General features: G+C 37.1%; 1 protein-coding gene across 3 annotated transcripts; it reads right to left on the reverse strand.

Moving 5' to 3' along the window:
* Nucleotides 1–42921: 42921 nt before the first annotated feature.
* Nucleotides 42922–104438, reverse strand: ACVR1C (activin A receptor type 1C). Of its 3 annotated transcripts, XM_063092068.1 has the most exons (8): nucleotides 104210–104438; nucleotides 68393–68632; nucleotides 63279–63509; nucleotides 60508–60675; nucleotides 58999–59155; nucleotides 57104–57228; nucleotides 54823–54953; nucleotides 42922–43047 (listed from the first exon to the last, which is right to left on the reverse strand). In XM_063092068.1, exons 1-8 carry the CDS (start codon nucleotides 104361–104363, stop codon nucleotides 42922–42924), a joined length of 1332 nt encoding a protein of 443 aa, XP_062948138.1. In that variant the 5' UTR covers nucleotides 104364–104438. The 3 variants fall into 3 exon arrangements, with proteins under 3 accessions (XP_062948138.1, XP_062948149.1, XP_062948160.1); XM_063092079.1 differs by lacking the exon at nucleotides 68393–68632; XM_063092090.1 differs by lacking the exons at nucleotides 63279–63509; nucleotides 68393–68632.
* Between the last annotated feature and the right edge of the window lie 39741 nt (nucleotides 104439–144179).

Here is a 144179-nt window from a genome sequence, read left to right on the forward strand (position 1 = left end):
CTCTAGATTTGAAACACTGATATCACTTTTTCGGTTTTACCCAAAATAAATTTCAGGAAATCAATAGTGTAACAATGTTGCTAATGTAGAGCACCTTGTACTCCTGTGTAAACACGTGCATAGCATGTATGTTTAAAATCTCACACTTTTAGTGGGCAAAGGAAAGTGCTTCACAAACATTATTAGTTCATGTGATCCTCACAGCAATCTTTTAAGGTGAGTACAGCTTCTTTTTATAGATGAAGAGACAGTCTCAGAGAGGTTTAGCATCTTGCACAATTGAGGTATAAACCTGAGCAGTCTAAGGTACTTTCAGGCTTCTTTCTATCACATCACAACACTGTGTGAATACTTTAAAAATTAGTAGAGATGCAGCTTTGATTCTTTACATTTCTTTTGAAAAGTTAGCTCTGTATATGTTGCACCTCAGTTTACAAAGCAAGAAGTACACAGTAAATTTTTCCAGCTAAATCCAGCAGAGGGCAGGATGCTCCCACCAACGGCCAGCTGGCTAGCACCTCAGCCAAGCCAGTGCAATTACCTGGCAGAAAGTAGTCAGGCCTTAGAGCAATCATTGTCTCACCTGGATCTTAAAAAAGGTGTAGGCTTGAGCTGAGAATGGGGCCTGAGAAACATGGCCTTGGAAATGTCAAGAAAAATTTTGCTTTAGAAGCTACCCACATTTTGTTTGGGATTTGATCTTTAATATGCCTGGAAACTAGCCAGTTCCCATTATCTTCCTGGACTATCTTGCTGAGGAGTCTATACCAGGGAGTTCATTTGAGTTAAACCATGAAAATTTCTACTTCTGGTTTAAGCTGTCTCAGTTCAGCTGGGCTGCTCCACTCACATGCTCTGTCTTGGGTCTCTGCACTTCATCCTTCACCTACTCTCCCTGTGTCCTAGAAAACTCTTAAGAGATCCCATTACATGGCCTCTTCTGTCTGCCATCACTGCATGGCCCCCACTAATAGAGGATAATGAGGTCTTGCCCACTAATTCAAAAGCTCTCTCCCTAAGCCTGACTCAGGGACTACGTTCACCAAGAAGTTTCTAGAGATCCTGGCCCCAGTGGTCATCTTGAAGAAATATTTGTCAAGCAGACTATTAAGTGGTGGTTTTGTACCAGGACTTGGAACTAAAAAGATGTGTTCCATTCTTTCTAGTCTAGGTGGTAGCATGGCAAATGCAAAATGAAAGAGAGCGAGGATAAATGCCACAGTTCACAGGACAGACCAGTGCTTCTGAAGGCGGCAGAATAACTGCAGCAATCTCCTGTCCTAGAGTTTTCAAACTATGGACTAGAAATTTGTCATCAGTACCTCAAAGGCTGCCAGGGTGGGTGGTGGTTGGGGAAGGAATGTGTGGTTGGGTAGGCTTCAGAGCCTACCAACCCACTGCCCTCCCCTCCGTTCCCCTCAACCAGATGACAGTGATGCCATTTTAACCTGTATGTTTTGTATGCCCCTCTGGGTACCACATAAAGATTTCATTTAAAGAAAGCAGGTCTGCAAAAGTAAGCAAATAAGCAATCCACCCATCAGAAATCACAACAGCAGAAAAAAAAATTTAAAAACAGTTTCAAAATCACTGTTCTACCTTCTTTACTACTGAGGAAACCAAGCCTGGAGAGGAAGAAAGACCAGTCTAGACTGTAAGCTGTCAGGTGAGGGAACTGGAATTTGAATCCTATCTAACCTGAAAAGCCCAAGACACTTTTCTACTAAAAGATTGAACTACATTGAGCCTGAAAGAGAGGGAGGCATTAAATAAAGGGATGAAGCCTCAGTCACCTGTGGACAGAGCAATCCAATCAGCAGAAGTGCCCAGAGCAAAGGTGAGGGGCAAAGGTGCTTGCATGGGCTTGACCAATAAAAGGTCACATTTACTGAACATTGATATGTGTAAGGCAATGCACTGGGCACTTGGACAGAGTGATGAATGAGATAAATAAAACACCTATCTGTGTTCACGGACCTTTCATTCTAGAAGGAGAAACAGACATGGACTTATAATTTGATAAATGCTGCACTGGAGAAATACAAGGTACTATGAGAGAATTCTTAAACTCTATCATCAGTAACACCTCCCAGATTACTCATTTGGCCATATCTAAGTAATTACTCAAACAATCAATTATTCCAGTGGTATAAAGTCCAGCCTAGCTCTCTTGAGGCCTTCTGCTATTCCTAATGCAGGATCTAATCCAGGATCTCACATTGCATTTAGTTATTGTGTTTCATCAGTCTCCCGTAATTTGAAACAGTTTCTCAGTCTTATTTTACTTCGTCTTTCATGACCTTGGTGCTTTTGAAGAGTATGGTTGGTTATTTTACAGAATGTTCTCCAATTTGAATTTGTCTGATATTTCCTCATGATTAAGTCAAAATTATGTATTTTGGGTAAAAATACCACAGAAATGCTACCATACCATTCTCAGTGCATTATATCAGGAAGTACATGATGTCAATGTGTCACATTTTTGATGATATTACCTTTGGTCATTTGCATCTGGAATCCAAAAAATGATAGTCACTATCACACAAGAAAGAACAAAACCCACTGGTAGAACAAAAGTGCAAATGAGGAAGAGAAAGAAACTGTATCTTACCACCTCCAAAAACCAACAAACACTGAAGACAAACAATAAAAGGGAAAGAAACAAAAGATATTTAAAACATCTAAATGAAAATCAATAAAATGCCAGAAATAAGGCAATACCTTTCAGTAACATCCCTAAGTGTAAACAGATTAAATTCCCCACTCAAAAGACACAGACTGGCTGATTGGATTAAAAAGCTAGACCCAACTATATGCTGTCTACAAGAATTACACCTCATCTATAAAGACAAACACAGACTAAGAGTGAAGGGATGGAAAAAGATATACTACACATATGGAAATCAAAAATGAGCAGGAGTAGCTATTCTTATATCAGATTTTTAAAAAACCTTTAAACCAAAAACTATAAAAACAGACAACAAAGGCCATTATATAATGATAAAGGGACCTATTGAACAAGAAGATATATGCACCTAACACTGGAACACCCATATATATAAAGCAAACACTATTAGACCTAAGGAAAGAGATAGACCAAAATACAATAACAGCTGGGGATCTGAACAACCCTCTCTCAACATTGGACAGATAATCTAGGGAGCAAATCAACAGAAAAACACAGGATTTAACCACACTTTAGACCAATTGGACTTGGAGGATATCTACAGAATATTTCATCCAGCAACTACAGAATATACATCCTTCTCATCAACACATGGAATATTTTCCAGAATAGACCACATGTTAAGTCACAAATCAAGCCTCAACAAATGTTTAAAAAATTGAAATCATTTCAAGTATCTTCTCAGAGCACAATGTATTAAAACTAGAAATCAATAACAAGCAAAACTCTGGAAACTATAAAAACACAAGGAAATTAAACAATATGCTCCTGAATGACATATGGGTCCAAGAAGAAATTAAACAGGAAATCAAAAAATGTCTTGAAACAAATGCAAATAAAGACACATCAGACCAAAACCTGTGAGACACTGCAAAAGCAGTACTAAGAGGGAGGTTTATTGCAATAAATGCTTAACTCAAAAGAATTGAAAGATTTCAAAAACACAACCTAATGGTATACCTCAAAGAACAAGAAAAACAAGAATAATCCAATCTCAAACTATTAGCAAGGCCAACTAAAAAAAGAAGAGGGAAGACCTAAATAACAAAAATCAGAAATGAAAAAGGAGACATTACAACCCATGCCACAGAAATGAGAAGAATTACTAGAGACTATTATAAACAACTATACACAAACAAATTTGAAAACCTAGAGGAAATGGATACATTTCTGGACACATACAAACTAGCAAACTGAACCAAGAGGAAATAGAAAACATTAACAGACCAATCACAAACAATGGGATTGAAGCATAATCAGCAGTCTCCCAATGCAGAAAAGCACAGGACTGGATGGTTTCAGTGCTGAATTCTACCACACCTTTAAAGAGGAATTAATACCAATTGTCTTCAAACTGTTACATAATATTGAAACAGAGGCCATTCTCCCAAACTCATTCTATGAGGCCAGCATCACTCTGACACCAAAACCAGACAAAGATACAACAACAACAAAAAAAGAAAATATAGGCCAATATCTTTGATGAACATAGATGCAAAAATCCTCAATAAAATATTAGCAAACAGAATACAACAACACATCAAAAAAAGTATACACCATGATTGAGTGGGATTCATCCCAGGGATGCAAGGATGGTTCAACATATGCAAGTCAATAAATGTGATGCACCACATCAACACAATCAAGGAGAAAAACCATAGGATTATCTCAGTAGATGCAGAAAGAGCATTTGACAAAATTCAGCATCACTTCATGATAAAAACTCTCAGAAAATTAGGTATAGGAGGAAAGTATCGCAACACAATAAAAGCCATACGTGACAAACCCACCACCAATATCATCCTGAATGGGGAAAAGCTGAAAGCTTGTAAGAATGGGAACAACACAAGGATGCCCACTCTCACCACTCTTATTTAACATAGTATTGGAAGTACCAGCCAAAGCAATGAAGCAAGAGAAAGAAATAAAGGGCATCCAGATTGGAAAAGACAAAGTTAAATTGTCCTTCTTTGCAGATGACATGAGCTTATATATAGAAATGCCTAAAGACTCTACAAAAAGACTCTTAGAGCTGATGAACAATTTCAGTAAAGATGCAGGATAGAAAATCAATTTCAAAAAATCAGTAACATTTTTATACTCCAACAATGAACTAGCAAAAAAGAAATCAAGAAAACTAGCCAATTTATAGTAGTCAACAACAAAATAAAATACGTAGGAATAAATTTAACCAAGGAGGTAAAAGATTTCTACAATGTGAACTACAAATCACTGTTGAAGGAAATTAAAGAAGACACAAAAAGATGGAAAGGCATTTCATGCTCTTGGATTGGAAAAATTAACATGGTGAAAATGTCCATACTACCTAAATTCGTGTACAGATTCAATGCAATCTCCATCAAAATATCAATGATATTCTTCATAGAAACAGAAAAAACAATCCTAATATTCATATGGAACAACAAAAGACCCTGAATAGCCACAACAATCCTAAGCATAAAAAATAAAGCCAGAGGCATAACACTATCTGACTTCAAATTGTACTACAGAGCTATAGCAACAAAAACAGTATGATACTGGCATAAAAACAGACATTTGAACCAATGGAACATTATAGAGAACCCAAAAATCAACCCACAAACTTATTGCCAACTGATCTTCAACAAAGGCACTAAGAATATACATTGGGGAAAAGATTGCCTCTTCAATAAATGGTCCTGGGCAAACTGTACATCCATATGCAGAAGAATGAAACTAGACCCGTACCTCTCGCCTAATACAAAAACCAACTCAACATGGATCCAAGACTTAAATATAAGACCTGAAACTGTAAAACTTCTAAAAGAAAATATAGGGGAAACACTTCAGGAAGTAGGACTGAGCAAAGACTTTATGAACATGACCCCAAAACACAGGCAACAAAAGGAAAAATAAATAAATGGAATTATATCGAACTAAAAAGTTTCTGCACAGCAAAAGAAACAATTGACAGAGTGAAAAGACAACCTACAGAGTAGGAAACTATGCGTCCTACAAGGGACTAACATCCAGAATCTACAAGGAACTGAAACAACTTAACAGTGAAGAAACAATTAACTGAATTAAAAAATGGGCAGAGAAGCTGAATAGCATTTTTCAAAGGAAGATACACAAATGGCCAACAGACACATGAAAAAATACTCAACATCACTCAGCATCAGGAAAATGCAAATCAAAACCACATTGAGAGATCATCTCACCCCAATTAGACTGGCTATTATCAGAAGAGACAAAGAACAAATGCTGGCATGGATGTGGAGAAAGGGAAACCCTCCTCCACTGCTGGTGGGAACTGTAACTTGGTGCGGCCACTATGTAAAACAGTATGGAGGTTCCTCAGACGACTACAGATAGAACTGTCATGCAATCCAGCAATCCCACTGCTGGGTATATACCCAAAAGAACGGAAATCATTATATGGAAGGGCTACCTGTACCCCCATGTTTATCATAGCTCTATTTACAATAGCCAAGGGTTGCAACCAACCTAAATGTCCATTGTCAGATTACTGGATAAGGAAAATGCGGTATATCTACACAATGCAATACGACTCTGCTGTAAAATAGAATGAAATACTGCCATTGGTGAACTTAGAGAAAAATCACATTAAATGAAATAAGCCAGGCAGAGAAAGAGAAATGCCGCATGTCTTTACTCATAAGCAAAAGCTAAAAAATAAATTAATTAAAAGAAAGATGCAACAATCACAATAATTCATTGAACTTTCAAAAGGAACAAACAGGGGCCGACCCCGTGGCTCACTTGGGAGAGTGCGGCGCTGGGAGCGCAGCAGCACTCCCGCCACGGGTTCGCATCCTATATAGGAATGGCCGTGCACTCACTGGCTGAGCCGGTGCGGGCGACACCAAGCCAAGGGTTACGTTCCCCTTACCGGTCGCAAAAAGGACAAAAAAAAAAAAAAAGGAACAAACAGAACTGAGGTTAACAGAGGTGGGGAAGAGGGAGTGAAAGGGTAAGGGAAGATTGGAAAAGAGCCACAAAAAATGATCACACTGTATAATGATTATACTAATTACTCTGATTTGAGTATCACATATTGCACACAGGTAATGATATTCAACTCAGTACCTCACAGATATGTAAAATCAACTATGCTACAATTCAAAAAAATTTTAATAAATTAGAAAGTACTGGTTTTCAATATTATTCAGCTTCATTCTTTTCTTTATTTGGTACCATTTGTTGTGATTATGGTATCACTTGTAGTACAGTTAGATTCATTGGTTACTGTTTGTATCCTATTGGGGTTCCCCACACATCCTGGTTAATATTAATTATTACTTTTTAAAATACATGAAACTTTACTTGGTTCTAAAAATTAGAAATATACAAGAAGTTGTTCTTCAAGAAGTGTCTTCACTCATCCTTTCTACGCATTTTTATTCCCTATTCTTTCCACCCTATTCCCACTCACCTTTGTAGATCGTCAGTCACATTAGTCTCTGGTTTATCCTTCCCATACTTCTTGTTGCATAAATTAGCAAATATATGTATTTTTATCTCCATCTTTCTTATTTGAGGGTACTATACTGTAGACATATTTGTGCACTTTACTTTTTTCACATAAAAAGTATATCCTGGATACCACTCTATATATATCAGTCCAGAGAGGTCTTCCTTATTTATTTATTTTTTTTTACCGTAGCGTAATATTCTCTATTGTGTGGATGCACCATAGTTTATTCAAGCAGTCTCTTTTGCATTGGCATTTAGGTGGTTTCCCATTTTTTGTATTTACAAACAGTGATCCAATGAATAACATTGTGCACATGTATTTGTATTGCTGGAGGTGCGTCTTCAGAATAACTTCCTAGTAATAAAATTACTGGATCAAAAGGCAAATGCATATGTATCTTTATTAGTTAGATATTGCTAAATTTTTCTAAGGAGGTTTTAGTACCTATCAATGTCCAAGTCCCACACACAGAGGATCTAATATAACCAGCTAAAGGTCAAGGTCAAGCACTGGTATCATTCAAACATTTTTCATCTCTTTATTAAGGTACAATTTATATACTATAATTCACACACTCTAAGTATATAATTCAATTATTTTTAAAGTAAATTGATGCAGCTTTGCAAACATCACCAGTATTGGTATCCCTTCAAAACTCCATAAGTAATTCTAATGACAATCAAGAACTTAAGACCACTAAACTGGTCCACTATTGGTGCTTTCTGCTACCACACAGTGTCACTACTAAAGACTCATTCTCCTACTTGGAAGCACTAGGCCTTTCCTACACTGCAGCGTCCCTGCTGATTTAGATCCAGTGGAACCTGTTTCACACTGAACAAAAGGATGAAGCTCAAAATCAATCCTCATTCTTCAAAGTCAAATCAGAAACACTGGGCTATAAAGCCTGCATCTGAGGAAGCTTCCAGCACAAATTTATACACTTGTCCAATCCAGCTTTCCTCCACCAGACCTTTGTGCTAAAACCATGTCATTGCACCAGACTTCGCTTGTGATTTCTTTAAGGGTATTCTTTTATTCATGTCAATTGGTCCCTTCTGTCCCAGCAACCAGCTGAGCCTAATCCTAGAATAGGAGAAGCCTACATAAATTTTAAATATCTCCCATATGAGATGCTTTCCTAAGAAACACTCGTACTTTTCCACATATAAAGGGTCTAGCATGGACCCAATATGGAAAATGTTGGGAATGGTTTCCATAGGCAGGTGATGCATAACTGAGATTTGTCTGATGACTATGAATTAACCCAGTGAGACACAGGGAGGTAGAGGAGAGCACATAACAGGCAAAGAAAGCAGCACTGGCAAAGACTCTGGAGAGGGATCAAACAGGAAAGCAGGTGTGCCGGGTGCACAGAGAGATGACGGTGGAATATGTTGCTAGATAAGACTGGAAAGATAGACCTGGGGCCAGATGATCCAAGTTCTTTCAGGCCTGAAGGATTCGGGTTTTAATCTTAAAAGTAGGTGGAACCCGCAAAAAAATTCTAAGTGCAGGATTAGAGGAGGAGAAGTGGGCTCCTTTGACATGATCAGATTTATTGAGAAATTTCACTGTGGCTTCAGCAAAGAAAATAGACACTTGGCTATTGGAAGGTCAATTAGAAAACACATGCTCTGCAACGGAGATTTTTTTTTTTTTTTTTTTAAATCCCACTGGTGACTGGAGTAGTGCTAATATTGAGAAAAGCAGTAGATTGACAGGACTTAATGATTGGTTGGCTCTGGGGGCTGAGAGAGAGAAAGGTATCAAGAATGACTCAAGTTGACAGGCTGCACCACCCACTTCTTGCAGTCAGCCATGGCTCTCTCCTCTTTACTCCTCCTCATTCTTTTGGAGCTTCCAGCTTGTGGCTCTCTGTTATTCTCTCCATCCTGCCATAATTTTTGATGATTTCAATATACATGCAGATAATCCTTCCATTATTGTAGTTGCTCAGATCCCTGATTTCCTCTTCTTCAATCGTTTTGTATTCTGCGTTACCTTAGCCACTGATTCCCTTGGACATACCCTTGACTTCAAACTACCATTAACTGAAATCCCTCCATAATCTCATTTACAAACACTTCTTCTAGGACCCTAATTCCAACAATCCTACCAGGCCCTATATCCCATTCATAAATTACAGAATCAATTACACAATCACTCTTATATAACCTCACTCATTTAGAACCCTCTCAACTTGTAAAATCTCTTAGCCAGGGCATTATTTAATTGGAAATTTAATTATTTCAATTAAAAAGTGTCCTTTGAGGTTGTGGAAAAAATAAGGTGTTTGCCAGATATCTTCTGTTTTCCTCTTAATATCCACTCTCCTTCTTTCTCCTCCCTACTTTATGCCCTGGGATGCTGACCTATGAAGACTCCATCAACAGAGCTTCCATGACCTCTGGCCTTCAAACGGTTCAACCAATGGAGAGCCCTGACAGAAAATAAGAGGGGTAGAGGAGAACTGAGTTCCAGTTGTCTATTTTGCTTATTCCATCCTTGCAAATTCATCAAGGATTGTCTGTGTCCCTAACTTAAAGCGGTTCACTGGCCTCCTGTAGCAGGCTTGCTCTTTTTCTGGATTTTGGAAATCTCTTCTCCCACCAGGTCCTTTCTGTCTAGAGATGGTAGCAGCTCCATTGCTGGTAGACCTGTGTTCCTGCATTATCCCCATAGTTAGGCTGCATCCCATCCACAATGTTTTTTATTATTAAGGTAAGAGTAACACAGCAAAATGTTTGTGAACCTATAAACTTTAACACATGTATACACCTGGAAATCACATATTCCAATCAAGGTATAGAACATTTCCATCACACCAGAAAGTCTTCTCATGCCACTTTCTGATCAGCAGAGTCTCTGCCAAGGCAAACGCTCTTCTGATTTATAACACCATAGATTACTTTTGCCTGTTTTGAACTTTATGAATTGAATCATATCGCTTTTGGTCTTTTGTGTCTTGCTTTTTGCTGTCAACAGCATGTTTGTAAGATTCATCATATTTTTCTATCATTAGTATATCTCCTTTTACTGTATTATCTCATTGCATGAATATACCACAATTTACCTGTTCTCCTATTCATGGACATTTGGGTGGTTTCCAGTTATTGGCTCTTATACATAAGATGTTATGAATATTCTTGTATAATCTTTTTGGGGTGTATATTTTCATTTTTCTTGGATAATTAAAGAAAAGTGGAATTGATTGGTCATAGAAAAAAATGTACATTTATCTTTGTAAGAAACTGCCAACAGTTTTTCAAAGTGGTTGAACAATTCTATATTCCATAAGTAATGCTATGATTGCTCCATATTTTTACCAATATTGGGGGTCGTTATACTGTCTTTATGATCTTATTTATTCTACTGTGCATGTTAGTATCTCATTGTGATTTTAACTTGCATTTTTGCATTTCTAACATTGAGTTCCATTTTATGTGCTTATTAACCATTTGTCAATCTTCTTTCATGAGATGTCCCAGTCTTTGGCTCAATGGGAAATAGGATATTTATCTTCTTATAACTGAATTATAAGAATTCTTATAATCTCAGTGTGAGGTCTTTGCAGATATACATTCATTCTGCCAGTATTTTCTCCCATTTACTGCCTTGCCTTTCCATTTTCTGTGGATTACAGTATTGTACCAATGTCTGTCTTCTATTGTGATCATTGTACTTTGGTTCTCTAAGTGAATGTCCTTGTGTTTAGGAGACACATACCAAAGTAGATAGAGGCTGAGAAGCATAATGTCTGTCATACAAATATATATGTATATATGTATGTGTGTATATATAGTAAAAGAGAATGATATAGCAAATGTGGTAAAATGTTAACATATGGGGATTCTGAGTGAAGGGTAATCAAGAATTCTTTATACTAAATTATTGCAACATAAAGTTTTAAAAAAGAATATATATGTTATCAAAGAAATCATAGGAAGGAAACATTTTAATAAGAAGGAAGGTGTTGGGGACTTAATGTTTATGTCTCCCCCTCAAATTTACATGCTGAAGTCCTAACCCCCATTATGATGGTATTAGAGACTGAGACCTTTGGGAGATAATTAGGTTCAGGTGAGGTCATGAAGGTGAAACCCCCACAATGGGATTAGTGCCATTGCAGAAACAGAAATACACAAGAGTTTCCTCTCGATGCTATGTGAATCTACAGCAAGTAGGCAGCCATCTGCAAATTCAGAAGAGGTCTGTCACCAGATACCAAATCTGCTGGTACCTTAACATTGGACTTCCTAGCCTCCAGCACTGTGAGAGATAAATGTCTGTTCTTTAAGCCACCCAGTCTATGGTGTCCTGTTATGGCAGCCTCAGTCAACTAAGAGAGAAGAGCTAATAAGACCTATGTGCTGGTGAGAAATTAAGTCAGATAAGGTCTGAAGTGTGTTGAAAAGTTTTGTAGAGACTAAATTGTAGAAGTCCTTAAATGCCTTATCTAAGATTAATTGTATTCCTGAGGGCAGTAAGGATACATTTAACAGTTATTGAACATTGGGACAACATGTGTGACATACTATTTTAGAAAGATTAACTCAGCAAAGGCCTTCCTGGAAAGACAAGAGACTAGTTGAAGACACCAATTAATAGATAATTGGCAACAACCCAACAAATGAAGATTTAGACTTGGGTGATGGTAATGAGACTGGAAAGCACGGACACATATGAAAAGCCTTTTGATGCAGTAGCTCTGAATGGGCTTTATAAATCTGTAATTTTCAGCAGGTCTTCGGAAAATTCTGATACATAGTTAGACATGAGAACTTTGAGACTAGAAGAGGTACTGGCACCATACAGTGACGTAAATGGAGACATGACTCCCTGGACAAAGGGATTAGCAGTCAAAGGAAACCAGATTGAGGATAAAGAAAATGGTAGATTCCTATTATAAAATTGTGGATTTAATTATTATATGACAGAGCACTTGAACAAACTGAAAAGTCAATGTAGTAAATCCAGAGGGAATGTGATAAAATGGACAACTCTATATGACTGAAAACGGAGCCAGGGATTTGGATGGGGCTGCTCAATATAGTTTAGTACTGTATTAGTCAGTGTTCTCCAGAGAGACAGAACCATAGGATATATATCAAGATACATAAAAGGGCATTTATTAGGGGAATTATGAAGACTGAGAAGTCCCACTATAAGCCAACTGCAGACTGGAGACCCTAGGACGGTGGAAGTATGTTTTGATACAAGGCTGACAGCCTTAGAACCGAGGAAGCCAATGGTGTTATTCTCAGTTGAGGACAAAGACCTGAGATCCCAACAGTGCTGCTGTTGTAAGTCCTGGAACCCAAAGGCCTGGAGCACTGATGTCTATAAACAGGAGAGAAGAGTGTATTCCAGCTCCAGTGGATAGAGAGAGACATTATTTGCATTTTCCCTTTTTATTAGCTCTTGGTCCCCAGCAGATTGTATGGTGCCCATGCATAATGAGGGCAGATCTTTCCTACCTAATCCACTCAGGCTCACATACTAATCTCCTCTGGAAACACCCACATAGACACACTTAAAGATAATCCTTTACCAGGTTTCTAGGTATTCCTTAATCTAATCAAGTTGACAGCTAAAATTATCCATGACAAGTACAAAAAATGTTTATATGTTTATTAAATTATAATAATGCACTTTTTTATTTCATGTATTGAGGAACAGTATTAACAGATAAAAATATATGTGATACAACACAAGCTCTATCTACTCCTGTTCCCTTTCTTCACTTTCCTTATTGTCCTGAGCTATAAAAATCTCTCATGTGTATTTTTTAGAGTGAATCAAATGCCTTTTTAAAAGACCTTCCAGTTATGTCCTTTATTCTATGGAATTTCTGCCTCATGATTCTCCCCAGTGCAGCATAGAGAAATGCTTTGTGCTTTGGTGCAAACAAAATGGAGTGAAGTCACTCTACCATAGTGAAAGGAACAGCATAATTAGGCTCATTCAAAAATAAATGCATAGTCAGATGATGGCATTAAATGGTAGTTGCATCAAGCACTTGTCATGTCAAGGTGGCCAATAAATGGTAGCCTCCTCTGCCAATAACTTTGTCCACCATTTGAGGAGGAGGAGAGGTATAAAAAAAAATTGTCACAATTTAAAAATAAAGTTTATTTGTATTTTGCTGCCAACCTCGGTTGTCTCCACAGGCAACAAATTCATTTCTGTTGGGTCTTGTTGGGGTATAGAGTATTTTCCAGAAGAGGTACAAAGAAGTTAAAAAGTAACTTTCATGAGTATTTTTTGCTTATTGTGGGAGGAGAGAAAGAGTAGGTACTCTGGGAACAAAATTGTCTCTCCCACTAATTCTATCAATTAGAGATTCAAAGTAGTTAATGAGCTGTTCTTTTAAAGTACAAAGGTCTCATAGGGTTAAGCCTCATTTGCACCTTCATGTCATTAAACAAATAACAGATGTAACTAAATTTCAAGGCAGAAAACTTTGTGGCAGGGGAAGGAGATGTGAGTAGGCTTTTTGAGGTGTAGGGGAGCAGCAGACTTCTGATAGCCACAGGGCCCCCAGGGCAGTAAGCATCGGAAAGTAAGAAATGGCAGGTGGCAGCAGGATTTCAAAAGGTAAAAGGACAAGGGCTAAGTTCAATGTTGACATTTTGTTCAGAGGTCAGAGAGCAATAGGTGTGTGCCACTCATATTCCAGCATGACTTTCAGATGACAACATTAAGATATTCAGACTACTAATAATAGTTTCCCTTATTTCCGTGAAAAATGTATAATCCTTACAACAATTTTGCCAGATAGATGTTATATCTTCATTTCCCACTTGAAGAAACTTGAACACAAAGAAATTATATAGCTTCCTGAAGATCTCACCAAAGCTTGTAAATATAAGGGCAGAATTTGACTATAATTTTGGCTTTTGACCCCCAAACCTGCCTGTACATTTGGTAGGCTACAAAACTCATCTTTTCTAAAGGGTTCAATCTCTTCAGGCTAGAGCAAAATGGACTTTCTACTTCAACTCAATGTCTTTCTGGTCAACCTATGCCCTCTTACAGGAGTGGATCAACGAGTGGAAAGAACTTAAACTTTGGATTGGGACACACTGGAGTTCACAGCTCAGCTCTGCCACTTAGGTGCTATGTGGCTTGTTTGGATAATAGATGATCTACATTTCCTCTTTTGGAAAACAGATGAACATAATTACCTTACAGTATTCTTGGTGGGCGATCTATTTCTGCATTTAGAAAAAACTCAGAATTAGTGGCTTAAAATTAATATTTATTTTGCTCATAATTCTGTAATCTGATCAGAATTTGTTGGGGTAGCTCATCCTGCTCCACTTAGTAGCTGGGGGCAGAATCATCTGAAGGCTCAGTTACTTACAGGTCAGGCAATTGATTCTGGCTGTTGTCTGAGATCTTAGCTGGAGCTATGAGCCAGGACATCTACTTATGGCTTGACCCTGTAGTTTGGGCTTCCTCACAACATAGGGCCGGGATTCCAAAGGCAAGTATTGCAAGAGAAAGAGCAGTTAGGTGGAAGTTCTATATCTTTTTATGATCTAGCCTCAGGAGTCACAGCACCATTTTTGTAGCATTCTATTCTTTGAGGTAGTCACAGACACCTATGCAGGTTTTAGAGGATGGGACATATATTCCAATAGTGGGGAATGGCAAGGTTCTGGAAGAGCATTTGGGACCAAAAGAATTGTGAAGCCATTATTGGAAACCAAAATATACAATCCACTTTCAGGCCACAACAATTCACATCCCCTTCATATGTAAAATACACTCATCCCCTTCCCTAAGACCTATCTCCCAAGCTCATCAGGCTCAGGCTTGAGGTCCAGAATCTTATCATCTAAATCAGATGAAGTTTCTTGAGTGTGGTTCCTTGGGTTTAACACCTTGAGTACCAATCCTCTTGATCGGAAGATCTGTGAAGATCTTTAGAGACTATTCATCTACTCCACACGTACAATAACGTGGTAGATGAAAGAAGTACATGAAATGTACTCACCTTTAAAAAGGGAAAAATGAATAAAATACAGAGTCATTGGTCCATAACAATTCTGAAAAACGGCAAGGTACATGTTACCAGTTCCGTGATTAGGGCTTAGTTCTACTACCTAGGAATTCTCTATCACTCTGTGTTCTGCCTTGTGGGTTCTTTTAACCCACTAACTTATTTCCTATTCCATCTTTGCAGTTGAGTAGTTTTCTTGTTCTGCTTCCTGCTCATAGAAATTTGGGGGTTAAAAGCCCTCTTAATTTTGTACTGTATACTTTTCAGTGCAAGGTGCTAAAATTCCTTTAAATACGTTGTGGGTCTCTTATGAATCAACTTACAAGTATAATCCAGTCCATTAGACAAAAGCCACATGTCCAGATCTCATTGAGATAAGCTTTATTCTAACTTGGGTTTTACTTAAGAGTACCACTCCTAAGATTCTTCGAAACCTTATTGTTTTATGGAAAGAATCTGTTAGGCACCCTGTAAGATCCTTAGGGGGACTTTAGTTTGTTCAAAATGATCTATAAAGCACTATCTCAAAACTTTATGAGGCCTTAACAAAAGGTTTTATCTTTAGATCATGTTTTCCTGACAGCACCCTGGTTTTGATCTCTGCTCAGAAGCCACATTTTAATTTTAGAATCCTTTGCCATCTGGAGAGACTGGGAATGAGAAACAGTTTTCTTTTCCAACCCAGCAAGTCCTGGAGACTTTATATATAACAGTTCTTTCTTTAGCTTATTTCTCCTCCTTGCATTTTACCACAGGCAGCTAGAAACACTTAAGAGGCAAAGCACTTTCAACCCGCTTTCTACAAAACTCCATAGCTATAAAATACGTATATTTCTTATTTTCCGTCTTACTGCAGGAGAATTGTTGCTAAACTTTCTGCCACTACATAATAAGAGTTTCCTTTCCTCCAGCTTCCAATACCATTTTCCTCTCTTTCCTATAAGTTCTCACTAGCGGTGAGGTCTATCAGGCTTCCTCTAATCTCCTGGAACTCCTTTAAGCTTTCACTAACACTCTCCTAAAGACACTTCCCATTTCTACCTCCCTCTGATCCCAAAACCACTGTCACATACTCATATATGAGGTTTGGTTTTGGCTGCTCTTCACTTCCTGGAATCAAAATACATTCCAGCTATCTATTGCTGCCTATAAAGCTACCCTAAAAGTTAACGACCTGAAAGCATGACATTTATTTTGCTCAGAAATCCACAATTCTAGGAAGTTTCTGTGGAGATTGCTTATCTCTGCTCAACTGAGCCATGGCAGGGGGAGTTCAAAAGCTCAGGACTGAATTTACAGTGTGTCTCTGCTCCGTTATGTCCTAGGTTTCAGCTGGTAGACATAAGGCCTATTGGATAAATCGTGGCTAGAGCCTAACATCATCTGAAAGCTTGTTCACTCCCATGTCCGATGGTTGATACTGGATGATGGCTGAGATCTTTACTGAGGCTGCTGTCTGGAAAACCTACATGTAATATCTCCACATGTCCTGGGCTTCCTCAAATCATGGTGGCTGGGTTACAAGAGTGAACATTTAAGAGAATTAATGAAACAGAAAGATGTATTACCTTTCATGACTTAACCTCGGAAGTCCTGTATGTCACTTCTGCTGAATTCTTTTCATTGAGGCAATCACTGAGGCTCTATAAGTTCAAGTGGAGTGGAAATGACATCAGGGTGGGGATTGGGAAGCTTCTGGAAGACCATGTGAGACCAAAATATTGTTGCCATCATTCTTGGAAAATACAATCCACCTCAAAAAGATTAAATTAAGTAATTCATATTAAAAAATAGGTGCCCAACACATCAGTTTCCTGACTCTAGCAAAACATACATTTCTTTTCCATTTTTATCCAAACATTGCTTTACCATGAGGTTTATGGATGGTCTTTAAAGATACCTTGGATTGAATGTAAAATGTCACGAGGGTATTTTCTTTTTAAATGTTGAAAGAACCCATCAGATTCTTAAAATAACAGTGACCAGGGAAAAATAGTTATTGGTATGGTCTGTATCATTGACAGCAATATTTTTACTTTTTTAAAAAAATAACTATTCCTAGTGCTGTGTAAAGAACAAAATATTTTTTTATTTAATTTAATTTTATTAATATTACTTTTTTACATTCTATGATGTTGTTGCAGAGCAGTTGGGAGGGAAAGGAAGAGGGGAAAGGGGAATAAAATGTGATGGAAGGAGAAGGAGGAGGAGTTGGATTGAGTCCTTTGCCCCCCCCCCCACATTCCCCCAGGGGAGACCAGGGGGCTTCCAGCAGTGGCTTGGTCATTGCTAAGCTGGGTGCAGATGTCAAGGGAGTGTAGCAGAAGCCCTCACCTCCCATCACCCCAGCTCGGGAATAGGGTTCCCTTCTTGCTGCAGCTTGATAGTCATCACTGGGCTGGTTGCATGTGTCAGAGGGGCATGGCCAAGGCCCTCGACTCCCCACCACCCCAGCTTGGGAGAGCCCAGAGAACTTCCTGCAGCAGGTCGGTGGTCATCGCTGGGGTAGTTGTCCTTGTCAGGGAAGTGTGGTCAAGGCCCTTGGCCCCTACCCTTAGTACTAGTTGTGGGTGTTGGGGGGCATGGCTGAGGCCCCAGGTCCTTCCCCCTTTCTGGCTTGGTAGTACAGGGCACTTCTGGTCCTCCTAGGTGTAATAGATGTTCTTTGGTGAAATGAGACCTTTACTAGTTAATATTAAACTTTGTCTCTGGATGTGGCTACTTTGTTTTTTCTTTCAGTTCTGTATTGGATTATTTGCTGTTCCTACCATGTAAACTCTGTGCTAGAACTAATTTTTTGTCCTTTGCTTGGGGGAACTTCCTGTGGGGACCAGTATTTGAGCTCTATTGTTGATCTAAATTGCTACTTTGCTGCTGATTCCCTATGGAAGGCTTTTTGTGTAGTTCAGGTTTTAATGGTTGACTTTATAGGTATTTCCAGGTCTAGTGAGATCTGGTGCACCTGGGTTGTGTAGAAACACTGGTCTGGGCCTGAATCTTTTCATCCACCTGCACCCCATCCAATTCTATATTCCTGACCAGTTTCCTCTGAGTGGTCTCACGCTGATTTGGGGCAGGGGAGAAGATCGCTGTCCTTGCTGTGCCCCAGTGTGCCCCCAGTGGACCCGTCTCCCCCAAATACTTTCCATGGGATAAGCCATGCACCGCTCCATTGCGATGACTCACCAGCCCCTGAGTGGCTCCTTTTTTTCAGTTGTTGTGGCTCCTCAGTCCTATGTGGGTCCATGGGAACCCTATTAGTGGTCTTGCTGGCCTGGGGGCTACCAAGGCCCTCTTCTCCTCTGCCACCTCCAAGCAACTTCATCTGAAGGGCACAGCTGTGGCTTTTGCCAGCTCCTGTTCTGTGCGCTCAGCAGCTCCAGCCTGCAAGTGTCTCGGATTCGAAATGGTCAAAGTGGCTTTTTCTTTCTCTTATCGTGGCTTTTCCCACCTTCATGCATTCCGTACGTCTCTCCTCCTCTTTCGCTGAACTCTAGCGGTCCCAGCTTGGTTGTTGTTGCTTTTTCATAGTTGTAAATTGGTTGATTTGTGGGAGAGAGTGATGCTGGGGACTCTATTCCAGCATCTCGACTGGAAGTCTCAGAATAGGTTTTTCTGTGTCTTCAGCCTCATCCTCCCCATCTTCATCATCTGTGAGGGTGGAAGCATCTGCCCTCTCCACAGAGTGGACTGCTTCCTGCTGGGGGCTCTGAGGCCACACCAGCCACCACAGCAATGGCCACACAGGGCGGGGTTTGGCACCCATGGAGGAGCATCCTTAGGCAACACTATGGGGTCAGACACCTGTGGAAAGAGGGCGCTGCTCCAGAGACTGGTGAGGTGGACACTGGCTCTTTGAATGGGCTTCTGCTCTAGCTGCCTACCCACCCATCCAGTGCTCGCAGGGTCCTTCCGGTTGGTTGCCTCCCTGTGTGCCCCTGAGATGTGGGCCTGAGCGCTGCTACGTGGCACCACCGCAAACAGAGCAGCCCCAGCAGTGCTGCAGCCTTGGAGGACAGCCCCCACCCTCCAGAACAATATTTTAAAATATATTTTTGGGGGGCTTTTCAAGATGTCGGCGGCTGCGGCGGCTGGCGCGGAGTAGCTGAGGTGGAAAAGGTGGCCACTGGGCCTCAGGCAGCCGGGAAACTTGTGGACCTTCCTCTCGCCATCTCTTAAGGGAGGACTGCTGCTGCTGGCCGGTCGTGGGGGGTGACCGCCACTTTGCCCCCGGCAGGAGAGGCTGCCTCATTTACAGGCAACAGTTTTGAAGTGTGGAGCAGGAAAAGAACTGTTTCTTAGCTGCAAAAGCGAGTCTCGAAACAGGGAACACGGCGCCAGGGCTGCTGTGGATGCAGACAGGATCCCAGAGGCCGGGGCCGCGCTGAAGGCGGCCAGCTGCCCTATTCAAGATTCGAGGTTTCAGGCCGGCATTAAAGAAGATTCCTGGGAGCACCCGAGCCGCGCCGCGACTGAACAGACCGAGGCGGCAGCGTCCGAGAACTAGGAAAGGCGGCAAACCAGAGACAGAGAGCGAGCACCCGACCTGGCACAGCACTGTGAGTGATCCCTGGCACAGCTCTGTTTGGGGGGTGGATGCCCACGTGGCTCCCGCCTGCACCACCAGGCCACTCACCGCCCGGTGCTGCCTCCATTTTCCCAGGTGTGGGCAGCTCCGCCCAGCTCGGCCATCACTGAGCCCTCCCACTTGCTTGGCCTGGCGCGCCGGGCTTTCCGGAGCCTGCGGACTGGCCTCCGCTCCCACTCCCTCCGTGGTTCTCTGGCGGGGCTGGTGGCGGGGGGTGTCCCGAGCCAGTGTCGGGAGGGCAAGGAAGTACGGGCGGGCCGACTGTCACTCCACCATACCCTGGACTCCGGCCCCAGGTAAACTCCCTGTTACTGGGAGGCAGATACCATCTCTGCGGCCACCACTTTGGAAAAAAGCCTAACGAATTTCTGGTTGGGAATAGTGTGGTAGGAGAGTTCCCAGGTCCGCTTGAACCTGCCAGAGACCAGGCTGCAGGTGGGCACTAGACTCGGTCTATACTTGGGGGATACAAAGGTGAACAAGACCCGAGAAAGATCTACATAGTGCTACAAAGGCACCCAGAGAGACCAGTCGTCTGTGCCCAGCAGAAACCTGGTAGACTTCCTGGGCGAGGCGGTGCCGAGCAGGGTCTTGAAGGCCCAGCTGATAGATGAGGGGTGCAGAAGACACACCCCAGCCCAGCACAGTGCGCACAGAGTGGGGAGACGTGCAGCCAGGGAGGCGGAGACTCGACAGAAACCACACACCCGGTGGGGTCGCCACTGCACGATCTAACAGCCTGGGCCAGAGCACACGGAACAGGGAGAAGTCCTCCACAGGAAGTGAAAGCTCAACAGAGATCACACACCCTGTGGTACATGATACACCAGCCCAGCAGAGTCCAAGCTGACCAGAAAGGTGGATCCCTGGAGAAGCCCAAGACCCGAGGCAACCACACACACAAGGCACTAGAGGCCAACTGAGCAGTCACGGAGGGAGCCATACGAAATTGGCAACCACAGCAACATCCTAGTTAGTCATTAGTCTCAAACCAGTGAACTGTGAAACCCCCGGCCACAATGAACAAACACCAAAAAAAAGATACCAGAAATACAAAAAATCAAGAAAGTACACCACCAAAAGTTAATAAATCTCAAACTCTAGATCCTATAGAACAAGAAGCCCTTGAAATGACTGACAAGGAATTTCGAGTGATAATTCTAAGGAAACTGAATGAGATACAAGAAAACTCAGCAAGACATCATGATGAAATGAGGAAGAGTATACAGGATCTGAAAGAGGAAATGTACAAGGAAATCAATGTCCTGAAAAAAAATGTAGCAGAACTTGCTGAACTGAAGAAGTTCACACGGAGAGTTTAACCAGCAGGCTTGCGGAAGTTGAAGAGAGAACCTCTGAACTTGAAGATGGGCTGTTTGAAATAACACAAGCAGACAAAAAGAAAGAAAAAAGAATCAAGGACATTGAAGAAAATCTGAGAGAGATATCAGACAACCTTAAGCGCTCAAATATCCGAGTCATGGGTATTCCAGAAGGGGAGGAAAATGGAGATTCCATTGAAAACATATTCAACAAAATAGTGGCAGAAAACTTCCCAGGTATAGGAAAAATCACAGATCTTCACATCCAGGAAGCTCAACGATCTCCAAATGTATTCAACCCAAAAAGACCTTCTCCAAGACATGTCATAGTCAAATTGGCAAAACTCAGAGATAAAGAGAGAATCTTAAAAGCTGCAAGAGAGAAGCGTCAAATCACCTATAAGGGAGCCCCAATCAGGTTAACATCAGACTTTTCATCACAAACCCTAAAAGCTAGAAAGGAATGGGATGATATTTTCAAAATACTAAAAGACAAAGATTGCCAGCCAAGAATACTCTACCCTGCAAGGCTATCCTTCCGAAATGAGGGGCAAATAGTATATTTCTCAGACAAACAAAAACTGCGGGAGTTCACTACCACAAGACCACCCTTACAAGAAATCCTCAAGGGAGTACTGGGTTTGGTTCCTGAAAAATAACTACCACTGCCATAAAGACCCAAGAAAAATCTAAACCCGCTAGTATAATAAAAATGGCATTCATGAAGAGAAAACAAGCTAACAAAAACACTATCTACAACCTAAGGAACCAACAAACACAGAAACCAAACAGTAAATCAGAAAGCAAGGAACAAAAGACACCTAAGACAACCAAACAACCAATAAAATGCTAGGAATAAATCAACACCTTTCAATAACAACTCTTAATGTAAAAGGCTTAAATTCCCCAATTAAAAGACACAGACTGGCTGACTGGATCAAAAAGCAGGACCCAACTATATGCTGCCTTCAAGAGACCCACCTCACCCACAAAGATTCACACAGACTAAGAGTGAAAGGATGGAAAAAGATTTACCATGCAAACAGAAAAGAAAAACGAGCTGGAGTAGCTATTCTTATATCTGACAAAATAGACTTTAAACTAAAAACCATAAAAAGAGACAATGAGGGACACTACTTAATGATAAAAGGACTGATCCATCAAGAAGACATAACAATCATAAATATGTATGCACCCAATGTTGCAGCAGCCAGATTTATAAAACAAACTCTAATAGACCTAAAGAAGGAAATAGACACTAATACCATAATAGCAGGAGAACTGAACACCCCACTGTCAATATTAGACAGATCATCTAGGCAAAGAATCAGTAGAGAAACACAAGATCTAAACAAGACTCTAGACCAATTGGAATTGGCAGATATCTACAGAACATTCCACCCAACAACCTCAGAATATTCATTCTTCTCATCAGCACATGGATCATTCTCCAGGATAGATCACATATTAGGTCACAAATCAAGTCTCAATAAATTCAAAAAAATTGGAATTATCCCATGTATCTTCTCAGACCACAATGGATTAAAACTGGAAATTAATAACAAACAAAACTCTGGAAACTATACAAACACATGGAAATTAAACAGCATTCTACTTAATGACATATGGGTCCAAGAAGAAATCAAGCAGGAAATCAAAAAATTTATTGAAACTAATGAAAACAATGATACATCATACCAAAACCTGTGGGATACTGCAAAAGCAGTATTGAGGGGAAAATTTATTGCATTAAACGCTCACTTCAGAAGAATAGAAAGATGGCAAGTGAACAACCTAACACTTCACCTTAAAGAGCTAGAAAAACAAGAACAATCCAAACCTAAAGTTAGCAGACGGAAAGAAATCATTAAGATCAGAGCAGAACTGAATGAAATTGAAAACCAAAAAACAATTCAAAAGATCAACGAATCAAAAAGTTGGTTTTTTGAAAAGATAAATAAAATTGACAAACCATTAGCATGGCTAACAAAAAAGAGAGAAGACTCAAATAACAAAAATTAGAAATGAAAAAGGTGATATTACAACTGATTCATCTGAAATACAAGGAATCATTCGAGACTACTATAAACAACTATACGCCAACAAATTTGAAAATCTGGAGGAAATGGATAAATTTCTGGACACACACGAGCTCCCAAAACTGAACCGTGAAGACGTAGAAAATTTGAACAGACCAATAACAATAAAGGAGATTGAAGCTGTTATCAGAAGGCTCCCAACAAAGACAAGCCCAGGACCAGATGGATTCACAGCAGAATTTTACCAAACATTCAAACAGGAATTGACACCGATTCTTTACAAACTATTCCAAAAGATTGAAACGGACGCAAATCTCCCAAACTCATTCTATGAAGCAAACATCATCCTGATACCAAAACCAGGTAAAGATATAACCAAAAAAGAAAACTACAGGCCAATATCCTTGATGAATATAGATGCAAAAATCCTCACTAAATTACTAGCAAACAGAATACAGCAACACATACGTAAAATTATTCATCACGATCAAGTGGGATTCATCCCAGGGATGCAAGGTTGGTTCAACATATGCAAATCAATAAATGTGATACACCATATTAATAAACTCAAACACAAGGACCATATGATCATCTCTATAGATGCTGAAAAAGCATTTGATAAAGTTCCACACTCATTCATGACAAAGATCCTCTATAAGTTAGGTATAGAGGGAAAGTATCTCAACATAATTAAAGCCATATATGCCAAACCCACTGCCAATATCATCCTGAATGGGGAAAAGCTGAAAGCTTTTCCTTTAAGAACAGGCACTAGACAAGGATGCCCACTCTCACCACTCCTATTCAACATAGTGTTGGAAGTACTAGCCAGAGCAATCAGAGAAGAGAAGGAAATAAAGGGCATCCAGATTGGAAAAGATGAAGTCAAACTGTCCCTGTTTGCAGATGACATGATCCTATATATCGAACAGCCTAAAACCTCTACAAAAAAACTCTTGAAGGTGATAAATGATTTCAGTACAGTACCAGGATACAAAATCAACACACAAAAATCAGTAGCATTTCTTTTCTCCAATAGTGAACATGCAGAAAGAGAAATCAAGAAAGCCTGCCCATTTACAATAGCCACCAAAAAAATAAAATACTTAGGAATTGAGTTAACCAAGGAGGTGAAAAATCTCTATAATGAGAACTACAAACCACTGCTGAGAGAAATTAGAGAGGATACAAGAAGATGGAAAGATATCCCATGCTCTTGGATTGGAAGAATCAACATAGTGAAAATGTCCATACTACCCAAAGTGATATACAAATTCAATGCAATCCCCATCAAAACTCCAAAGACATTTTTCTCAGAAATGGAAAAAACTATCCAGACATTTATATGGAACAATAAAAGACCACGCATAGCTAAAGCAATGCTGAGCAAAAAAAATAAAGCTGGAGGCATAACACTACCTGACTTTAAGCTATACTACAAAGGTATAATAACCAAAACACTATGGTACTGGCATAAAAACAGACACACTGAACAATGGAATAGAATAGAGAATCCAGAAATCAACCCACACACTTACTGCCAGCTGATCTTTGACAAAGGCACCAAGCCCATTCACTGGCGAAGGGACTGCCTCTTCAGCAAATGGTGCTGGGATAACTGGATATCCATATGCAGGAGAATGAAACTAGATCCATACCTCTCGCCGTATACTAAAATCAACTCAAAATGGATTAAGGATTTAAATATACACCCTGAAACAATAAAACTTCTTAAAGAAAACATAGGAGAAACACTTCAGGAAATAGGACTGGGCACAGACTTCATGAATACGACCCCAAAAGCACGGGCAACCAAAGGAAAAATAAACAAATGGGATTATATCAAACTAAAAAGCTTCTGCACAGCAAAAGAAACAATTAAAAGAGTTAAAAGACAACCAACAGAGTGGGAGAAAATATTTGCAAAATATACATCTGACAAAGGATTAATATCCAGAATATATAAGGAACTCAAACAACGTTACAAGAAAAAAACAAGCAACCCAATTAAAAAATGGGCAAAAGAGCTAAGTAGGCATTTCTCTAAGGAAGATATACAAATGGCCAACAGACATATGAAAAAATGCTCAACATCACTCAGCATCCGGGAAATGCAAATCAAAACCACACTGAGATACCATCTAACCCCAGTTAGGATGGCTAAAATCCAAAAGACCCTGAACGATAAATGCTGGCAAGGTTGTGGAGAAAAAGGAACTCTCATACATTGTTGGTGGGAATGCAAAAAATGGTACAGCCTCTATGGAAAATGGTATGGAGGTTCCTCAAACAATTGCAGATAGATCTACCATACGACCCAGCTATCCCACTGTTGGGAATATACCCAGAGGAATGGAAATCATCAAGTCGAAGGTATACCTGTTCCCCAATGTTCATCACCGCACTCTTTACAATAGCCAAGAGTTGGAACCAGCCCAAATGTCCATCATCAGATGAGTGGATATGGAAAATGTGGTACATCTACACAATGGAATACTACTCAGCTATAAAAACGAATGAAATACTGCCATTTGCAACAACATGGATGGACCTTGAGAGAATTATATTAAGTGAAACAAGTCAGGCACAGAAAGAGAAATACCACATGTTCTCACTTATTGGTGGGAGCTAAAAATTAATATATAAATTCACACACACACACACACACACACACACACACACACACACACACACACAAACCGGCGGGGGGGGGAAGAAGATATAACAACCACAATTATTTGAAGTTGATACGACAAGCAAACAGAAAGGACATTGTTGGGGGGGAGAGGGGGAGGGAGAAGGGAGGGAGGTTTTGGTGATGGGGAGCAATAATCAGCCACAATGTATATTGACAAAATAAAATTTAAAAAATAATAATAATAAAATAAAATAAATAAAATAAAATAAAATATATTTTTGACAACGATATCTATTTTCTGTAATGTGAAAGGTTGACTTTACACATATTTCCTTCAGAGAAATTAGCAGAAAGAAAAAGGGACATTAATACAAAAAAGTTAAATGTTACATCTTTGATAATCCAATAGGTTTGCCTTGCATATATTTAAGCAAACACATATTGTCTCTTTGCTCCATCCTGCTCTTAAATAAGTCCTCTCAATTAAAACCAAAATCAATCTGCAGTAACTCAGTGTTTCTATTCTGTTACAGTGAGCATAAAAGAAGATACATTATCATAGAACTGAAAGCCACTGGAGCCTTTGTCAACCTGCCCCTAAAGTTGTTCTTTCTCAAATTTCAATAAACAAGCTTTGGTTTCATGAAGTTAGGCTAAAAAGACTTTATGGTAGATTTATATGGGTCATGATTCAGAGGTGACCAAGCCATGTGAAGGAGAAAGTGATGAAGCAAAACTCTTTCCCCTTCTAAACCAATCCTAACCACTATAATCCTCATTCGCTACTGCTTCTTGAGTAACAAAGACTGGAAATGGAAGAATACAAAAAATCAGAAAGGAAAAGAAAAAAATGTAGGAGTAAGAAAGGGGAACATAAATGTCACATACGAGGGCATGTCAGGCACTTGCCACTCCAACCCCCAACATTGCGAAGAGGAAAAAAGTGTAACTGTCAGAAACAAGATGGAAGTGTCAAAAGTATATATAATTACCTGCATTCATTTAGAATAATCACCAATGGTTTTGTTATAGAGTTGTGTGAAAACTGCTAATTTCATAGAGAATTAATACTAAAGATCCAAGTTGTATAGGCACCATATAAAATATGTTCAAGCTATTTGTACAATGAGATTGAACATTGCAGGGATAATTTGGGAGATGTTTGCATTGCCTACAAATAGTCCGTTCCTTGAAGGTTATTATCGTTCATCACCTCCCACTATCTGTCTATTCCAATCTCTCAATATGGACAAATGATTGTGAAGCTCTCATGATCTTTCTCTCATTCGGTGTGTGTCTGTCTGTAATATAAACACATTTTAATAAACTGACCATGTCCAAAATTTTATTTTAGATATTTATCATTGCATTGCACTTGACTTGATTCAGTCTCAAAAGACCTAGTCCATCAACTAGGTAGGTTTTTAAATAAATAATTGGAAAAACAAATATAGTGCATTAAAATTTTTAAAAATAAAAACGGTCTTGTGTTTCCACCCATGACAGACTATCTGGTACTATAACTGCCCTCCTGCCATAAACAGCTAAAAATCAGGGGAGAAAAGATATATACATATGAATGAAGCATATATAAGTGCAACATATGTGCGAAATATATGTGTAAAATGTACGTGTGAAATATATATATAACCATATATATAATGAGTAAATCTGTTTCGGGCATTCAACAACAGGTGGCAGCACAGGATTATAATGCCTAAAATAAGGGAACCAGGAAAGAAGCTCCATTATTGCCCTGTGTCTTTTTTTTTTCCCCCTAGAGGCACTTCCTGGAGGATTGTGAGGAGAGAGGAAGAACCAAGCTAAGCATGTGGCAGCCCTGCTGAGTTGAGGAGACAGGTACTGAAGTTTCAGAAGGCTAACATTATTGGTATTTGAGGAATAGAAGGGAGTTTCTCACAGTTTCAAAAGTCTGCATGGAGGTACCCTTGAGTCTTTTTCTGAATGCTACATAGTGCATACTTAGGTGAACATTACTACATCTGTAGCACATACTTAGGTGAATCTTCATGAGAGTAGGCAAAGACAATTATTGAGATGCTGTAGACAAAACAATTCCTAGAGCTTTTACAATACTGGGAGATGTTTGAGTACTGACCTGGCAGAATGTAGGGAGCTTATTGAAACCTGGAGCATTCAGATGAAATCCCAAGAGGGACATACCTTCGTAATAGAATTAAACTAACCCTAGAGTTCAGGCTACTCTAGACCTTCCCTAAAAAAAAAAAAAAAACTTAAAAACAAGCCGTGAAAGGATCAAACTATTCTTCAAGCCCTTTAAATGCCTTCCAAATCAAATTTTAACTCTCTCAAAAAGATGAAAATAAAATCCAGACACTCAATACTATAACCTTTAACAATGTTCAGTATCTATTAAGAAATTATTAGATATGCAAAGAAGAAGAAAAATATGATCCATAAACAAAAGAAAGATCAGTTAAGTAAAACAGACCCAGAAGAAGACAAAGACTTTAAAACAGCCATTATAAATATACTCAAACACTAAAGTAAATATGAAAATAATGGGAAAACAAATGTAAGATATAAAAATGAGCCAAATGATACTTCTAGAGCTAAAAAATACAATACCTGAAATGAAAATTTCACTGGAAGGGTATATCAGGAGATTTGAAAATTCAAAAGAAAGGAGCAGTGAACTTGAAGAAATAAGCAATAGAAATGATCAAATTGAAGCACAGACAGAAAAGAAGGGGCAGAAAAATGAGTGGAATTTCAGTTACCTATGCAACAATATCAAGTTATCTTCTGTACAAGTATTTGAAGTACCCTAGAAAAAAGAAGATAATGCATGGGATAGAAAAAAGTCTGAAGACATAGTGGGGACCAGAAGTTTTTTAGACTTGATGAAAACTGTAACCGTGCAGATCCACAAATGAAACAAAAGCAGGATAAAACCAGCAAAGAACACATCTCAGCTCATCATAACCACATTGATAAAAACCTGTGAAAAGAGAAAAATCTTAAGAAGGAAAAAAATGGCACAATACAGACAAAGATAATTATGACTGGCCTTGTCAGAAATAATGCAAACTCTGAGATAATGAAATAACATCTTTAAAGTGTTGACAAAACAAACAAAAGCTGCTAACTTAGAATTCTAGGTCCAGCGAAAATATCCTTCAAAAATGAAGTTATGTTCAGATTAACAAAAGCTGAGAGAATCCAGCTCTCTATAAGGAATGTTAAAGAAAAATCTTATGACCAAAATAATAATATCAGATCAAAACTCAAATCTACACAAAGAAATAATGAGCAGCAGATATAATAAAAATGAGGAAAAAATAGTTCTCACTTAAAATTTTTTAATTTAATGTAATTATGTGAAATATAATTAACTGTTTAAAGCAAGAATTATATTGAAATATTGTGAAATTTATAATATATAGAAGTAAAAGGTATGAAAACAAAAATAAAAAGTATAGAAGCGAGAAAAAGATATACTTTGTGAGGTTCTTACATTACACGCATATATAAACTGGCAAAACAGCATTTGAAGGCAGATTATAACAAATTAAAAATGCATACTGTAAATCCTAGAACAACCTCTAAAATATTTTAAAAGATAACATCAACTTAACAAGTTATAGAAAAAAAATAAATTAAAACACTAAAAATACTGAACTAATGCAAAATAAGAAAAAAAAGAGAAGATAAAAAAATTGAAAAAATCACCAGGTAAAATTAAAATCAATTTTATTGATAATTATATTAAATATAAATGGTTTACACCCTCCAATTTTCAAAAGTGAGAGGTTGTTAAACCCAACTATATATTGTCTACAAGAAATCTGCTTTAAATATAAAGACAAAGATATGTTAAAATAAAAGTTTGGAAAACTATATACTTACAGAAATTATTTATCCTTATTTGATAAGTAAAAAATAGAAGAACACAATTTTACCCACACCTGCATCCTATTTTTGTCCACTGAAGTTTTCCAGGCAGAATATCTCCCCAAGTTTTCAACCTCCTCCCTGGGTTCCTTGGCAATCTAGAGCAAACAGAAAATTCTGAAATTCAAGCATAGCATGCCACTTTTTTCCATCCTATTCGGTTTTCTGTGCTTGCAGCTACTACACATGACAAGTTATTTACTTTCTATGACTCAAGTTTTCTCATCAGTAAATGAAAGACTATTGTTGATTTTATTATTCCATCACTTGTCCAAAAGGTCACTTTTAAGATTTTTAAAGTTTGGGCTGGCTGGTTAGCTCAGTTGGTTAGAGCATGGTGTTAATAACACTAAGGTCTGGGGTCAGATCCCTGTACCAGCCAGCCACAAAAAAGTATTAATGATAAGTAAATAAAAGATTTTTAAAGTTTGTAAAAAATATATGGCATCCCTATACAGTTTTCTCTGAACTAAAACTTTAATGCTTCACTAATTAAATTTAGACTTTGAGCTAAAGTAACTCTAAAACATAAATTCATGGAATTCAACAGATATTTACCAATTGCTTAATATGTCTAAGCCACTGCTCTCTGTACTGTGGGTAATGAAAGGTGGTTAATGTTAGGTGTAAGCCCTTGAGGATGTAATGTAATAAAGAGTAATTGTATGTCCAAATATTAACACAGTGAAAAAACTAGGAAATAAAAAATCTTAAAACCACCTTTTACAATATTACCCAAAAAACATGCAATATTTAGGGGTAATTTAAGCAAAATAAACTCAATAAAAATACATGCAGATGAAAACCATAAAATATTGCTGAAAGAAATTAATACCTTTTAAGGAAATCATTCTCCCCAAATTGATCTATGGCATCAGTGCAATTCCAAACAAAAATTCAGCAGGCTTTTCTGTTGAAAATGAAAATCTGGTTCTAAAATTGTTATGGAAATTACAGGACAGAATAACACAAAACAATTTTAAAACAGAACAACAAAGTGGAGAACTTATGTACACTATCTCAATTCAAGACTTAGTATAAAGGGAGAACAATCCAGAGAGTGTGCAATTGACATAAGCATAGACGTATAGATGAAAGCAGAAAGGAAATATAGAAACAGACCCACAAATGTATGACAAATCAAACTTTGACAAAGATGTCAATATATTTAAATGTGAAAGATTTTTTTTTAAAGAAAAGATGCTGGAGAAACTAGACATCCATATGAATATGAACTTTACCTCACAATACACAAAAATTAAATCAAAATGAATTTGAGATAAAAAACTTAAAGCTGGGCTGGCCAGTTGGCTTAGTTGGTTAGAGCACGACCTTGTAACAGCAAAGTCAAAGATTTGGGTCCCCATACCTGCCAGCCACCAAAAAATACCTGATAAAAACCAGCCAATTTGCTAAGTTGGTTAGAGCACATCATTATAGCACAACGATGGAGGGTTCAGATCCCCACACTGGCCAGCCACAAAAAAAAAAAAAAAAAAAAACCCTTAGAGCTAAAACTGTAAAACTTCTAGAAGAAAACAACATAGGATAGGATTCTCCACTATCTTGCAGTAGACAAAGATTTTTAGATCAAACACAAAAGCAAAACTGCAAAGAAAAAATTAGTAAATTTGTCTTCAAATTTTAAAACTTCTGCTCTTTGAAAAACACCATTAAATAAACAAAAAGGCAAATCTTTAACTGGAAAAAAATATTTTCAATATGTGCACTTGACAAAAATAGTACATATTGCATATAATTACACTCATATTAAATTGACTTTTGCAAGTCAATCTTTTATTTTGTGACCTTGCTAAATTGATGGATTAATTCTAGTAGCTTTTTAGTAGATTCTTTAGAATTTTATTATGTACACAATCATGTCACTTGACCATTTACTTCTTCCTTCCCAACTTATATTTCTTTTATTTCCTCTCTTAATTTATTTCACAGGTTAGATCTCCAATACAATGTTGAATGGCAGTTGTGAGAATGAACAATCTTAACTTATTCTCAGTCTTCAAAGAAAAGCATTCAGTCTTTAACTATTAAGTATAATAGCTGTCATTTTTTTAATAGATTTGCTGGGATTTACAGAAATCAATGTGAGGATTGAAATACTCTCTCTCTCTCTCTCTCTCTCTCTCTCTCTCTCATTTATGTAGCCCATCTAATCATCTACACTTAAGGGAAATAACCACAATGTGGGTGCTCATTTTAGCTGCACTAGCCCTGCAGCTTCCAAATAAACCATAAGTACCTAACCCCTTTCTCTGGCTCTTTTTTCTATGAAACCCAGACTGAAACAGGTACCTACCTCAAGAATGCATCAATGGGAGATTATTCAAAATAAAATGATGCTTAAAATGAGTCTTATCCAAAAAATAGAAGCCAATCGTATGAGTTAGACAGAGACAGGGAAACTCCAGAAAGATGGAAAAATAATCATGTGGAATCCCAGAATCATAGATAAGCAAGCAGTGTTTATATCATTGCCAGTAGTTTTGGTTGACAGATGCATTGAGGAAAGAGGTAAGGGATGAGCCTAGAGAGGAGTAAAAGAAGGGAATTGAGTTGCTATGAAATTACAATTTTGTCCTGAAGTAAATGGAAAGCTTTTAAATGTGATATTTAAAAAGATTTTAAATAGGAAAACAATGTGATCGTACTTACAATTTAGAACCATTGTGCTCACTATTTAGAATGTTTGCTAATAGATATCTGAAAGCAAGTAGATGTATAGGACTGGAAATGGAGAAACAATATGAGAAAAGACCCTTGCAGACACCAGAGTGAGAACTGGTAGGGACCTGAACTAAAACAGTATAGTGGCATACAGAGTAGTGACATGAAGATGGAGAGGAGGGATAGATATATTAAGGAGGTAGGGACAATAAGACTTGGGTTGAGTGAGAAGGATCACAGACTGGGAAACAGTACTTTCGAAAAAAAAAAGTGTTCATTTTTGACAAAATATTTGTCTCCAGAATATATAAAGTATACTAATAATTCAATAATAAAAAAATAAACAACAATAAAAAGGTGGGCACAATTTTTTAATGTACTTCACAATATTTGCAGCAAGAAAATCTAAATATCAGTGATTAGTGAAGTGCAATTTAAAATAACAATGAGATACCACTATACTTCTGCAAGAAAAGCTAAAATAAAGTCTGGAGCAAATATTAGTCTCATCCATTGATAGTGAGAGTGTAAAATGGTACAAACACTTTGGATAGCAGTTTCCATTTATACCCCTAGGTATTTACACTCCAGCAATTACATTACTAGGTATTTTCCCAAGAGAAATGAAAACATGTGTCCACAAAAAGACTTATACATGAATGTTCATAGCAGATTTATTCATAATAACCCCAAACTGGAAACAATCTAAATGTTTAGCAGGTGAATTGATAAAAATTGTGGTATGTTAACAGAATAGAATTGTACCCAGCAATATAAAAGAACAAGCTGCTGATACACCTAACACGGATGAATCTCAAAAACAGTACACTAAGCAAAAGAAGTCAGATACAAAAAAAAGTATATTTCAACATTTGAGTCTGAAGTAACTGTGTCACATTCAAGTGGACACATCAGGAAGCGTCCGAACATTAGCACCTGGATCTCAGAAGAGAAGTCTGGAACAAATACGTAGATTTAGAAGTCACCAGCCTTGTTAAAGAAAAACGAGTGGATGAGATCACCAAGGAGGAGTGTTTGCGATAAAGACAGCCAAAGCCAGAATCCTGGGTAAATATTAGCATTTTAGGGACACAGAGAGAGGAAAATGTGTGAAGAACAGAGAAAGAGGAGAGGTGGGGGGAGGAGAATCAGGAGAAGGTGATATTTCAGAAGCAAAGGAAAACAGTTCTGGGAGAGAACATTCTGCTATGAAGGATCTAGAGGGATCAAAGAAGAAAAGGGTAAATATTCTTTGCTCTAGGGTACTAGAAAGTCGTTAATGAGCATACAGAGGGCAGTTTTAGAGGATGAGCGAGAGAAGTTGGGGTGAGAGGATGTACCCCACTCCTACAAAAGTTTACTTTGGAAAGGAAAGAAGAAAGAGCAAGTCTATGTATGTCTGAATGTCATCTTCTTACCTGATTGTAAATTTTTGGTATTTAATAAATATCTCACAGTGACTGGATTCTCAGTAAGATGTTTAAGATATCATCTATGTATTCCTGGTAAAGGAAAAGCTGACAGAGAAAAGTGCATGTTATGAACTAGCTTATGTACTATATAAAAGCAAAGATCCATACTGTGGTATAGAATGGAAATGTGTTTTGCAAAGCCTTGCTTTTGCTCTGTGCAGAAAATCAAGCCTGTATTTCCCCGTTCGGGTTCACTTATATTTTATGTGATTGTGTCACCTTGTGTTTCTCCATTTAAAAATAAAAGGCAAACTCAGCAGTTCCTTTTTCTTAAACTGCTTCAGTAACCAGCAGTTGCCACATTAAAAGCTTTAGCTGCAAGACTATAAAAATAGACTAATGCTTCCTAGCAGGTAACTACATTTGAGCCAATTCCCCTTTCAGGGATGTAGCAAGGTCAAATCAGATAGCGAGGGAAGGACAGGCTATGAGAGAGAAGGGAAAGCCAGTTGACATTCAAAGGGCAAAAGTGCATTGTGCTGGGAATGTTTTGTGTAAATGTTAAAAGGCACCCACATTCAACCACCTGCTTCTTGTTGAGAAGGGTTCAAATGAACAATTTCAAGCACAATTGAGTTACACTCAAAAGAAAATCAAGTGTGATTTCCTAAGCTGCTGAAGCAAGCGCTCTTCTATGAAATCGCCATTAGTATTTCTAAACCTGATTTGATTATATTTGAAATTTAATGCACACGGTTAAGTGGCACCTGAAAATTTCTTCATGCGAAGATAAAGTTATGAGGTAGACTTTTATAAGTGATTGTTTCTGTGTGTATGTGTGTGTGTATCTTTTTCAATTTCCTGGGTCATAATCGTAATAAAACTAAATTACTAAAGATGAAATCTTTTTTCTCTTCCTTGTGACAATATTTTGCTTTGCTTTTAAGACACATTAAAAAGTAGGGAAAAAAAGGATCGTATCAAGACACCTATATCACACCAAGTGATCTTGAAATTCATCTTGAAATTCTTCACCTGCCTATCATCTCTAAATATTTATCAATTAGGGGAGAAAGGAATGATGGAATCTTCAGGTTACTTTGATAAATCTGTTAAGAAAGTAATTCTTTTACTGCCTTTATTAAATACTAACTTTAAATGATTTGAATGATTCTTTAAAATCTTCAGAGTATCCCTCGATAACAGGATCAAGTTTAAACACTGTGATCTGATCCTTACACAGACCCTCCATTCTCTAGTTCTGTAGGTCACTCACTGCCGTGAGCTTTCTTGCCTTTGTTTTGGACATTTTTCCTACCAGAGACTCCCTTGTATTCCATTTATACAAATCTTTCTCATGCTGCAAGCCTCAACTTATCAATTTTCTTTGACTCTTCCAACTTAATTGATCCCTGATTTCTATGTCTTCATTACATTTAATATTTAGACCCACATAAGGCCTTAATAATGTTCTTCCTTATGACATCTTTTGTATACTGCCTTCTAAGTTTAGATAGCTTTCCATGTGCATACCTCGCCTTCCTAAATAGATTATCTTCTTGAATGCAGGAGCTTATTGTTTTGTCAACACTTAAAATGACTGGTGATACTATGCACTTAGCAGCAATGTTTGAGGATGAAGATGAGGAATACCAGAAATAAAGGCAGAGAGGTTGTCAGGCTCCATATCCTAAAAAGGGTGGCAGACCATGTAAGTGTTTGTGATTTTATTTTAAGTGTGATAAAAGCTGTTTTAGGTTTGAGAGCATGTCAACCCAGTAGTCTATCGATAAATGTTTAAATAAATGCAAAAAACAGTTGTTCAATAGGAAAAATAAAACAAAAACTATTGTCCTAAGTGGCATTTAAAGAAATGGCTGTTGAAGAAGTGTCTCTTCTAGATCTGAAAGTCTAGAATTCTGTAAGTCCCTGGTAGGAAGGAAGGATGCCAAAGTCCAGTGCCTACTGGAACTAGCATTTAAGTTTACAACACCCTCCCCATATGTTGAATACAAACATAAACACAATTTAAAATAATAGAACAGAATTGTATAGACACCAAAATATGACACGTTTTCTTTTATTTAAAATAGAGCTCTATATGCTTCACAGAAACAAGTGCAAGAAGTGCTTAATTTATTATCTTTGCCACTTTACAAAACAATACATTTTCAGAAAATGCATACATAAAAATATAACATTTAGGTGGATAAGTATTTACATCTGCAGACAGATGAACGTTATGCAATAATATCAAAAAGCTTTAAAATAAATACTTTTATGACTTGCTGTTGGTAAAGTTAAACATTTTGGTATAAAGGCTACTACTGAGTTCTTACTAAATTCTAAAATACCATTTTTCTAAATAAAATAAGTATATATATTATTATAAAAATGCATATTTTCACAGACTAGAAATTAATAAAACATCTGAATATCATTCATTTCTCTTTGGAATTTGGAATTCTCTTCACCTTCAATAATTAAATTGCAACTATTAAAATCTCCATCTGCATATTTTTTATACAATTTATTGCCCAATTCTCATTTTAAAACCTAATTTATTTTTCCATATTCCTATATACATTCATTTGGGCCTATCTGTTGAAAGGCAATATCTTTTTACATATTTAAGAACATCAGCTAGCTTACAAAAAGTCTTCACAACAGTGATTCTTTTCACAGTAGTTCAAGAGTTCAAGGCATGTTTTGCAACGTCAAAATGCAACAGTTTTGACATTTGTAATATGTTCTTAGGTATAAGAAAAGTCACGCTACCAAAAGCAAAGTATAATTAGTATTAGTACTTTGAAAGTCAATCCAAAATTATCCTTTTTTTGAGATCTGAATCTAATTTTCTGTTTTTAGGACATTTTAAAACCTGAAACACAGATTAAGTTTGAATAATCTTCTCCAGTCTAGAATCAGAGTACACAGTGTTGACACTATACCCTCTCTTTATATAAAGTGAAAAAACAGCTGGATCTTTAAAAATACTTAGTTACTATTATTTAGCTTATGGAAGGAATGGAGATACTGGCAAATCTCATTCTGTGCCTGCATTTGTTAGACAGAACTTAGACATGTAATCCTCTCTTCACAGGCAAAGTCAATGAATAGCTCTGTGCATAGAATGAAAATTTCATGGAGATATCAAAATCAGGACTCACGTGCTTTGCTGCAGATTGTCTGAGTTGAAAAATTAAAACAAGATAAACACACAATCTCTCTTCTCCTCTTGGAAATGCCAACATATATATATTGTGTTCTAAGTTCCCTATTCAATTTGCAGATGTCAAGAACCATTTTGAATTTTTAATTCTCATTTTCTAAATATGTATAAGCAGGGCCATGATCTGAAGAAATATAAGAGCTAAGGTGCTTTTCTGCAAAATGTAAAACTATGTCTGGGTTGAGGAGCTAACCACAGTTTGGATTTCAGCCCACACCTACCCCTTAGCTCAAAGTTTTTGTGTAGAGCTAAATGTCCAAATGGATGTAGTGACAGTGGGTATAAGATTAATTTCCTAATGCACTCAAATTCTTAGTGGCCATATTAACATTCAGATTCACGTAGCCTAGGGTAAAAATCCTGCAGCTAAAAGTGTTAGGTTTGGAGAGAAAAACTTCCTGTGAGATAACATGTACCAATAATCAGAAAATATAGTCATATCTGAAAATATTGGCTTATAAGGAAGAGTTCATATTCTCCCAAATGTTGTATTCACTCACGACTGAAATAAAGAAGTATCCTGGCAGTTCTTAACAGAGAAATGTTTAAATGGGGATTATTACCTAATTTCAATCAAATATTATATTCCAAATCATATGGCATAATGGCTTAGTTTTTAAAAGATGGCAAAAGTAAACAAAGCAATGGTATGAAATCTAGCAGAGATAAATTTAGCAATCACATTATGGGACATATATCTCACATTCTCTTTCCAAGTCACTGTCTCTCAAGTGGAATTTAGCATTAAAGCAATAGCAGACATTTTTATATATTTGCTGAAAGCTAGAATATAACTAGACAGCTAGTCTTTTTAAGGTTTAAAAGAAAGCCATTTCTGCTGTTAACAAATATTCTCTCTTTAGTGCCAGATGAAAAATTACTGAAGAAGTCATGAAGAGAAACCTCTGATACTTAAGTGAGGAAATTAAAATTCTGTTAAGAATTTCAGTGTGCAGCAATCTGGACAGGGCTAGAATACAACTAATGAAGGGCAGAAATTATAGAGTGATTTGGAGTTGATGAATGCTGAAGACAAATGAATGAGAAACTAAAAAAGAGAAGTCAAATAATATGTCCCTAGACATAGTCCCAAATTCAACTACCAAATCATCTTTCACCCCATTCCAATGCAGAAAGAGAAAGAACAATATAGAAGGGGGGAGGAAGAGTCATGAAACTTCTCTAATCATTACTTACACTAAAAAATTCTATACTCTCAGTTCCTAAATTTTATATATCACTTTTATCAGCACCCAAGTTGAGAACTATCTAGCTTGATAACTATTTTACAACTAACTCTTCCTTAGTCTACTTTAGTTTTTCTCACTGACCTCACCCTGAATGAGCAAATTACTATAGTAGAAATACAAAGAGAGGTGGGATTTGACTGTCATCGTTAAATGGCACATTGTGTTAGCAAACATTTAAGGTAGGTTTAGATGCATGCTAATTAATTTTTTAATTAGTAAAAGTTGGGAATATGGTAGGGCACAATAGTGGGTGTCACCATGGGGTTTTCATGTTAGTTCTACTACTAGCAGTCTTTTAATCTGTGATCCTTGGTTTCTTTATCTCTAAAATATTGGAATCAGGTTTTTAAATCTCTTAGGTTCTTTCTAATTGCCAAATTCTGGTTTTCTTTTTTGGCTGTGACACATCTGAAATAATTTAGACTGTTAAGGGATTCCTTTTCATTAGAAGGCTAAATTCCAGAAAGAGTAAGTTAATTAATAGTTATTATTTAAAATTAGGAACTAACAATAATTTTGGAAGACTGTGAGGAAATATTAATAAAAAGGAGGTGAGAAGAATAATGAAACATGAAAGAAAGGCTACATGGAAAAAAAGAAAATCAAATATCTGAATATTTGCATTAAGATGCTTTGAAAAACTGCCTAATTATATTATAGAAATTCTACTTAATATAAAAATGTTTATGAAAATTTTACATTGCAACTGACATTTTTGTTTAAAAGAAGGCTTCAAGATCAAAGGGATTACTGTCGTCACTAAAATAGCTAATTAAGTTCATGTGGGTATTAGCATACGGAGCTCTAACAAAAAATCGTCAAACCCAGAAGTAAATGTTTCACAAAACTTCAAAAATACTTCAAAAACTACAATGACACCATTTTAAGATACTAACACTAAACATTTCTAAGTAGCTTATAATGTTGTATTTATGAATTTATTTAAAGGAATGATAATTGAAGATATAAAAACTGCCAGCTTTTATTCATTTGCTAGTGTTACATTCCTAATTTCCGGATGGGAAATACAATTTCCACATTTTAAATAGATTTATTAACCAAAACCACGTAAATTTTTATATTTGTTTTAAATAATAAATCAAAAACTATTCCCTGCCAAACAATTTTAAGTTGTTCATGTGAACTTAGTATAATGGCAACCGTCAGCTTCCTGCTTTTAGGTGATTTGCTAAGTTTGTTCCCTGGTCCTTTTGCGCAGACTCCAAGATAGCCCTGAGTTTTCTCTGCCCCAGCAAGTCATATGGTGGCAAAATTTCAGGAAAGTAGAAGTAGTTTTGTTTTGTTTTGTTTAATAATTCTACAGTAGTAGAATTATTAAAATAATAGATTATGGTGGAACCCCTAACCGAATGAATCTATTGTAGATTTTCATTTTTAAATAAAAGTTGATTTTGATTCTTCAGACACTGCAGCCAGGTTACTATTTTCATACAATCATGGAAATTTAAAATGCAAAGTTAATTGAAAGTATAAAGATGAAAAGAAAGTGCTATGCCTAAAATAGTTCACGACAGTCATGTTTTACTTAACTCTCAAGTCAGAACGTAAATTAAGAATTCTAGATATGACATGCCAAATATTTTAGACATAGAAGAAATCATACAACAGAATCTGTATCAATTACAAACTTAAATGCATAACTTATAAGGCAACAAGTTCATGCTGAAATATTGACAACACATAATGTTTCTCTTATTTTAGGAAAGTGATGCTGCATATAAATCCCATTACCATTTTATACAGTACTGAAAATTCATAATAGCATTTTCCCAAGCTTTGTATTATACCCTAAAGCCAAAATATCTAAAAGGAGCAAAGAGCACTTATACTTTGAGCCTAACCTAAGAAAAACTTTTTTTCTCATAACAAAATTGAAAAGAAATAAATATTACATACTGGGACTCCATTAACAACAAATAATATAAAATTTAACAGCACAGGTATATACAGTAAATCTGCCTTATTCTTTAAACATTATCCTATTTTTATAAGTGAACATTTTCTATGTAAAATCCTGTTGAGAGTTCAGGAAAAATTATAACTTTTATGCTTTTCTTATTTTTGTTGCTCTACCCCCTTTCTTAAAAAAATGTATTTTGTAATTGAAATATAGGACTATTCAGTTAGGAGTTACAGTTCACACAGGAACAAGAAAAATATCTCAAAGTGTACAAATGTACAGATTTCTCCAGAATGAAAATTGAACCAAAAAATATGGAATTATATTTAGATACCCTCAAATAAATTATAACACATAATAAAAAAGAAAATGGAGATGTTAAAACACCCTCTCTTAAAAATTCCATAAGTATATTCACCCAACATACATGAATAAAACAGGAAACATTTTTTTGTTTATCTGAGACTAGAGTACAACCACAGTAAGTAAATAATTTCATTCTCATATATGCAGAAACAATCTATGAGAAATCAAGGTACCTAGCACAAGCAAGATTACCCCTTCACATAAGTTCTTTTCAAAATCCCTTCACATAGGCACTTTTTAAAACTGATGATATATTTAGATTGTCTGTAATATCCAAATAAAGATGCTTTCCAAATGTGTTGCAAATTGAAAGTGATTTTCAGACGTATTCTAGAAACCCACTGTCATACAGAACTCAGTACATCCCACTTTGTATTTTATCTGTCAATTTACCTTCTTCTCCCACACACTCATATCCCTATTCCCATTCCCAAATTAGACTCTAAAATCCCTGAGAGCAGGACCTATCTAACTTTTTATTCCCTCTGACATCTAATATTGTGGCAAGCAAGATATGGGTGCTCCATGACTATTTGATAAATGGATGGATGCATGAAAAAGAATGAAAGTATATGTAAACCCCACAGCTGTCAGTTTTTTTGCTTTCCTTATCTTAATTCAGGCAAACGAAAATGGATTCAGTAACATATTTCCATAATGAAATGAAGTATAATAACTAAATTTTGATCTATGTGAAAACACATAGATATAACCTGTAGAACAGTGTTACCCAAGTTGTGCTTTGTAGAACACTTACATGTGGGATAGTAAAAATTTTCTTCTGCTCGTAATAAAAGGGTTTCATCATGGTCAAACTGAGAAATCCAGTTTTAAAACTGGATTTTTTACTTCTAGATTCCTCAAAGTACATGACATACTAATGTGCAGTATCATTTTCTAAGAAGCTATATAAGAACACTTCAGGTTTTGGATCATCTCAGCAGAAGAATGTTCTAAGGAACAGAGTTTGAGAAACAATGTTTTAGAATAATAAAAGACACCATGTTAAATCTCCTTCACCAAAGCAGTATTATAGACTTGAAGGAAACATTTAATGTCCAGTTAAATATTCATCACTCTATCTCCACAGAAAGTAGAATGAAGGTAAGCCTTCTGCTCCCATTGGGTCATTTTGAAAGGGTAGGGAAATATCTATTACCGTTGCTGATGCCCTCTGTTGGGTTTGATTGATAATTCCATTGAAGAGTTTTTAAAATTTTTCTCAGAATATTTCCTTCTTTCCTCTTCTGTCCCTTTCTTTCTAAATATGCATTTACAAAGTAATAGGGACCTCTGAATTGCATTTTAAAGACAACTTCAGACAATAGATGTTTATGTCTGATTAATCTTTGGAAGTGTTCAGAAAACATTAATATTCATTAATAAATGGGATAACTATGATATTTCTTTGAGGAAAATGTAGGTAGATATGGTTCTGAGATTTCATGCAGGTCCATTACGATTCTGCAAAATAACTCAATACACCATCTGTAAGACTAAACTATAAATATAATGAAAGATGTTTCTGCATAGAGAGAAAAGCACTATGGGAATTCAAGGAAAAGTAGGAAGTTAGATAACTCTACAGTGTCGATTATCACAAGATTTGGACCTCGTGTCAGCTCTGCCATTAGCTGTGTGTCTCTGGGACATTTCTCAGTTGCCTCTTTTGTAAGTGAGAGGAAGTAAGAAGGTTAGTGGCTTTCAAACTGTTTGTCTCAGGAATGCTGCAACAGCGGATGATGAAGAAAAGGGAATAGAGAGGGGAGACCAAGTGAATGGAATTCCAACCTCACATCTCCCACTGAGCAGCTCCACTCTTACATGTTTTATAGATAAAGATTCACAGAAATATTTATTTTTTAAAAGGTTCTGCTAATTTAAAAAGGGAAAAACACATATTGCATGATCTAAAGTTCTGTTTAGCTATAGCATGCTCTAGTTCACATTTTTAATGAGTATATTTTTATCTCAGAAAAAAAATGTGCTTTTACATTTTTTTCCTATTCATTCATGTGCTCTTGGTTCAAGTAAAATTATACCTTAATGACTTTCATTATTTTTTTATAGCTTATCTTACATTTTTGTAATTTCTTTCTTACTAAATAAAAAGATGAGGTGATGTTTTGTTTTTCACAATAAAATTAAAGACAACATTGAGATTAGATGAAGTCAACTCCAGCCCATGCTTAACTTTAGGGTTATCTTTTCATGCTGCCTTTGGGCACTTAAATACTGTACTGCATTATCATTGAGGTAGAACAACAACAACAAAATAATAAAAAGGCAAAAACATTCACATAGAGAGGGAAGTGGGAAAGAAAGCTGTGAGAGACTTTTTTTACATGATTGTCATCATTAGGCTTTGCAGTCTTCTTTGACACAAAGTTGAGACATAGTCTTCTTAATACGAAGGGCAGTTAGACGGGCTGCCCCATTGGCATACCAACACTCCCGCATTATTCTCCCCATGACTCGGAGTGCCTTTAAGAGAGAAAAAACATCAAAGACTTTAGCTACTCACACAAAACATAGTACGAAAGAAGCAAAAACACAAACCCAGAAACTGATGCTAAGCTTTGAAGAGGAAATAGTTAACTTAAAACAGTATGTGAAGGAGATTAGAGTCAAAAATCCAATCAAAATACAAATATTAACCTTGTAGAGACTAATTTAATTAAAAATTCAATAAACTGATTTCTTGGAATGTGGTAGAATTGCTATCTTTTAAAATCCTCTAAGAGGAACATGAAAGACATGAAGAGACATGGGTAGGGTTGGAAATTCCCTGTATCTTGATCTGGGTGGTGAGTATACATGTGTACACTTATGAAAAAACATTCATCCAGTGGTACACTAAGATTTGTGCATTTTACCATATATAAATTATACCACAATAAAAATAATGACCTAAGCATCAATATCAAAAATTCTGAATTTATCATTGAACTTGTTAAGACAAGTGAACAGATATGAAGTTGATGGGTGGGGGGAGAGGGAACAGGGAAGAGGAAAAAGGAGGAATTGGTAAAAGGACATGAAAATCAACTACATTGTATATTGATAAATTAAAATAATTTTTTTAAAAAGAGGTATATGGCTTAGCCTTTCCCTTACAAAGAAAAAAATTCCGAATTTAAAAAATCAGCATAAATGAACTGACAAAGAAATAATATAAATACTCAGAGGGGAAAACAATTAGTATGCATTAAACCAGAGGGATACAGAAAATCACTGAAGCAGGTGGCTGCTCTGGTGATGTCTGCTGATCTCATGGTCTAGAAGTCAGAATTAGTAGCCAAAAGGGAAATACAGAAAACACAACCCAAAACACATAGAAAGTATCAGATCAAGATGCTTGCAAAGTCCTGAAATTAAGGATGAATCTGTCCCAGAAAGGAAACTTACAAGGGAAATTGCCTATGTCTTGGTTCTTGGTGAAGAAAAAAAATCAAGCCCATGCCTTTAAACACTGCAGTAAACCTGAGCTCATAATGCAAATCCACAAACACATGAGAAAGCAAGGTACCATAAGCGAGTGTCAACTGAAACAATAAACAGTGGAAGCAGACCCATAAAAATGTTAAATGCTAGAATTCAATGAAATAAAATAAGTACATAAAATACATTAAGAAAAAGAAAAATTCAAAATATAAGTAAAAAACAAGACTATTTTTTTAAAAAAGAAAAAAGTACCAATAAAACTTCTTGATATGAAAAATATAACAACTGAAATGAAGAACTCAATAGATGAGTTAAATGGCATATTAAACATATCTGTAGATGGAATTAAAGAACTGCAAGACAAATTTGAGAGAGATACAGTGTAAAAACAAACATTAAAAATATGAGCAAATAAAATAAAAGCAAAGTAGAATGAAAAGTCTAATATGTATCCAACGAGTTCTCCAAAAATAAGTAATAAAGTAAATGAGAGGAGGAATTATTCAAAGAGATAATGTCTCAGAATTTGCCAGAACTGAAGAAAGTCACAAATCCTTAGAATTACAAAGTCCAGAAATTCCAAGCAAGATTAGCCAAGATACATCTACACCAAATACATAACGGAGAAACTGCAGAATACTAAAGTCATAGAGATGGTCTTAAAGTAATCATAAAGAAAAGATAAATCACCTAAAATCAAACAAAAATTTGATTTCTCAACAGCAATAATGGAAGTTAAATGACAGTGGAATAGTAATTTTAATCTGTTTAGAGAAAATAACTGTTAAGCTACATTTGTGTGCCTCGATAAATTATTTGTTCAAGACTGAGGACAAAATAAATTCATTTTCAGACATTCCTAAACTGAAAGAACATACAACCACTAGGCCCTCACTAAAGAAAATAAGATAAAATACTTTTAAAGGAGACACATCAAGAAGACAGAAAATTATCTTAGAAGAAAGCCATGAGAGGCAAGAAGGAGTTTTGGACAATGAAAATGATAAACATGTGGACAAGTCTAAATAAACAATGATGATATAAAATCAGACCAATATCTAATATGTGGGATTAAAATAAAACAAGACAGAACTAAATTACTGGATGAAAATTGCATATATCAGCATGTACAAAATTGATCACATATAAAATAACTATGTCTGGCTTATTCCAGGAATGCGTGATTGGTTTAAGAGTAGAAAAATCTATAAATGCAATTCGTCACATTAAAAGACTAAAGTAGAAATGCTGTATCGTCATCTCATTTATAGGGAGCAAGCGTTCATTAAAACCAAACTCCAGCTTTTATTTAACCTAATTTAAGTTTTTACCAAAAAACACTATAGCAGATATCATACTCAAAGGTGAAACATAAAAAAGTTTCAAGGGGCAAAAACAAGAATGCCAAGTTTTCAAGATGGCGGCGGCAGCGGCGGCTGGCGCGGAGTAGCTGAGGTGGAAAAGGTGGCCACTGGGCCTCAGGCAGCCGGGAAACTTGTGGACCTTCCTCTGGCCATCTCTTAAGGGAGGACTGCTGCTGCTGGCCGGTCGTGGGGGCTCAACGCCACTTTGCCCCCGGCAGGAGAGGCTGCCTCATTTACAGGCAACAGCTTTGAAGTGTGGAGCAGGAAAAGAACTGATTCTTAGCTGCAAAAGCGAGTCTTGAAACAGGGAACGCGGCGCCAGGGCTGCTGTGGATGCAGCCAGGATCCCGGAGGCGGGGGCCGCGCTGAAGGCGACCAGCTGCCCTATTCAGGATTCGAGGTTTCAGGCCGGAATTAAAGAAGATTCCTGGGAGCGCCCGAGCGGCGCCGCGACTGAACAGCGCCGTGCCGAGAACACGGAAGGCAACAAACCAGAGACAGAGCGAGCACCCGACCTGGCACAGCACTGTGAGTGATCCCTGGCACAGCTCTGTTCGGGGGGTGGATGCCCATGCGGCTCCCGCCTGCACTCACTGCCCCGGTGCTGCCTCCATTTTCCCAGGTGCGGCCATCACTGAGCCCATTTGCTTGGCCTGGCGCGGGGCTTTCCGGACCCTGCGGGCCGGCCTCCTCTCCCACTCCCTCCCACTCCCTCCGCGGTTCTCTGGCGGGGTTGGGGGTGTGGGGCGTCCCGACCAGTGTTGGGAGGGCTAGGAAGTACGGGCGGGCCGACTGTCACTCCACCACACCCTGGACTCCGGCCCGGTAAACTTCCTGTTACTGGGAGGCAGATACCATCTCTGCGACCACCGGTTTGGAAAAAAGCCTAACGAATTTCTGGTTGGGAATAGTGTGGTAGGAGAGTTCCCAGGTCCGCTTGAACCTGCCGGAGAGCAGGCTGCAGGCGGGCACTAGACTCGGTTTATACCGGGGGGATACAAAGGTGAACAAGACCCGAGAAAGATCTACACAGTGCTACAAAGGCACCCAGAGAGACCGGTCGTCTGTGCCTAGCAGAAACCTGGTAGACTTCGTAGGCGAGGCGGTGCTGAGCAGGGTCTTGAAGGCCCAGCTGATAGACGAGGGGTGCAGAAGACACACCCCAGCCCAGCACAGTGTGCACAGAGGGGGGAGACGTGCGGCCAGGGAGGCGGAGACTCGACAGAAACCACACACCCGGTGGGGTCGCCACTGCACGATCTAACAGCCTGGGCCAGAACACACGGAACGGGGAGAAGTCCTGTACAGAAAGTGAAAGCTCAACAGAGATCACACACCCTGTGGTACGTGATCCACCAGCCCAGCAGAGTCCAAGCTGACCAGAAAGGTGGATCCCTGGAGAAGCCCAAGACCCGAGGCAACCACACACACAAGACACTAGAGGCCAACTGAGCAGTCACGGTGGGAGCCATATCAAATTGGCAACCACAGCAACATCCTAGTTAGTCATTAGTCTCAAACCGGTGGACTGTGAAACCCCCTGCCACAATGAATAAACACCAAAAAAAAGACACCAGAAATACAAAAAATCAAGAAAGTACACCACCAAAAGTTAATAAATCTCATACTCTAGATCCTATAGAACAAGAAGCCCTTGAAATAACTGACAAGGAATTTCGAGTGATAATTCTAAGGAAACTGAATGAGATACAAGAAAACTCAGCTAGACATCATGATGAAATGAGGAAAAGTATACAGGATCTGAAAGAGGAAATATACAAGGAAATCAATGTCCTGAAAAAAAATGTAGCAGAACTTGCTGAACTGAAGAAGTTATTCAGCGAAATAAAAAACACAACGGAGAGTTTAACCAGCAGGCTTGTCGAAGTTGAAGAGAGAACCTCTGAACTTGAAGATGGGCTGTTTGAAATAACACAAGCAGACAAAAAGAAAGAAAAAAGAATCAAGGACATGGAAGAAAATCTGAGAGAGATATCAGACAACCTCAAGCGCTCAAATATCCGAGTCATGGGTATTCCAGAAGGGGAGGAAAATGGAGATTCCATTGAAAACATATTCAACAAAATAGTGGCAGAAAACTTCCCAGGTATAGGAAAAACCACAGATCTTCAGATCCAGGAAGCTCAACGATCTCCAAACGTATTCAACCCAAAAAGGCCTTCTCCAAGACATGTCATAGTCAAATTGGCAAAACTCAGAGACAAAGAGAGAATCTTAAAAGCTGCAAGAGAGAAGCGTCAAATCACCTATAAGGGAGCCCCAATCAGGTTAACATCAGACTTTTCATCACAAACCCTAAAAGCTAGAAAGGAATGGGATGATATTTTCAAAATACTAAAAGACAAAGATTGCCAGCCAAGAATACTCTACCCTGCAAGGCTATCCTTCCGAAATGAGGGGCAAATAGTATATTTCTCAGACAAACAAAAACTGCGGGAGTTCACTACCACAAGACCACCCTTACAAGAAATCCTCAAGGGAGTACTGGGTTTGGTTCCTGAAAAATAACTACCACTGCCATAAAAACCTAAGAAAAATTTAAACCCACTAGTACAATAAAAATGGCATTCATGAAGAGAAAACAAGCTAACAAAAACACTATCTACAACCTAAGGAACCAACAAACAAAGAAACCAAACAGTAAATCAGAAAGCAAGGAACAAAAGACACCTAAGACAACCAAACAACCAATAAAATGCTAGGAATAAATCAACACCTTTCAATAACAACTCTTAATGTTAAAGGCTTAAATTCCCCAATTAAAAGACACAGACTGGCTGACTGGATCAAAAAGCAGGACCCAACTATATGCTGCCTACAAGAGACCCACCTCACCCACAAAGATTCACACAGACTAAGAGTGAAAGGATGGAAAAAGATTTACCATGCAAACAGAAAAGAAAAACGAGCTGGAGTGGCTATTCTTATATCTGACAAAATAGACTTTAAACTAAAAACCATAAAAAGAGACAATGAGGGACACTACTTAATGATAAAAGGACTGATCCATCAAGAAGACATAACAATCATAAATATGTATGCACCCAATGTTGGAGCAGCCAGATTTATAAAACAAACTCTATTAGACCTAAAGAAGGAAATAGACACTAATACCATAATAGCAGGGGACCTGAACACTCCACTGTCAATATTAGACAGATCATCTAGGCAAAGAATCAGTAGAGAAACACAAGATCTAAACAAGACTCTAGACCAATTGGAATTGGCAGATATCTACAGAACATTCCACCCAACAACCTCAGAATATTCATTCTTCTCAGCAGCACATGGATCATTCTCCAGGATAGATCACATATTAGGTCACAAATCAAGTCTCAATAAATTCAAAAAAATTGGAATTATCCCATGTATCTTCTCAGACCACAATGGATTAAAACTAGAAATCAATAACAAACAAAACTCTGGAAACTATACAAACACATGGAAATTAAACAGCATTCTACTTAATGACATATGGGTCCAAGAAGAAATCAAGCAGGAAATCAAAAAGTTTATTGAAACTAATGAAAACAATGATACATCATACCAAAACCTGTGGGATACTGCAAAAGCAGTATTGAGGGGAAAATTTATTGCATTAAATGCTCACTTCAGAAGAATGGAAAGATGGCAAGTGAACAACCTAACACTTCACCTTAAAGAACTAGAAAAACAAGAACAATCCAATCCTAAAGTTAGCAGACGGAAAGAAATCATTAAGATCAGAGCAGAACTGAATGAAATTGAAAACCAAAAAACAATTCAAAAGATCAACGAATCAAAAAGTTGGTTTTTTGAAAAGATAAATAAAATTGACAAACCATTAGCATGGCTAACAAAAAAAAGAAGAGAGAAGACTCAAATAACAAAAATTAGAAATGAAAAAGGCGATATTACAACTGATTCATCTGAAATACAAGGAATCATTCGAGACTACTATAAACAACTATACGCCAACAAATTTGAAAATCTGGAGGAAATGGATAAATTTCTGGACACACACAAGCTCCCAAAACTGAACCGTGAAGACGTAGAAAATTTGAACAGACCAATAACAATAAAGGAGATTGAAGCTGTTATCAGAAGGCTCCCAACAAAGAAAAGCCCAGGACCAGATGGATTCACAGCAGAATTTTACCAAACATTCAAAGAGGAATTGACACCGATTCTTTACAAACTATTCCAAAAGATTGAAACGGACGCAAATCTCCCAAACTCATTCTATGAAGCAAACATCATCCTGATACCAAAACCAGGTAAAGATATAACCAAAAAAGAAAACTACAGGCCGATATCCTTGATGAATATAGATGCAAAAATCCTCACTAAAATACTAGCAAACAGAATACAGCAACACATACGAAAAATTATTCATCACGATCAAGTGGGATTCATCCCAGGGATGCAAGGTTGGTTCAACATACGCAAATCAATAAATGTGATACACTATATTAATAAACTCAAACACAAGGACCATATGATCATCTCTATAGATGCTGAAACAGCATTTGATAAAGTTCAGCACTCATTCATGACAAAGACCCTCTATAAGTTAGGTATAGAGGGAAAGTATCTCAACATAATTAAAGCCATATATGACAAACCCACTGCCAATATCATCCTGAATGGGGAAAAGCTGAAAGCTTTTCCTTTAAGAACAGGCACTAGACAAGGATGCCCACTCTCACCACTCCTATTCAACATAGTGTTGGAAGTACTAGCCAGAGCAATCAGAGAAGAGAAGGAAATAAAGGGCATCCAGATTGGAAAAGATGAAGTCAAACTGTCCCTGTTTGCAGATGACATGATCCTATATATCGAACAGCCTAAAACCTCTACAAAAAAACTGTTGGAATTGATAAATGATTTCAGCACAGTAGCAGGATACAAAATCAACACACAAAAATCAGTAGCATTTCTTTTCTCCAATAGTGAACTTGCAGAAGGAGAAATCAAGAAAGCCTGCCCATTTACAATAGCCACCAAAAAAATAAAATACTTAGGAATTGAGTTAACCAAGGAGGTGAAAAATCTCTATAATGAGAACTACAAACCACTCCTGAGAGAAATTAGAGAGGATACAAGAAGATGGAAAGATATTCCATGCTCTTGGATTGGAAGAATCAACATAGTGAAAATGTCCATACTACCCAAAGTGATATACAAATTCAATGCAATCCCCATCAAAATTCCAAAGACATTTTTCTCAGAAATGGAAAAAACTATTCAGACATTTATATGGAACAATAAAAGACCACGAATAGCCAAAGCAATGCTCAGCAAAAAAAATAAAGCTGGAGGCATAACACTACCTGACTTTAAGCTATACTACAAAGCTATAATAACCAAAACAGTATGGTACTGGCATAAAAACAGACACACTGACCAATGGAATAGAATAGAGAATCCAGAAATCAACCCACACACTTACTGCCATCTGATCTTTGACAAAGGCACCAAGCCTATTCACTGGCGAATGGACTGCCTCTTCAGCAAGTGGTGCTGGGAAAACTGGATATCGATATGCAGGAGAATGAAACTAGATCCATACCTCTCACCGTATACTAAAATCAACTCAAAATGGATTAAGGATTTAAATATACACCCTGAGACAATAAAACTTCTTAAAGAAAACATAGGAGAAACACTTCAGGAAATAGGACTGGGCACAGACTTCATGAATACGACCCCAAAAGCACGGGCAACCAAAGGAAAAATAAACAAATGGGATTATATCAAACTAAAAAGCTTCTGCACAGCAAAAGAAACAATTAAAAGAGTTAAAAGACAACCAACAGAGTGGGAGAAAATATTTGCAAAATATACATCTGACAAAGGATTAATATCCAGAATATATAAGGAACTCAAACAACTTTACAAGAAGAAAACAAGCAACCCAATTAAAACATGGGCAAAAGAGCTAAGTAGGCATTTCTCTAAGGAAGATATCCAAATGGCCAACAGACATATGAAAAAATGCTCAACATCACTCAGCATCCGGGAAATGCAAATCAAAACCACATTGAGATACCATCTAACCCCAGTTAGGATGGCTAAAATCCAAAAGACTATGAACGATAAATGCTGGCGAGGCTGCGGAGAAAAAGGAACTCTCATACATTGTTGGTGGGACTGCAAAATGGTGCAGCCTCTATGGAAAATGGTATGGAGGTTCCTTAAACAATTGCAAAGAGATCTACCATACGACCCAGCCATCCCACTGTTGGGAATATACCCAGAGGAATGGAAATCATCAAGTCGAAGGTATACCTGTTCCCCAATGTTCATCGCAGCACTCTTTACAATAGCCAAGAGTTGGAACCAGCCCAAATGCCCATCATCAGATGAGTGGATACGGAAAATGTGGTACATCTACACAATGGAATACTACTCAGCTATAAAAACGAATGAAATACTGCCATTTGCAACAACATGGATGGACCTTGAGAGAATCATATTAAGTGAAACAAGTCAGGCACAGAAAGAGAAATACCACATGTTCTCACTTATTGGAGGGAGCTAAAAATTAATATATAAATTCACACACACACATACACACACACACACAAACCGGGGGGGGGGGAAGAAGATATAACAACCACAATTATTTGAAGTTGATACAACAAGCAAACAGAAAGGACATTGTTGGGGGGGAGGGGGGGAGGGAGGAGGGAGGGAGGTTTTGGTGATGGGGAGCATTAATCAGCTACAATGTATATCGACAAAATAAAATTTAAAAAAAAAAAAAAAAAAACAAGAATGCCCATTATCACCACTTTCAGGCAATATTATACTAGACATCCTAAAAACTGCAATAAGAAAGAAAAAAAGGCCTGAGGACTGGTCCCAGAACTCTCATTAACTGGAGATAAAACTATGTGGACACCTAAAAGAATCTATATTTTTAAACCCTAAAGAAACTTTTCCACACCTATATTTATATAGCAACATCATTTTTTTAGAAAGGTAACTAAAAATCACACATATGACAATCAATAGCAGAGTAGATAAGGAAATTGTGCTATATCGATACAGTGGAATACTACACAGCAATGATGATGGACAGATAAAAGTTTCACAAATATGCAAAAGTAAACAATACATTTTTCAGGATATATGTATATATCCTGAAATATACGTGTGTGTGTGTGTGTGTGTGTGTGTGTGTGTGTCTGTGTGTGTCTGTGTGTGTGTGTGTATGTAATGAATACCTGCACTCCCATGTTTATCACAACTCTATTCACAAAAGCCAAGATTTGGAACCAATCTAAATGTCCATAGATGGATGATTGAGTAAAGAGAATGTGATATATATACACAACATGATACTACTAAGCCATAAAAAAGAATGAAATTCTCCCATATTCAGCAGAATGAGTGAGGTTGGAGAAAATTATGTTAAGTGAAATAATCCAGGCACAGAAAGAGAAACACTGCAAGTTCTCACTCATATGTGGGAGATAAAATAATAATAATAATAAATAAATAATAATAATAATAATAATAAGTCAAAATTTTAGAAGTAGAGAATAAAACTGTGGTTTCTAGAGGTGGGAAAGGTGATGGGGGAGGGGGAATAGTGAAAGGTTGGGTTGATGGACACAAAATTAGAGCTAGATAGGAAAAATAAGTTCTAGTGGTGTACAGTAGAGCTAGGCATCTATAATTAACAGTAACTAATTGTATGTTTTCAAAAGGTTAAAAGAGAGGATGGTAAATGTTCTCACTACAAACAATAAATTTTTGCAATGGTGAATTTGCTAACTACCCTGATTTAATTACTACACATTGTATACATGTACTGAAATATAACTCTGTACCCCATAAATATGCACAACCAATATGTTTCAATTAAATAAAAAGAAGTTGTGCCATATGTATCTGCAGTCAATGGAATAATATACAGCAGTGATAATCGACAGATATAAGTTTCACAAATATGCAGAAGTAAACAATATATTTTTCAGGGTATATGTATATATCCTGAAACATATGTGTGTGTATGTGTGTGTCTGTGTGTGTGTATGACAAAATTCTTTTTAAAAAAAAAGCAAGACAACAATAAAGAAATAATAATAAAAGTAACCTTTCAGAGGAGTAAGAAATTTTCAAAGTATTTAAAATGTTCTATTTCCAAACCTGGCAGTGAATTTACTGATTTTCATTTTATTATTATATTTTAAACTTCACAGATGTATATTCTTTCATGTGCATGAAATTATTAATATTAGAAACAATTTTAACTTAATTTCCATTGGGTGATAAGTGCCTCAAAATCTGCTTCTCAAATAAGTATGTGGGTAAGATATCTACACAAAATATAGGAAGGAATACCAGGACACAAATCTTGCCTTAGATAGAAAAAGAGCTGAGAAACTTAGAGGAGGAGAAAAGATGAGGCAGAAAAGCAACTATATATCACTACAACAAATCCAAACTAAATGATGTCACATAAAAAGGATTATTATTACAGTTAATAATCATTACAGTTAATAATCATTACAGTTAATTATGGCAGAAAATAAACAGTAATAACTGCAATGGGGGAGATTAAAGCATTAGAATACTTTGGAACTAGTTAGATGGTTCATAGTCTTATCCCCACCTTTCCTTCTTTTTCCTTGTGGGAGCTGGAAAAATCTCTGCCTTCATGTAAGGCAGAACAAGCACTGCAAAAACCAATGATTGTGTGTCTATTACATTATGATTACTATAGTGGGTGGGGGAGTTAGCAAGATAAATAACAATGGTCTCTGCCATAAGGAAGCTTTTCTGAAGGGGGAAAATAAATTCAAACTTCAGCAGGTTAGAGATATGAATAAATGATTGAATATAAGAATGACTGTAATTGTGATATTCTGTGTGGCACAGACCTTGACTAACCACGGCATCTACCTCTGTTTCCTACAGTTCCCAGCCCCCTTGCAGTTAGGTGGGACTACGTGACTGCTGGTTTGAACCATGAGTGGAAGTACTGTGTGTCTCCTGGCGCCAAAGGTTTAAAGAGCCAGTGTTTGATTCTGTTTCTCCTTTTGTGTCCTGCCCTAGAGATCTGGAAACCACATTTTGAGAGGGCAGCATCCAAGGATCAAAGTCACCTGGATTATCTGACTCACCACAGTGAGCACAGATGCTGCAAGAGTTGCCTAACCTGTAGAGAACTTGGTATAAGCAAGAAATAAAGTCTTATTGTATAAAGCCTGGGATTTCAGGATTTGTTTGTTAGTGCCACATAACTCAGCACTGTGCATACATATTGCTAAAGGGAATAAAATTCTTCTGAGGACTTACAAAAAGACGTATACTTACATACATGGAATGAAGGGGATGCCTAGATTAAGAAAGAAGAATTACATGCTCTCTGAAAATCCTCCCTGATACACACCTCAAAAGTATAATAGGAAAAATATATACAAGAATTTAGTCTTACTTCACAGCTTTGCCACTGGTTTGGGATACTTGGTCGGAACTTCTGGTCACAAACAACCTTCCTCATTTCCTCTATGGAGGGATCTGAAGGCACCATGTCATAATAAGGCAACTGGTACTCCTCAACAATTCCTGTAAGAAATGTGCATAATAAATCTCTCTGTGCAAATAATAAACAAAGATGTCTATTTCAAAATAATACCAATTAAGTCTTCTAGGCACAAATGACACCCTGGGAAACTGGAAAGTCAGGTTTTTAAAATAACGTATCACTATAAAACCAAGAATATAACATTAAAGCAGCCAGTTGAATAGTTATTATATAGTTATAAAATTTCATATTATGAAAGTGTTCATAACTATATAAATTTTATATAAAATGTTTGTATAATTAATTTATGTAATATATAATATATAAAATATATAAAATTTACATAATTTTATAATTATATTTAATTTTTAATATTTTAATATAAAAATTATGTTATTTTTTATTTACATAAAATGCCATTATGCAATTCAAAAGTAATGCCTAATTTCTCCTAATTATAAAAACTTATAGCACAGCCTAATGAGGCTCTGTGAATGAAGTATATTTCCCCATTAAATAACTTTTTCAAAACAAAGTAGCTTCCTCTCTTTAAAAATTTTTAGGCAATCTTTTAAAAGTTGAGTTTCTTAAACTTAGATTTTAAAACTACAGAATGTTCTGGAAAAGCAGCAGACAAAGGTAGTTGAAGATGGTTCAGCATGAAGATTAATGTTTAACAAGTCTTAAATGCAAAGACAAAGATGAACTTAATTATCAGAATATTACCTGAATCCAAGAAATTCCTTATAAAATCTTTTTAACTAACTATAGCCCTTTTAATTTAAAATATTTAAGACATGCCTTAATAGAAAACTAAATACTAAATAAATCATGTTGGCTAAATTACTGTTTTTACACGTTAAGAAAATTTAAGGACAAAAATCTAAGAACAAATCTAGACAAATATCAATATGAAATGTTTCAAAAAAATAACAAACATGTTCGAAATCTTGCTATTTACCAAGCACCGTCCTAAACCTTTTATATGTTTTAATTAATTATTCCTCAAAACTACTGATTATAGAAGGTATCATATTATCCCTGTTTTACAGACAGCAAAACTGAGGCACAGTATTGTGAATTTGTGAATTTGCTCAAGAACCCACAGCTACTAAGTACAGATCTGGAATTCAAACCCACATTCAGGGATGCTAGTGCCCATGTTCTGTACCACTATAATTCTATTCTTCTATGAATAGTTTCAGATTCCTGAATGTTTTACTATCTCATCTATGAATAAAAAAGAGAGAATGTTTACTCATTCAAATATAATTTTAATCTTATAAGCTTTTCATAACATCTGCATTTTTTAATGCAACTGATGTAATGTAACATGACATCAATACAAAATGCAAAAAATGACAGTGGTTTAATAATGACAGGACTTTTATTGAACGTTTACTATGAGTAGGCTCTGCACTAAAAGCTTCACGTGAATTAATTCATTAAATCCTCAAAGCCTAAAGGGTCAGTTTTTATTATCTTTATTTTACAGATGAGGAAAGTGAGACTAAGTAACTTGCCTCAATTCTGACATTGAAGGAGTTGCTAAACGAAGGCTTAATCCTAAACCTTCCTCACTTGAAAGTGAAGACTAAACCACTTTCTACCAGCATTTAACTTTTTTGCTACTTATGTAACAATTTCATCAGACTGCATTTGTAGGGTTCAATCCTCCTAAATTCTTCCTTTCAGTATCAATTTCTAAACTGCTGTGGGCAGTAAAGGCAGGAAGTTTGTCTTTGCTCATATATCCCCCCACTTTGCCCCACCCCAACCCCCATTTATCATATCACAGGACAGAAAAGAAGTATGAGAAAAGCCTAAGAAATGGGAGACTGAAATTCAAGCCCTGGGGCCTTGGCAAGTCATTTAACTTCTTTGGGATATAAAGTAGGGATACCAGTTAATTGCATACAAACTCAAGATAATTTTCAAGTGCTTGGCAAAGTATCATTATGGAAATCAGAATTATCAGACCTGTCACCCCCATCCAAGCAATAATTGCAATATACAATCTCCATTATATGCAGGATATCCCACTTTTGCCACTGTAAAGATATCACCAAAAGGTATGCTTTTAAAGAGTTAGAAATGATTCAATACAGTGCTTAGAAAATAAAATCAAATCACATGTTGTATTCAGAGCATCAAGGAAAGGCAGACACAAAGAATATTTCCAAAATCTTACCTCCAACTGAACACCTCCGGGCTATTTCCCAGTAAACCAGACCGACAGAATAGATGTCAGCTCGTTTGAAGGACTCAAAGATATTCACATTTATAGTATCATCAAGCATTTCAGGAGCCATATACCTTCAAAAACGTGCACATTTCAGATTCTGTGTATGACTTTATAGCAGTTCAGTAAAACACAATCTTAAGAAATCCTAATTCAAAATGTAAATTAAAATAGCTTACATCAATTTTACAGGTAGATCTGAGGCACTGTAATACAATAAAATTAATACAGTTATTGACTCAACCATCAATTATAAATATTTTAAATGGAACAAGAGGTCATCACACTCAGTGTTGAAGCAGGTGTACAAGGATCTAGTACATGGAGAGCACAAGCTGGAGGGAAATTCAGTGAGCAAAGCACTAAATAGGAAAGATGGAACTCGATTTCCACCAGTAGTTTGCTGCTATGGAAAGCTCCTTGAGGGCAAAGAGTGTGTTTTATTTACCATGGTGGGCCCAGGCCTCCAACACAATGATAGGAAGCATTCCACAAATACCTTCACTGAACAGACAATTTTATTATACATTGGCTCCAAGAAAACGATCGCCTTGTTTGAACTGGACTAGATGGGAGAAATCTCCAGTCCATGGAACCTAACTGAGCCTAGCAGTCCTAGGGAGATTTTGGTGTTTTCTCAGAATAGTGAAGTCAGGATGCAAGCCCTCTGAAACTCTTCGAAAAGTGTTAGACCCTCTAAAGGAATCCAGCATCCGAGGTTTCCCTGGTTCCCTGATGTGGGGACAGTCAGATGGGCAATTTACAGTTTTCTTTTCATTGGGAAGAGAAGAGAGGTTCCTTAGGCCTGCCCAGAATGAATAAACTGCCCTGAAGGGTTCCTGGGGCTTCATTAGTCTCCCAGGAAACCAAGCAAGGGACTCACAGGCACTATCCTGTCTGTCTCAAATATGGCTCAGAGGCCAACTCTGCCCGCTTGGAAATTCTCTACTCTCAAGAGTCTTTAGCAACTCCAGGAAAACATTCTGGTTGTTTCTGGTTTCAAGATCAAGAACCCTGGCATTATGCTAATAGCATAAAGCCTGAAACTTAAATAAAAGGAAATGAAAGTAGGCTGGCCACAACAAGAAAAACACCAGAAATCCCATTACTGATGGACCAGTCCTGACGTATGTGTGATATGTTCTGTTACATCATGCTTGTTCTTACTAACCTTCACAGATTCTCTTCCTTGAAAGTGGGAATTGTGTCCAAACTCGTATTATCTTATAACATATCAATTTGAGAGACATAAGAATAAGTACAACTACAGGCAATACATAAATTGTTACATCTGTAACAAATTTAACATCAAACATAATGTAATAAACTGTTCCATTACATTAAATATTTGAAAACTAAGGGAATACATAATAGCACATAAATGTATTTATTATATACAGTCCCTAGCCTATCTATTCCAATACATTGATATTGATTCTGTATCTGCTGTTTTGAACCTAAACATGAAGAACTGAGTTTCAATTCATCTATGAATATAAAGGCTTTGGAAGAGCTACCCACTGCTGACATTTTTTTTCTTATCTGTAGGAAAATGTATTCTCAGAATGCAACACACTAAAACTAATATGTAACTATCTCTTCCACCATTCCTCCCCACTGGACTCTGTGCCTAAATGGCTACTGTCATATGGCCAAAAATGCCAACTCTCCTGCTTTATAATCATTGTGCCCACTAACTTCTCAGTGACCCATAGAAGACTTCTTGCTTTCTCGGGCCTAATAATTTCCCATTTGAACCTGAGTCCCCTTTACACACACCCCAAGTATTTGTGTTTATTGGGCAATCATAAGACTTAGTATGTTACCAAAGTAGGTCATCTTACCTCTTGGTTCCCACTTTAGGATTCTGAGGTATGTCGATAGTGTTCAATATTGAATCATGCTTCACAGCCAACCCTAAGTCTGCTATGGCACAAGTTTCACATTTTTTCACTAAGATATTTTTTGATTTTATATCTCGGTGAGCAATAGCAGGTTTACCTATGAAGCAATAAGAAAAGCATATTCATTTTTTTCTTTACTGAAGATTGAGTGTCTCCAAGAGGAATCATTCTGAAGCCTTAGCTTACATGTCACCTCCTCTGAGAGGTATTCCTGACCACCCATTCTGCACTCCAAGTCTTCTCCGTCAGAGGACCCCATTTTGTTTTCTTCATAGCTCTAATCACTCTCTAAATATCTTGCTATTCAGGTACGTGCTTAATCATGTCTCTCCCAGCTAAACTCAGGCTGAACAAGGGCTGTGCTTTGTCTCTTTCGTCAACATGCCCTCAATGCTTGGTGCTCTAGGTGATGTTTGGTAAGCACTAATAAATATGTTCGGAATAAAGGGGGAAAGAATTACCATTGTTACATCCACACAAGAACACAGGAAATATTCTCTTACAAGTTTCAAACTTCTACTACCCTAGACCAGTGATTCTCAAATGTGGGCCCCAGATCCTTGGAGATCCTCGGAGATCCTTGAGACTCTTTTGCAACTACATATCTGTGTAATGCCAACTTTTCCTCACATACTTCAACCAAAGTAACATTTTGAAACAGTCTGAATGATGAACAGGTATGAAAATCTAGACATTAACTCAGACATTGAAGAAATTTGCAAAAATATAAAACAAAACCATTATTTTCACTACATTTTTTTAATTACAAAAAATGTTAACATTTCAAAGCTTTTATTTATATTAACATTTAATTGGTTAATTATCATTATTTTAAGTAAATTAAATAAATATTTTTTTTTACTTTCTCAATTTTAATTTCTAATGTGATAAATATTAATAGATATAACCTACACACAAAAAAACTTTTGGAGTTTCCACTAATTTTTAAGAGTGTAAAGGGATCATGAGTCCAAATTCCATTGCTCTGTCTAGACTAATGACTTTCTAAACCAACTCTCTATTAACTCAAAAAGTAGAAAAGGCAGAGGGTGTTATTTGGCTTTCAAGTTCATGGTATGCAAATATTTTTCAAGATCACATTACCCTTTCTAATTTTTGTTAATGATCAAAAGTAAACACTTAAATTATTTGTATTCTCTGAATATAGAGCTTTTGCCACCAAAGAAAGACCTCCTAAGTATGTATACTAAATGGCAAGGATGAAGCCACAAGGAATAAAAATATTATTATAGATAATATTCAATATGGTAAGTATATTTTTGAGAACTGATTACATCATGACAAAACCCTCAGCTTTATGAAATAACTTTAGTGTTCTTTTACATTTGACAGTTGTTTGTAATAAATTAAAATACAGCTAAATAAAAAATACAACTTAGTGGTCTATCCTCATATTCAAGGAGAAAAAATATGAAAGGAAATACATACCTTGTGTACCAACAATCTCCATATGGAGGTGGGCCAGACCACTAGCTATTGAAAGTGCCAGTTTGATCATTCCAGCCACGGTGACTATGTTTCTATTCAAATAGTCATATAAAGAGCCGTGTTCATGATATTCAGACACAAGCCAAAGTTGAGTCCAAGTGCCATTATCTAACAGAAAAACATAATTTTGTTGCTGTAAATATATGTCGACAAAGAAGCCAAAATCTTTTAACAAACATCAGTGTTTAAAGCTAATTTGTATTGTTCACAAAGCAAGGTTGATTCCTTCAGTGGTAATGCTTACAGCCCAAGGTAGTAAAGTAAAAATTCTCAATGAATTCCTGAAGATGCTGACATATTAGAACCTGTTTTATGTACCCACCATAGAAATAGAAAGTTAAAGGCAGTGATTCTAACAACTGAATAACTCCTTTCTTATTTCCTCTAATCAATACCTGCTGGTAATAGCAACCATAGTATAGGAGAAACTACTGGAGATGCATTTAGGCTTAGTGTTCTGTTATAAATTACTGAGAGCTTTTAAAAAAGATTGTACCAACAAAAATCAGAAATACAACAAATTTACACAAAGTATTATAACTATCATAAAAGCTCTAAGAATGTTCATGTTATTCACCTTTCAAAATATGAAGTTGATGATTTTCCTCAAAAGCTTATATGAAGAACCAAACACAATTACCAGACATTTTCAAATAATTTACATGATTTAATCAAAAAACTAATTCAGATTATAAAAATGGGCTTTTAGCAGAAGAGAAATTAGCCTAAAACTTCTCTAGGTATTAGAGTCCCTAGAGTTAGCTTTAGCTGTTGGAATAAAGTGTCTACAATAACCCTGGGCGGTCCTGACTGGTTCTGACGCTCAGAGAAAAAATCTATAATATTTGAATACTTGCTAAGAACTTTTCCTGCCAGGTACTTTATGTACAAGAGCTCCTTGTTATCCAAATATTTAATTTCCAGATTCAGGTAGTAATAAAATTTCCTAGCAATGCAAAAGTCAACATAACATGATAAAATTCACTAACAAACTGACCACACGTAAAACTAACCCTTACTCACACCTCTCTCCCTGATTGACATCAGTGGCTATTTTTGGCCTCTCACATCAATGTCTTTGTCAGACAGTTCACTAAAAAGGGAAACTGTAAATGTTGCAAAAAACAAAGGAATTCATGAAGATGAAAGTGATGTTAGAGATCATCCAAAATCATGCACAAAGCCATTGACAAGTAAGAATATGACAGAGGTTAAACTGAAGAAGAAAAAGCCAAAGATGGTCCTTCTGGCACATATTGTTTTATAATCCAATAAAAATCATGACTAAATTAGTTCCATGAAGATAATCCACATAACTACAGCCATTACTGCTTTGGCAGCATTGCTAATTAATCTAACCAGTAGATAGTTCAGCTCAAGAATTAGGATGGAAGAGAAAAAGCTCTTAACAGCTGAATGAGAAATGTCTCATTTTCAATAGTCTGGTATAGTTTCAAAGTATACATAATGAAGAATCTGGAAAAAATCATTTTTTAGCTAATCTTGGTTTTACTCAGTTTCTCTTTAGCAAGTCAGAAATGATAAATCATCAGCAAACATAATTATGGCCAAAATGTGCAATAAGCTTTAGGCCTCTCTTCTGCCATCTAATTAACAACGAATACTTTCATGATCAATTTTATGTTAGACCAAAATAACCATAGGTTTTTAATTTTCACAGGCAATGGTGGGTCCCTGACAACCACAGATAGTTTGCTTTAACCCTTTTTTAGATACAGGTTACAACTTTGACTCCACCAAATTTCTTCATGAACAGTAATAATTGGAGTACAACAAATTTGACTGGCCCCAATTTTTTTAAGGGCATTAATGCACAGTTAAATGAGTAAATACTTTGTAAAAAGAAGAAAGAGAGCATAGATAATCCACAAACTTAATATCTAGCCCCTGATTACTGAGGCATATATACAATATTTTTTGAGTACAGATTTTAAATATCAGAAAGCTGATGCTCTGTCTCACTCCATAAAACTCAAAAAGTAAAACCGTGTGGCGTTGTTAATGTTAAATCTCAAGATATAAATCATGCTCAAAGTAACATTAATAGAAAATTTCACTAAAATTGTCTTGCTTGCCACTGTTCTAACACATTTAAGAGATAATGTTGCTAGAAAACTTGAGTCCTGAAGAGGAAGCTTGTTATACAGATGAAAAATACAGTTCTGACAAAGATGAACATTCAGCTAGCATTCATTGGTGTGTCTGTACCAGTTATTAAAACACTGAAATATTTCTGTCCTGGATGGTAAACAGCTGCTATTCAAAACTCCCAATAACACTCTTTTGTCCTAAAAAACACAAACACCCCAACCCACCAAGATATCTGCCTCCAGATCTTTCCGTGACCCAGCAGCAACTAAAGAGATGAACCCTAGCATGGCAGGGTTCTCTAGAATTCTGCTCCAGTTGACGCCTCTGTTCCAATTGGTTGGTTCCTGCACCACAACATTCTTTAACATTTTAAAAATCAGCCTGACTATAGCAACAAAAACAATTTCATATCACCCACTTGCCATGCTTTATTGTGTGGTTATGTGTATTTATTTGTGGAACAGAGGAAAGAATTATCTTTCCTCAGTAAAGAAATGGGACTTGTATGTAGATTTAAAACAAAGAGATAAGTTTATTTATCCTCATCTTATAACAGACTTAACATTTTTACTTGCTGAACCCAATTAGATTGAAAATACCTTTGTTGTCAGCAGCAATGAAACCAAGGATGTTTTCATGTCGTAGCATAACCGTCTGATAAATTTCTGCCTCGCGAAACCAAGATCTTTCATCTCTGGAGGAGAATATTTTCACAGCCACATCTTCCCCACACCATCTTCCATGCCACACCTCACCAAATCGACCTTTTCCTACTATTTCCTGAAGCACGATTGTCCTTGCAATCGTTCGCTGAACCAACAGAGGTAGACCTAACCAAAGAAAAGGTGGAACTGATGATTAAAAACAAATGCCAGAAAAGAACTGCTATGATGACCACTGTGTTCGCGTAAAAAAGCAAACATTTAAGTACTTTAATAATTTTATTGATTTTGAAGAAATAAGCACCATTATACCATACTTCAATGCCAATGCATGCTTTAAAAACTCTAAATTATAAATATGAATTTCTCTTCTCATATTCAGAAATAAAAAATCTTTGAACATAGCCTGTTGCTGCAGATATCTGATTTCCAGGAATTACTGCAAATCTCCCTGAGTTGCCCATCAAAGCTAGTCAGATTACTAAATACACAAAAGCAAAAAAATTTATTTTGTTAACCTCTAAAATAAAGTATATGGTTCCTGGTACAACTGCAAAACAAAAGAATTCTTTGTAAATGTTTGCAAAACCAAATTAAAATTGGAACGTGAAGAATCAAATTCAATGATCAAGTGAAACAATGATGTTATACTAAAAACAAGATACAGTTACAGAAAATGTCAAATAGATATTTTCCTTAGAATAGAAGAATTTCAAAGAAAATATATTCTGAGTATATGCATAGTATTCATGTTCTTTGAACCAATAATTTCACTTCTGGAATTCTATCTTAAAAATTTAATGCAAAATGCAGAAAAATTAATGTCAAAATGTTTAATACATTATTAGTATTGATAGGAAAAATAAGGGAAGGTGTCAGGTAATAGAAAAATTGTGAAATATAGTGCAGATATTAAGAGCTCAGATAAGAAAGACCTGGGTTTAATTTCAGCTGTACCACTTGGTAACCAGGGGCAAGTTATTTAACCTCTCTGAACTTCAGCATCTTCCTCTGGAGAACTGGGGATAATAATATTAACTATATAATAGGATAATATGAGAATTACTGAGCACCTGGCTTAGTGTCTGGCATATAACATGCAGATAATGGTTAGCTCTTAATATTGTGTTAAGCTTAGGGTGGATTACTCAGAGCCACTAATAATGATGCTGTTTATGAAGATGTATTTCTTAATGACATGGGAAAATGATTTTGCTCTAATGTTAACTGAAAACAATATAGCAAATTTTATACACATAAATAAGTATATCTAGCTATTCAAAATATGCACAGAAAAAAGACTGAAAATAAAATATGCTGAATGTTATGACAGTTATTTTTATTTGGTGGAATCGGAGTGAATTGTGATGTTCTTCTTCCTAATTTTCTACATTCTCCTAATTTCCACAATGGGTATTTATTACTCTAGCACTTCAGCTTCTCCAGGATGTTACTCTAACTGAGGCTTCAGTTTTGATTGGTCGGTTTCTACACCATACTAGTCATCAGAGGGAAAATAGTTAAAGAGGTTGCAGTATAAATTTACTCAAGAAAGTTTAGTTATTGTCATTATACTCAGATGGCTAAGAAACCCGCACAGCAATAACCCTGTAGTCCCTAGGGGCTTTGGTCCCTGTTCCTAAAATAAGCCACTGTTCATTCAGATGTTGTCATCTTCAGGAGAACCACCAGCTACAGTTACGTAAGCACAGATGATACATTTTCTGTTATGGAGCTCAACAATTAGTCACAAAGCCCCACAGTCAGAAAGTCCTTTTGAAATCATCTGGTTCAACTTTATCATTTTAGAGATGGGAAAACTGAGGCCCTGCAGTCATCAAAGACTTGCTTAGGATTGTGATGCTAGTGAGATGCAGACCTAGAACTAAAATACAGGTTTTCAGTCCAAACTCTTGCTTTCTCACCACCCAGAGGATATGACTGCAGTCCTCCCCTGTGCAGAAGACTTCTAGCAGCAAATTATAGGGACTGGTTTTGGAGGCTACAGTCAATTTTACTATTCAACCACACACTAAAAGTTACACTAACAATTATTAGGCCAAATCTCAATCTCAGTCTTTCTCCTCCTTCTCCCCCTCCATGATGGTCTTGCACACACACACACTCTCTCTCTCTCTCTCTCTCTCTCTCACACACACACACACACACACACAAACATCACCAACAATGACCCACACCACCAACAAAGCAACAAAAATGGACAGAGAACTAAGTAAGACAATGTTTTCAAACTGCAAATTGATCAAGCACATAGTCAGTGGCACAGGCTGGGGACAAAGGAAGAAAACAACAAGTAAGGTACTCAATACGGCAATTAAGTTGAGACAATAAAATGCAAGGGAAATTGCTTCTGTATCTTTCAGAGCAACCACCAAAATGAATCTGAGTAATTATTCTGCTATATACCTAGAGATTTCATTTGAAGGTACCTGGACATTGCCTGCCCCTGTAGGTTCATTTTAATCTTTCTATCAGGGATTGCAAAAGCTAATGCCTGTCTTATGGAAAGGCACCTTTCAGCAATGTCCCCATCTGTCAGAATTGTTATAACATGAGAGAAAAGCAGCAACATACCTAGTGTCTTAGAAATCACCTGAGACATAATGCACTCTCAAGACAGCCCAGTAAAACACCAGTCCATTTCCCTCTCTTGTAGGCATTATATCGCTTTGAAATTTGTCCCTGGCAAGGTCAGGCATAAACTTCACAATATTTATTTCTCAACATCTGAAAAAGCTGCATCATGTTTAAGGTCATTGACCAATTAAGAAAAGCAGAGGGGAAAAAGAACCACCCAATCTCCTCCCTGTAGGTGAGCGGTTGTGGCTGAAGCCCTGCTGCAGATAGACCCATTCTCTGATTATCAAAGGCAGTGAGGCCATCAGTTACTTTTAGCCGGTGGTCACTGCCAACCACATGGAACTGGCTTTGAGAAAAAATGCCTAAAACCTCAAATTGGTCTTTTAAGAAATCATCCAAACTTGGGTATATTTTCTCCTTTCTTTTCACATGCGATCTTAGAATGATCTAAAGAGGAGAGAGTCTAGAAGTCAATAAACCCAGATTTAGGTTTAAAGATGCACAAAAATACCAAGAAACAGCATTAATTTTTGATTTTATACCCTGGCTCATGACTACTTAATCAAGGTAAATATCCAATTTTAAAATCTGTATTACTTTTATTTGAAAGGGAAATCCTTGGTTATCTTAAATTATATTTAATGAATAGCTCCAAAATAAAAACATTTTTAACAAAAAAGGGTTCAAATATTACAAATTTTATTGTTAAAAATGCTTGATAACATTGTAAGCTCTGGGATGGAAACTTCTGTTTGGATTTGGTGAAGAAAAACAACTGTCAGGGCCTAAAGAATTGTCTTCTCAACTGCCTTTTCTTTCTAACGTCTTCAGGTGAAGTAAAATGTTTTGGTGTGGATTAAATAGATGATTATTTACCATTTGAAATTCATGAAGAATTTATATAAGGTTTCAAGAAACTTGGCACAAATCAGAGCTGTCTGTGCCTTAGGAAGTTGTCATTGCTCAAGAAATTAGGGCATAGTGGGCCTGAAAATGCATATTTGAAGAAGGAAAGAGTATTGAGTTCTAACAAGTTTTACTTTTACGAAAAGAATGCCAGTCCTTTATCCAATAATTTAAGTTTTATAAATTTTGCAGTTTGGGATTTTCTTTCTTGTACTATATTTCTCTTTTGAAAATATGCCACCTAATTTTCACATTGATGGTGTAGACATTTAGACTTCGGTCAGTGAGAGGGCGGGTGATCTTGCCTCCAGAAGCAACAAAATATCTGGGCATCTATGGCATAATATGCTTCTCTTTTCTGATGAATCCAAAGCTGCTGCATGTTAAATATGGGTGTTCATACAGATGTTATTGCCCCTCTGCTGCCTGCCTGCATTAATTGTGCCTGTCTGGATGCTCCTAAAAGCTACTGGCAGGGGAGTTCCTTGAAATGTTGGGTTATTATCTTAATAATTCTTCCAAAACAAGAAGGCATTTGGAGGCTTCTGAAGTGGACCTCTAGGTTGACCCTTGTCCATCTCTCTGCAAAACTAAGTGCTGCCATGATTTCTGGAAAAATATACATACATGCATATATATATATATATATATATGTGTGTGTGTGTGTGTGTGTGTATATATATATATATTTATTTATTTATTTATTATATGTATGAATAGAGAATCCCCGATCATTTTAGGAATTTTGTTACTATTGGAAACACCTGCTCTGTCACATGAACCCCTTTCTTCCCCCTAAAAAAAAAAACCTCAAATGCTTTGTGCTGTGAGAAAGGCTCATTTCAGCTATAATCCAGCCTGCTCCTTTGAATTGCTTCACCAGGGGTTCTGGAGTTCCATTAGAAGAAGAGAACTATCACCTTAAGCAGCAAAAGCCAGCACAGGAATGCTGTGCTGCGCCCTTGAATCTACTGTTTCTATGCTTTAAGAACATATTCTTGATTTTAATTCCAGGCAAGCTCCCTATTAATGTCACACACACATTCCAGGGGGTGCCTACGGATTCTGAAGACCTTCACAACCACACTCAAAAGTGCGCTAAGGACACACTACTTTGCATAACTGGCATCTTTTTCCCAGAACTCAATGCCTTAAATACAGTAACCCTAACTCTTTTACATCCATAAAACACTCCTGATAGAGCAACAGTGATTATTACTAACCACAATGGGGGAGACATGGGGGGGAGAAATGAGAAACTGCTTTCTTACTTCAGAAATAAGTTCTGAAGGAAATGTGCGAATGAGAATCTGAACACCTAAAGCTACAAAAGGGAGTTGAGAAGACTTCATTCCTTAGGCCATGACAGTTGTTTTCCTTTATCAAATACAAAAAGAATTTTCTGTCCCAGAGCTTACAATGTACCCGATCAAGCATTTTTAACAACAGAATTCATAATATTGGGCCCTTTTTTGGTTAAAAATGTTTTTATTTGTTTTTAAAATAAGAGTTTTCTTACTGAAAAATGGACAATGGGCACATACCAGAGCCAGATCCAGAGGCGGTCACGTCATAAATCAGATCTTTAAGTGTTTTTCCGGCGTTCACCAGGTTGCACTCAGACAGCGGTTCCTCCACGTTCTGTCTCTTTTTCTTCCTGTAGGTGCACTGTCGGCCTTGGCGTGCCCAGATGGTCAGCATGGCAACCACGCACAGGAGGCAAACAGGCACTGTAATAATGACAGTCAGCTCCATGGGGCCAAGTCTTGGGGCATTTGGTGAGGCTACAGTTAAAAAAATAGAACACAACCATAAATCAATCCATTTTAAATATTTTAGAAATTGGAAATGCAATCACCAAACTTTCACATCTAGAATATGCAGCTACACAGTAGTTCATTGGTAAAAAACTCTCTGTGGTATAAGCAAAGATGCGGACAGGGGGTCGAGGTGAGGTTGCAGCTATGGATGGTATCATCAGGTAACAGTGGGAGACAATTAGGATTATGGAAAAGCACTATATGGAATCTTTTTTAAAACCTCCAAAATATTGGACACTTTTCTGTCTATTACTTTTCCCCATTGCTCAGCAATTCTTCCTTAGAGCATGCTCATTCATTCATTCCTGCCACAAATAATTATATTTCAAAGTGTCATCACTATTCCAGGTGCTAGAGATAAAATGGTGAAGGAAAAGCCCAAATCCTTGCTCTCGGGGCATGTATGTTCTCATACATCCACTAAGTGGATAGATATGTAATACAAAGGCAAGGAAAAATAAGAACTATGAAGAAAAATGGAGTTGAGAAGAGAGAGATAGAGTGGACATGGAAGGCCGCTCTGGGGGGGTGTCAAGCAGACCAAATGAAACAAGGGAGCAACAGCTCAAGGGATTGCAGGGATCGCAGGGAAATGTGCTTCCGACAGAGGAAAGCTGGTGTAAGGGACCCTGGGGGTGGGGGGAGGCTACTGAGGCTCAAGAACATGTGCCTAGAGTGCAGTAACCCAGGGAAAGATAGAAAGAAATGGGGTCGGGGAGGTAACAAAGGGAAACCTCTTTGTGGGGTCTTATAGGCCAAGAGACAAGGACTGTGAACTTTATTCTAAGGAGAAGGCATGGCAGCATTTTGAGTAGGCCAGAGATATGATCTAACTTTTATTCCAAGTGACTGCTGGATGAATACACACGAGGGAAGCAAGAGTAAGAGCAAAGAGACCAACTAGAAACCCAATGCAAGGAGCCAGGTGGGAGACGATGGTCTAAGAGCCCCACCTAAAACTGCACTTCTTCCCATTCCTGCTCACCGTCTAAACCCTTTTCCTGAAATATTTTAATTCCTGGCTCTTATCACCACCTGGCCCATCATATACTCATTTAGATCTTATCTGATTCCTTCCAAAGAACGTGAGCTTCCTGAGAGGAAGACATCTGCCTGCTTTGTTCCCAACCACGTCCCCCGTGTTTACAAAGGTGCCTGACACATAGTAGATGATCAGTAAGTAGTTCTTAAATGGCAGAATCAGTAAAAGTTCTACTAGTTTTGATCCTCACAAGTAAGGGAAAAGACTTTTCATTTGAAAAAAAAAAATCAATATGATCATTAAAACCAAATAACATAAGGACATAATTAAATTAGCCACCCTAATTTTAAAAACACATATAACCATTTTTTTTACTTAAACTTCATCTTGCATTTAAAAATCTTTTTTTTTAATTTAGAAAAAAGAGACATAAAAAATCTATGATGACAGATATTTCCTTTGTTTTTCAATGAAGTTATTTTGACATGAAACTAGCACATTATTCGTTGCCTTTTCATTCACTAAAGACAGCATCGGCATCAATTTAATTTTATCCCTACGTCTTACCATTGGGGATGTTGGTTTTTGTTTTTAATAAACCTTGGGGTGTATTTGATGGAATATAGGAAGGGAATTGAGAAGACTTAGGTTCTCAAAGATCAAGGAGAAGTAGAAGAACGCAGGTGCTAGAGAGAGAAAAGCCCAGCTCCCGTCGTGGGCTGCCATCATCTCTCTCTCCCCACTCCTCCACCCTCGGGCTGACTCTACCCAGGCCAGGGAAAGGGTGAAAGACCATGCCTGGAAAGCAACATCATAACACCTGCACCTCAGAGTCCAAACAAGAGACAATGATAACGGACCTTGTCACTTACACCATTCTACCTTCTTTGCATTGACAATGGTACAGAGCTTATTACATTAGCTGTACTTGCATTTTACGCACAATGTGCTAAAAAGTACATAAATATCATTTGAAAGCAAATCCTATTTAATTCTAAAGGAAAAAAATCAAATTCCTCAAAAATATGTTCTTACTACTAAAAATAGTCTATTATCAGTCAGTAAAAGATTTAAAACTGTTGAGTGAACTTCGGAGACAAACGTAATCCACACTCTTCTACCTTGCCTAGTAAACTATAACAGATGACCAACTTTCCTTCCCGAGTGTTTCAAAATTCCTCTGGAATCATTATTAGTTATACAGGTGCATATGAGGACAGCTTGGCCTTGAGTGTTCTTACAACAGGTGCTAAATGAGTTCTTTGACTTGACTTTCCTTTAGAAATCATTAACCATGGTACTTGCAACTTCTGAAGTTTGCTGTTATAAAAGAATTTTAATGTCCATTTTACAATGATCTTTCAAATTGTGTCTATATTGTCATGTCCTCACAAAGGTATCCTAGATATTCTAAGAAAGCCATAGAATGAATTTAACCACCTGTAACTAACATAAACACCTATTTAAACTCGTTTTTAAAACTAAATTCCACTATTGGATACATTTACATTGCTAAATTTTATTTTGATGTCTGTTATTCGGAACTATAAATATAAACATGAGCATTAAAAAGCCTGTTGATTGTTTTCATTTTAGTAAAGCTCTATTAGGCAGAGCTCAGATCATCACTATGGCAACTAATAAAGAGGCAAAAGGTCAGCCACCCTGAAAATAGAATAATCTCCATAAAAGTACACTGCTCTAGTGATTGCCACTGCTCTCAGGGATATTTATTACAGATGGGCAATGTTTCTACTTTTGTGAACAAATTCAGTGATAAGAGCTAGTAAGGAAAAAAAGATTACTCAGCTAGAAAAAGGCTAGCAACACCATCTAGAAAGAACTCCTTAAACAATGTGCAATTTTAAAAGCAAACATTTGTAAAACTATGCTTTAAACCAACTGTTGATTGTAATCTCTAGAGGAGATAAATTAAGAAAAACTGTGGTCTATACCCAATGAATCATGGAGAAGAAGACAATAATGCACTTAAGAATATATTTTAATAATTGTTACCCTTACTGAAATATTAATTTTTCTAACAGTTTTTACATTCTTGATCACAGGAGAATTATTATTTGATAATTTCCAATTTGGGGGATTTTCCATGCCAACCAAGATGTAGTCTCCATGGAATAAGCAGCTCCATGGCAAGTATGTTAATCCCAAAAGTGAGGTCTGGGGACAAGTTTTTTTACTCTCCAGCAAACTAAATAGGAGAGAATAGGAAAAATGAGAGAAAAACTCTAACCCAGATGGGTGAGAGCCTAGCTCACACATATCTCCCTCATATAAGCTCTATAATACTAATACATATAAGCTCTATAATACTAACCAAAAACACTCAAGGAAAGCAAGTACTGACAAGGTGGAAGGAAGGAAGGAAGGAAGGAAAAAATTTTTGAATTTATCTCTGTATTTGCAACTTTCCCTAGAGATCTGTGTGGAACTGGTGCTGGTGAATGTCACTGGTAGTTGCCATTGCCCAAATTAAGTTCAGAACGAGTTTAGATGCATCAGCTTCTTCCAGGACAGCACAGGACTCCCATTACCTTCTCACCATCTCCTATTTTCTGTTTTAGGGAGGCAAACTCTTCAAGATGAAAAGGAAAAAATGAGACGATGGTCCCCACGTTTCTTCCCCTGCTGACTTCTACTTCTTTACCAAAAGTACAAAAAATCATTAATGTTTATGAGATTTATATGATCTTCAAATTAATTAATGTACATTTCCTTAGCACATGCTATTCGGAGGAGATGGCTTAGAATTAAGTGGAGGTGTGTCTTTGACCAATTGCCTCTAATAATTCATACTGATCATTGGCATGAAAATCTTGTAGTATAACATCTACATGCAATTTACAGACACATGTCCCCACTACATTTGAATGGCATCCAACTGACTAAAAACTAAGGCATTACAATGGAGTGATACATAGAAACTCTCTGAGAACAGAGACTGAAGAGATATGTACTCACTGGACAACTGTTTAAAAGCAAATTCAGGCAAAGAAAACAGAGTTCTTCATCCAGACAAAGGGCATTTTTGTGAAACTTTTCAAGGTTAGTGCTTGTTTCCCAAAAGTCACTGCAGCAAGTAGCTATGAAAACTTATAAGAGCCCAAAACATTCCTAAAGAAGCCACAGGCTAATTTAGCATTAAAACCACTGCCTCCTTTTATTAAAAGCTTTTCCCAAGTGATGAAAAGATATCATTTTTCAAGGTTTAATCCACAAATGTATAAATATCAGGTCTTTGGCTGCTTTCTCACACTGCCCCACACCTAAAAAAACCAAACATTTCTTTTGCCCAGTTTATGGCTTTGAAATGTTCTCAAGTAATAAACAAACCAGAAGACAGTATTGCTAGAGATTCTTTCTGATGGGTCTATTCCTGTTCTGGCACCTGGAAGAAGTGCCACCATAGTCAATTGAGTGAAATGGTGACGTGCTGTCCATCCACCTACCTTACAAACCTATAACACAAGTGCTGGGACTTCAATTAAAGGGCCTTTGTTTAATTCACAGGTTTCGGGGGGGGGGGGGAGGAGTGAAAATAACATGTACAGCTGAAACAGAACAGAGAATATATTATCACTAAGACATTCAAAACTACCTTATTAATTAGCTCCATAAGAATAATTTCTTTTGTCAAAAACAGAGTGACATGCTAAGCAATGAGAAATCTCCTAAATCTTTGTGATGAACCTCCCTTAACCTGCCACTTCAAAGCATTCTTAAATGTGGTTTAATCATTGTTTCAAACATTTGCTTGAAGGTAATGAAAATACATTTCTAATTGGTTTCTTGATGCTTTAGTAAATTGATTCAATGCTAAAGCCAAATAAATTGCTTTGTATAGCATTTACTGAGAACAACTCCCTAGGGAGAATGCCAGAAAAGTAGTCCATGACCTTGTGGAATTTAAGATCTGCTAAGTAATACATGGCCTATCTAGAGAACAATTCCAAAGCAACTTCACAAGTAAAAATACAGAGAAAACTTTATGTAAGAGCTAGGGAAGGAGAGAGAGAAAAAGATCATCATGAGATATTCATTCATGATGGAACAGTCCAGTATAAAAGAATATGTAAATTGCACTTTGGCAAGAATGTGGAATAGAATGGGCTTAGGAGCTTACTCACAAACACCAGTTTTATTTGTCTGACACTCCCCTGTAATTCTGTACTCACTGATTGCAGGCAGATAACCCACCTCCTGCCCAGTGACTTGTCCTAGCCTACTACTTCCTCACAGTGACTATTACAATTTTCATCAGGAATAATCCAGTCACAAGGTAATGTGGCCACATCCCTCCAACATGCTCCAAGATAAGTAGCAGCAAATACTCTCCCTCTTGCACACGGAGAGAATAATTATGCCAAAAGAGTTATTTGCGATTAACATGAACCTCACATACTGAACAAGGGCAAAAGGTTTTCTAATCTAGAGAGTCAACCAAGCTGTGACAGGAACAGAAATAACATGACAGTTATTTCTGCCTTTTAACTGAATGAGATAAGCTATTGATGGACCATCCCATTGTTCCAAGTACAATCTATAAATGGCTATTTGTATACATTACCTTCATCTGGCCAGGTTTTATAAGTTTATAGCAGTCAGGGAGGATGACACATGAAAATATTTTCTGGAGAGTGTCTCCTTGTGCTGCTGGTTTTCTGGTATATGTGAGGAAAATCAAGAAACTGCAAATATTTTATCCATTAGTACTTGAATTTAAAAAACGTTTTTACATTTTAAGGAAATAGGAGTGTTGGACTGAAGAATGTAATCATTGACATAAGGGGTATGAAGAACTTTTACTCAAATAGAGGTGAGTGAGATTAGTACAATGTAGAAAGGACAATTAGAATAGGTTCCATAATTAGTTTTCTTTGATTTCAGGGTATGTACCCAGCAAAAGTGATAGACTCTTAGTATGTCATCAGAACACATTCTCAAATGATACATGTTTGTACAAAAATTAGATAGTAATTATTTAAGGAATATTTCATTTTTAAAAAAATCAACCTTTTACATGGGAAAAATGAGAGTTCTTTGGAAACAACACACATATCACATCTCTCTGTTTCCCCAGCTCACAACAGAGACCCTTGTTGAGAGAAGGTACTTAAAATATTGATGACAGGGAAACAGTTACATTTCTGTGTCCTACAGCATATGCTACTGTAGCTTCTCTGACAGCTGATATATTCACACAAAGCAGCAGCTTGTTCACTTGGAAAAGACTGATGTGGAATAATCACATTTTGACCTAATTCAATGTCCTGGTCATAATAACCCCCAAAATATTTGAGTGAAAAGGTAATGGTATTTACATGACTGAGAGTAGAGCCCTCCATGATGTAGAATCTTCAATTTAGAACTCGTTATAAGTTTTGCTTTCAATTTCCCATTACATCCCTATGAACAAAATTTCATAATTTAAATCAGTGTACTTGTTTCTGGAGACAAGAAATGCTTCTTATATTAAACTTTTAAAGCCCAAATCTTTGAATGCTTATGTTTCAGACCACTTTCTAAAAAAATTAAAATCATAGCACCTTCAATTTATGGGGGAAGAAAGCTTGTCTGGCACACCTGTCAGGTGTACACTGAATCCTCAGAGAGTGAGCTATAAATGGATTTGCTCATGTGATGGCAGGAGAATTCCACAAGGGGTCCCAGGAGTATTTCTCAGTGTGCACGTCACCTTCTCCTGACTATAGCAATGAATTTATGTCTCAAATAGAAAACCATGAGAAAGTTAAGAAACAGCAAGGATTTTTTTAAAGGAATGAAATACAAGACTTATAAATTCCCAAAGGAATAACACTCACTTCCTGAGTCTGCAATTTTTATAATTATGGTATGGTTTAAAATGATTAATTTTTCATAAATTTGATTCTAATGTTTTGGCAATTTATCTTTCTTCAGATGCAAACCTTTGGTTTGGTTTAAAGTCTAATTTAGACATGTACCTAATCAATATACATTGTACTAATACAAATAATTTTTCTTTTCTCTTTACACAACTGAGTACAGAAGAGGAAGGTGGAAATTGTATTGAAGGTAACAAACCACATTTTAATGTTGTGCCAGTATTTTCTTCATTGAGGTTAATTATTTAAATTAGTAAAAAATTTAATGGCATTTAAAAATAATTTATTGAAATTTGGAAGGAAAATCAGAAATTATTACTACACTTGCCCTCTTAAGCATTGTACATTTTGGTAGCAAAACGGAAAAAAAGATATATGATACTTGAAGGGTTTTTTTTTTCCATATGAAGGGTTATAATTAGTGCAAGAATGAACTAAATAACAATTCCTATCAAAATTAACCATATAAATAACCAGTTTCCCTAGCTCAAGCTTCCTGACCTTATCCTGGATAAAATTTCATGGATAATCGTAAACTGCTCCTGATGCTATTTGACCTTACAGCAATTTCTCTGAGTTTGTTTCTGATGTCACCTAGAGTCACCAGAAATCACTTCTGTCGCAAACTGAAATGCGACTCAGCCATGAAAGAAGCAAGCAACAAAATGTGATTCCTTCATATAGGAAAAAATATATGTTTAAATATTAAAGAAGAAAAGTAAGATATAAAATTGTATTAAACAGAACACTCAACTATGTTAAAACAGAAAACACACTAAACTATTGATAGTGGGAACTTTAGGCCAGTGGACATAAGCTCAAGACATGATCACAACCTTAGACTTCCCCTGGGGCAACCATTATCCTCACTGGAGGAATAATTATTCTTTGCCTTTTTTAAAAAAAATAGTTTTATCATTATGTTTGATCATTTTCTTGTCAACTTGGGTAAACTTGAACTATTGTTCCCAGAATCTTATTTCCTATATGGTTCCAAGTCAAAGGTGGGTATTTGTATACATGTTCACAAATAAGAATGGCTTATTTCTGTACTGTCTTTGTTGGGTTTTGATATCAAGGTTATGCATAAAATGAGTTATGGAGTGTTTCCCCTTTGTGTATACTTTGGAAGAGTTTGTGTAAGAATTATCTGTTCCTGGAAGTTTAGAAGAATTTTTAGGTAGAGTCTCTTGGGCTTTTAAATTTTCTTTAAAAGGATGTTTTTTACTGCCTATTTAAAAGTTACTGATTCAAGTTCTTTAATGTCACCAGACTCTTACAGTTTGGTAAATTACAATTTTCTAGAAATTAGGTTGTTCATAAATCATGTTATTTTCAACCTTGTATGTTCTCTTTCTTTAAATTTTTAGTTTTTTTATTTTTATTGATTACACATATTCATGGAGCAAGAGCTGAATGTCAGCACCTGTGCCCAGTTTGTGGTGAGCAAATCAATGCTTTCATCATGTCCACCACCTCAAATAGCAATTATTGCCCATGTGTGCCACCCAACCTCTCCCCGATGCCACTCTCCCACCCCTCCACCCCAATCCTGGCAAACCTAGGTCTCTTCTCTCCCTCTGCAAGTTCAACACACCACTGTGGTCTGTCTTTCCTTCTTTCTCTCTTAGTTCCCATTTATGAGTGTGGACATGAGGCATTTTTCCCTCTGTTCCAGACTTATTTCACTTAACATTATATTCTCCAAGCTCAGACATGTCACTACAAATGGCAGAATTTCATACATTTTTATGGCTAGATAGTATTACATTATGTATATATACCACATTTTCCTTATACAGTCATCCATTGATGGACATCCAGGTAGGTTCCATATCTTGGCTATTGTAGAGGTGCAATGAACATGGGAGTGCATGTGTCTCTTCAACATGATGATTTCCATTCCTTTGGGTATACATATATACCCAGAAGTGGGATTGCTGTATCATATGGTACATCTATCTGTAGATATCTGAGAAAACTCCACACTGTTTCCCATAGTGGCTGCGTAATATACAGTCCCACCAACAGCGTAGAAGAGTTCTTCCTTCTCTGCATCCTCACTAGAATTTGTCATTCTCGGTCTTTTTGATTATATCCAGCCTAATTGGGGTGAGATGATATCTCAATGTGATTTTGATTTGCATGTCCCTGATGCTGGGTGATGCTGAGCATGTTTTCAGGTACCTGTTGGTCATTTGTGTATCTTCCTTTGAGAAATGCCTATTCAACTCCTTTGCCCTTCTTAAGATCACGTTATTTGGTTTTTTACTGTTAAGTTATTTGAGTTCCTTGTATATTCTGCGTATCAATCCTTTGTTGGATGCATAGTTCACAGATATTTTCTCCCATTCTGTGGGTTAACTTTTTGCTCTGTTAATTGTCTATTTTGCTGTGCAGAAGTTCCTTAGTTTGATATAATCCCATTTGTTTATTTTTTCTTTTATTGCCTGTGCTCTGGGGGTCATATTCATAGTCTTTGCGCAGACCTGCTTCCTGAAGTGTTTCCCCTATGTTTTCTTTTAGGAGTTTTATAGTTTCAGGTCTTATATTTAGGTCTTTAATCCATTTCAAGTTGATTTTATTATGACAAGTGGTACAGATCTCGTTTCATTCTTTTACATATGGATGTCCCATTTCTCCAGCACCATTTATTGAAGAGGCAGTCCTTCCCCCAATATAAGTTTTTGGTGCCTTTGTCAAAGATCAATTGGCTATAAGTTTGTGGGTTGAGATCTGGCTTCTCTATTATCTTCCATTGGTTCAAGTTTCTGTTTTTATGCCAGTACCATGCTGTTTGGGTTATTATACCTTTGCAGTATAATTTGAAGTCAGGTAGTGTTATGCTTATTTTTTCTGTTCAGTATTGCTTTCGATATTCATGGTTTGTTTGTTTTTTGTTGTTGTTGTTCCATATGAACATTAGGATTGTTTTTTCTATTTCTGTGAAGAATGTCACTGGTATCTTGATGGGGATTGCATTGAATCTGTAGATGGTTTTAGGTAGTATGGACATTTTCACAATGTTAATTCTTCCAATCCAAGACAATGGAACATCTTTCTATCTTTTTTCATTCTCATTAATTTCTATCAAGAGTGATTAGTAGTTCTCATTGTAGAGCTCTTTTACCTCCTTGGTTAAATTGTCTCCTAGGTATTTCATTTTTTGGTTACTATTGTAACTGGACTAGCTTTCTTGATTTCTTTTTCTGCTAGTTCATTGTTGGAGCATGAAAATACTACTGATTTTTGCATATTGATTTTTATCCTGCAACTTTGCTGAAATTGTTTATTAACTCTAAGAGTTTTTTTGTAGGGTCATTAGGCTTTTCTTTATATTAGATCATGTCATCTGCAAACAGGGACAGATTGGCTTCATCTTTCCAATCTGGATGCCCTTTATTTCTTTCTCTTGCCTGATTGTTCTGGCTAGTACTTCCAATAATATGTTAAGTAGGAGTGGTGAGAGTGGGCATCCATGTCTCATTCCTGTTCTTAAGGGAAAAGCTTTCGGCTTTTCCCCATTCAGGATGATACTTGTAGTGGATTTGTTGCATGTGGCTTTTATTGTCTTGAAATATTTTCCTTCTATACCTAATTAACTGAAAGTCTTTATCATGACAGAATGTTGAATTTTGTAAAATGCTTTTTCTGCATCTATTGAGATAATCATATGGCTTTTGTCCTTGATTTTGTTGATGTGATACATCACATTTACTGATTTGCATATGTTGAACCATCCTTGCATCCCTTGGATGAATCCTACTTAATCACAGTGTATAATTTTTTTGATGTGCTGTTGTATTCTTCTTACTAATATTTCATTGAGGATTTTTGCATCTATGTTCATCAAAGATATTGGCATATAATTTTCCTTTTTTGTTGTATCTTTGTCTGGTTCTGGTATCAGGGTGATGCTGGCCTCATAGATTGAGTTTAGGATAATGGCCTCTGTTTCTATTTGTTTGAATAGTTTCAAGAGATTTGGTGTTAATACCTTGTTAAAGGTTTGGTAGAATTCAGCAGTGAAGCCATCCAGTCCTGGGCTCTTCTTTGTTGGAAGACTGCTGATTATTGCTCCAATCTCATTGCTTGTTATTGGTCTGTTCATGTTTTCTATTTCTTGGCTCAGTCTTGGTAGTTTGTATGTGTCCAGTAATTTATCCATTTCTTCCAGGTTTTCAAATTTGTTGTATAGTTGTTTTTAATAGTCTGTAATGATTCTTTAGATTTAGGTGGTATCAGTTGTAATGTCTCCTTTTTCATTTCTAATTTTTGTTGAGTCTCCTCTTCTTTTTTTAGCCAGCCTAGATAAAGGTTTTTCTATTTTGTTTATCATCTTCAAATACCAACTTTTTGTTTCCTTGATCTTTTGTACATTTTTGAGGTTTCTTTTTCATTTAGTTCTGCTCTAATCTTAATTATTTCTTTCCATCTACTAATTTTGGAATTGGATTGTTCTTGTTTTTCTAGTACTTTGAGGTGTAGTGTTAGGTTGATTATTTGAAATCTTTTTATTCTTCTGATGTAAGTGTTTATTGAAATAAACTTGCCTCTTAGTATTGCTTTTGGAGTGTGCCACAGGTTTCGGTATGATATATCTTTATTTTCATTAGGTTTGAGAATTTTTTGATTTCCTGTTTAATTTTTTCTTGGACCCATATGTCATCCAAGAGCATATAGTTTAATTTCCATATATTTGTGCAGTTTCCAGAGTTTCACTTGTTATTGATTTCTAGTTTTAATCCACTGTGGTCTGAGAAGATACTAGAAATAATTTCAGGGTTTTTTGTTTGTTTGTTTGTTTGTTTTTTATTTGTTGAGGCTTGATTTGTGACCTAATATGTGTTCTACCCTGGAGATAGTTCCATGCACTGGTAAGAAGAATGTATATTCTGTAGTTGTTGGATGAAATTTTCTGAAGATATGTGCCAAGTCCAATTGGTCTAAAGAGTGGTTTAACTCCTGTGTTTCTCTTGATTCCTTGTCTAAATGATCTGTCCTTTTTTGAGAAAGGGATGATCAGGTCCGCAACTGTTATTGTATTAGGGCCTATCTCTTTCCTTAGGTCTATTAGTGTTTGGCCAATATAACTGGGTGCTCTGATGTTGGGTGTGTATATATTTATGATTGTTATTTCTTCTTGCTGAATTTATCCCTTTCACTATATAATGGCCTTTTTTGTCTCTTCTTATAGTTTTTGGTTAAAGTCTATTTTATCTGATTTAAGAATAGCTACTCTTGCTAATTTTTTTATTTCCATCTGTGTGATATATCTTTTACCAACCCTTCATTCTTAGTGTGTGTGTCACTATAGATGAAGTGATTCTCTTGCAGACAACATATAGTTGGGTCTAGCTTTTTAATTCAATCAGCCAGTCTTTGTCCTTTGAGTGGGAAATTTAATCCATTTACATTTAATGTGTTACTGAGGGGTTTTCTCTTAGTTCTGGCAGTTAATCAATTTTCATTTGGATGTTTAAAATATCTTTTGTTTCTTTCTTTCCCTTTTATTGTTTGTCTTGAGTGTTTGTTGGTTTCTGGAGGTGGTAAAATACAGTTTCTTTCTCTTTCTCATTTGCATTTTTGTTCTACCAGTGAGTTTTGTTTTGTCTTGTGTATTCAAGGTAGTGATTATTGTTTTTTGGGTTCCAGATGCAGTACTCCCTTGAGGATTTCTCATAGGGCTGGTTGTGTGGTGGTGAATTCTCATAGTTTTTGTTTGTCTGGGAAATACATAATTTCTCCTTCATTTTTGAAGTATAGCCTTACTGAGTATAGTATTCTTCACTGGCAGTTTTTTTTTTTTCTTTTAGTATTTTGAATATATCATCCCATTCTCTTCTGGCTTGTAGAGTTTCTATTGAGAAGTTTGCTGTTACTCTTATGGGGATTCCACTATAGGTGGCTTGACACTTTTCTCTTGCTGTTTTTAGGAATCAATCTTTGTCTCTGAGTTTTGCTAGTTTGACTATAATGTGTCTCAGAGAGTACCTTTTTGAATTAAATCTGTTTGGGGATCCTTGAGCCTCCTGAATCTGAAGGTCTGTGTCTCCCTATACTGGGCAAGTTTACCACTACTGTTTTGTTCAATATGATCTCAATGACTTTTCCTTTGTCCTTCTCTTCAGGAATACCAATGATTTGATGTTTATGCACTTGAGGTTGTCTGCAATCTCTCTTAAATTTTCTTCTCTTCTTTTAAATTCTTTTTTCTAAAAGACTGTCCTCAAGAACAGAAATTGTTTCTTCTCTTTGCTGTAGCCTGCTGTTTAAGCTCTTGGTTGTGTTTTTGATTTTATTGGAATACCTTCAGTTCCATTAGTTCTGCTACATTCTTTTTTAAAGTATTCATCTCTTTGTAAATTTCCCCCTTCATATCCTGGATAGTTTTGCTCAGTTCATTGTGTCATCTAACAGTGTCTTCTTATATCTCATTTAGTTTCCTTAAGATTTTTACTCAGAATTCCTTTTCAGTCATTTCAAGGGTTTTCTGCTCTATTGGTCTAGTAGTTGAAAGTTATTGTATTTCTTTGGTGGACTCATATTTTCTTGGGTTGTTGTTTTTTTTTTTTTTTTTTTTTGTATTTCTAGTGTCTCTACATTGATGTCTGATCATGTTGTAGAGCAGTTGCTTCTTCTATTACTCTTCTTCCCTGGACTCCACTGGTGACCGTCCTTGTGTCAATGCAGTCAAGTGCATGGCATTCTGCCTGCATAGCAGCACTGGCTGCTGCAGCTGCTGCTTTGGTAGCAGGCTGCCCTTGCAGCAACAGTGGTTGTAGAGGTGGCTCTGGCAGGCTGCCCATGTGGCAGTGGTGGATCCAGAAGTAGCAAGCTGCTCACACAATGATCATGGCCACCTGGTGGCACTGGTGATGGCAGCAACTGCAGCAGTGGTGGTTGCAGTAGCTGCCTGCTTGGCTGTGGTGTCCACAGTGGAGGTCTGTGTACCTACAGTATCTGCAGTGGCAGCAGGGTTTCCTTGTGGCAATAGCTGCAACTGCCTCTCTGGTGTCTGTGGTGTCTTTGGCAGCAGCAATGCTGGCAGCTGCAACTGCCCTTCCCACATATGCAGTGTCTGCTGCAGCAGCAGAGTTATGTCATGGTGGCAGCAATTGTGCCAGTGGCTGCAAATGCCTCCCACATCTACAGTGTCCACAGTGGCAGCATGGTTACCTCACAGGTGCAGCAGGAGTGCTGGTGGCTAAAACTGCCTCCCTTGCATCTGTGGTGTCTGCAGCAGCAGGAGCACCTTGTGGGGGCAGCAGGGGCACCAGCAGCTGCAACTGCCTCCTTCGCCTCTGCAGTGTCCTTGGAGGGGTCCTTGGCAGCAGCAGGGTTACCTTGTAGGGGTGGCTGGGGTGCCAGCCACTGCTACTTCTTCCCTCTCATCTGTGGTGTTCTTGGTGGTGTCCTTGGGAGTAGCAGGGTTATCTCCTGGAAGAGGCAGCAGTACCAGTGGGAGCAGCCATCTCCCTTGCATCTGCAGTGTCCTTGGCTGCAGCAGGGTTACCTCGTGGGGGTGGCAGCAGTGCCAGCAGCTGTAGCTGCCTCTCTCGTGGGGTCCACCACAGCAATGTTGGGCAACCTGCAAGACTACTGCTCTGCCGGGAGCTGCTGTGCTATGGGCAACAGTTCTGGGACCAGACAACAGCTCCAGTGACTGTGGTGGCAATGCAGTAGCCCGTTTTGATCTTCTGCACTTACCCTCATTCTTTAAAGACATTTTTATTGGATATAGAATTCTACAGTACCAGTTATTTTCTTTCAGAATATTAAAAATATAATTCTACTATTTTCTCTTTTTCACTTCTTGCTATTGAAAAGATAATGTCAGACCATTGAATTTAATTTACCTTCTTTCTCTGTCAATTTTTAGAATTTCCCTTTGTTTGGTATAGTTTTAATATGATGTGTCAAGGTTTGAATTTATTTTTATTTGTCCTCCTGATATTCACGAATTTCCTGGATTTGTGGACTGGTATCCTTCATCAATTCTGGAAAGCTCTGAACTGTTATCTCTGCAGATACTGCTTTTGTCCAATTTTTTATCTCCTGCAGAAGCACGTTAAACCCTTCACTTCCTCTATCCTCTCTTCTATATTTCCCATTTTCTATTCTCTACATACTGCCTACAAAAGAATTTTTTCTGAACTGTGTTTAAGATCCCAATTCTCTCTTCAATTGTTATACCAACTGCTGTTGAATCTATCTACTAAATCTTAAACCTTTATATATTTAGTTATTGTACTTTAAGTTTTAAAACATTTAGTCTATTATTATTAAAATCTGCTAGGTCACTTTTTTGTGGTTTCCTAGACTAAAAATACTTTTAAACTGGCATTTTGATTCTTCAAACCTAGAAGAATATTCAGTCTATAATTTTTGTCTGATGATTTCAATATAGGCAACCATCATCTGTTTCTGTTATCTGCTCTTTTCTTCTGGTTCTTACTCATCTTGCCTTGCATCCTTGCATGTTTGGTTATTCTTCACTATGTACTGATCATGTCCTTGAGAAACTGTTTGTTGTGTCTCTTTGAAACCCAATATGTGCCTTCCTCCAGAAAGAGTTCATACTTTTTTCTGGCAGGCAGCTAGGGTCACTAATAGTTTGGGACTACCTTGAGTTACAGAAAATTTTTATCTGGAGAGTCCTGTCTCACTCAGGCTGTGGAAACTCAATCCTAAAATCTTCATGACAGCCAAGTCATGTTTACAGCTTCTCAGGAACAAATTGTTGTCATTGTTTGTTTGTTTATTATTGTTTTTATTTCTTTTTTAATTTTTCTGCTCTGCTTAGTAATAAGCCCAAACCTCCCACATGGGGTTAGAAGAACATGGTTTATATGTGGTTTAAATTTGCAGTAAGGAAAGAGACCTTTGATATCTCAGCCAAAAATAGGCAATTCTATTAGACTACTTAACTTGAGCAAACTGTTTCTTGACTTTTGTCTCTCTTGAAACTTGAATTCTCTAAGAACAAAACCCAAGATTTGCCTCATTTGTAAAAGTGAAAACACATGAGGAAAAATATCAAAAAGTATCAGAAAGTTAAAAATAATGTCTTAAACAATAAGAATGCTTACTGACTCATAAACAAGAAATCTGGAAGTGGCTGCTGACATTATAGAGTCTTTATTAACCAACCATTGAACCAGCCTACTTCCAGATTTCTTGTCACTTGAGTCAGTGAATTCCCCTGTTTTTAAAGACATTGCTATGTAAGTTTCTGATATTTTTAATTGAAAACATCCTGACTGATACATCACTCTTTTTAACTTTTTCAGTCTGATGGGTATATTGTTGGCATGTTGTTATTTTAATTTGCATCTCTCCAGCTATTAGTTACATTGAACTTCTTTTCAATACTTGACCACTTTGGATTTTCTTTTCTGTAAAATTTGTTTGTGTCCTTTGTGCATATTTTTTTTAGCATTCTCTCTCTCTCTTTCTCTCTCTCTCTGTCTCAATTCCTCTCTTGCCATGTGCACACACACACCCACATGCAAGAGCTCTCTATCTTTTAAATAGTTACCTTTTTTCAGTCATATATGCTAAAAATATTTCTAAGCAATATATAATTTGTCTTTTGCTTTTATTTATGTTATCTTTTATCACTCATTTTTATTTTAGTTTTCATGTAGTCAATTATATCTGTCTTTTCCTTTTATAGCAGCTGGGTTTCCTGTCTTATTTAAAAACAGCTTCCATACTATAAAGACATAAAAATCTTTTATTCTAAATTTCCTTCTGACATTTAAATTGTTTTATATTTCACAATTAGATAGTTAATCAAGCTGTAATTTATTTTTGTATATGGTATGACACTGTGGTATAGCCTTGTTTCCTTCCAGATGGAAAGATAATTATGCCAGAATCATTTCAAAAATAAACTGTCCTAGAATTTCCATTTTTGCCAAGTTACATTTTAGATGTCCATAGAAACTCTTCTTGGTAGTACACACAAAAAAACTGAATAAAATGTAAATGAAAAACTTGTTTTCTATTTTATGATTAAGCTGGTGAGAAAATAAATTAATTGCTCAGCAGCCAAAATTAAAGTGCAAATCCAGAGAAGTGCTTGAGCACTGGGACTGCCATTTACCCTGAGTGCACCTGCCACTTCCTGGTGGTCAAGCACTTAGTTTATCAGACTGTATCACAAAGTCAGGAGATAAGACATGGCTCCTGAAACAGTGAAAGGTCAATTCAAAGATCCTTGCACAAATCATGCAACTATGAATGGCATTGCCTTGAAAACAAAACAAAAAATGTTTCAGAGAGAGAGACAGGGTGTATACTTGTCTGTCTTAATTTTGACTCTGGACAGAGTAGAAAAAAGAAGAAACACAATCTTTCTGAGAGTTATTCGCCACAAGTCTGCACCCCTATGGCTTACAGTCAGTCTGTATGTTGGCTCAAAAAAACCTAATCAAAACACTAAATAGGTTTGACTTGGTAGCACCCCCAGGCACCTGGCAAAGCTAGTGTAAATATTGTCTGGAGGAACAAAATTTAAATACAGTCTTCAAAAGTTTCCTCCAGACAAGTTCCCCAAAAGCATAAGCTCACAGTCAAAGATCACAAACCTCACGAGGAAAGAAGACACCAAGAACATGAGTCAGCAGAATCAAACCCACATAAGCTGTGAATATTAAAATTGTCAAAGATTAGGAAACATGGGGGAAAAAAGTTTGAGAGACATGGAAAATAGAGACATGAGGCCCAACTTATACCAAATCAGTGAAAGAATTGTGAGAATTGAGAGGGACTGATTAGAAGCTCACAGGAAGAACCCATTGTTCAGACACATACCCAAAACAGCTTCCAGTATGCATGGAACTTTTTTACCTGTTATTTGTTTGTTCACCTGAATTTCCTTCTCAGTGCACACTGTGTAAATAAGTCTTTTACTTCTGAAATGGAAATATTCTTGAACAGGTAAGGATATATCATTTGTTTCTGAAGGTAAATTTTCCCACCAAAATGGCATCTCTCCTAATCTCAGAACACACTGAGAGTGAACTATCTTGAACATGTTGTGATTATGCAGGAAACTTAATGAAACTTGGGAGTACTAGGTCAAAGGACACTAAAGTCAGAGCAAGAAACTTAGCATCCAGAAAGGTGGGTAGATATTTTTGTAATTGAAGAAAGCTCTTTTTACCTGCTTAAAAAATAAGCAGGAAAAAGAAATCAGAAAGGGTAAGCTGCATAAAGTATATATAAGTTTCTCTGTTTAACTAATTGCATACTCTATACTTAATTTTTAAATATTCAATACTATATTTGTTTTGTAAAAATAATAACATGTTTGTTGTTAGTAAAGACATGAACTCAAAGCACCAGTCAAATAAATGGCTGTTTTTGGAAATGGTTGATACCTTCCAAGTTTTACATGGAAAAACAAAAACTCTGTAAGTATTTGTAATAACCAGTTGGACTTGGAACATCACTTCTTTGGTGACATTAGTGATATCTACTTCAGTATGCTTCAGGGAAGGTAAGTTTTCTAATAAATTTCTACCAAAATATAAAATTACTTCTATCAAATAAAATTTTTAACTCCTAAAAATTAAACCCATGTGTAATGACAAACAGGAAGGTATTTTTTAAGGGTAAGTAATTAAATTTAATGGGATCTAAGTCAAATTTTACTTACAATGACTTGAATTAATTTTACTTAAATTTAATCCATTTTAGTATTAAAATTAGTGGGTAAAAAGGTTTTTTAAAGGGCATTTTTTAAAAAAAACATGAAATAAAAATAGTAACTATGTTGCAGTGTGTTACTGTGAACTCACAGGGAGAGGCAGGGAACACCAAAGCTTAAGACAGGAAGCAGAGTTTATTGATGCCAGCAGTGGCTCAGACTCCATCACAAAGGCTGTCACAAATGCAGCGGGGCTGTTATTTTTATATCATAGCATTTCTGGCGTTTTGCAACAGGGCAAGAGGGGTGATTTTATAATCTTATGTGGTTGTGACTCTGTCTCAAGGTGGAAAATTACAGCAAGGGAGAAGGAGAAGGGAAAATTCTGTTACAGCAGTCTGTGGCAACTGCAGTGTGAAACAAGGTGAGGGGTGCAACTGCAGCTGGGTCTGTATGATATCTGGGTGGGGTTTTGTTTACAGCATAGCATGGTACAGCATGGGTGCCTAACGGCCACAGCCGGGTGGGACACAGCCAGGTAAGTAAGAATGCCTCATTCCCCCCTTTGATGCATGACCAAGGCCTTAGATGGCCTGGTCAAACAGCATCACCTTCAGCTGGCTTTCAGTCTAGGGGCTTGTACTGTCATAGTGAGAACATTTTGGCTGTGGTTTTTTTTTCTGTTGTTCTACTGTGGCCTCCAGGGAGGATGTGACTGTGTATTACCAGAGACAGCAGGCAAGGGAGGATGAGACCCATTAAGAAAAGAACCATAATAATAATGGTTTTGAACCCTCCACACATGTTAAATCAGCCTCTGAAGAGGTTTTTTGAGTTTTAGCCTGACCACTTTTGTACTGGAACATGAATTAGTTTTTTTATTTCTTGTTGGGGATCGTTAGGCTTCTGCTGTGCATGGACTAGTCAGCCCTTGGAGTGACTAAAGCAGAACTGTTGTCATTTGGGGTCTCCATCAAGGTTTCTGGTCCTCTTTTTTGGACAGTTGACTTGCAGGGTGAAGTGGGGTGAGGAATGCAGTCCCAAGAGGTCATGGCTGCTTTGAGTCTGCTCTGGCGTATCCATGGAGTGACCTCAGCTACTTTGACTGCAGTAGGGGTAGACAGCAAGACAGTAAAGTGAACCCCTGGTCCCCTCCACAGGGGCTTGAGGAGCTGTACATTCCATTCTTTTACCCAAACAGAGGTGCCTGGCTTGTAGAGGTTGTTCTCTTACCCATTGGTGAATGGCCTGCAGGGTTTTTTCCAGAGCCAGGAGTTGTTGTTGCAAAGTTACATGTCCAACCTCCATCAGATTATCTTGAATAGCCTTGATGAGAGGGGGAGGCCTTTTGCAGAAGATTTTGAATGTGGAGAAGCCTGCGTCCTTGCTGGGTGTGTAGATCAGATCCAGAACAAAACCATGGGGAGGATTTTGTTCCAGTGGAGGTGGGTTTCTGTCTCAGAGTTAACTTGTCAGTTTTGGCTCCAAAAGTGTTGTGGCCATTGCTGCTCAGAGACAGGGTGTCCAGCCTCAGGCCACTGCGTGCAGCTGTTTTGAAAGATCTGTCATTGGGCAGTGCCAGGACCCCAGAAGCTGAGTTAAAACTTTCACCACAATGTCTTGTCTCTCGTGGATGTAGAGAAAGAAGGGTTTTTCCAAGTCAGGCAGTACCAGTCCTGGAGCACTTGTAAGTGCCCTTTTTATGTCCATGAAGGCCTTTTGCTGAGCGGTTTCCCAGATTAGGGGTTCTTCCCCCTCCCCCTTTGGTTGCTTCATATAGGGTTTTGCCAGCATTGCAAAGTTATGGGTCTAGATCCTGTAGAAACCCATTGCCCCCAGGAACTCATGAACTTGTCTTCAGGTGTTGGGGGTCAGGATGTAATAGACAGCCTGTTTGTGCTCTGGTCGCAGTTGGCATTATCCTTGGGAGATATAGAACCCCAGATTTTTGACTTTTTTGTGGCATATTTGGGCCTTTTTCTTTTTTGTTAGATAACTTGTATCCCTTTTCCCAAAGCAAGTTGAGGAGGAGTTCAGTCCCTTTCATATATTTTTGGTGGGTCCTTCCAACCAGCAACAGGTCATCAACATATTGGAGCAGATACATCCACTTTGTTTGACTGGGAAAGCCTGTAGGTTGGAAACCAGGCTCATGCTGAAAATGGCTGGGGAGTTCTTGAATTTCTGAGACAACTGCATCCATGTTAATTGTCCTTGAGTCCCCTCAGGACTGTTCATTGGAAAGCAAAAATGGGTTGACTCTGGGGAGCCAGTCTGATGCAGAAGACAGCATCTTTAAGGTTCAGACCGGTGAAGTAAGCGACATCAGATCAGGAGCAGCAAGGTGCAGGTGATAGTTGCTTGGTTGACTGCCCTGAGGTTTTGTATAGGTTGGAAGTTGTTGGTTCCCCGGCTTCTGAACTGGCATTAGAGGTGTGTTCCAGGGGGACTGGCATGGCCTTAAAAGTCCATATTTGAGGAGTCTGTCCAGAAGTTTTCGTATTCCCTGTTGAGCCCATCGGGGGATATGGCATTGCTTTTGTCAGATCAGTGTTGCCCTTAGTTTTAGTTCCACCAGGACCGGGGGAATGTCCTTGGCCAGACCTGGTGGGTTGTCTTTAGTCCAGACTCTGGGCACTCAGATGGAAAGCTCCAGCAATGCTGGTGGTGTGGTCTTTAGGCTCAACAACATCATTCTTTCCCCTGGGGAATGGTGAGGGCCAGGATCTGAGCCTTTGAGTCTCCCAGAGTTAGGGACATCTCTCCAGTCTTTGAGAAAGTTATTTGGGCCTGTAACTTACTCAGCATATCTCATCCAAGTAGAGGTATTGGACAGTCGGGCAGTTAGAGAAACGCATGAATGACCTCTCTTTTCCCCATGTTGCACTTTCTGGGCAGCAAGAAGGAGAGTCTCTGTCAGTTTCCTGTGGCTCCTACTAGGCGGTTTGTTTCCACAAAGAGGTCCAAGAGACTATGTGACTAATGAATGTTCAGCTCCAGTGTCTACCATGAAGTTTATAGGTTGGCCCCCTACCATCATTTGGACCACAGGCTCCTGGGGGCCCAGGGAAAGGGAATCCAGTTGGTCCTATTCATTTTCATATTGTTTAAGTCCAGCTAGGCAGATGACATCTTGCTGAGGTGCTTTAGTAGCCAGTTTACTTGGGTTTCAGTTTCCTCAGGAAGGTTGTCCCTTTCTCAGGGGCTGGAATTTGTCCTTAGCAGTGACCAGGAGTTGGTGACATTTATTTTTTTCAACAGCCATCTTCATACCAGAAGGCACATTCGTTGGATCTCAGGGGTGGCCTGGAACTGGGTGCATCCTGTGGCTGTCTTCTGGTTGCGTCCTGACTTCTCAGCCAGTGCAGCAGCTAGGAGGTCCACCCTCTTTTTCATTCTCCTGTCTGCCTCATGGCAGGCCTCCAGGTCCCATTTGATGAACACCTTTGTTGTAATTTCTAGGAGTTGGGTAATATTCATGCCAGCAAACCCTTCCACCTTTTGTATCTTGTGGCGTATGTCCCCTTGTGTCTGTCCCACAAAATCAGCATTGATCATTCTCTGGTTTTCAGGCTGTTCTGGGTCAAAGGGCATATAGAGGCGGAATGCCTCATATAGCCTCTCAAAACTGACTGGAGATTTTGTCTTGCTTCTGGAGGACTTCAGAGATCCTACTCATATCGGTTGGCTTTTTCCTTCCTGCCTTTAAGCCTCCCAGGAGAGTCTCTTCGTATTGTTTTAGCATCTGTAGGCCCTGATCTGTGTTGGGGTCCAAGTGTGGATCCTCACTGGGAAAATGGGTCTGGGCATAAACTTGGGCATTCAGCATCCCAGCTGGGGCATGGTCTTGGAGCCACTTTAGAGCTGCCTGGCTGATATGGTGTCTCTCTTCTGTATTGAAGAGCATCATTAGGAGATCCCTGTAATCCATCCACGTGGGCCAGTGAGTCTGGATTATGGACTGGACCAGATCAAACATAGCCTGGGGCTTTTTGGTATATGTGGGTGTATGATGTTTCCAATTCAGATGGTCAGTCATTTTGGACAGCTGATAGATGAAGGTGGGCTGTCCTCCCTGCAGGTATCTATCCTGATCATAATATAAGGGACTCTGAGTCTCTCTGAGCGGCATCTGGAGAGCCATTCCACATGGTGACTTGGTTGAAGGCTGGGTCTGGCATGGACCATATGGGGTCAGTGTAGGTGGGGGGTCTCTGGAGAAGTGGGAGCCAAAGTGGTCCCTTCTGATGGGCCAGGAGGAGATGTAGGAGTCATTGCTGGAGTGGGAGGCAGTGATGGGGGCAATGGGGGTAGCAGAGCAGCTGGCTCAATCAAATCAGGAGGTGGCAGATCCTCCAGATCTGAGGGCAGAATAGCTGGCTTGGGGGCTGCATTTAGTAGTCACCTCCAGCCATGAGTCTGACCTGGGACCAAATTTTCTCGAGCCAGGAGAATTTGGCAGTGTTTTTTCATGCAGGCCTTTAGCCAGGAAGGTGGAGAATGAACTAAATCTTCCCAAGAACCAATATAGGGGTACTGCTCAGGGTGGCCCTGAGGGTCATTTCCATGCTATCCAGTAATAACCCTTCTGACTCGACAAATAAGGGAAAGGTCAAAGGACCCCTCAGAGGGCTATCCTACATTGAAAGATGGCCAATCTACCTCACAGAATGCCCTGAGTTTATCAGGAGATAATTTGACACCACAGTCATCAGAAAACCCCTTTTTAAAATTCCTTAGCATACAGGCAAGGGGAGTTTGTTTGCCAGTTTTTCCTCCCATGTTTTCCACCCATGATCGGTGTCACAACAGACACTTTATTACAATCACTTCTTCCATCTCTAGCCACTCACCTTGCAGTGATATTTCAACGCCTCTTGGCTTTGGTGAGATGGTATAAACCCCCGTCAGGACCTCTCTTGCGAGACTTACCCTTAGCGTATGTGGTCACAACAGAACCGCAGATCGCGACTCTGCATTTGCTTCATATGTTTCAGCCACACACATTCGTACAGACACTTTCATTCACCAACCGAAAATTCCAAAAATCCTGACCTGACTGGAGAATGAGGTTTCCTCCGTGAAACGGAGTACTAAGACAGTCCCCCCTTTGGGAGTTGATCAGGCTCCCCTTCTATTCTCATGGGAGTAAGAACCTAGTGCGACCTGGGTCCTTATCTACTCTGATGGGCGGAGCTCCCCTGGTCTGCTTCTTGTGCCTCTTTGGGTTCCGCTGTGCTCAGGGTTCATCTTCTGGGTCCATCCAGTGAGGTCTTTCCCACTCATGGAAAACTCTCCATTGGCACCTGAGTGCAGTCCGCATCATGGGGTGTCCCAGGGGCTAAGACCGAAAGACAAGGGATGCAGTCAAACTGCCATTTTCACCACCCTGGAAAAGCCCCCAAGAAATGTTGCAGTGAGTTACTGTGAACTCGCAGGGGGAGGCAGGAAACATCAAGGCTTAAGACAGGAAGCAGAGTTTATTGATGTTGGCAGTAGTTCAGCTGACTCTGTCACAAAGGCTGAGCCCCAAATACAGTGAAGCTGCTATTTTTATATCATAGCATTTCTAGGTTTTTGCAACAGGGCGAGAGGAGTGATCTCATGATCTTATGTGGTTGTGACTCTGTCTCAGGGTGGAAAATTACAGCAAGTGAAAAGCAGAAAGGAAAATTCTGTTACAGCAGTCTGTGGCAACTGCAGTGTGAGACAAGTTGGGGGTGCAGCTGCAGCTGGGTCTGCACGACATCTGGGTGGGGATCTTGGTTATGGCATAGCATGGCACAGCATGGGTGCCTAATGGCCACAGCCAAGCAGGACACAGCCAGGTAAGTACTAGTTCCTCAACTAGGTTTTTAAATAATTTTTTTGTATTAGTGAATTAAAATAAAAAATATCTTTACTCCACTTAGAAATACCACATTTTAAATATTCACTAAAGCAGTGTTTCTTAAACTGTGAACAAACCATTTAGTGGGGTCTGACCAGCATCTTTACTTAATGAAATAACAAAGATCAGAATACCTCACATATTTTAAAAGTATGTTTTGTAAAATTCTTGTTTCAGTTGTTTGTGCATGTGGGGTGAAGGTAATTATATAAAATATATTTCTGTCTGTCACAGCAGAAACCTGTATGAAAGCCACTAAAGTTTTAGGAATTAGCATCAAACACTTAAAAGGATTTTCAAGAGGGTGAGAGAGAGTGCCAGCAGTTCTCCAATTGCTGAGTTACTAGGGCACCAGCAGGGAAAACATGGGGTGCAAAGTCACAAGCTGTATTCAAGGCAGAAATTTTGTAACAAGAAACAAACAAGTGCTCAATCATTGCAAGCAGGATCTAAGGACAGATGAGGGCCATTTGAAACCAGAGGGCCAGACTGAGTTCCTGCACTTACACCAAGTCAGCTATCCAAAAATGGTCCCACCATCTGGGGTGAGGGATGAAAGAGCCAGAGAGGCAAGGATCCACTTGGCTTTTAGCTGGAACCATAGAGGGAAATCACAGATTTTGTCCAACCTTTTCTGGTCACCTCCTACCTTTCTTATACTGTTTTGCTCATGAACATGATGCAAACTATCAAGTACTGTAGAAATGTCACACTGTCTACTTTTTGAAGTGTTTTTATGTATTTCATATATATGTGTGGTTACATCTGAAATTAACAAGTCCCTACTAGGCAGAGCAGGGGATATCAATCACACTCACTGATGGCATAGAAACACTGGAGTTGTTGGCACTGGCTGTTTCAGCACTCAGCCTGGAGGTTCCCAATTCTTCTCCAAACAGTTGCTGTTCCAAAACCAGCTAAGAGCCATTTAATGCTGCCTCACAGAGAGAACAACCCTACACAAGACGACTGCACATACACTCCCATTCAATTTAAAATCCATTTACTATACAATGTAATTCAAAGAAACAAATTCTTAGTTTAAGTAAAGAAGTTTGAATTCAGTGAAAAGTCCCACAGCATTTCTTACAGACATATTAGTGGCTAGACAATGCACATCTCTCCTATCATAGGTAATATTTGAAAACCAATTAATTTAATCTATTATCAACAGGCTAAAGAAGAAAAATCATATGATAATCTCAATAAATTCATAAAAATACTTGAAAAAATTAATATCCATTCTTGTAAAAAATTTCACCAAACTAGGAATAAAAGCAAATTCCCTCAACCGATAACAGGTTTACACAAAAACCCTACAGTTAACATTGTATTTAGTGGTAAAAGACTGAATGCATTCCTCCGAGGACCAGGAAAAAGGTAAGAATTTTTACTTTCACCATTCCTATTCATCATCACATTGAAGGTCCCAGCCAGTGCAAAAAGCAAGAAAAAGAAATAAAATTCATATAAATCAGAAAGGAAGATATAAAATTGTCTGTTAACAGATGAGTATGTATATAGAAAATACCAAAGAAGCTTGGGGAAAAAAAAACTTACTAGAACTAATACAAGTATTTTCTCAAGATTTCAGGATGTAAGGACAATATACAAAATTAATTTTATTTTTATATATTAGGAATTAACATTTAGAAATTTAGATTTTTAAAATACCATTCAGAGCAGCAGCGGCAGCAGCGGTGGCCCCTCCTCACCCAAACATCAGGGCCCTCCAGACCCAGGCACCCCAACAATATCTCCTCAAGCCAAAGCCCCAGGACCCCAAGGACTGCATTTGCACACCCTCCCACCCAACTCCTCCTCGGGGCCTGACCTGATTGAAGGACATTTACCAGCCAACTGCTCCCACCAACTTACCCTAAGAGAGCCGGTCTGCCTGCTGTGTTCATCAGACTGCCCAGTGGAACAGAAGATACTCTGCTCATTTCATCTGATCTGTGGACTGTGAAACCCCCTGCCACAATGAATAAACATCAAAGAAAAAATACCAGAAATACAAAAAATCAAGAAAGTACACCACCAAAAGATAATAAATCTCAAGCTCTAGATCCTATAGAAAAGAAGCCCTTGAAATGACTGACAAGGAATTTTGAGTGATAATTCTAAGGAAACTGAATGAGATACAAGAAAACTCAGCTAGACATCATGATGAAATGAGGAAAAGTATACAGGACCTGAAAGAGGAAATGTGCAAGGAAATCAATGCCCTGAAAAAAAATGTAGCAGAACTTGCCAAGCTGAGGAAGTTATTCAGCGAAATAAAAAAACACAACGGAGAGTTTAACCAGCAGGCTTGTGAAAGTTGAAGAGAGAACCTCTGAGCTTGAAGATGGGATGTTTGAAATAACACAAGCAGACAAAAAAAAGAAAAAAGAATCAAAGGCATTGAAGAAGATCTGAGAAAGATATCAGACAACCTTAAGTGCTCAAATATCCGAGTCATGGGTATTCCAGAAGGGGAGGAAAAAGGAGATTGCATTGAAAACATATTCAACAAAATAGTGGCAGAAAACTTCCCAGGTATAGGAAAAATCACAGATCTTCAGATCCAGGAAGCTCAACGATCTCCAAACGTATTCAACCCAAAAAGGCCTTCTCCAAGACATGTCATAGTCAAATTGGCAAAACTCAGAGACAAAGAGAGAATCTTAAAAGCTGCAAGAGAGAAGCGTCCAATCACCTATAAGGGAGCCCCAATCAGGCTAACATCAGACTTTTCATCACAAACCCTAAAAGCCAGAAAGGAATGGGATGATATATTCAAAATACTAAAAGACAGAGATTGTCAGCCAAGAATACTCTACCCTGCAAGGCTATCCTTCCAAAATGAAGGGCAAATAGTATATTTCTCAGACAAACAAAAACTGTGGGAGTTCACTACCACATGACCACCCTTACAAGAAATTCTCAAGGGAGTACTGGGTTTGGTTCCTGAAAAATAACTACCACTGCCATAAAAACCCAAGAAAAATCAAATCCCACTAGTACAATAAAAATGACATTCATGAAGAGAAAACAAACAAAAAAGCTATCTACAACCTAAGGAACCAACAAACACAGAAACCAAACAGTAAATCAGAAAGCAAGGAACAAAAGACACCTAAGACAACCAAACAACAAACAATAACATGCTAGGAATAAATCAACACTTTTCAATAACAACTCTTAATGTACAAGGCTTAAATTCCCCAATCAAAAGACACAGACTGGCTGACTGGATTAAAAAGGAGGACCCAACTATATGCTGCCTACAAGAGACCCACCTCACCCATAAAGACTCACATAGACTAAGAGTAAAAGGATGGAAAAAGATTTACCATGTAAACAGAAAAGAAAACCAAGATGGAGTAGCGATTCTTATATCTGACAAAGTAGACTTTAAACTAAAAACCATAAAAAGAGACAATGAGGGACACTACTTAATGATAAAAGGACTGATCCATCAAGAAGACATAACAATCATAAATATGTATGCACCCAATGTTGCAGCAGCCAGATTTATAAAACAAACTCTAATAGACCTAAAGAAGGAAATAGACACTGATATTATAATAGCAGAGGACCTGAACACCCCACTGTCAATATTGGACAGATCATCTACGCAAAGAATCAGCAGAGAAACACAAGATCTAAACAAGACTCTAGACCAATTGGAATTGGCAGATATCTACAGAACATTCCATCCAACAACCTCAGAATATTCATTCTTCTCATCAGCACATGGATCATTCTCCAGGATAGATCATATATTAGGTCACAAATCAAGTCTCAACAAATTAAAAAAAATTGGAATTATCCCATGTATTTTCTCAGACCATAATGGATTAAAACTAGAAATCAATAACAAATGAAATTCTGGAAACTATACAAACACATGGAAATTAAACAGCATTCTACTTAATGACATATGGGTCCAAGAAGAAATCAAGTAGGAAATCAAAAAATTTATTGAAACTAATGAAAATAATGATACATCATACCAAAACCTGTAGGGTACTGCAAAAGCAGTATTAAGGGGGAAATTTAATGCATTAAATGCTCACCTCAGAAGAATGGAAAGATGGCAAGTAAACAACCTAACACTTCACCTTAAAGATCTAGAAAAACAAGAACAATCCAAACCTAAAGTTAGCAGATGGAAAGAAATCATTAAGATCAGAGCAGAACTTAATGAAATTGAAACCCAAAAAACAATACAAAAGATCAATGAATCAAAAAGTTGGTTTTTTGAAAAGATAAATAAAATTGACAAACCATTAGCATGGCTAACAAAAAAAAAGAAGAGAGAAAATTCAAATAACAAAAATTAGAAATGAAAAAGGCGATATTACAACTGATTCATCTGAAATACAAGGAATCATTCGAGACTACTATAAACAACTATACGCCAACAAGTTTCAAAATCTGGAGGAAATGGATAAATTTCTGGACACACACAAGCTCCCAAAACTGAGCTATGAAGATGTAGAAAATCTGAACAGACCAATAACAATAAAGGAGATTGAAGCTGTTATCAGAAAGCTTCCAACAAAGAAAAGCCCAGGACCAGGTGGATTCACAGCAGAATTTTACCAAACATTCAAAGAGGAATTGACACCGATTCTTTACAAACTATTCCAAAAGATTGAAACAGACGCAAATCTCCCAAACTCATTCTATGAAGCAAACATCATCCTGATACCAAAACCAGGTAAATATATAACCAAAAAAGAAAACTACAGGCCAATATCCTTGATGAACATAGATGCAAAAATCCTCACTAAAATACTAGCAAACAGAATACAGCAACATATACGTAAAATTATTCACCACGATCAAGTGGGATTCATCCCAGGGATGCAAGGTTGGTTCAACATACGCAAATCAATAAATGTGATACACCATATTAATAAAATCAAACACAAGGACCATATGATCATCTCTATAGATGCTGAAAGAGCATTTGATAAAATTCAACACTCATTCATGACAAAGACCCTCCATAAGTTAGGTATAGATGGAAAGTATCTCAACATAATTAAAGCCATATATGATAAACCCACTGCCAATATCATCCTGAATGGGGAAAAGCTGAAAGCTTTTCCTTTAAGAACAGGAACTAGACAAGGATGCCCACTCTCACCACTCTTATTCAACATAGTGTTGGAAGTACTAGCCAGAGCAATCAGAGAAGAGAAGGAAATAAAGGGCATCCACATTGGAAAAGATGAAGTCAAACTCTCCCTGTTTGCAGATGACATGATCCTATCTATCGAACAGCCTAAAACCTCTACAAAAAAACTCTTGAAGGTGATAAATGATTTCAGTACAGTACCAGGATACAAAATCAACACCCAAAAATCAGTAGCATTTCTATTCTCCAATAGTGAACATGCAGAAAGAGAAATCAGGAAAGCTGGCCCATTTACAATAGCCACCAAAAAAAAAAATAAAATACCTATGAATTGAGTTAACCAAGAATGTGAAAAATCTCTATAATGAGAACTACAAACCACTGCTGAGAGAAATTAGAGAGGATACAAGAAGATGGAAAGATATCCCATGCTCTTGTATTGGAAGTATCAACATAGTGAAAATGTCCATACTACCCAAAGTGATATACAAATTCAATGCAATCCCCATCAAAATTCCAATGACATTTTTCTCAGAAATGTAAAAAACTATCCAGACATTTATATGGAATAATAAAAGACCACGCATAGCCAAAGCAATGCTGAGCAAAAAAAATAAAGCTGGAGGCATAACACTACCTGACTTTAAGCTATACTACAAGGCTATAATAACCAAAACAGTATGGTACTGGCATAAAAACAGACACACTGAGCAATGGAATAGAATAGAGAATCCATAAATCAACCCATACACTTACTGCCATCTGATCTTTGACAAAGGCACCAAGCCTGTTCACTGGGGAAGGGACTGTCTCTTCAGCAAATGGTGCTGGAATAACTGGATATCCATATGCAGAACAATGACACTAGACCCATACCTCTCACCATATACAAAAATCAACTCAAAATGGATTAAGAATTTAAATATACACCCTGAAACAATAAAACTTCTTAAAGAAAACATATTAGAGACACTTCAGGAAATAGGACTGGACATAGACTTCATGAATATGACCCCAAAAGCACGGGAAACCAAAGGAAAAATGAACAAATGGGATTATATCAAACTAAAAAGCTTCTGCACAGCAAAAGAAACAATTAAAAGAGTTAAAAGACAACCAATAGAATGGGAGAAAATATTTGCAAAATATACATCTGACAAAGGATTAATATCCAGAATATATAAGGAACTCAAACAACGTTACAAGAAAAAAACAAGCAACCCAATTAAAAAATGGGCAAAAGAGCTAAGTAGGCATTTCTCTAAGGAAGATATACAAATGGCCAACAGACATATGAAAAAATGCTCAACATCACTCAGCATCCGGGAAATGCAAATCAAAACCACACTGAGATACCATCTAACCCCAGTTAGGATGGCTAAAATCCAAAAGACCCTGAATGATAAATGCTGGCAAGGTTGTGGAGAAAAAGGAACTCTCATACATTGTTGGTGGGAATGCAAAAAATGGTACAGCCTCTATGGAAAATGGTATGGAGGTTCCTCAAACAATTGCAGATAGATCTACCATACGACCCAGCTATCCCACTGTTGGGAATATACCCAGAAGAATGGAAATCATCAAGTCGAAGGTATACCTGTTCCCCAATGTTCATCACCGCACTCTTTACAATAGCCAAGAGGTGGAACCAGCCCAAATGTCCATCATCAGATGAGTGGATATGGAAAATGTGGTACATCTACACAATGGAATACTACTCAGCTATAAAAACGAATGAAATACTGCCATTTGCAACAACATGGATGGACCTTGAGAGAATTATATTAAGTGAAACAAGTCAGGCACAGAAAGAGAAATACCACATGTTCTCACTTATTGGTGGGAGCTAAAAATAAATAAATCAATTCACACAGACACACACAAAAACCGGGGTGGGGTGGGGGTGGGGGAAGAAGACACAACAACTACAATTCCTTGATGTTATAAGACAAGCAAACAGAAAGGACATTTTTGGGTGGGAGGGAGGAGGGAGGGAGGAGGGAGAGGGGTTTTGGTAATGGGCCTCAATAATCAACTACATTGTATATCGACAAAATAAAATTAAGGAAAAATAATAAAAATAAATAAATAAATAATAATAATAAAATAAAATACCATTCACAATAGCACCCAAAAACATGCATTCTTAGAGATCAATTCAATGAAATATGTATAAGACCTATTCTCTAATAACTCCAAAACACTGTTAAGAATAATCGAAGAAGAATAAGTGAAGAAACATATGTTCATGGATCAAAAAACTCAAAATTGTTAACGTGATTATTCTCTCCAAATTAATCTATATATTCAACTCAATCTTATCAGAATCTCAGCCTGTGTGTTTGTAGAAATTATCAAGCTGATTCTAAAATGGAAATAGAAATGCAAAGGACTTTATTTACAATAGACATATCAATTTTGAAAAAGAACAAAGTTGGAAGAATCAAACAACCTGATTTCAGTACTTACTACAATATTGTAGCTTACTAAAGCTACAATAATCAAAGCAGTTCATAGGGGCAGAAGACACGTAGAACAATTGAATAGAATAAAGAGGACAGAAATATGAGGGTACTTCAAAAAGTTCATGGAAAGATTTGTACTGTCTTTTAATTCTATTTCTCCATGAACTTCTTGAAATATCCTCGTACACACACATTTATATAATCACTTTCTTTTCAACCAAAGTAACTCAATGAGGGAAGAAAAGACTTCTCAACAAATAATGCTGGAAAAATTTCATATCTGTGTGGAAAAAACAAAACTCCACATTAACCTCACATAATAACACAAATTAAGTTGAAACTGAACATAGACCTAAATTCAAAAACTAGTTAAAACTTCTAGAAGAAAACATGTGACGTTTGGGTAGATAAATACTTCTCAATTAAAACATGAAACAGGTAAACCATAATAATAATAGAAAAAGATAAATTAGACTCCATCAAATTTTTAATCCGCTTTGAGAAAATGAAATGGCAATCCACTCAATAAAGAAAATAGTCACAATACAGTACATATGTCTGATAAAGGACTTGTATTCAGAATATATAAAGAACTCTTACAATTCAACTATAAAATAAATAACCAAATTTTTAATAGACATCTTACAAATCAAGATACACAAGTGACCTATATGCACATGAAAAAATAATTTAACATCTTAGTCATGAGGGACACACAAATTAAAACCATAACAAAATACGACTACACAATCACTTGAATGGCTAAAATTAACAGGACTGATTATATACCAAGTGTTGACAAGAACATGAATTAACTGAAATGAAACTATCATACATTTCTGTTAAGGATGTAAAATGGTACAAGCAGTTTGAAAACTACCTGGGAGATTATATTTATAAAGTCAAACATACACTTATCATATGACCCTGCAATTCTACTCTTAGGTATTTTCCCAGAGAAATGAAAATATATATCCAAAGACTTGTACATGAATGTTCACAGCAGCTTTGCTGATAAAAGCCCCCAAGTGGAAACAACCTAAATGACCCTCAATGGATGAAAGAATTTTTTTAAAAATTGCAGTACAGATGCTCCTTGACTTATAATGAGGTTATGTCCAAAAAAAACCCATCATAAGTTGAAAATATCATAAATCAAAAATGCGTTCAATACACTTAACCTACCAAACATCAAAGCTTAGCCTAGCCTACCTTAAACATGACTGGAACACTTATATTAATCTACAGTTTGGGAAAATCTTCTAACACAAAGCCTGTTTTAAAATCAAGTGCTGAATATCTCACGTAACTAATTAAATATTGTACATTATGTAGAAATTGCAACAGTTCTGAATCATCATAAAGCTGAAAATTTTAAGTCGAATCATCATAAGTTGAGACAGTCTGCATATACATATAATGGCATACTACTCAGCAAGAGAAAGAAATAAACTACTGATACACCTAACAGCACAAATAAATATCAAAAACACGCTAAGTGAAGAAGCCAAATCTTCCCCCAAAATATGTACCATAATGACTCCTTTTATGTGAAACTCTAGCAAAAACAAAACTAATCTACAGTGATAGAATACATCAGCTGTCTAGCCCTGGTGGAAGTGGGGATTGACTGAGAACATTCCGAGGTAATGGAAATGTGGTGGGGGTTCCATGGGCATATCTAAATTATACATCAATAAAGTTGATTTTTAAAAAAGAAAAACTGGTCCCTGACTGAACTTGAGAGTTAAACATAGGCTTCTCAGTTCTTAGGCAGAGTTTATAATTGAGGTGGGAAGAACCTCCTTTCTAGCTGCACTAAGTACCTTTAAATTCATCCAACTGCATCTTGTCCTCCAAGACCTTTTGTTATAGTCAAAGTGCTGTCTTGTCCCACCGCTGACTGACAATGCGTTCTTGTGGGTAATTCACTATTGAGAAGACACATTAAAGAAGCCATTGTCACAGCCAAGGAGACTTCCCTAACAACTCCTTTAATCTTTTATTATTTGGTCATGGGTAAGACCAGCATCAAATATAAGGAGCCTTCACTTTAGGGTATCTCTGGTCCACAAGTAAACTGAAGGGGAAAATGTCAGGAAAGTAGTACCCCCTCCCAAAAAAAAGAAAGTAGTATCCATAACAGATCTCAGATCACCACTAAATCAAAGACGACTATGTAATCTGAGATAGAATAAGTGTGGTCTAAAAACCAAGACTGCAAGTAGCTTTAGGGGATGAAACATGCCAAGTGTAATTTTTTGGGTTGCAATACATAAGATAATGCCTTAGAATAGTGTTTCCCAAAGAGTGGGACAAGTGCCAGTTGTGAGACATAAAATGATTTTAAGGGTTTTTGAGATGAATTGGGGTGGTAGACAAACAATATTAAATAACGTTGAATCACATAATGACTTCCCTAATTCTCTTAGTTTTTCTGGTTTTGTATCAAAAAGTCTCATTTCCTGCTAGTATATCTTTAATGCTTCTTTCTTATCTCTTTTACACAAAGAGAAAACACAAGATACCTAACAAATTCAGTAGTATTTTTGTTTGTTTGTTTGTTTACGTAGTTATCCTCTATTTATAGCAAGAAAACTAGTTTTTAATTTGCGGTAGTGATACTAAGTTTCTGTATAAAATAAATGCTTTTCAGTTGAAAAAGGCAGTTTATGAAAAAACAACAAATAAAAAATACTATAGTAGTATATTGATACAGTGATATATGAACACCTGAGATTAGATAACATTGCCTTAAAATGTTAGTTAGGAAAAGTAGGTATCTGTGTATATATATAAATGTATCAAGTGTTAAATTATTACTGTATTAAAAAATATTAAAGAAAATTCACTAGCAGGACCATTTTCAAATCATAAACTAGTTTTCCATTCAGAATTACATTCCCCTTAATGTCTCCCAAAGGTTTATATTCCAGGTTGCTGATAAAAGGCCAGATTAAGATTTTCAGTATGTTGTAAACTGGGATAAAGCACCATGAAATTGGGCTAAGGCAGAAATATATCTAAACAATAATGAAGGGTCAAATTCCATTCTGCCTTTATCTCTCTGCTAATGAATGTTCTCACTTAGATGTGGGCACATGGAAAAGATATGCAGAAGGTACCCATGAAAAAAATATTCTGTCCCCATAACAGTTGGCAATCTACCATTTTCAGCTTTGCCCCTTTTTTTTTTTTCTTTTTTTCTTCATATACATCTCAATTTCTTTCCTTCAGAAGAATCCATGAAAATTTACATGTTACTTTAGGCCCATTAATAACTTCAAAAAATACAATTCACAGGGCAAATGTCTTCAAAATTGTTATGCTGCTGTCAATATTTTGACAGTGATGCGTAATTTTTTTAAAAAATCAACCTCAGCTAGACTCCGGAGAATTTTATCAGTCAAAAACAAAAAGAGAATTGTAAAACAGATTTATTTAAAGAAACATGACAGTTTGATTTCTACCATGCTTATAGTTTCCCAAGAGTAAAATTAACTTTTAAATGAACAGATAAATACCTTACCTGTTGGAAGGTGCAATGTTATGTTATTGCAAAAATCTGTGAAGCAGCATTCAGTTTTGGTGACATTGTTGGAACTATGACAGAAGACTTGAGCATTTAATTCTGGGAGGGAGACACAGGATTTGATCACCTGTTCTTTTCCATTGGTTAGCATGACTGATGCCCAACATGCTCCTTCTGTTTGGCAGGTGAAGTTTGAAGAGTCGCACAAAAGACATACACACTTCAATCCTGGAAAGAGTAAATAAAAGCTTTAAAATGCAAACGATATCATGCAAATTATTTTATAATATTTGAGAATAGAAATACAATTTTAATGAAGATTGAGGAATGGCTTAAATAAACTGCTTGATAAACACAAAATAATGCAATTCTTCCCTCTCAGTCATATGCTTCATTACTGTCATGTGTCCTCCAAGACCTTTTGTTAGAGTCAAAGTACTTTCCTGTTCCCACACTGACTGGCAGAATGTGGTCTTGTGGGTAGTTCATCAACAAGAAGACACACGGAAGAAGACACTGGCACAGCTAATAATCAGACTTCTCTCCTTACCCCCATAATTTTTTGTATTTGGTCATGGTTAAGACCAGCATCAAATATAAGAAACCTTTACTTTACTTTACAATTATCATTTACTATTGCTAGTATTTTCATGAATGGATTCAGTTACTACTATACTTTAAAATATTCTCCTCCTTCTTGTTCTATACCTCTTCTTCTTAAGCTCGAATTCCCAAATCAACAGCTCATTCCCCAATCAACAGCTCCTATGAAATGCTAGGACACAGTATCACAGCAACCAAGAGGAGCTGTCCAGCATCACTTGTAGAACATTAAATTGTTATTATGGCCCCAGTGTAATCAAACAATCCAGTGTGTTCTGTTCATTTATACTTTTTACATTAAACTTTTAAGCAAATGTGCTAAATGCAAAACTAACCATTGATATTTATAGCTCTGAAAAAATAATTTCAATTCTTTTTATTTATATTCTGTGGTATTTGAACATTGTTGCTATTCTTGTAGTACCTTAAAGGCATTGATGAACCATTATACTTAATCCACCTCTTCACTAAGGGACATAACTTACAATTAGAGTCATTTAAACATAGACCATGACCTTCAGGCAATATTCATTAATGCACACACCTATTCCATAAAGCTAAGTGCATTGATAATATAATTTAATATATCTGCACCAATAAAACTTTTAAAAATTAGACTTTGCTGAATTAATCTGTTCACTTCCATGTCTCCTCTACATTTCCCACTTACTACGCGCTCACACACACACACACACACACCATGCACTAACTCACATGATCAAAGTGGTGCAGTATTTCTGTTTTGATGTAATAAAGAGCCCAGTGGTGGCAAGCAATTTATTCAAATTTTATTTAAACACACTGTTTCTAAATATTACAATACTAGATAAGCTTTTTTGTATTCGTATTATTTGGATGAACTTGTTGTTAAATCATAACTGGCCCCCACTGTTTTCTGAATGTCCAAAATTGTACCACAGAATCATTGTTATTAAAATTAAAGTCTTCAAGTTGCTAATCACTCAAATTTGACATAATTTTATACCTGTCAAATATCTGATACATTAATGGCAACTTTTAATCAACTTCAAATACCAATATGGGAGCAAAAATGGGTAATATTCCTATACAACTAAATATGTAAGAAAGAACAAATTACATACTAATCAGATAGAAATTTTTCTCTTCTTTCATTAATTTTTCTTGATTGGCAAAATACCATTCCTATAAAAATTTTTATTAATATATCCTAAGGTAAATACAATCCTAAATTAAAATGCTATTTTTGTTATCAACACTGGACCAAACATACCAGCTCACTCTCCTTCTTATTCTATTGGTAATCAACATAAATAAATATATTCTTTCATCAATACTTATGTGCTACAGTAGAACCATATATTCTAGATTGATTGGGGTTTCATAGAGCTAGATAGATATAATCTAATAACTTAAAAAATGTTTTGCAGCACTTTCCTTGCATAAAAGAGAGCTCATCAGTGAGTGTCCGTTCACTCAGGTGTCTTCTGACAGTGGAATCCCTTTAGCATTTTCCAATTCCATTCTGACAAAGGCCCTCAAATCCTGATTATACTAGCTTTGTAAGCTTAGGGATTACTTGGCCCATTTGTGCCTCCATTTCCTTGTATGAAAGGTAAGAATAATAATAATATACCACCTAATGGTGTTGTGGTGGTGAATGAATTAATCTATGTAAAGGCCTTAGACCGATGTCTGGCACATAGGAACTACTATATAAACATTAGTAACTATCTCTCCTACTACTGGAGGAGGTAAAGCGGGTTGCCTTATGCAAACAACTGAAATACATTTGTAACCCATAAAGAAATGGCTGAATGAATGAGGGTGCTGAGACCATTTAAAAGGCATAATGAAGAAATGCATCTCTTTCTGCTTTACCAAGAGTGAGTTCAGTGCTCTTGTTCTTTTAATGGTCAAGTCTGGATCCTAGACAGTCACACAGCAGGTGGTGTCTGGTGATGGTCCAGACAAAGAATTCAAGAAAAGACAGAAGGTCCCAGCCCTAGCTCTGTCACTAACTTGCTGACTGACTTTAAAGAAGACATTTAACCTTACAAATCTTCAGTGCCTTCCTCTGAAAATGGAAGTGGGTCCAGAAATCTTGACCTCTTATATACTACCAACATTTCATGACAAATTTTTAAAACAATTCTACCTACCTATTTTCTGAGGAAACAGGTGGTCAATGAAAAGCCGGTATTATGTGCCTTGCATCTAGAATAAATAATCTCACTTTTCAATTTATCTATATTCTGTATGAAGTAAGCCTCTAGGTATCTAACTTGATACTTTCTCTTCAAAGTAATATTGGTTCCTTATAAAAATGATTAGATAATAGTTCTTATCAAGGAGTAATGTGAATACTCACTGAATGTTTAACAGGCTATAAAAATTTCTTTCAGTTTAAAGTAAAAGGTACCAATCAGAAAAGTAATATAGACCTAGGTGATATAGGTAAGACACAGAAAATGACACCGTACTTTAAATATTACACAATGGAAAACGCTAACAAAATTGAGGATTTGTTAATGATAATGGCTTCAAACATCTGCTAAATGTTCCCATTTATTCCAGGTCAATTGGCAGTACTACAGCACAGACAGAGAACAAACAGCAAACTAAACAGGACCTAAGACATATAAGTAACACACGACATATTCAGTCTCTCATTTTTCATTTTCCACCAGTCCACTATATGGTCACTTTTGGCATATAAGTTAACTGTATTTATATCAACCATCCTCAACATAGAACCCTTGTGCTGCCAATTAAAATATAAGTTGCCTATAGTAATTAGACTTATGCTTTCATATGTTGTTTTTTAACAAACTAATGTTAATTGAGTCGATTATAATTGAATACTCCATGACAGGATAAATCTGGTTGTTAGCACTGATAATAGTCTTGCCTCTGTTTCTTTATTTTATACTTTCCCATTACACTGCACTTGAGTCATATGGAAAGTGATAGCAAATGAGGTTGAAGGAGGCAATTATCCATAATGAGGAGGTCTATTAGATTTTTTCCCCACAAGGAAGATTGCACTTTTTGTGTGTCTCTTCCCACCCCTATAATTATCCCCTTTTCTCCCTCTTTGCCAATCAGTCTGCAAAAGCCAAGACATCTGTTACCCACAAGACATCTGTTACCCACATCCACCAAAGGATGTGCACTTTCCTAATCAACCAGAAAATACATTTTCACCCATATTTACATGTGATGGCTAGCACACCCTGGTGTCCAGAAATGTAAAAATCATCAGACTACAAAAAATATATATATCAATTTGCATTTATGGGCTTTTCTTATTAAAGTGCCAAATATTTGCTTGGCAAATATTAGTTATTTTGACTTAGATACAATTTTTAGTAAACTGGTTTCCTATTACCTGGGTTTCTTCTAATTGGGGTCTATATTTTAAAATATCTATTGGCCAGTGTTTAACATAAACATCTGACACATACCCTTTTCTCTTTTCCAGACATTTGTTTGTTCTACTCAATTTCTGTAATTTCAGATCAGGCTATTAAACACAAAATATCTTTGATTCAGAAAACTGTTTCAGATTTGACCTGCTGAATATGTAATCTTTTCATCATTTGCAGGCTTCTGAGTTAACAAAATGAACAATTCAAGCTCATCAGTGTGCTGAATATGCAAAGTACAGCAACAGGAATACAATAGGACAACTAGCCCTCGTAAATCTGAAGGAAAGCCAGACAGGGTCAAAGGAAATCAGGCAAAGATCTTTCCTCTGTTTCTATTCCTTGTCAATATTTTACTTTCTTGCCATCTGGTCATTTCAATGCATTTGCCTTTCTCAATGGTAAGGAAAAGTATAATAGAAGGAGAAGGGTAGCATTAATAAAATATGGGCAACTTAAATGCAAACTTTTTGGCCAAGTGAATCTCAATAAAGATTCAGTTTATAGAAAGTCAGTTTGCTAGGCTGTATCCAAGAAAGTCCAGAACTCCAAAAATATGAGAATACACCCAGCACAAAGCAAAATTGTTCCTATATGCAGAGTGGCCAATACACCTTTCTTGAACATTCCTTGTTCAAGAAAGCCTCAGCCCTATAGCTGAGAAGGAATGGAACCACCTACGAGGAGGGATTGTTGAGTAAAATATAACTTTAACATGCGCAATTTGCTTCTGTACTAATGCTTGCTAAAAACGAGAAAACATAACTAATGCCTTTTCAAGTAAGGCAGCTTCTAAGGCGCCAAGCAGGCGGGCCCAGACACACTAAATTCCAGGAAGAGACCACCACCCGGTTCCAGGAACCAGCTCCTTATCTAAAGGCCGCCTGGCCTGACCACAAGAAAGATAAATGATTGGGAAATATACTGTTCCTTATCGGTGTGCCAGCCCGCTAAAGACCACCCATAAATCTAAAGGTCACCTCAGATAACCCGTAAGCAGTATACAATTCATCCTGTTGCAAAAGTCTGTCTAAAAACTGTATAAAAAGCGCCTGTGTTAAGGGCTCGGGGTCGCTTTTCTCTTGAAGACTAAGTGACCGCAGCATGCTGGAATAAACTCCTCTTGCTTGATTGCAATGGTCTCTGTCTCGTGGTCTTTTTGAAGTGAGCCATCCCGACGTGTGAGATTTGTGCGTGATGCGCAGGTCTTACGGGATTCTATCCAGGAGAATCGCTTTATCTTCCAGCTGTAGGGCTCAATTTAGGAAGAGTCCAGCATGTTTTGAATTACAGTTCTAAGCATTTTGAATTTCCTCAATCCAAAGGCAGCACTGATGAAACCAGAGGAGGTTTCAGCTCACCTCTACTACAAACTACCTATGACTTGAGCCAAGTTTCTCAATCTCTCCAGATCTTAGATTCCTCAGCTGAAAAATGATAAGGTCAGGAAGGAGATTAGAAGATTTCTAAAGAACCCTCCAGTTTTATAGCCCTCTGCTGCTCTGAGCTTGTGTCACAATTCTCTGTATAAGTAACTTAAGGATTACCTTATCTACCACAGACATGAAGAGAGAGCTGAGGTTGGAAATATGAGCACCCACAGAAGGTTTGGTTTGTACCCCCAAACACTGATTGACATTTCAGTGAGTGAAAGAATCCTACCAGTTTTTAATCCAGCAAAACTTCTCCAGTCAACATTAGAGATCATTTATCTTGTCCTATATTTATCATATGAGAATCTAATTTTTTTTACAGTATCAGCATGAAACTTTTGGGAAATGGAGGGAAAGTGATGGAAGCCTGAAAATGTTCATAGCCTCTCCAAGTTATGTTAGATATCTAGAGACTGTTACCTATCCCTCAATCACAGTATTTGAGAGTACTTCAAAAAGTTGCTGGAAAAATAGAGTTGAAAGATAATACAAATCCTTCCAAAAACTTTTTGAAGTATCCTCATAGACATGATCACAGAAATGGCACATGAGACCAAAAGCAACTCAAAAGAGCATCATATGTAAGCAATCTGATTATTCTACATTTTATTAAATAGAAATAAAAATGCTTCCCAATAATGTTTATATGGCTGACAAAAAACTAGAGTTTAAAACCACCTGGAATGATGTTATTTTATTTAGTTATATCATCACCATTGTGAATAAATACAGAAAGGATATGATATGTATGATGGCATAATGTCATAAAGCTTCTAGTGCAATTTTAAAAGTTTTTAACAGAGAAAATGATCACTATCATTTTTTCTTATCAGCATAGTTATTAACAGAGAGGTTCGCTCTTCAAAGAAGGCCTTTTCCAAAAAAACTATGAATAACATTAGCCCTGAAGCTCCCACGATATGGTACAAATATAAATCACCCACAAAGGGATAGAACTTAGTATAAAATGAATGATGACAAATTATTTGTGTGGATTCTCTTAAAATATCCCTTTGAGAGGATGAAATACAGAAGAATTCTTAGATGGGGAGATGATAGCCTTCTCCTTCCTGCCTTCAGAAGCCAAGGCATCCGTGGGCAAGAGGCTGGCAGAGGTGGCAATTGTGTGATAATAGCTTTTGAGTACAGGGCAGCATCCGCTTGCCCAAATCCTTGTTTGCTTAGGGAGGACACAGACTGCCTGGAGTCCCACAGCCAAATTTGTTGTTATAGCCATGTAAGGAAGAAAACGAACTTATTTGAGTTCTCCCATCTGAAAGCATCATGTCAAAGAAAAGAATATTTCTCACTACAGGACATACTTCCTCTGCCACCCTCCTGTATAATTCTTACTGAATTTGAAAGGTTATTTTCTTATACTGGAAGCCTAAATGGCTCCTCATCCAACTGCTTCCTCAGTCTTGGGGATTTTAAATGTATTGTCCTCTGCTTAGGAGAATAGCAATACTCAACGGATTCCAATTACTTTTAGAATAAAGCAAAATCCACAATCAGTATTACAACCTAATAGGCTAATTAGTCTGGGCTCTTCTCACCTCTCGAACCTCAACTCTTATAAGTCAGCCCACCAGACCACTGTCTCCTTTTTATAGCTCTAATACAACATCTTCCCCACCTCGTGGCCTTAGCTCTTGTTGTTCCCTTTGCCTGCAGTACTCTTCCCTCCCCGCTGATTCTTCAGGTCTCAACTCAAATGTCACCACCTCCGAAAAATCTTCACTGACTCCCCTTGATTGAGGACCTGCTCTCCATTCCTCTTGGTATTTATCATAATCTGTAATTAGCTTATTTATTGTATCAGCCCCACTAGAATGCAAACCCCATGAGGGCAGGGACCTTCTCCTGTCTTTTCTACCATCATATTCCCAACACCTAGAATAGTGTTAAAACCAATAAAGATAAAAACACAATAAAGATGTATTGAATTAAAAATTGCAGAAAACTGCAAAGTTATAGAAAAACTCAAAATAGCCAAACACATAAAAGACTCATGATCTTACAACTATTCTCATTGTAGTGTATATTCTTCCAGTCTTCTTTTTTTCTTTTTATATAGGTTTTTCATACTTGAATTCATCCTGTAAACACAGTCTTAAGTGCTGCTGTTTTATCCTCTCAGCACTATACTGTTGGGGTCCAGAAAGCAATACCCCAAAGTGAAGGCCTCAGAAGCAGCCTCAAAAGCAAAGTGTTCTCTGACCTTCTCCTGCTCTCCTGTTGCTCAGCCTCATTCTCCCCTGAGGCAAACCATAGAAACTAGAATCCCTCTTCTCCAAGGCAGGTCATAAATTTACCGTAGTCTTCCCTGCTACTTTTCTGTCTTGGAGCTGGCCATAAAGAAATTCTCTGACTTACCTTGTTTTATTGCAGGTCATAAGACCCCCACTCCAGAAAGGATCCTAATCCATACCCTGGAGGAATAAGTGCTGCACATACAGGCCAAGAATAATCTGGACAAGTCCTGCTGGGTTTCCCCAGTCAGTCTATTAGTATTAGACCATACATTTCTTGTCCAATCACATTTCCACACAGCCGTGCGTGCTTCACAGAACCTAAGCATAAATATGGACAATTTTCCCTATATCTTTGGGTCTTCATTCTGAAGGCACCCATGTCACATAAAACTATGATCAGATAAAATTTGTTATGCCTTGTCTTCATTTTAATCTGTGTTTGTCAGGTGATCTTTCAGAGAACCTTCAGAGTGTTGAAGGCGAACTCTTCTCTTTGGCCCCTACAATAGCATGAGCTTTGTAATATCTTCTTCATAATTATTTGTTAGAAGGTGAACAAAACCAATACCGTTTTTGTGCTCCACCTGCCATGTTGACTCCTGCTAAACCTCATCCCTTTGCTTAACAGACCAGTTACACCTTAACTTTAGGGCAAGCTGTAAAAGAAACATAGATTTCCTTGAGTGAATGATTTATTACAGCAGGTGGTATCAGTGGTCTGAGCACTAACCTCACAAGACCCCCTGTCATGTGAATCACGAGACACCTGATGATGGATGTTATTACCATATTTTTCTTAAGATGCTTCTTTGAAGTTATTCTTAGTAACAGGGGCTTTTGCTATATAAACGTTCTCTAACCTGCAGAGAGGGAGAGCTGTCATCTGCTGACATCTGATTCTTCACTATGTCCAGCTTCCATGTATGTAAGTCACCCCGATTAATAAATATCTTTGCCCATCTCTGAATGGACCTGCCCACTTCCTTCCTTGGTCTCAATGTACCTTCTCAATTTTGAGAGCATTATACTTTAATCCCATCCTCACACATTATTTAATGGCATTTACAGGACTATCATCAATGTAAATGAGCAGCATACAGAATTTCCTTACTATTAGGCATTTCAGTCATTTCCAGTTTTTGCAATTAAATAACACTGCATTGAATATTTTCGTGAATTAATCTTTATCTAAATTTCATTTCCTAGACTAGAGTCCCAGAAGTGAAATTACATTAAACATTCTTGATAGACATTGTCAAATGGCTTTCCAGAAAAATGCCAGGTAAGATTTCCATTGGTCTTGCATGAAATACACTTGTCAGCATTAGATATACTCACAAAATCTTAATATAGATAAAAGTTAATACAGATAAAAGTTGTATTTTATTTTAATTTGCATTTCCTTACTAATAAGGTTGAACGTCCCCCCCCCCCAAATTATTTCGTCTGGATTTCCTCCTGGGTGAAATTTTTGTCCATGCCGTTCAGCTCTTTGATAAATCTTAAAGTTTCTTCTCAATTTGAAAGAACTTTTTATAAAGATAGAAATCTTTTGTTAAATGTGTTCCATATAACTTTCCCGCTTTCATATGTTTACTTTTTCCTAACATATTTATTGGTTTTGAAAAATGATACTTGCCCCTTGTCAAAAAGAAGTCAAGTAATACTCATAACGAAGTAAAATAAAATAAATCACACCTAATCCCATATCCCGAAACAACTACCGTTAACAGCCCCTCCAAATGTCCATCTATGGAGTTTTACACGTAGATAAGCACAGTGATGTTCTCATTAAAATCCTAATAACATGATAGATGTGAACTGTATCTGTCAATAGTTTACTCTGCATTCTTCCTTTGCCTTAAAGTTTAGCAAATCCCCCATCCAGATATTTTTTAAATATTCAATATGTGCTTTCAGTTTATAATTTGTTTTATACACTTAACTCTTAAATGTATATGGAATTTGCATATGTATTATCCAAGTTATGAGTACACAAATCTCTTTGACAGGTGGCAAGTGAATTACTTTATGGTAAGCCCTTAGATGTTAAAAGGCTTTTTTAAATCATTATATAAAGCGTATTTTACTATACGCCAGACACCGGTATGAGTCAATGAAGGGGAGGAAGGGAGGAGAGACAAACAAGCGCTAGAGGAACTTTGCCGAGTAGGCTAAAGGATGTCAGGAGAGGGCGGCAGAGGGAACCAGGCGTGTGAACAGGCTGTGTGGGGCCACGGGGGCGGGTGCTACTTAATCCTGCTGGGCTGCGACCGGCTGCGAAGGTTCGGCCCCCTTCCCTGGACTTGCAGGCTGGGGGGTTAGGCCTCCTCTTCGCCTAGTGGGTTTGCGAGTCCTCCCTGCGGTCGCTGGGACGCCAGGCTTCAGCGTCAGTGGATTCCGGACCGCGACAGCTCCTGGCTGGGCCCCGCCACCTGCTGCTCCTCCGACCGTGTGCCCGCGCACCCGAGTACCATCTAGTGGCGGCGGAGACAGGACGCAGGCTGCTTTTTACAGAATGACCTCCACTCCGGATTAGCATTTCTCAAGCATTTTTAAAACCCGTGTCTCCTTAAAAATAAACATAAAAATCTCACATCCTCGCTTTTTTATTTGAAATTTCAAAATAAGGTGCCTTTCAATAAACAAACCAATGCTGTGATGATTTGACTGTGCTTTTTCTTTTAGAAAAGTGGCCCTCCACTCTATCTTGAAGATCTAGTCTGGGGCAATGGCTTTGAAAGTCATTTTGAAAGTTGCTTGCTAAAATGGTATTTATTAAGAGAAATCACATTTACACCGAAAGATCCCAGCTATCCAAATATTGCTAGTGAAGTCTTCCAAATTATAAGAAAAGAAAAACTGATAATTAAGTTCTTAATACTTATTACAATTTGCATATTAATTTAGGTCCTAGTGGTCAAATAGCTGTCATATTTATGTTTACATAAAATTATACCTGATGGTGGTTACTAACCAGTAGAATTTCAGAAACAATCTGGGGGCTCAACTGGGGTACACCAAATGTTTGCTTTGCCAAGAACGTTGGAAAATAAATAAATAAATAAAAAGCACTGTCTATTACCATCATCTCAAAAAGTTAATTATTGATTTAGTCATTTCACATTGTATATATATATCAAAAATCACATTGTACCCTATAAAAACTATCTAAACATTAAAAATGAAATTAAAAATCTCACATAAGAAAGAATGTAAAAGGAAGAGCATTTCAATAAAAATCAAGTAAGAAAGGACATAAATATCAAAATTAAGAACTGGCTTTACCAAGATCAAGGATATCTTTTTAGAATTTCAAATGCTAATTATGAAAAACATAATTGTATCTTATAATGTTACATTTCTTTTAATTGTCTCTAATACAAAGTGTTCATCTGGAGGTTGACTGCATCAGAAAGTGGAGCTTGAGGGTCTGACCTGTTCTTGTTCCAACTTGGGTTTTGTTCACAATCAATGGCCACGCTCCACATAGGACTGTGGTCTCAAATAGAAGTGGCAATCTTCTATATTGTTATTTTTACTTGATATGTAGTATTCCAGAAAACTGAATAACAAAAGCTGAATAAAAAAGCTGAATATTATAGCCACCCACCCCGAGCTACAAAGCTAGTAGTGGCAGACCAAGTGTCTGTCTAACAAAGGACTTCCTTGCTCAGGGAACAGGGCTGCTGGGCCTTCCAGGCTGAATAAGCTCACTCTAGGAAGATGCTCATCTGCCAGAAATTCACCTGGCAATGCCTACATCAGTAAGGGGGCACAGATCTTAACCTCAAATTTGATCAGCCTGCACACGTAAGTCTATTTTACAGGACTTGGAGGATGGTATACATTTTTTTGAATTATGACAGACCTGTGCTCCATATATTGCTCATCAAATCTATGATTTACTTGATGACAAACTCTTGACCAAGAATACACCATATAATTTTAATGTTGTTTCCATGGGAAATAATTACCAATTATAACCAACTCCTGAAGGATACAATTTCCAGCACCATCTTGTAGTGATAAGCAGAGAATGCTACTCTGTTACATGGAGAAGTGAATTAAACAAAAACACTGCAGGAGTCCTGATCCAATCCAGAGCATTTAGGGGCCAAGTTAGGAAACCTGGGGTTCTAATCCTAGTTCTAGCCATGTGGCTTTTGAGGCCTGTATGTATGCACAACTAATCTAAGAAAGAATTCAATTAGATGATCGCTAATGCCCCTTCCAGTTCTAAAGTTCCATGACTCTAAGTGAACACATCAATAGCCACCATGCAGGATGGGAAAGAGCAATATGAGTGATTGCACACCCAGAGATCCAAGAAGGTGTTGTCTTAGAATCACAGCTCAGGAAGAAAACTGTTCAGGAGAATACCTTACTCTGATAAAGACTGGAGTGAATAATCAGAGTTCATACTTTGAGGTCCGTTAAGTCATAGAAGTCTAATTTAGTGTTTTCAATCTCTATGAAGCAAAGAAGATAAAAACCAAGTAGGAAAAGATCACAGAGAGTTTGGTGATGAAAGGAGATGAACAGGAACATATGGCATATTCCATTTATTTGAGAAAGATGGTATAAGGTACAAAAAGTTAATGATAAAAACGTTAAGATTTTAAAAGCAAAGGAAGCAATTAAAAATAATCAGTAAAGAAAAAAGTAACCAATAATTAATAGTCAGCCAAACCACAGGACTACAACAATACACACACAGAAAAAGACAGAACAGTCTCAAGTTTAGAATGAAGGTAGCAAAGACAATTAAAAAGTTAAAGCCCTCAAGAGTTCTCAGGGGCTTGCTTGTCAGAAATTTTTATTGCAACCCACAGTTATACATTTACATGATCAGAAATAATTTTAAAAATAAACAATTCTCAGTTTAGAAATAAAAGGAAACCATCCAAAGTACGAAGCTGATCTAGCTAAAATAGAGTGGCAAATGAGGAATTGAAAGAAGAAGAGGGCGGCAAGTGATTCGTAAGGAAAGTTTGGGTTTTATTTTTAAGTCTGATCCCAGCAGGGGCTCTTTCCAACAGTGATCTCGTGGCTCAAAGGTTTAGGTTGGATAATGTAAAGAACTGATATTGTGCAAGCGTAAAAAGGCAGCAGCATCTGCCCCTCCCATCAAGAAAATGGGTGGGAGTGGAAGCTGATGAGTGAGAAACAGTTTTTTTAAAACCGCAATATTTTTTAAAAAATATTATTCTCAGATTTCTAGGAATTACCATATCTGCTTTAGAAGGTGGGTTACATGGATTTTCCTGGTTCCTTTTGTTCATCAAGGCAGTATTAAACAGTATAACTACCTATGTTTCTTACGGCTACACAAATATATTTCAAGACATCAAAGTGAAGAAATATAGGAAAGAAATTATAGGACCTCGGAGAAGTCTCAAATAATTCACATTAGCCAGAACAAAAGAAAAATCTAAGGCACAGCGTCCTGAGTTTTCTGCTTCTCTTGTGATAAGCCAGTATAAAACAAAATAAAACGGAAAACTACGACAAAGAAACAAACAAAAATATTATCTTTGTACTGAGTTTAACGTTGTCAGAACTCAGCAAGGTGTAGTAAAATGATTCTGTGCTTTGGAAGACACCATATCTGCATTGAAATCCTGAGCAACTCCTAGTACAGCCGTGTGGCTAAGGGGTTCGACCTCTCTAAATATGTCTATACACTGGTGAAACAGGGGTAATAATTCATATCTCATTGGGTTATTATAAAAATTAAAAGAGATATTTTAGATAATGCATTTGACTCTCCACAGATGTTTTAAAAAAAACTGAAAAGTAAGCTCTTGCTATTACAAGTTATGAGCTATTCAGAGTTTAACATTCAAGGAACAAACCACACTCCTTAAAAATAACTTTCAGTGTTTCTGACAACTCTTTCTAACATTGATTTACTTTTTCCTAGGTAGTAACACCACCACACTAAGGTGATAAAATCAGCAGCTCTAAAACAAGATAGATACTTTTCTTAAAAAAAAAAAAAAATTGGCATCTGAGCAAAACTAAAGGGTAGATGTATTCGAAACGTTAACTACCTGTTTACACTAATATTTTTCCCATTTCATTCAACTATTTCTTGGGTCTGACAAATATTTCAATATAAAAATAAACAAAGTAGATGAACAGAGAAAGAAAAATAGTCAATAAACATGAAAGGGTTTAATATCATTAATAATCAAAGAAGAAAATTAAAACAAATTCATAATTTTATCTTGCCATATTGAAAATGATTTTGCAAATTATAATTTACAAAATGGCAGGAGGGTGAATTTTATGAAATTTCATCTTCATAATAGGTAGTCGATTGGTACAAACTTTTAAAAGTACAATCTCAAATATTTGTCTCAAGAATCCTAAAAATATTTATGATCTTTGTGGCTGTATTTCCAATTCCTCTCAATGAAATAATCACAAAACCAAAGTTTATTTAAAACTTTCATTGCAGAGTATTATTCACAAAGGTAAAAAATGGAAATAGGCTAAATATCCCCAAACCAAAATGTTTAAATAAATTTTGGCAGTACATATAACTGTATAATATCCTGCTTTTGGTAGTATTTAATTAGAGTGGAACTTACTATAAATATTAAATGAAAAGTAGAATCACAACACATATAGGATATGATCTCTATTTATATATATATATATATATATATATGCATTGAAATAAAGACTAGAAGAAAAAACAGCAAAATATTAATAGTGGTTATCTCTGAAGTATGGGACTAAAGTTTATTTATACATTTTTCAACACATTTCCCTAATTTCCCATAATGAACACATATTAATGCTATAATCAGAAACAGATATAATTTTGTTAAAGTCACTTCTTGTTCTGTCAAAGTATTTAGTTCACAGGGAACGTTGAAAATATCATAGGGATATCTTTAGCCAGCTCTTCTCCAAAGTCCTATAAAATAAACTCTGATGGTGGTGTGTGGATGAACATCTACAGGCCCTGCTGTCATGCTCTGTCACAGCTATAGCAACTCTGTTTTCAAGTCCAAAACTCAGAGTTTGTGGTCTGAAAACAAGCTAGCATAATTAAAAGCAGGGCTGTCCCTGAAAATTCAGATGCTTGATCATCACAAAATGACTCCCACTCTTCACTGAAACTTACCTGATCTCTGGGCTATAAATCAACAGACTAACCTAGCCTGATAATCTTTCCACTGCTTTTCCTCTCCCCTTTTGTCTTCGGAGAGGGTTAGAACAGCCATAGTGACTTTCCCTGACTGAAGAAGATAATCAAAAAAATGCTGACTGCCCACTATGTGCACGGTACTGTACTGAACAAGGGGTACCTCAAGTCTGACTCAGCAAAATGAAGTTTGTTAACGCATTAATGAGCCTGTGTAGAGACTGCCAATGCAAGCAAAATTCTCCATAAGCAAGCTTAATTCTATAGTAAATGGAGAAAAGGAGCCCAAGTAGCCCATAAGTGTTCCATTGTAGCTGATAAATGACCTTTCAAGTTGAACCAAATGCTTTTACCTAAAACAGCAGGTGAGCAATACTGCATTTACAATGAACTTTATCTATGTAAGGATAATGTCCCTGAGTTGCAATTTCCTTTACTAAGAGAAGAAATCACTATTCCATGCTAACAAATTAAACATAAACTAATTTATCCTGATTTGATTTCATTTCTATCTACTTTATGCTATTTTACAAAATGAAGATGATATACACAAAAAATATTCTAATACATGCAGAAATTCCTTACTTACAAGGAAGTTATGTAACAAAAGTAAATCAATTATTTTTGTCATTTAAAAAACATTTTTATTTGTTTAATCAATGTTGTAAATGCACATGGCAAAAGAAAGTGTAGGAAGAATTAAAATGAAAAGCATCTGTCTAGTGACCCACACCTCACCAGTCTCACTTCCCAGAGGCACCCACTTTTAACTTTTTTTGTTGTTATTCTTTAGGACATTGACTCTAAAAATATACTGCTGCTTTTGATTAACCAGTTGAAAACATTATCTGCTAACTTCCTGATTTATATAAGACTTTTTAGTTTACATACATGCCCTCCAACTCAAGGAGGACAGTCAGGTTTACTGAGAAATAATTTACATGTAGAAATTACTATAGTAACCTTTTTATTGTCATTTTATGAATTTTGACAATTGCAGTTCCATCATCCCTCCCACCAAATTTCCTCATACTCCTTTCTAGACCACTCCTCTCCCCACCCACCCTAGCTGCTGGCAAGCAGTGATGTTTTCTGTCCCTATACTTTTGCTTTCTCCAGAATGTCAAATGAATGTAGCCTTTTGAATCTGGCTTCTTTCTTTTGCTTAAGACATTTGAGATTCATTCATGTTGCACACATCAGCAGTTTTTTCAAGTGGACATACAACAGTTTGTTTATCCATTCAAATGTTAAAGAACATTTGTTTTTTTCCCAGTTTTTACTGACTAGGAATAAATCTGTAATAAACATTAATATACAGATTCTTTAAATGTATATATTTGTTATTATTATTATTACTATTATTATTATTATTACTTTACATTCTAAGATGTTGTTGTGAAGTGGCTGGGGGGAGGTGGAGAGAGGAAAAGGAAGAGGGACAGGGTGGGAGAAGGAGGAAGGAGAAGTGGGCATGGTGGAGGCCTCTGGTGCACTTATTCCAGCAGGGGAGCCCAAGGAGTTTCTGGCAGCAGCTTGGTCATGGCTGGGCTGGATGCAAACTAGGCCCTCAGCACCCCCACTCTGGAAGTCCAGGACTCTTCCCCTGGTGGCTTGGTCATCACTGGGCTGGAGGCAGACGCCAGAGGAGCAGGGCTAAGGCCCTCGGCCCCCTACTGCACTGGCTTGGGAGCCTGGGGCACTTCTGACAGTGGCTTGGTGGTCATGACTGGGCTGGATGCAGATGTTGGGGGCGTGGTGAGTCCCTTGACTCCCCCCACCACCCCAGCTTAGGAGCCCAAGGGGCTTCCAGTCCTTCTAGGCTTTATAGGTGTTCTTTGGTGGTATTAGACTGGTTAATATCAGAAGTTTGCCTCTGATCTGTGAGTTTTTTGTTTTTTCTTTCAGTTCTGTGTTGGAATATTTGCCATTCCCACCATTTAAACTCAGCACTGGAACTAATTTGTCATCCTTTGGTTACATCTAAAATGGGGCAACTTACTGTGGGAACCAGCACTCGAGCCCTGTGGTTGAGCTAAATTGCTGCTTTGCTGCTGATTCTCTGGGGAAGGCTTTTTGTGCAGCTCAGGTTTTAATTGGTGACCTTGTATGTACTTCCAGGTCTTGTGAAGTCTGGTACACCTGGATTGTGTGGAAACTCTGGTCTGGGCCTGAGTCTTTTCAGCAAACCGCACCCTATGCCATTCTATATTCCTGACCAGTCTACACTGAGTGTTCCTATGCTGATTGGAGGGCAGATCAGCTGTCCACGCTGTGACCCATCGTTCCCCTATGGGCCCATCTTGTCCACCCCCTGCACTCCAAACACTTCCAATGGGATGGGCCATTAACCAGTCCCTTGCGATGACTCACTGGCCTCTGAGTGGCTCCTTTTTCCAGTTGTTTGTGGCCTCTTGTTCCTATTTGGGTCCACAGGAATGCTGTTAGTGGTCTTGCTGGATTGGGGGCCACCAAGGCCCTCTTCTCCCCTGCAGCCTCCAAGCAACTTCATACTAAGGGCACAGCAGTGGCTTTTGCCAGATCTTGTTCCATGTGCTCACCAAGGCCAGCCTTGAAGTGGTCAGGGCTCAAAATGGTCAGAGCAGTTCTTTCTTTCTCTCATCATGGCTCTTCCTGCCTTTGTGAACTCTATAGGTCTCTCCTCCTCTTCTCCTGAGCTCCAGTGGCCCTAGCTTGGCAGTCATTGCTTCTCAATAGTTGTAAATTGGTTGATTGTGGGAAAGGGTGACACTGGGTACTATCTATTCCACCATCTTGATTGGAATATACAGATTTTTATGTGAAATAAGTTTATTTTTCTTTGCTAAATATCTAGGAGTTGGGATTACTATCTTGTACAGAAAGTGTATGTTTAACTTTATATAAAATTGCAGAAGTGTTTTCCAAAGCGTTTGTACCATTTTACATTCGCACCAGTCACGTATAATAGTTCCAGTTACTTACATATTTTGCCCACTTCTTAAAGGGTTGTTTGTTTCCTCATTATTGAGTTCTGAAAATTCTTTATACATTTTGGATATGAGTGCTTTATCAGATATGTGTTTTGCAAATATTATCTCCCAGCCTGTGGCTTGTCTTTTCATTCTCTTAACAGCATCTTTCAACAAACAGTGTTTAATTTTGATAAAGCCTAATTTATTAATATTGTTCTTTTATGAGTCATGCTTTTGGCGCTCTCACCTAAAAAAATGTTCTATAACCTAAGATCAAGAGATTTTCTTCCATGTTTTCTTCTAGTAGTTTTTATAGTTTTAGGTTTTATTTTTAGGTCCATGATCCATTCTAGTTAATACCTGTATACATTTTCTTTTTATTTTTTGCTTATGGATCTATCCAGCATTATTTATTGAAAAGACTATCTTTTCTCCATTATATTGCCTTTATACCTTTGTCAAAAAAATTAATTGACATATATGTGTGGGTCTATTTCTGGTGCCTCTATTCTATTCTACTGATCAGTGTGCCTCTCCTTTTGCCCATTCCACACTGTCTTAATTATGGTAGATTTATAATAAGTCTTTAAATCAGGTACTGTGAGCATTTCAACTTTGCTCTTGTTTTTCAAAGTCAATTTGGTTATTCTAGCTCATTTTGCCTTTCCATATAAATTTTAAAATCAGCTTGGTGAATTCTTTTTTTTTTTTTTTTTGTCTTTTTGTGACCGGTAAGGGGATCGCAACCCTTGGCTTGGTGTCGTCCGCACCGCGCTCAGCCAGTGAGCGCACTGGCCATTCCTATATAGGATCCGAACCTGCGGTGGGAGCCCCGCTGCGTTCCCAAGCGCTGCACTCTCCCAAGTGCGTCATGGGGCCGGCACAGCTTGGTGAATTCTGTAAAAATTCCTGCTGGGGTTTTGATTGGGACTTTCATTAGAATTACACTAAATCTATAGAGCAATTTGGAGACAATTAATACAACACTGAGCCTTCAATTCTGTGATATATGATTCCATTTAGTTAGGTCTTCTCTAAATTTTTTCAACTATGTTTTGTAGTTGAGTGCTGTCATCTGATTTTCACAGATCTATTGATATTGTCATATAGTTTCTCTTCTTTAGTCTGCTGAAATGGCAGATTGAAATATTAGATTTTTCAATGTTGAACCAGCCTTACATTCCCAGGATAAACTCCATGTGATCATGATTTATTATCCTGTTATTATATTGTTATTTAATATGATAACATTTTGTTGATGATTTTTGCATCTCTGTGAGAGACATTGGTCTGTAGTTTTCTTTTACTGTTGTATCTTTACCTGCTTCGGGTTTCACTGTATTGCTGGTCTTATAAAATGAGCTGAAAAGTGTTCCTTCCATTTACATATTCTGGAAGAGTTTATGCAGAATAGGTATTTCTTCCTAAAATTTTTTATAGAATTCACCAGTGAAGCCATCTGGGATGAAGTCTTCTTTCTTAAAAGTTTTCAAACTTTGGGCTAATAAATAAATGTCTATAATCTATATAGGACTATTTGGGTTATTTATTACTTTATCAATATTCTTTGGTACTTTGTACCTTTCAAGGAATTTGTTCATTTTATGTAAATTTTTGAGTTGTGGACATAAAAATGTTTGCAATATTCCCTTATTTTTAGTTTTGTGTCTATAGGGTGTATACTGACATCCCTTCTGCTGTTTCTGACATTGGTAATTTGTATATCCTTTCTTTTTCCTTGGTAAATCTAGCAAGAGGTGGATCTCCCAATTCGACTGATCTTTCAGAAAATAAACCAGCTCTTGGTGTTCTTGATTTTCTTTAACATTTTTCCAGTTTCAATTTCATTGATTTCTCTCCTTACTTTTATTATTTTCTTCCTTCTGTTTGCTTTGAGTTTATTTACTGTTCTTTTGTTTGTTTGTTTGTCTTTATTTTTGTTTTGTTGGTTATGAATATTCATGAGATACAAATCTGATTCACTCTAAGCACTGCTGTAGGTGCATCTCACAATTTTTGATATGTTGTGTTTTCATTTTCATTTAATTCAAAATATTTTGAATTTTTCTTTTGACTTCCATTTTGACTCATGATTATTTAGAAGATTTTTGCTTAACTTGCAAATATTTGAGGATTTCTGAGATAAGCTCTTGTTGTTGATTTCTATTATATTTCCATTATGCCCAGAGAACATGCTCTGTATACTTTAAATTCTTTTAAACTTGTTAGATTTGTCTATGACCCATAATATGGTTTATCTTTGTTAACATGCACTTTAAAATAATGTGTGATCTATTGTTTATAGTTGGAATGTTAAGTAAATGTCAATTAGATCAAGTTGGTTAAAAGTGTTTTTCAGATTTTATATATCCTTACTAATTTTTTGTCTATTTATTTTATTGGTTATGAGAAAGGAGTTTAAAACCTGAAAATATAATTCTAGGTTTGTCTGTTTCCCTTCCAGTTCTATCAATTGTTGGTTCATGTATTTTGAAGCTCTGTGGTTAGATGCATACACATTTATGATTATTATATCTTCTTGATGAAGTGATTCCTTATGGAATATATCTTGCACACCCCATTTTCTGAAGTCTACATTTTTTGTTATTAATATAACCATTCCAACTTTCATATAATTACTGTTTACGTGGTATCACTTTTTCCATAGCTTTACTTTTAACATTCATCTCTTTATATTTAAAGTGCATTTCATATATTGAAAGTGGGTTCCTTATGAGAGCATATAGTTAGGTCTTTCTTTTTTACCCAGTGTGACAATCTCAGTCTTTAAGTGTAATTATTGAAATGATTGAATTAAAATATACCATATTGCTAGTTGTTTTCTATTCATTCCATCTCAATTTGGTCCCTTTGACATTTTATCATCATGCTTTTGGATTAACTGAATATTTTAATTCCATTTTATGTACATTATTGGCTTTTTATTTATACCTCATTTTAAATATTTTTAGGAGTTACCCTTGGGTGTACAATATACAGCTTTAATTAATCACAGTATTCCCAGTATGCTTTCAAGTAATACTATAATACTTCCCATGTAATATATGAAACTTACAGCTGTAGTACTTTCAATTTTTCCTTCCCATCCTTTGTGCTAAGGCTGTCATACATTTTATCTGTATATATGCTATAAACTCACAGAGGCTTACTACTATTTTTGTTTGAAAAGAATCAATTGTCTTTTAGAATAATGAAAGTTAAAGAAAAGTGTATTTTATATTTATCTTCATTTTAGCCAGTTCCAAAGATTTTGATTTCTCTGTGTGGATCAAAGTCTTTGTCTGATATAATATTTATTTTGCCTCAAAAACCTTAACATTTTCTACAGTGTAGATCTATGGACAATGAAATCTCTAAATTTTTATTTGTGTAAAAAATGTCTTTATTTCTTCTTTATTTTAAAAGATAACTTCATGTGGTATGGAATATTGGGTTGACAGATTTTTACTTCTGCACTTTAAAGCCGTCAATTTATTGCTTTCTGTTTTGCATAGTTTACAATGAGAAGTCTGCTACATTTCTTGACTGTGTCCCTCTTTATATAGAAGGTCTATTTTATTCAGGCTGCCTTCAAGATGTTCTCTTTAGCTTTGAACCCACCAGTTAGAATGTGGTGAATATGGTCTAACAGAGTAGAGTTTGAGAGGAGAGGTATTTATCCTGTTTGTGCTCTCTGAGCCTCCATGATTAGTGATTTAATGCCTTTAATTATATTTGAAAAATTATTAACCAATATCTCTTCAGATATTTCTTCTGTTCCATTCTCTCTTTTTTCCATCCAGGATTCCATTTACAAATATGTTATACTGCCCACACCTCTTGGATGTTCTGTTTTGATTCATTTTGCTGTTCTCTCTTTACCTCGTGACACTTCCCACTTTAGTGTAATGACTTTATAATAGTATAATTATACTATTATAAGATGATTTCTATTGCTTTGTCTTTGAATTTGTAATTCTTTCTTTGGCTTTGTTGAGCCTACTCATGAGCACATCAAAGGCATTCTTCATCTCATGTTTTTCATATCTAGCATTTCCATCTGACATTTTCTTACACTCTCTGCTGAAATGCCACATCTGTTCATGTATATTTTCTACCTTTTCCACTACAGCTTTTAATCATAGTTATTTTAAGTTCTCTGTATGATAGTTCCAATATATGCATCATATCGAAATAAAGTTCTATTGATTGTTTTGTCTCTTGAGAGTAGGGTTTTTTTCCTTGAGTATTTGAGTGTCTCATAATTTTTGGTTGATGTAAATATAATTATACTATTGGTAAATTTAATTATACTATTATAAGGTCTTTACACTAAAGTGGGAGGTGTCGGGGTAAAGAAAGAAATTTGAAATAGAAAGATTAAAGTGTCAGATGTGAAGAGTGAAGTGTGAAATGGCACAGTATCAATTCAAAATGAATGTTAAGAAAGAATACAGTTAGGCTTAGAGCAACTGTTAAAAAATAATTTAAAGAGGGGGTTAAGAAATCAACAAAAGAATAAAATAAATACTCAAAAAAAAATTAGCCAAAAAGAAGGCCAAAAAGGTGGGGGGGCAACAATAAAAAGACAGATAAATAGCAAGATGGCAGGCTTAAAAACCATACCAATTACACTAAATGTTAATGAGCTAACCACTTCAATTAAAGGCAGATATTGCCATACTGTAAAAAGACAAGAACCAACTATATGCTCTATATAAAGGATGTACTTCCAATATACAGACACTGATAGATTGTAAGCAAAAGGATGTGGAAAATACTCATGCAAATTCTAAACATAAGAAAGCTGGCATGGTTATATTGATATTAGACAGAGTAGATTTCAAGAAAGTATTACTGAGATAAAGATGGACATCTTATAGTCATTACATCAGGAGGACATGGCAATTTTACATGTGTATGTCTAATAACAGAGTTTCAGAATACATGAAATAAAAACTGATAGAACTAAAGGGAGAAACAGACAAATCCAGAAGTATACTTAGAGATTTTAACACATTCCTTTCAGTAAAAATATAGATGATCTGAGCAACACTATCAATAAACTTCACCTAGTTGGCATTTACAAAACAATACACCCAACAGCCAAAACTGATCTATCATGGAAAAATAAGCCAATTCCTTCAGGAGTGCAGCATTAAGGAAAACTGCTAGGAACATGAGGGAGCTCATTGTTGTGATGTTTATCTTGACTACCTTGAAAAAGTTTAGCGAAATGTATTTCTCAAAATTCCAGGAATGCACACATAAGACTTGTGAATGTCATTATAAATAAATGTTTCACTAAAAGAAAAAATGTTAACCTCTGTGCAGTAATATGCATGCTGCAGTATTTAGAAGACAGTGTACTGCTCTCTGTAATTTAGAATATCATCAAAATAATACATATTAACAGATAAAGGGATGGATAAATGGAAATATATGTGATTAGGCAAATATAACAAAATGATAATGGTATACTCGGGAGTAGGAGTGGTAACAAAAATTCTTTCAATTTTAATGCATGTTTAAAGAATATAATAATAAAATTAGGGGGAAGCTTGAAAATGAAATAAATAAAAACTTTCCAAAAACAAAAATAAATTAGAAAAAAATGATGAATCCAAAAAATAAAACAAAAAGCCAGAAAACAGTCTAACCAGTTAGCTCAGTCAGTTAGAGAAGAATATCATAACACCAAGGTCAAGGTTTCCAATCTCTGTGCCAGCCAGCCACTACTACAATAACAACAACAACAAAATGATGAAGGAAGTTCTTCAGGCTGAAAGAAAGTGACACCAGATGTAAACTCAGATCTATACAAAATAATGAAAAGCACTGGAAATGATAAATAAGTGGGTAAATGTAAAACAGTACATTCATTTTTTAATTTGTTTAAAGATATTTAACTATTTAAAGCCAAAATAAGAACTGTGTATTTCAAGGTTTATAAAATATTTAGAGATACAACATATGAGATTAATAGCAGGAAGGACAAGAAGAGGGAAATGTAAAGTTCTTAAAAAACTATGGTAGTTTAAAGATGGATATTACAAATTTTGGAACAACCACTAAAAATAAAACAAAGAGGTATATCTTGGAAACTAATAGTGGAAATAATATAAAATACTAACGTTTAGTTGATTAAACCAAATGAAGGCAAGAAAAGAGGGGGAAATAAAAGGAGAGGCATAAAAATAAATCTGGTTGCTTTTATAACAAGGTGCTAGATTTATACACAACCATATTGATAAATATTTTAAATGTATATGTTCTAAACTCTCCAGTTAAAAGATAAGTATGTAAGACTGGATAAAAACGTAGGACCCAGCCATATGCTCTCTATAAAAAACCCGATTTAAATATAAAAACACATATATGTTAAGAATAAGAGGATGGAGAAATCTATAATATGCAAACATTCAACACAAGAAAACTGGAGTAGCTATATTAATAGAAAAAAAGTAAATACACAAATATTAAGCATAAGAAAGCTGGGATAGCTATATTAATATTGACAGAGTAGACCTCAAGGCAAAAGAATATTACCAGTGATAAAGAAAGGCACATCATCATAATAAATATAACTAGGGATAAAGCACGAGGTTTCCTAATGATAAGTGTGCATCAAGAGGACACGACAACCTTAAATGTATATGTACCCAATAACAAAACGTTCAAACACATGAAGCAAAAAATGGAAAAACTAAAAAAGGAAATAGACAAATCCACAAGTAAGTTTGAGATGTCACCAATCCCCTCTCCATGACTGATAAAACAAGAAGACAGAAAATCAGTAAAGATATAAAAGACCTGAATAACACTGTCAAACAACTTGACCTAACTGACATTTATAGAACCCTCCACACATCAAAAGTGGAATACATACTATTTTCAAGTGCACATGGAATATTCAATAGGTCAGACACATGCTGGGTTACACAACAAATACGAGTAAAATCAAAAGAACTGAAATCATATAGATTATGTTATTTCACCGCCAAATTAATTCTAATTTAAATTAGAATTCAGTAACAAAAATAATCTGAAAATTCCTAAAATATCTGAAAGTTAAACAGCAGACATCTAAATAACACAAAGGCACCAGAAAATGACAAAGAAATCTAGAAAATATTTTGAAATGAATGAAAATAAAAACCCAATATATCACAATTTATGGATGAGCTGAAGCAGTTGCCTACGGGGAAATTTAGAGATTTAAATGCTTATATCAGAAAAGAAGAAAGGTCTTAAATGAATGATTTAAGAAAGGGTCAGCAAACTGTAGCCCATTTGGTTGGCCCGTTTGTAAATAAAGTTTTACTGAAATACAGCAACACTTATTTGTTTATGTACTGTCTATGGCTGCTTTCACACTACAAAGGTAGAATTAGGTAGTTCAAGAGAGACTATGACTCACAAGCCTACAGTATGTACTATCTAACCCTTTAAGAAAACACTGCCAACTCTTAATCTAAGGTATCACCTAAAGAAGTTGAAATAAAAAAGAATAAATTAAATCCAAAGTAAGCAGAGAAAGGAAATAATGAAGATAAGAGCAGAAAATAATTGAAAAACACAAAAGAAATCAATAAAATCAAAACCTATTTATGTGAAAAAAATCAATAAAATTGGTAAAACTCCAGCTAGACTGATCAAGGTAAAAAGAGAGAAAATTCAAATTCCCAATGTCAGTAATATAAAAGGGAAAATTACCACAAATTCTATAAATATTAAAAGGTAATTTAAAAATTATGAAAAATTGTATGATGATAGCAATATCCAAAGCAAAATTCAGTAAAAGCAGTTTCTACAGGAGCATCTTCCTTTTGATTTGGCAAAATAACTCAATCCTTTCAAAGAGGTCCAGTTGTTTTAATGAAGTCAACTTTCTTCTCTCTGCAAAAAGCAATGCCTTTTAACATAACTAGAGAACAGCTAGGAAACAAAGATGTAGAAAAGATAGAGTTTCATTCAATTACACTATCTTGTAAGGAATCTTCTTCTAATTATATAATTATTCTTTATTCAGTCTTTCAAATTTAGTGTATTGTCTGTTTCCTGGAAATATCCACTACAGATTATAGGTAGAGTTTAAGTGAGCAAGCAATATCACTATGACTATCAGAGAAGGAAAATGTTCACAGAGTAGAATTTTTACTCTTGGAGAGTGATAATGGGGATGGTAGAGAAAAAAAAAAAAAATACACTTCCAGGGGAGCAGGCCAGGAACATGTCATCAGATAAAATTGTGAGATGTGATGAGTTAATACTCGTTAATATATTTTGGCTGTTTAAAAACAATCTGGCTTTTTAAAGCAATGTTAATCTGGATTGCCACCCTGTGAGTTAACATCTTTTGGATAAGCATGCACTTATGAAAACAACAATTTTGCATTAAAATTATCATTGTTCAGATTCTGATGGATTGGATTTTTTCCAATCCTGTTTTTGACCAGAGTCTTTAATTCTATCAAGTATGAAGTTGCACAGAAACTTAAAAGGCATTTAATCAACATGCAGGGATGTGGCATCTATCCCTGTCCTTTTACTTCCATGAGATAAAAATGACAAAATAGATTGGAAATGTGTGTTTCTCTTTCAAAATTTGAGCATCCTCATGATTTTCTCGATGTGAATAGTTTAATGAAAAAGTAGATTGATCTAATTTGGGATGTTTAAGTCACTGGCATATTTAAATTGTTTAAAATAATAATAATAAGCCAAGCTCTTGAGTCATACTGAATGATTCACCCATGAATTCTTAAGGGGATTAATTTAAAACAGCTCCAGAGAAACAGTATGTTCGCATGCCTACTCTCTAAAAGACAGAAGAGAACAATAGAAAGAAGTTATTCTAGAGGGAAAAACGTGAAGAATCAGGAGGGAGCAGAACCTTGTTAGCCTGGCTGGCCAATCAGAGCAGTGCATTCAAGAGGTTCATGATGAGGCAGGGGACATCCCCTGAGAAGTAGCAAAGTGTTGGCTTCTATGGAAATAAAGTCTTCCTTGTCTGTTTCACACTCCTACTCACCTCCCCCTCCCTTTTGCTTTTTACTGGATCCCTAAGTGGGAGGAGTAGTGATTTGTATTGTTCAGATTTCAGGGAACAAGTGCCCCACATGCTGTGGGGACCCAGCTTTCAAAGAACAAGAAAGGCTTAGGGCTCCCGGTAAGACCTGCTTTCTCACAGAAGAGACTCAGCCACCTGTCTCCACAGAATCTCTGCCTTTTCCTCATTTAGCAGTTGCCCTTGAAATGACTGCTGGAACTCTTGTAGTTTCCATGAGAGCTGGACTAATGTGAGGTATTGGAGATATGGTCCTTTCCTCTTGCCACCTGTCTGGCTTTATTTTGCCAGGCATTGGACAGCCTTTCAATAGTATCTCAGTGGCAGGACCCAGCATTCTGGTTTATCTCAGCGCTCTTTCTATATCCTTAGGCTATTCAGCTGTTAAGAGTTTAGAAAAGGGGAGAATATTAATTTCTGTCATGCAATTTGGGGCCAAATCACCAGGTAACAAAAAAAGTTGCTATGCCTTTTTTCACCTCCTTTTCCCAGATAGCCACTTTTGACTCGAGGTGAGACACAGCTGAGCCAAGACAGTATTCATGTAGTCCTGGGTCCCTCTAACAAAAGTCTCATTTCTATGTCACTTATAAACACATCCTAATTTCTCAAAAACGATGTAAGGATAAACCTTGAGATTTTGACTACTGACTGTGAAAAAGTTAAGACTAGAAGGCCAAAGCAATAGAAAATCCAGAACCTCGCAGACATAAATAAGGTATGATGCACAGTACACTGTGCTTAGAGTGTTTCCTTTTTTCTGTTTACTGTTTATATTTGAAAATTAATTCTTTTATTTTATTATTTATTAAAATAAACTATATATATAAATATATATGTGTGTGTGTGTGAAGTTATCTATTTGAGCTTTTTAATGACCCATGCCTACAGATGTCCATTTATAGGACACTTTTCACTACAAATCTTGAAATTAGGACAATACTAATCAGTTGGTAGCCACAAATGCAGGTCAAGACTAAGCTAGAAAAGGAACTAAATAGCCTCTGGCTGATATTTATGTATCCCTGCCCTTTTCCCAAAGGGCTTGCAATCACTCTCTTAGGAACATGCTCTAAAACCTCAAACTGTGTCAAATTAACAGGTCCTATAGGGCTCAACAGCCTCCCTTAGTCTGACTCTGTCCAGTTTCCTCTCCTCCTAACTTTTTTTATTTACAATAAGATATGCAAGTACTACTAATAAAAATACAACACATTGGATCTTGCCTACTGCCTGAAAGAAACATATAAAAGTTTATTCAAAAGGAAATACTCCAAAAATGCATCTGAAAATAGGAATCACTCTCAAAAGACAGTAAATTTGGGGAAAACCAACTGCTTTCACATAACAATAACTTCCAGGGAGTCAAGAGAGCTATCCTTATCTTCTTCACACATACTTTCATTTCAAGACACTCATGTAAGATTGGGAAAAACCAGGTAACCACACAGAAGCCATGGGACATCCTGTGCAAAGAGCTGGGAGTGACCCATTTAGAGATGCACATGGGGACAACAGCAGAGCTATAATGAAGTTCTAAGGAAAGAAGGACTAGAAAATAAGTCTGCACTTTTGTAATAAAAGAGCCAGAAATATAAGTATCAGGAAATAGTTCCTCTCACAACAATTCATCTTTTAAGTTGGGTTGCCAGATAAAAGTATGGAATGCCTAGTTAAATTAGAATTAAACAGAAATTAATTTTTAATATTACATATGTCCCATGTCATATTTGTGACACATGTACTAAAAACTTATTCATTCTTTATCTGAAATTCAATTTAACTGAATGTTCTGTGTTGTAGTCAATAAATCTGCGACCCTATTTAATGTGCCTTTCAAAAATTATCTGTAAATGCTCTTGGCTCTCAATTTTTTAATCATCACCCCAGACTTATCCTCTGGACTCCAGACCCATAAAACTAATTGCTGACTTGTCATCCCTACTTCAGTGTCTAATAGGCATTTTAACTCAATCTACTCAAAACTGAGCTCCTGCTGTCTGCCACCATGCCCTCCTGCTCCCCAGACCAGCTTCTCCTGCAGCATGCCCCAGCCCAGTAAAAGGTCCATTCTTCCATTGCTTGGTTCAGAAATGTAATGTCATCCTTAGCTCCTCACTTTCTCTCACATCTTAAATCCTTTATTTATTTTTTTCAATGAATTTAGCCATTCAGAGGAACTCTATTTTATATTTCTGTAAGTTTGAGGCTAGATACCAGATTTAGGCAGTACAGTCAATGAAGAAATAAGTCCCCAGGGCTTCTGCATAGAGTTTCTCCTGGGCCAGAGATGTCTCTTTTTTGGAACCAGGGAGTGTCTTGCCACATTTGTGTCAATCAACTAATAAATGACTGTGCTTAAAGAAGGGCAAAGGTGGCAAAATCTTTTGCATTTATAAAGTCAGTCAGCCCCAGGCTTTCACTTTCACTTCCAGAAGCACTGCTGGAAACTTTAAGTGGGAACTGCTGCTAACTGCTGTTTGGGGGGTGGAAAATCTCACTACCTGAAACCCTCACTCCCACCTTGGTTATTAAAGTGAACAGTTATCTTTTCACTTTTAGAGTAACGGCAAACACCTTTATAGAATCTCAATAATCATTTTCCAACAAAGGACTTTCATGAAATTAGAAGAGAATGCACAATGTGTAAATTTATATAATACACAAATCACAGCTTCAAAATAAAGAACTCCAGGACATTTTCTACCAATTCTTTGTTTAGCATGTGTGACAAACATTGCAAAGCCATGTCAGGTCTTTCCTGTCAAACATCAAGGAATCCAGAACCTAGAGAATCAAGGAAACTCGGAGCAGCCTAATTTTTTTGATCCAGTCCAGACCAATAAATAGTTTTCCTAGGTTTCCAACAGCTGTTACTCTCTGAGATTCTCAATAAGGAGCAATAGTCTCTTCTCTACTGTTAATGCAGGACACCCCTAAGGTGTCAGAGATGCTAGGGAAGAGCAGCCAAAGCAAAAAGAGGTTATCAGTTTATCACGTTTTCAGATATTTAAGTCCTAGGCCGGGAGCTCAGCAGAACCAAATTGGAAACTGGTGTTTACTGTCATACAGTGTTGCTGACTATGTCACTATGTCAAGAACAAGTTCTCATATAACATACAATAGCAAGTACATGTTCATAAATGGCTAATATGATTAATGACGTAATTTGTAAAAATGACCAAGTCAAAAATAGGTAGGTAGCCATGTGAGAAAACCAATTTAAAAGGTGAAAACAAACAAACAAACAAAAAAAAACTACCTTGAATTCCTCTACCAAATAACCAAAGATTTATATAAAAATTAAGAATAAATAATGTAGGTAACAATAAACACTGTTTATGTGGGACACAAAGAGGGGTAAAAGTTTCTTAAAGAAATTTGAAAATGATTGCATTTGACATAGAAAAGTTTGCTGTAAAAGTTCAACTTTCATAAGTACTTCTCTATTATATCGACCCATTATCTCCATATTACGCATTTTTCTTAAACTTCTAATTTTAAGAAAACAATCGAATTTGAATGGATGATCTAGTTTCTTCTTTTTTGCACATTTCAATGTCAAAAGTTTCCATGCCTTTTCAAAAACATAATGGGGCATATTCTCTTAGGTTGCTATGCTCAGGGTCTCTGAAATTTTCTAAAGATTCTGTTATACAACAAAATGTACCTTTCAAGTGAGATTTTTTTTAAAACGTTTGTTTTATAAAATGTCTGCAGCCAATTTATCATCTCCCCCAAATAAAAAGAGTTGTACAGCCAGCCTGCAGAAGCAGTTTCACAGGTGCCCAGTCAAAACTGTAATATCTGGAAGACTTTTTTTTTTTTTTTTTTTTTTTTGGTAAATTCTATTAAATCGTCAAAAGCAGTTGAAGTATCCCAAGTTACCAGCTTTCACCCATTTCTTATATAGACTTTCCCATAATCAGGTTTCTTCCCGTTGATAAAGTTAGTAACTCTTAAGGCTAATATTTCATTCATCCCATCATTTTCTGACAGTCTCAAACTAACTCTGCTTTCCTAAAAAATAAACGAATGCTTTAATCCAGTAATCAATTTTTTACTTGAATATTGTATTTAGCGACTGTCTCAGGCCATCTGAAACACTGAAATCTGTACATAACCGCAATTATACTGTTCAAAACATTCTCTTATTCTCTTGCACGTGTCACTACAAGGAAAACTACCAACCCTGAGTATAGCTGTTAATGTCAAACAGATTGTCATCTGGGAAAACAAAAATGCATCAAAATCAGCTTCGGACAAAGTACAGCTCTATGGAAAAATACCAGATTTTTATGTGCAAATGTCTTCAATGTCAGATTGAAATATTTAAAGAATGAGTTAGCAAGGAATCTGCTCCTTGTCTACATAATCCAGGACAACGTAATGAAAACAGTTTTAGAGTTAAGGGGTTTTAAGTCGTAGCACACTATGATTTCGTCCCAGTTTTTACTAGACATTATAAAGGCACGTTTGGTTTCTAGCTCGGGTCGAGGGCTTTATTTAGCCTATCAAGTCACAGACCTGTTATAAACGCTGGGGCGCTTGCCAGAATTTTTTTCCCTGGAACTCTTAGTAAGGATCGTACCTCGAAAGCAATGTGCATTGCAAACCACGCAGATTTAATCTCCCACTGCCGCCTCCATAGCTTGGCACCGGCGGCTTTTGAGGTATCCGTCGCCTTCTAAAACTCAGACTAAATCGCCATCCACCACCACCACCTTCCTTGAGCAGCTCTCGGGGCCCTGCACAGAGCGTCCCCGAAGCGCACCTGCAGCCCTCCCCGTACCTGCCGGGTGAACTCACGATGCTACCCAGCTCCCACCCGAGCGCGCACCCACAAATGCTCTCCGACTCCCACCGCTGCAAACTGTCCCCAAATTCGTCACCCACCTCACCCTTACTACCTAAACCCCACGTCTTTGTCGCTTTTTCACTCCTCCTGGCGGGTCCGTCCCCAACACACCTGTCTACCCCTACGGCTGCCAGACGTCCCGTGCCCACGCTGCGCCCTATTCCGCGCCCCCTCAATGCGACTGCCGCTTCCCCCGCCGCCCCGCGGAAGGTCAGCTTGCTCGGAGCACCCTCTTTCCCCCTGCCCGTGCTCACCCGCAGGCCGCCCCCAACCCCACCCTCGCGGGAGCAGGGGAAAAAGCACCCGACGCACCTGCGGAGAGCTCGGCGGCCGCAGCGAGCAGCAGGACAGCTTGGCGGAGCGCGGAGCGGAGCGCCCGGGTCATGGCCACCAGGCGGCCGCGCCGGGGCTGCGAGGCCCCAGTGCGGAGAGAAACAGCCGGGGCAGCGCCGGCCGCTTTGAAGTTCCCGGGGCGCGGGAGGGGAGCGCAGCCCCGACACCCTTTTGAAGGATGCAGTTGGCTCTAGGCAGTGCGGGCGCCCCCCTCCTCTGCCTCCCCCATCGCACGCCCCCCGCGGCTGGCGGTGCGCGGCGCTCCTGCCACTGGCCCCGGCAGCCGGCTGGGAGGGGAGCAGGGGGGACGACAGAGCCCGCCCCTGCCGCGCCTCCGCCCCCTGCGCCCTCCTGCCGCTGCCGGGCCTGGTGCTGCGGGGCGGGCGGGCAAAGGCGGCCCTCGGGGGAGACCGTGAGATCGCCCAGAGCTGGGGCGAAGAAAGAGGGGGTGGATACTCCCGAAGGAGGCCAGGGCGAGAGGAAAAGCCCCACTGAGACTTGGGGGAAACTTAAACCAAGCCGCAATTGCTTCCTGGTGACCCGCTCTATAGTCTCCCACGGAGGACCTATCCTTCCAGTTCTCTCGACATTCGTTTATTGTCCAGTGTCCTTATATCTCACTAGACCGCGCCGTGGGATCCCCCCTGTATTCCTACCCGCTCGTCCCACCACCACTTATGGGCTGTTTGCGCGTCTTTGGAAGGGCGCCCTCTCTGTCCATCCCTCGAAATGCCCAATTGCCCAACTGCCTTCGGACCTATAGCCCTGGCTTGACAAACTTCATTTCCAATCTGATGCCTTCCGGGGACCCTCTTCTCTCTGAATGGCGACCAAAGTGGGACCACCTGCGCTAGGTGATGCGGCCATCTACAATGCGTAATCCACTTTTGGAGAAAAAGGCAGCTACAATTTCAGCAACTGATGAACTGGAAAAGAAAATCATATATCCAGATTAAGGGGAGGAGGAGAATTGAGAATTATTTAAAATAATACGCTTATATTAGAAACTTGTTTAAGTATGGTTTGAATCCCTAGAGGTTTATTGTCCAATGTAGGTGCTTCCTGTGGGGATTGTGATTGAAAATACAAGTAGAAGAGCAACATTGCCAAGTAAAAAATTAGCCTAAATTCAATTTACCTATATAGCCTGAACATGAAAGTGAATGGGATTATGGAATTATTTTAACCTAAATAACACACATACAGGCACAATAAAAAACAAAACAAAAAACAAGAATATAATATTGGTGTTATTACTGCTCTTAATGGGGTCCTTGAAAAATGATTGAGTTATATAAATGTACTAGCATGTATAAATTAATTGCTTTTGAGTAAGAGATTACTTGCTGCTTCACCTAGTTCAACACTGTTCTTTCCCAGGTCTAAGAGAGAGCTATGGTGAAATGATGTATCTAATTGACTTTAGCACTAAAGGATCAAGGTGTTGGAGGTGGGATGGTTGTTGGACTTTGGGCCGTGAGGCAGCCATGAGGATCTCTCCCGCCACTGCCAGAATGAATCAAAACAATCCAAAGTGTAAAAAGACCTGTTCTCATTCTATCCTGGATCCAAACAAACAACAACCAAAAAAAAAAAAAAAAGAAAATGAAGATGTGGGACAAATCTGAGCCCTTCCAGACACCCACAAAACAGATGCTTTTTTAAAAGGCAAGAAAATGCTAGGACACATTATATTTTGGCTGGCTTGGCTTGCTCATTATTTGGTAACTGTACCCTAGATTGTGGTCTGCCATTGGATCATGAGACTTGAAGCCTAAATAGCAGGATTTAGTGCACTCTCTGGGCCTGTTTCCCCAAAATAAATGGAACTTCATTCTTCCCTATTTCTCAGAACTATGTCCTGGATCAAAAAGGGTAGTGTATGTTGGCACACTGTTAAAACATAGGCATTACACTAATGTCAGATATTTACTACCCACATATTTGTTTTTGTCTCAGATATGGTAAGCAATGTCCTCTGCAAGGTGGAAAACTCTCATTTTCTAAGAAATCAAGGTTGTTCTCCCAAGAAGTCTGATATTAAATAACTTCAGTATTGTAAGCAAACTCAATGCTTTCCTCTTAGTCTAGTGATGCATTGTCAGTATGGTATCCACTAGCCACATGCGGATAATGAGCATTTGAAATGTGTCTAAAAAAAATTGACATGTGCTGTTAAGTATAAAATACATGCTAGATTTCAAAGACAATACAAAAATAAGAATGTAAAACACATTATTAAGTTTTATATTGCATACAGATTGAAATGATAATACAGGGTTAAATAAAATAAATAATTAAAATTTACCTATTTCTCTTTACTTTTTAATATGACTACTAGAAAATTTTAAATTACATATATGGCTCACTTTATACCTCTACTGAACTAAAGAATCCTCATTAGATGGCAAGGATCCTTACCTTGTCTTAAGAACAGTATAAAAAACCAAAAGAGTAATTAGGTGCTCTGCCAATCAGCATATGGCCAACCAATGAACGAATTGGGATCTTCTGAATTCTTGGTGCAAAATTCTGTGACACAACTAAAAAATGTTAACAATCTAAGTACTTTATTTATTGGAGTATTTTTATCTAGGTCTTCAAATATATCATTTTCCCCTTCCTCCTGTGCATGTTCCAGTGTCAATACTATGAAAACTTTGAAGTAAAGTATTAAGTACTCTCAATGTATTGAAGCCCAATAGCTGGCAAAGTACATTCTTAGGCAATTGTAAATATTCTAGTATGCTTGAGTCCTCAATGACACGTTCATAGCAACCGAGAGAAGACCTTATAATGTGTCCCAACTTATACTTTATACTTACACACACACACACACACACACACACACACACACACACACACACACACACACATCCTTTTGGAAATTAATCCAGTCTTAATCCAGTGTCTTTTTAAATGAACTATTATTAGGAAAATACTCTTTGGAGTCTATTGAACTACTCCCGTTTTTTAATATAAACAACAGAAATGCATTGTTCAAGAAGTGATGTAAAGCATTTTTCTTTCGTATTTCTGTACATAACAGAAAGAAATTCACATGTTGGATATTTTTATTTCACTGGAAAGAAATTTATGTGCAAATGTGTTTCACAAGATTTAACATCCCCCCCACCCTTAATCATCTATTTGTACATATTCATTGCCATAGCAACATTACATCACGACTCTGGATTCTCATAATCAAAGAAAACAACAACAAGTAATTGAGGGATTCATAACCCATCAGCAAAACAGACTTTATGTGAGTAAATCTTATATAACCAAGAGAAGCAAGTATAGGGACTTTAAATTGTAGAGATTTGATACATTTGCAGAATAGCATTCCAAATTAGTAAGACAAGTAAATGTGTGTGATAACTGAACTTTGAAAAAAGGCTGTTAGGTGTGCCTGTTTGGGATTTTTTTTTTTTTTTTATCATACAGGTTTCTTTTATTATTATCCTTTCCAGAATCTCCAATGCCCATGCATCTTAATTTTTCATTTCATCTTGGAACATGAACTTATCATGGAATGAGCATATGGTGAGGAGGCATGCTATGATAATTTGCTATGCACTATCGAGGTCTAATCTTTTCTCATTTTACTGCATTTTTCCTTCCCCAAACTCACAGTACCCCTAAAGAAGTGCATGACACTCTCATCTCCACTCATCATATCTCCTAATCCCAGAAATCTTTACATTGGGAAACCTTAGGTTTTACTTCTATTCTTTTTATTAATTATTAATTTTAATTATTTAATTATATAAATACTCGTGTGTTTGAGGACCTTTATTGAGATTCAACAATATGTAACCTCAATGCATCTACCTCATGGGACAGCTCAGGTTTCATAAAAAAGAAAAATAATAACCCTTCTGGGGACATAGATGATGGGGGGATATCAAACACTTTTTTATCTTCACTGCCACTGCTAAAAGCTTTAAAAGTCTATTTTCAGTATTTACATAATCTGTTTTCACCTCCTTGCAAAATGGCTATACTCCTCCACTGATTTTCATATCCTTTTAATACTATTGATGTGGTCTTTTCGCATAACTCAAACTTTGTCTGTTTTCCCTTCTGCTGGCTAAAGTCAGTATGCTGGGATGATTAGCTACATTCAGTCAGGCCCTATAAAAGGCAGGTCGTAGATTCAATTCCAAGTAAGCACGCCATCACCACTTGGATCATTTCCTTAGAAAGGACCCATAATTACACCCTACCCAAGTCGGGCCACAAGGAGGTAAGAGGGATGACTCAATACAATCCATCACTTCCTGGAAAAATAGCTCAAAAAGGACAAAGTTATTTAAAACCCCAGAAAAAAACAACATTAGGGTTCTGATGATCTAGACTCAAGTAAAAGAGTAGTTTAAAGCTGCTATGTCAATGGTGGCAGCCACTAGCCACTTGTGGCTATTGAGGACTTGAAATGTGACTAGTCTGATTTGATGCATGCTGTAAATGTAAAATACACACTGGATTTCAAAGACTTAATACCAATAAAAAAAAGAAATTTAAAGTATCACATTAGTAATATTTATATCAGTAGCATGTTAAAATGATAATATTTGATATATTAGGCTAAATACAATATATTACTAAAATTAATTTCACCTTTTTACATTTTAATGCAGCTACTTAAAAAATATTAGATTACATCGTAACCACCATTGTATTTCTACCAAGTAATGCTCATCTATTGAATCCTTATCAGATAAAAGAATCATTTTTCTGTGCTTTAAATGTAGCAGCAGCAAACCTCTCTTCCAATCACATTCTTCCAACACCAGTTATCTTTTATTCTCTTCACTTCTTCAATAGCAACCTATATCCAGCTAATAATAAAGTCATTTATTTTTCGTTTGTGTTGTCCATTGTCATTCTAGCTGTTATTTCCATAGTCCAGGCCCCTAGTAATTTCATACCTGAGTTGTTGTAATTATCAACTAAATTGCCTCCATAGCTTCATGTTAGCCTCATTTTCATGTATCCTCCAGGCTGCCATCAGAACAACTTTCTATTAACATGATTCTGATTATGCTCTTCCCTGCCCTCAAATCTTCAGTGATCACCCCTGCCTATGAAATCAAGGTGAAATTCTCCAGCACAATGGTTCTCAAACTTTTTAGTATCACGACCCCTTTAGAGCCTTCCAAAATTTTGAAGACCCCCACGAACATATGTTTAAGTGAGTTATATCTGTCAATATTTACTTTATTAGAAATTAAAACTGAGAAATTCTTAAAACACAGTAATATGCAAGGACACATCCCATTAGCCTTCAGAGTGAAAACATCATTACACACCATGTAGCCTCTGAAAAACTCCAGTGTATACTTGTGTGAGCCTGAGAGTGGAAATGACAAATATCTTTGTATTACTTGTAACAGTAATTTTCACCTTGTGAACTGGAAAAGGTCTTGGGCATCCACAGGGTTACCTGGGCCACACCTTGTGAACTGCTGCTGTAGCTCGTTTCTACACACCCTCCCTAGGTGACCTCATCCATGCCCATGACTGTGACTTTGATTTCTGTTATGTGCTCAAGGCTCCCAAGACTCACTCTCTAGCTCAGATCTTGCATCTGAACTCCAAATTTGTATATCCCACTATCATCTCCACATAAATATCCCAAAGGTGGTCAAACCCAATGTGTGTAAGCCAGAACTCTGCTCTCCAAAACTGTTCCTCCTCCCATCTCTCTTATTTCAGCAATTGTCACCACTCAAGCCAGATACCTTGCTTTTCTCCGTATCTTTTTCCACTCCCTCATCCTTCACATCTAATTTATAAACTGTTCCTATGAATTCTAACTTTTATAAAAATATCTCAATATTTTTCACTTTTTTCCACCTCAATGCCACCACCCTAGTTCAGATTACCACCTTCTTTTACTTGAAATGTCATAAAAGCCTCCTAACTGGTTTTCCATTCTTGAGGCTCATTTCTTTCTAATTCATTTTAGACCCATCAGCCAGAGGGATCTTCTTACAACACAAATGTGATCATATCGCTAAAAGCTATGCAAGACGTAATGCCAGGTCCTGGCAGTATTTATTATTTTACCTCTCTAAACTCCAGTTTCCTTATCTGTAAAATGAAGGTAATACGAGGGTACTTCAAAAAGTTCATGTAAAAATAGGATTAAAAGATAATACAAATCTTTCCGTGAACTTTATGAAGACCCCTCGTATTTGTAACTACCTCCCCTGCTTGCTCTTAGAATTAAAGGACATAAGCACAGAAGTGGCAAAGAGTGTCTGGCACATAGTAAATGTCAATAAACTTTAGTGTGTTGGATTATGTGGGTGATGTTTATGATCCTTATGTCACCATACACCAACTTACAAACCTTCCATGTCTTAACATTCCCTTCAAGTTAAATCCCAAACCTCCTTCTTTGGTGTAAAGCTCTTAAACATTCAACCACTGCTTATCAATTCAACCTCCTTTTATTTCTCCACCTTTTCCCAGCAAGCTGTCTCATGCCTCCTTGTTTTTAATTATGTGGTCCGTGTTTTTCCAGATAGAGCACCAACTTCCTGCCACACCCTTTTCTCACAGCTCAATTCTATTCATTCCTCAGTTCTCAGCATCGGAGTCACGATCTCAGAAAAATCTTCTCCCACCTCGTCCCCCATCACAAAATTCTGAGTTAGGTGCCTCTTCCTATTTGCTATCACAGCACTGACTTAATATTTACTATGTCACTTAACACAGTGTGTTACAACAACCTCACTTTGTTTGTCTGCCACCTTAGACTATAAACTTCCAGAGCAGGAATTCTGTCTGCTTCACTACTCTATACGTGTCATCTGAAATCAGCTTGGCACATAATAGGCACTCAATAAATACATCTTGGATAAATGAGTAAATGACATTAAGACCCTCATCCACATTGCCCCAAACCTGCTTTTCCAAGTGTATGTCCATCTTTCCCTCTGCTCTCTACACACTAACATTGTAATTGCTGAATAAATGAACTAGCTCAACAACAGCAGACTTTTTATAACTAAAAATTCACCTCCTTTGTATCCACATTGCCAAACCTCAGTCAGTAGTTTGGGTAAAGAAGTATAGAAAATCAGAGAAAATGCCAAATCCAAGAGTGAATAAACATTACGAGTGACCAAAGAGTGTTCGTTAAAGGAATTCTCTGGCTTGGGGGTTAAGTCATTCCAGTAAAAGAAACTTTAGCTCTATGTTAGTCAAGGTTTTTAGTTGCTAACAAAAGAAACATACCTTAATAAGAAGTCATGTTATTAAATGTTATTTTGAAATCAATAAGCAGAAATCAAATTTATTAAAGAATATTAAGTAGCTCATAGCTTCTCCAGAAAGGCCTAAGAACCAGGCTTGGAAGTTTTACAACCAGGCACAACATGCCACATTCTGCCACAGAACTGGTCCTGGAGAGGCTACTGCGCCTGCCCCTCCACTGGGCACAGATAGTACATCTTGCAATATCAAAAACATGAAGCTGAACAATGGATGATTCTGCTAGAACCTCTTCAACTGCTGCATCTGAGCACTGGATGTGGCTTTCTTCACCTCTGCTGTCACTCAAAGGAGGCTTGGGAACTGACTGTTAAGCTTTCACAGGGAGAGGTAGGGTTTCATAGGTAGGGAGTTCTCCTCTAACGGGATGCATGTTCAAAGGTGCTGGGGTCCAAAAGGAATGACAAGCTGGAATCCATGAGCCCAGGATTCTAGTCTCACTTTTCCAGAATTTAGATGAGTTACTTAATCTTTGTAAAGTTACAGCCAAAAATTGAGCTTTCAGACCTCTTATAACCCCTATTTAGCTACAATTTTATAGTCTTCATCTATAAAATGGGAAAAATATAACTCCAAGGCTTGTTTTATGAATGGAATGCTTTCAG

Source organism: Cynocephalus volans, chromosome 1 (genome assembly GCF_027409185.1).
Source record: "Cynocephalus volans isolate mCynVol1 chromosome 1, mCynVol1.pri, whole genome shotgun sequence".
Taxonomy (NCBI): domain Eukaryota; kingdom Metazoa; phylum Chordata; class Mammalia; order Dermoptera; family Cynocephalidae; genus Cynocephalus; species Cynocephalus volans.

Bases quoted from the DNA above. Each gene is read 5' to 3' on its own strand.
- ACVR1C (XM_063092068.1), bottom strand. From the start codon at position 104,363: ATGCTAACCAATGGAAAAGAACAGGTGATCAAATCCTGTGTCTCCCTC. The intron at 60,676-63,278 runs GTATTTTCAATC...TTTTTCTGTTAG, and splicing joins CATTGCTGCTGACAACAAAG to ATAATGGCACTTGGACTCAA. The intron at 54,954-57,103 runs GTAAGATTTTGG...CATTTCTTACAG, and splicing joins CCGGAGGTGTTCAGTTGGAG to GAATTGTTGAGGAGTACCAG.